Below are 143,760 nucleotides of genomic sequence, written 5' to 3'. Positions count from 1 at the left end.
AAGAATCCCATCTAAGGGGCCCGGCGGCGTGGCCTAGCAGCTAAAGTCCTCACATTGAACGCCCCGGGATCCCATATGGGCACCGGTTCTAATCCCGGCAGCTCCACTTCCCATCCAGCTCCCTGCTTGTGGCCTGGGAAGGCAGTCGAGGATGGGCCAAAGCTTTGGGACCCTGCACCCACGTGGGAGACCCAGAGGAGGTTCCTGGTTCCCGGCTTCGGATCTGCGCGCACCAGCCGTTGCGGCTCACTTGGGGAGTGAATCATCGGACGGAAGATCTTCCTCTCTGTCTCTCCTCCTCTCTGTATATCTGCCTTTCCAATAAAAATAAATAAATCTTTTTTTTTAAAAAAAAGAATCCCATCTAAGGGGCCCAGTGCAGTGGCATAGCGGCTAAAGTCCTCGCCTTGAACGCCCCTGGATCCCATATGGGCGCCGGTTCTAATCCCATTAGTTCCGCTTCTCATCCGGTTCCCTGCTTGTGGCCTGGGAAAGCAGTAGAGGATGGCCTAAAGCCTTGGGTTCCTGCACTCGCGTGGGAGACATGGAAGAAGTTCCTGGTTCCTGGCTTCGGATTGGCACAGCACTGGCCGTTGCGCTCACTTGGGGAGTGAACCATCGGACGGAAGATCTTTCTCTCTGTCTCTCCTCCTCTCTATATCTCTCACTTTGCAATGAAAATAAATAAATTAAAAAAAAAAAAAAGAATCCCACCCAAGATTGCTAGGAAAACAGCAGAGCGGCCAGTTCAGCTACAAATACATTTTTAGGATTTCTGTGTCTCAAATATTGCCTGGGATGTCCATATCTACTAAAACTTCTTTTATGTTAGCCTGAAATTCAAGCATAAGTGGGCATTCTGTATTTTTATATGTTAAATCTAGCAACCTAGTTCTCATTGATGCTTTTGATCAAGTAACAGAGGTAGCAGTATTTTGAAGTTCACTCTATGTTATTAAAGGAATGTTTGTGGCAGACGAAATGGAGAAGGTTCCATCGGAGGGTCTGTTTAAACATATCACATGCAGGAAGATCAGCGAATCCTTCTTCAGGGTTCACTGAACTGCAGCGAGGCTGGAAAACGTCGGGCAGGCCACGTCGACTTCCGTGCTGGCCGGTTATCTGCCCTAGAACCTTCCATGCTGTCCGGTTATCTGCCCTAGAACCTTCCATGCTGTCCGGTTATCTGCCCTAGAACCTTCCGTGGTGTGCTTTGTGGACTGTTAGCCCACATGCCCTTGCATTCAGGCATAGGTAACTTGGAAATGCTCCAAAGTGCATGCTTATAGGAGAGTCTAGGGCCTCATTTGCTAATGGTCCTGAGAAAGTCTATGGGAAGCCTGCTGTTAACTTTCTGGAATCTAGACAGATAGCTGGTCCTGGGGAAGGACGAGACACTAGTCCTCGCTCTGACCGCCTTGGGGATCCTCGAGCCTCGTGGATGGGCCTGTTTGAGCGGGCTCCCTACAGAGGTGGGTCAGTGGGATGCGCTCACTGACACGCTTCCGTGGTGCCCCTTGGCAGTATCAGCTGGCTGCGCTGGGCTCCGTTCTCAGTGCTTCGTCTCTTGCCACCTGTTTCCCTCAGGATTTACCCTTGGCAGTGACACTGATTGCTTTCCATTTGCCCTTAGCTAGCACAGAAGAACCAAGACAATCAGACAGCTCCCCATGTGACAAGCGCTTCTGCAGGGTTGCTCTGTGGCGCTGGGATGATGGGGGGTTTGTGTCTTAGCTCGCTGTTCCCTCCCACTATGGTAGATTTCAGGTTTCCGGTTGCAGTGTCAGTGGATTGCGGGGCTAGGAAGACACCCAGCGCAGCACCCCGTGCATTCGCACTGAGGCAGAGCAGGTGAGATAGCAGTGAAGAGCATCAAGGGTCTGTCCCCTTTGTTCTACGTGGGCTTAGCTTGTTTACCCACTAACTTGCAAGTGTGCTGAAAGGTTTACCAGCAGGCGCTGGCAACGCTTTCCAGCTGCTTCTTACACCAGTGTGGGCTAGATCTGCCCTTCACTTTCAATCTAGCTACATGTGGCAGAATGTGTGGCTTCCAAGCCCCGCCTTCTTCTCCCATCCCCATCCCAAGCCCTGGAAATGCTTTTGACGCCATTTGTGCCTGACACAGAATTCAGGCCCAGCTGCTTCTCCAGAAACAAACGGTGTGCAAGCTGCAGACCTGCCCTGAACGAAGGCAGGCTTTTATACCGTCACACAGATCCCTGCATCCTGGAGCGCTTTCTTTCACAACAGTTTATTTGCTTTATTTCATGAAAATGACATGACCATCTTTCTCCCAAAGTGAAAGTATATTCTGCCCTGACAGGTGAATTCCAGCCTCCTACAGGAAGTTACCCTGTGGGGAAGCCAGGGTGGGCTTGGGAATTCCATGTAACTCTTTTCTGGAATGTCAGGACCAATCTTAGGGCTCTGTGTTGGGCACCCTTTGCTCTTCAGTTGCTCCTGAAGGAAAGCATTTCCCAGACACCCTGGGTTGAATTGTGTGCCCCCCACAATGGAGCTCTAAGCACTGGCACCTGCGAATGTGGGCATGGTCTGAGGAAGCTCTTGGCATTGTGATTGGTTCAGATGCGGTCACACTGGATTACTCTGGGGCCCCAACACAGTGACTAGTGTCCCTGTGAGAAGTTTTGTCCTTAGACACACAGACACAGTGGGAAGGCAGCGCATGAAGACATGGGCAGGATCCTGTAAGCTGAAGGCACAGACCACAGAGCCCCAAGGGGACTCAGCAAGCCCAGGTGCTTGGGGGGAATCAGGAGCGTCCTGTGCTACAGCCCTGAGGGAACACAGCCCTGCTAGCACTTACACTTGGGACTGGGGACTTCCTGAACTGTGGGGCAATGGATTTCCTTAGTGTTTAGCCGCCAGACCATGGTGTCCTGTTAGAGCAGGCCTAGGAAACTGGCCCAGCTCTGGGCTCAGCTCTGGGCAGCCACAAAGATCCAGCGCCCCCTTCCAGAATGCCAAGATGCTCGGGCCAGAGACAGTACCACTAGGAAATCAGGTTTCCCAGGGTCGCCCTGTGCTTATTCTGGAAGTCTCTGGATTGCCTGTTGAGCAAGTTCAAGTTCAAGATGCTGTCTGGGTTGTTATTTGCTAAGAGATGTCTTCCTGGCTCATGAGTGACTATCTTCTTGCTGTGTCCTTACCTGACCTCTTGTTACCTTAATTCCCTCCCTGAGGTCCTGTCCCCAGTGACAAAGCAGAGGGGGCTGGAAGAATGCACCATGAATTCTGGGGAACACATGTCACTCTACCCACACCTTGGCAGTAAATCTTCACCTCGGTTCCCCATTAAAGTGGAGCCTGAGAAGAAAGAACCAAAAGTAGAAATGCGAGATTGGGGTGGAGGAGGAGAGCAGGGCAAAGTGCCTGTGAGAACAGAGTGACCTACACTTGATCCCACCAGGGCCCACCGCAGCGCCACTCGGCTCGTGCATCGGAACTTCCCACCTGTAAGCTGAGAGACAGCCTAGCAGTGTGCCAGGCAGCCCAGAGCAGAGTGCACGCCCTCCAGGGCTGAGGCTGTGCGATGTGGGTTCCCGTGGCAGCTGAGTCCCTGCAGTGTTGGAGAAGTCCCAGGGCAAACACACAGGTGGAGTTTGCCCAGAGTGAGGGTGACTGGCACCAAGCAGTGGACCTTCCCCGAGCTGGTCACTCCTATTGCTGGAATCAGGGTTCAGAAATGAAAGTGCTTTGGGGAAGTCAACAGGACGTGTTCCACCATGACCTGTGTCATTCAATCGCTTATGCAGCTCCCACTGGGGCTCATCCAGCAGGACTGCTCCCCCCAGCCATCCCGGGCAGGAGCTGTTTGTCACCTTTGTGATTGGGCAAGGGCATTACGGCAAGGAAAATGGCCCAGAGATGCCTGGGGTCCAGTGCCAGGGTTTGCCCCGACAGGTTTCTGGGAAATAGCTGGTCTGAACAAACACCAGCTCCTGAGAGCAGCCGGTGAACACCAGCAAGGCTGAGCGACCCAAGAGCAAGCGACGTTAGAGAGCCTAACATAAGCAAATGACTTCCTTGATGATTAGAAACAGCAAGCAGGAAACCCCTGACCCCAAGCCTCTCTGTTCACGTAGTCAGTCATGAGTCCCCTGAGTGGGGTGAAGCAGTCAGGCAATGCCGGCTTAGCGCCAGGGCCTCAACGGGCAGGGCTCTGGGAAGGACCGCTGATCTTGGGCGGGGAAGAACAGAGCCCTTTACCTAACGAATTCTTGCATTGTTCCATCCTGTGCTTGACTGGTCCTGGGTTTTGTAAGTAATGCCCATGTGAACTTGCCCATCTTCCAAGTTTATCAGTAACTGGAGAAATGAAGAAAACACAGCCAGAATTTTGGGCCCCGGGGCTAAACTTGGGTTGATATTCCTATAGTGAAAGGAAAAAGGAGAGCAGATATTTCATCTGCTGGTTCTCTCCCCAAATGGCCACAGCACCCTGTCAGAGCCAGGCTGGCCCAGGATCCAGCACCTCCATCCTGATCTCCCATTTGGGCGGCAGGGGCCCAAGAACTTGGGCCATCAGCTGCTGCCTTCCCAGGCTCATTAGCAGGAAGGAGAACCAGAAGCAGAGCAGCTGAGACTCAAGCTGTACTTACGCATGGAATACCAGCATGGCAAGTGGCTGCTTAATGCCCCGCACCACAACACTGGCCCCCAGGACAATAAAACTTCTAAAGGATGATAAAACAGAATATTATCACAACCTCAGAATGGGGGAAGATTCAGGAGACATACAAGGCAACGATCATTAGGACAAGACTGGCATGTTCAAGTCTTTATTAAAACATCAAACAAGAGCATGACAACCAGGGTGGGAGAAAATACTGGAAATACTTGGAACTAACGAAGGACTGGTATCATCATTCATAAAGGACTCGCAATGATAAGGAAATTCATAAGCAGGAGAGGTACCATTCTACACACAAGCAAAACACACAAGCAGGTGTTTCATAAAAGGAAAAAGCCCAAAGGTGGTAAGCATGCAAAAGCTATTTGGGGCATGTTTAAAGTTCCCAGTTAAGGCCGCTTCTCATTAAGAAAATGGAAGGTCAAGGCCTCCATGAGATGTCACTGCCCACTCGGCACACTGAGGAGTTTGAACTGTCCACCGCTATCAGCTGTTGGTGAGGGAACCGGGCTGTGGCAATGCCAAGGCCGGCCTCCTTTCAGGACAGTTTGGCTTTAGGTGGCAAAGTGTGCAGCCCTCATGCCAGATTGCCACTACTAGGGGTACACCTTGGGACAGGCACCACAGACATGTGCAAGAGGGCTCAGGACTTCATTCTCAAAGGGGAAGCAACCCGAAATGCCACTAACGTAGGGAAATAAATGAGCTGTGATTTCGTCCTGTAGTGGAATACTACATGGTCATGGAAATGAGTATAAACTACGCTTCTCTTGCCAACGTGAGGTTGTTAACAGAAGCCCCTCTCCTGCTGACCCCTGTGGGGCATTGGTAAACATGCCAGACACAGTCCAGGGGCCTCACGGATACCCCATGCAATCACGATGCTGCAAAATCAAACAGCCTAAATCAAGCAGCATCCAGGGCCCGGGAATCTTCATAGGACAGTTTTCTCTGCAGCTCTGGCTTTTTGTTGTGATTATGTCCACTGTGGTAGAGTTACTCGCTCAAGCCGTGGCTTTCCACCTTCCTTCATCCCTACATCTGCCGCTCTGTGTTGCTCAGAGCAGGGGCATCTCGCCTTGTCCCGCTGCCTCCATAGCGCGTGGTGCCTCTACCCAGCCAGAGGCGCCAACGTGCTCCTGTGTACCCCGAGGGCTGTGGGCCCGCAGAGGCTGCCTCGCCTGAGTACCGTCTCCCCGCCCCCCATGTCACCAGTGCCTTAATCCAGGCAGACCTCCCCAACACCCCACCCCAGAGTAGGTGGCTTCTTCCCTAAGGGGAACTCTGCCCTAGTGTCCTCAGCTCGTTTCCCTGTGAGCTGGCAGCTCTGTCCCTGCCACTCATCTTCTGCCACTGAAGGCAGCGACAGAAGCTGGTGAAGCTGCTGCTCCACCCTCCCGATGCCAGGCGTCTGCCAGCTGCAGATTGTGGAGCTGGTTGGGTATGAAAACAGACATGCATGGAATCCACACACGCTGGACCTGAACGCAGCCTTAGTCTGTCTTCCTTGGAAGGAAATTAACACCAAGCTTATCTGGGAGCTCTGACAGGGACCCCTCAGTAGGGATCGCAATTAAAGTGGCCCAACCCTCTGAGACTTTACTAAAGGACTTTCAGCCAGGAGCTAGGAGGGAAGGAGACCAGAAGCCTTGGAGATAAGAAAATTCATTTTCTACAAAGCAGGCCTCCTGGGGAAGATAACCCAGACATGATGGGCAGGTTGGCACCAGGAGAGCAGGCTTCAGGTGCACCGTGAGCCCGGCTGCTCCCACAGGCACCACGCTCAGAGCAGAGCCTGTCTCTGTATTTTCTGCAAATAAACACGGCTCTTAAGGCTGGGGAGAAAATACTGCTCAGTTTAGGGGGTTCCCCTTGGCTTCCTTAGGGGAACACAAGGACGTGCCCAGCGTTTGTGGGTCTGGTCAGAGCTTGGGTTCAGACATTCTTGGGTGATGTAGCGCAGCCTCCCACACTGACTGCCAGCTTGTGTGGTGCACTGCAGGGCAAGGGCAGTGTGGGGCAGTGCGCTAAGTCGCCACTTGGGATGCTCTCAATCTCTGTGAAAGGATGCAGTTGGGTCCAGCTGCTCCATTTCTGCCCCAGCTCCCTGCTGGTGTGCCTGGGAAGCAGCGGAGGATGGCTCGGGTACTGGATTCCCTGCCACCATGTGGTAGAGCCGGCTGAAATGCCCAGCTCCTCCCTTTGATCTTGCCTGCGTCTGCCTGCTGTGGACACTTGGGTAGTGAGCTGGAAAATGCCAAGATTGATCTCTCTTTTTCCCTTTCAAGTAAATTAAAAAAGAATGGTTGCAGGCCCGGCACGATAGCATAGTGGTTAAAGTCCTCGCCTTGAACATGCCAGGATTCCATATCGGCGCCGGTTCTAATCCCGGCAGCCCTGCTTCCCATCCAGCTCCCTCCTTGTGGTCTGGGAAAGCAGTCGAGGACAGCCCAAAGCCTTGGAACATTGCACCTGCGTGGGAGACATGGAGGAGGTTTCTGGCTCCTGGCTTCGGATTAGCACAGCTCCAGCCGTTGCGACCACTTGGGGAGTGAATCATCGGACAGAAGATATTCTTCTCTGTCTCCTGCTTTCTGTATATCTGACTTTCCAATAAAAATAATAAACAAATCTTTAAAAAAAGAGAGAGCAAGGCTCTAGGAGGGATAAGAATAATCGATCAAACATGTAATAGCTAAATGAATGAATGTAGGCAGGAATGATTGATCCCATGGTGTACCTTCCCACTAGCTCATGTCCCATCAAAGGCCCAAGACTTTGGCATGAAGAGATTGTCTTTGCCATAGAGGCCAACCACCATCTTCATCCGGCGGTTCCTGCTGGTGTTGGGCTCGTGCTGGATCTTCGTCCTGGCACTGGGTGTCTGGTGTGCAGAGAGAGAGGCATAAATGGCAGGGTGGCCTCTTTGCCTTCTCGGGAATGCTGAGAAAGAAGAAACTGCACAGATGTCAAGCTAGAAGATTCTTTCATAATTGATGTTCCAGCCATCTCCATTATTTTTCTCAACCGTAATTGTCAAGGGCTCTACAGTTGCTGCTGCCAAAATCTTTTCATTACCACCTAGTCCTATTTCTGCGTGTTAATTGAAATTCACACCGCCGGCTAGCACCTTCCTGCTTGAGGTGCTGCGTAGTAAACCATTATTCATCCAGCTGCACACACACAATTTCATGCCAGGAATATTCTAGGATCTTTCAGGGAAATTCTAGATCCCTGCACCAAACTTTTTACAAAGTTTCCTCATAGAGGAAAGAATTCCCAGAACCACTGTCAATGGGGCTCGTCTGGGAGCTGCCTAAGCAGTGACCAGGCCTGTCTGCCTATGCAAAGTACGTTTCAGGGAGGAGTTAAGCAAATCAAAGTCATTGGAGCATAAGGTAAGTGCCCCACCCAAGCCACTCGGGGAAGGTGATTTCCGTAGTCTGAGATGCTCTGTGTTGGGGTAACCAGTCCAGTGGGAAGGGAGAAAATGTCCCCTACGAACACTGCTTACCAGGACTAAGAGCTTTCCACTCCACACAGTAACATTCAAAGGACAAGACTTCATCGACTATCACTTTGAATATCAAGCTGTGGAGACTTGAAAATCAATGATGTTGGCTGGGGTGATGGCAGCTGTCGGTCAGCTCTGGGCTACGTCACCCTTGCCATCCACAACACCTTGTAAACAATAAGGTCCTTATTAATCACCAGACCCAGGTCCATGTTGGCCTGGTGATGAGCCAGCACACTCCCTGTCCTCTCTCTTTGGTGTTTGAACCTATTGCTTCATGCTACGCCATTTGTCAGACATCACTAGGCCTAGATAAGGGAATGTGATGCGTAAAATACAGAAACTGTAAAGAAGTTGGAAGCCAGGACTGAGAGCCCCTAAGGCACCAAGCGGGGTTCGGATTCAGCCCAACTTCCTGACCAGACCAGAGCTGAAGTTGGCTTGTCTGATGGCAGCATGATTTAACTTCTGGAGGAGAAAGGAGAAAGTCAGTTCAGGGAGGTGCTTGTGAAAACCCTCGGGCCAGGATCAGCCGCGGCACAGGTTCCTAAGATCAGAGGGGGCCTGCGGTATATTCCAGAATGAGTGTTCCGAGCCAGTGCTCTCCGTGACCTAGCCGCTGGCCATCTGTGGCTATTGAGCACCTGAAATGTGGCTGGAGTGGGTTTTTGATTTTAATTAACTTAAGTGTAAGTGGTCATAACCCACATCCAGGCACTGCAATCCTTATGGGGTTAGAGGATGATAAAGATTGCATCACACCTTCTGGAAACCTCCGCATCTATACATGGCTAAAGGAGACCTGTGTGTAACTTAACCTGTGACTCAATGCCCTAACCCTAATCATAACCCTAAGATACAAGGTGAGGCCCTGGTTTTTTTTTTTTAATAAATTTGATTTTATTTGTTATTTTTAAAAAGATGTATTTCTTTTTATTGCGAAGTCAGATCTACAGAGAGGGATCTTCCGTGCAATGGTTCACTTCCCAAGCAGCCACAATGGCCAGAGCTGAGCTGATCCGAAGCCAGGAGCACAGAGCCTCTTCTGGGTCTCCCATGCGGGTGCAAGGTCTCAAGGCTTGGGCTGTCCTCGACTGCTTTCCCAGGCCACAAGCAGGGAGCTGAATGGGAAGCAGGGCTGCCGGGATTAGAACCGGCACCCATATGGGATCCTGGGGCATGCAAGGTGAGGATTTTAGCTAGTAGGCTACCATTCCAGGCCCTAAATTTTATTTTTTATAATGATTACATGGTTGACCAGGGTAGGAAGGTTTGAGGTTTAGGGAAAACTGGGTGTACTCATTGCTTCCAAATTTGCTATTTCTTCTTGTTGTTTCTGGGGAAGGGGAGAGACAAAAAGGGAGACCACTCATGACTTTCCACACTTCCCAGTACCCAGGGATGAGGAACCGCCACCTCATATCAATCCAGAGTCTCAATGTGTACATATTCCAGGGTTCTGTCCAGGTGGTTTGGATAGTTCTGGAATGCTGTGGATTTCACCAGTCCAAGGATGATGTCACCCTCCCAGTGTCCATTGGCTCCATGCACCGAGATGTTTTTCTTGTCATCGTTTGGGATAGTTCTGTCTTCTGCTACAGCACCAAATGAGCTGCCACATTCTCTTTTTACAACAGGGCCTGTGTCCACTGCTCTGCCTTTTTCATTAAGTAGGACATGTTCTTGCAGGCGAGTCCAAGGACCCCGGCCAGGCATCCCAAGCATTGCTGGATTCCCCACGCCTGGGGCTCACAAACCCAACACCCACTAGTAGGTGGGCCCCAGGACCTGTGCGGCCTGTTCTTAGTGTTCATGTATGGGGCTGACGACCCGCACAACATGTCTGTGCTTCGCAGATATCACTGTTGTTGTTTCTGTCCCATTGCTTATTCTTTGGGAACCATGCCTGCGTTAGCCCCCAGCCCCTTGGGATATGGCTCCTGGCAGCTGGGGGGTGCTGTGATGTCACTTCTGTACTTAGGGCGTTTTAGTTGCAGGATCCGTCCCTCCTGGATTTCAGGTTTATTTTTGATTGCGGGAAGATGCTTTCCTGTGATAGAGAAACAAAGGCCCTTTTGATAGTTGTGACTAGTTCTGCATTCTTCCCAGCCAAGTGTTTGCTGTACTCCCACCCTGTTCCCTGACACTGACAAATCAATAAAGCCCTCTGGCTTGATCCAGCCATACCCATAAACCCCACCATTGTAATCGTTCAGAGCTTCCTCCTGTGGTTCTTAAAGGCCCACAGCCTGCTTGTGGGTGACTGGATGGTTAGCTGTGGAATCTCTCTCCTGGTGCACTGGGTGGTGAAGGATTGCTCTTCGTGTCCAGGGGTTGACAGCCACTCTCTTTTCTTAGTCCTCACCAGCTAATCCTCTGTGGACCTGCTTCTCTCACTAGGCCACTGTAGGAGGGAGCCTGGCTATGCGTCTGCTCCAACTCTGGCACTAAAAAGCGTTTTGAAGTCACTCAAGGCAATGGGGGCAGAAAACAGGAGGGTAAAAAAATGATGAGAAATCTTTACCACCTCTAACGATCACACTGAAACCTACTACGGTCCCCCTCATCCCGAAACCGTCCCTTCTCCTGTGCTCCATGGAAGCCAGGTTGCTCTCCCAGCCCTCCCATCCCGTCTCTGTGATTGTAGGGACCCGGGAGTATGCCTGTCCTTCTCCTCACCATCATCTCTACCTTCCTGCCCTGGATGACAGGCGCAAGCAGTAAGACATATTGGCTAGAAATCAGAAATCGCCTCCAAACCCAGCAGCTCCTGTCTTCACCAGCCCTCCTCTCCCCACCCTGTGTGCCTGTGACTCAAGGCTCAGGGATACGTCAAGGCTGACCTGCATCCAGGTTATCTGGCCATCTGTGAATACTGCAGAACATGTGCATTCACGCACATGTGCACACATCTCATGCAGAGCCAGTTCTCGCTGTTCACAGCAGTCACCCTGAAGGCCGAGTTGATGAGCACTGAACTGTTGCTCTGAGGACAAACACAGGATGAGGATTCTAGAAGCTTTCATTCATATTTTCTTTCATCATCTGGCTGACCCATAACCTCGTTTTATGTCAGTTTCCTGCTTAAAGAGTTCTTAATTAATGTACATTAATGATTCATTAACATGGAAAGCAGTGCAGAGGCACTGTCGCTCCTATCCGGGTAAGGCTTGGCTGGCACACATTTTGTCCATGAGGCACGTCCCAGTCTATTTGCACCAGAGACACTAGAGTCACCCCAAAGAGCACTAACATTAAAGGCGTGGCCCTACACAGGCTGGGGAAGGTGCCTGTCCATGCTGAGAGCTGGCGTCAGGAGGCCAGGGGTCACCTTGTTTGATCTCAGCTAGGTACATGTCCACAGAACAACCCAACGTTCTGGCCTCTGTGTGGATCGCAGACGGCCTAGGAACCACATGTGTTGATTTTGAGGTTACAAATAAATGTGAGGGAGAAGGCAAACTCGCACATAGGAAATCTGTAAATTACACAGATGGACTGTATACACACACACACACACACACACACACACACACATCTCCCAGGGAAGGTAGCACTCCTTCACTGTGCACCTGCTGCAGCACAGGCTACGGTGATCTGGGGCTGTGCTCGCCGTTGCGGCCACCTGACTGTCACAGGGCCTCATTTTGGAGGCTCTCACAAACCCTTTTTATATAAATAACTGAATGACTGAAAATCTGGTCATCTCAATGAAACACTCATAGTGTATGTGCTATCCATCACCTAGTCCAGGTGTATAATCCAGATTAAATATCATCTGATAGAAAGTGTTAAGGTCATTTTAAAGATGTACATCGGGCCTGGAACTGTGGTGGCCTAGCAACTGAAGTCCTCGTCTTGAACGTGCCGGGATCCCATGTGAGCACCGGTTCTAATCCCGGCAGCTCCACTTCCCATCCAGCTCCCTGCTTGTGGCCTGGGAAAGCAACTGAGGACGGCCCAAAGCCTTGGGGCTCTGCACCCATGTGGGAGACCTGGAGGAGGTTCCTGGCTTTAGATCTGCACAGCATTCACCGTTGCGGCCACTTGGAGAGTGAATCAACGGCCAGAAGGTCTTCCTCTCTGTCTCTCCTCCTCTCTCTATATATCTGAATTTGCAATAAAAAAATAAATAAATCTTTAAAAAAATGTACATACATTTCCCTCTTGAGAGATATGTACTTTTTATTATGATTGTCACATTGGTTTGGCCCCTCTATATAGTTCCCAAGTCAATAGTGTCTAATTTATGAGTGGGTGGTTGGTTGATTTGACCATCAGCCATGATCACCAAGGGTTTTTCTCTTTCAGCAAAGCATGGAGACACTGTGATGACCGAGGCAGCCCATAGACTCAGCTTTGCATGTTTGATTCACTGGTAACCTGGCTCTTATTCTGTAACCTGTGCGGCGCTGCTGGGAGGGGGAGGCAAGTGAGGGCAGAGAGTGAACTCACTAATGGATTTGATAAGGGTCATGATCTTTGGGTGAGAAAATAGATGTATCTCCACCTAGTGGTCACAAACAAAATGTGGGAAACAGGATATGGGTTTGAAGACTTCCCTGCTGCTGTGGGAAAACTCAGGCTGTTTTTCTCAGGAGTTGAAATCTGGTAAGAACACAAAGAACCTAATTGGCTCAGGAGGTTCTAAGATTACTGTGGAAAACACTCAATAACAAGCAATCTAGAGACCCTGGTGCGATAGCGTAGCGGCTGAAGTCCTCACCTTGAATGCACTGGGATCTCATATGGGCACCGGTTCTAATCCCGGCAGCTCCACTTCCCTTCCAGCTCCCTGCTTGTGGCCTGGGAAAGCAGTCGAGGATGGCCCAAAGCCTTGGGACCCCGCACCCGCGTGGGAGACCTGGAAGAGGCTTTGGACTCCTGGCTTCGGATCAGCTCAGCTCCAGCTGTTGTGGCCACTTGTGGAGTGAACCATCAGACGGAAGACCTTTCTGTCTTGCCTCCTCTCTGTATATCCACCTTTCCAATAAAAATAAGTAAATCTTTTAAAAAAATCTTTAAAAGGCAGTCTAGAAAGATGAAAAGCAAAATGAAAATGGAGTTCAACTAAGAATTCCTGCTCCTCCTCATTTTGACTGGAGGCATCATTTAGTGTGGCTGGCAAAGAATTCTTAAAAATGATGAGAAGGACAACAAGAAACCCTGTGGCCTTAGTCCTTCAGGGGGGATAGCGTGCACAATGGAAAGAAAGCCAAGCGATGCCAACTGTACTTCTGAGGGTGAGGAGGTGCACCTGGTGGAGCAGGTGCTGGACAGCGCATGGCTAAGCGGCAGGCAGCGTTTCTGCCGAAGGGGAACGGCTTTGCGGAGGCGCGCAGTGCTTGGGAACCTGAGAAACCTTGGATTGCCCTGAGCTGATTTCTGAGTTTATGAAAAAGTATAAAGACATGGAGGAGGGTGAAAACAACAAATTCAGGGAGTAGTTAGAGATCAACAAGAGGAAATCCAACTTCTCATACTGTGCTGATGATATCAAACCAAGTGAGAGAGCGAGCGAGAGAGAGAGAGAGAGAGAGAGAACAATGATATCGCTCGGGGCTTTGAGAGAGGGCTGGAGCCAGAAAAGCAGCAGATTGTTGTGGTGATCTAATGAAATGGGAAGACACAGATGAGGCTGACCTGGTTCTTGCAGAAGTCCACAAACTGTGATAGCATTTTTTGAAGAGAGACTGGCAAGGCATGTGTGTCCTGAGAATGCGGGACCAAAGAGTAAGGAACGGAAAAGAGCTAAAGGAAGGGGTGGTCTCTGTTATTTCGCTGCTACTCCCCCCACCCCCAAAGAACGTAGTCTAATGTGGGCTCAGGAATAACAAACTGGGGTTTAAAATCTAGCAATGGGCATGAAGGAGCCCTGACTTGGGAACAGGTGCTTTGGTTTTCTGAGTCTCAACTCCCTTGTAAGATGGGAGTCGTACTACTGAGAGCACGTGTTTAAGAATCAAGTACAATAGCACGGATAAACCAGTGAGCGCAGTGCTGCCATGGAGAAGGTCGGCAGGTGACAGGTGCGTCTGTTCGGAGGGAGGGGAAAGACTTTCCCGTGAGGACAGCACTCCAGTGTTGTAGCTGCACTTTTATCAGTGGAGCTGTGTGGCCCACAGAGAAGGGAACAGGAATGCTACATGCAGTAGCTGAGCGAATTTCCTGACTGATCCACTGACGGGATAATGATTTAAAAAACAGTCCTGAGTAGAATGATTCAGATAGAAGTCGCTGCATATTTCGGCTGACTCCCATTTTAGTGGAAATGTACAGAGTGGGAAGCCACTCCGTTATTCCTTCTATGCCCACTAAAAATAAAAGGAAGGGAGTTAGCAATAAGTATTACAAACTGAGGTGTTTCAAATAAACAGCGACTCCTCCTGGCCTTTTTAAAGAAGCATGTCCTCTCCCTTTTTTTTTTTTTTTAGATTTATTTATTTTTATTGGAAAGTCAGATTTACAGGAAGGAGAAAGATATTCCACCTGCTGGTTCACTCCCCACATGGCTGCAATGGCTGGATCTGTGCCAATCCAAAGCCAGAGCCAGGAGCTTCTTCCGGGTCCTCCCATGGGTGCAGCGTCCCAGGGCTTTGGGCCGTCCTCTACTGCTTTCCCAGGTCACAAGCAGGGAGCTGGATGGGAAGTGGAGCTGCCAGGATAGGAACTGGTGCCCAAATGGGATCCTGCTGCATGCAAAGCAAGGACTTTAGCCACTAGGCTACCACGCTGGGCCCAAAAGCGTCATTTCAAATACACATCTAATTCCATAAAAGGAACAGTCAGTACAAGACACCAGGATCTCCTTGGGCAGCCTGCATGGCCGGGAGGGTGGGAGCCAGGGAAACGCTGGCAGTGGGCTGGGCCGGGGGCAGAGGGGAGGTGTTGGGGGCGTGGTTCCTGCTTTCACTCTCACCGGCCTCTTCCCCTTGTAGTGGGTGCCGACCTGGTCGTTCTCTGCCTCCTGGTGAGCCTTCCTGGTTCTGGTGGGTTGATTGTGTCTCTTGAAAGATAGTCAAAGGCTTCACCTCCAGGACCTGTGCATGACCTGTTTTGGAAATAGGATCACTGCAGACGTAATGGAGATGTAGGTTAGAGTGAGGTCAGACTGGAATAGCACAAGTCTAGCTCAACAGGACTAGTGTCCTGGACGTAGAGCAACACAGAAGCCAAGAGGAAGCCATGGAGAGGCTTCTCCCCCAGCCGAAGTACAGCGGATCCCTGATCTCAGACGGCGAGCCTCTGCCCTGTGGCTCTGGGCTCCCGGAGTCCCAGCGGGGAGTGGATCCAGCGTGGCTGATGGTTGGGCGCCGGGCTGAGTGGTGTTCTAAATCTCTGGAAATCCAACCTGCCTCTAAAACAGGAGCTGAGCGGGGTGGGGTGGGGATGGAAGCCTCCGCCCCTCCGGTGCTGTAGGAAGCCGTCCCTGATGGCTGCAGTGCCCGCAGCACCTGCGTAGGAAAGAGATTGGGGGATTTTCCTGTCCTTGTGGCTGACAGCCAGCTTCCACAGCATGTCCCTGCCACGTCATCTGTCTGCTTCTGGCTTCAGGAGGACAACCATGGAATGTGCCAGTGTCTTATCCAGATGCTTGCTATCTTCCCCGCCTGCTGGCACCGCACCCCCAACCCCGGTCGTTTTCCTAGCTGCCAGGTACTCCACCCCAGGAAGCTCCAGGTATTGGGCTTTAAAACTCCCTTGTTCGGTTAGCATGTACCTTATTCAAGTCCCTGCTGCGTGACCTTGGCTTGCTTGGAGCGAGGAAATGCTCAATCATCCTGTTGACTCTGAGCCTAAAGTCAGAGCCGGTGCCAGGCCCCTGACGCCAAAGGGACTCCCTTAGCCGCACGACGCTGTAGGGAGCAAAACGACTCCACTAGAGGGCGCTCTGCTGAAAACTGCACCGAAAGTTCTCGCACTTCTTGGGAATCTCACAGTATCAGAAGCAAAAGCTCAGAGCGCCGGGAACACACTTACAAGACAGCATACAATTGAAGATTAGGCAGAACCTCCGAGTGCCCCTCATTAGCAGCCTCAACTACCAACAAAGTCCTCCTCCTCTCACCACCCACCTCATCGTATGAAGAAAACTTTCATGATGCGAACACATGTGTTAGCTTTAAAGCAACAGGGCAACAAGCGTAAACTGTGGTTATTTGGGGAGCTCTCCTGGCTAATTTCCAGGTGGCATCTGTCAACCAAGACCTGCCCAGTGTGCTTGTGTGGCTGGCTGGCAACTGGGCATCGTCTGTGGTCCCTCACTGCTTGCGGGGCCTCTGGTGCTGGCTCAAAGGACAGAACATTATGTGCCAGTTAACATCCTTCTGGAATACTCGGAATGTCCACTGGATCAAGACAAGGTACCATGACAGGATGAAGTGCATTCTAGTTGGACCTGAACTACTTAAGACCTAACGAAGGCTCTGAATCCATCTCTCCTGTCCAAGTTACCGTACATGTTCACACAGGAGAGGTTAAACCAGAAGAGAGGGCCTGGCATAATAGCCTAGTGGCTAAAGTCCTCGCCTTGAACACCCCGGGATCCCATATGGGCGCCGGTTCTAATCCCGGCAGCTCCACTTCCCATCCAGCTCCCTGCTTGTGGCCTGGGAAGGCAGTTGAGAATGGCCCAAAGCTTTGGGATGCTGCACCCATGTGGGAGACCCGGAAGAAACTCTTGGTTCCTGGCTTCAGATTGGCACAGTTCGGGCCGTTGTGGCCATTTGGGGAGCGAACCAGTGGATGGAAGATCTTCTCTGTCTCTCCTCCTCTCTGTGTATCTGACTTTGCAATAAAAATAAGAGAATCTTTAAACAATAGTAATAAAGCCATCTGGACTGAACAGAGACCACTTGGAGAGGCGCTCGTGGCGGCGACTCCTGCTTTGGAAATGCACCTGCCCTCGGAATCGTCCAGAGTGGGTCTCTCTGCTCGAGGGACAGAGTTGGTGCTGGACACCAGCGTCAGGAGCTTCCTCAGACATGACCTGGGGATACCAGTCCTGGCTGGTGGTGCTATAGTGAGGCTTGGAATGAATGCAGTATCCTCACAAAGGGGTTGCACATGGCAGGTCCTTGATAAATAGTCCCCTGTCCTTTCCTTGTGTATTGTAAGACATTTGGAGGATTTCCTCCAGGATGCGAATGTTGACATAATTCTCACACGTGAGCCATTCACCATGGTGAAGCTGCCATCTCCCTAGGCCAGCTAGAGTGATCCTCCCCACCCTCACTTCACGCCCCGCCCGCGAGGCTGAAGTTGATCTATGCATGCAGCTCCCTGCTCCCCTCCATTGGGCCTGCTGAACGGCCCTCAGCCCAGCCCCATCGCCAACAGGTGTGCTGGACCCCCTAGACAATCAGGGCCCTAGCCCTCCGTGGAAATTTGAGCTCAGCAAACAGTGTGTCATTAGGAACTGCCAGGCAGTGGACGTGTGTGTGTGTGTCTCTCTCTCTCAACACACACACACACACACACACACACACACACACACACACACATCCTTCCTCATTGTCTGATGCCCCTGAACTCTTCCTAAAGAACTCTGCCCTTGACTCCATCAACCCTGGGGGTTGAATGGACTGGTGTTTTGGACCACGTCTCCCGCCTAGACAATGTCCCCACCACTTAAGCGCTTAATTTAGAGACGTCCTTCAAAGTGATCCCGGGATGTCTCCAACACCGCCGTGGTGAGCAGGAAGTGCACGATTCCCCTCCGGGAGAGGCGTGTGCGTGAGAAGGGCTGGGAACCACGGTTAGCTGCTTTGACCGTTTGAAGCCAGAATTTTAGCACACAAAGACATTCTGGTTGGTTTCCCAACATTCACAGCTCCACAGCTGATTCCAAACAGAAGTGACTCTAAGAATTACAGCTTTAGAACGAGCAGCAGTGGAAGTGTGTCCATCACAGAGTTCCAGGAGGCAGACTGCCATCAGGAGCCTCTCGTGCTCTCTCCGCTGAACAAGTGTCTGATCTTTGGACGTGATTTTTCGCTACAGCTGCAGACTGTCCCTCCCACGTGAGCACAGCTCCAGGCAGCCTCACACCCACGTAGCCTGCCTTTGTCCCTGCTGGGATGCCACAGAATATGCCTGGCACCCACATATCTGCCAACCAAGGTATCAGGGAGTTACTGTACTGAGACAGGTGGTGAGTCACTAAAGCCACAAGACAATTCAATACTCTGGAAGATCATATGGCTGGCACTTGGGGCAAGTTGAACATGCTTCTTGGGGTATCTACCCCTGGGTCTGGATCCCAGCTCCCTCAGCACACCCTGGGAGGCAGGAGTGAGGTCTCAGGTGGTTGGGTCCATGCACCCAGTTCCCAGCTGGCTCCCTCAACAATGGCAAGCATTTAGGGGTGAACCAGTAGATGCAACTGTCCTCTAAATCTGTCCCTGCCTCTCAAAAAATCCTTTAATAATGCAGACATTTCAGAAAAACGAATTTCTCATCTGCATACCTATACTTAGCACTAAATTCTTCTGATGAAAAGAAACATGTTTATAAATGATAGCAGGGTAATTTGGAAAGGAGCAGAGACAGTGGAAAAGGTGCATGTTTAAAATGACAGTAAAGGAGCTGGTGCTGTCGCCTGAGCTGAGCTGAGCTGAAGCCAGGAGCCAGGAGCATCTTCCAGGTCTCACACACGGGTGCAGGGTCCCAAGGCATCCTCGACTGCCTTTCCAGGCCACAAGCAGGGAACTGGATGGGAAGTGGGGCAGCTGGGCCATGGACCATCTCATATGGGATCCCAGTGGTTATAAGGTGAGGATTTAGCCACTAGGCTACCATGCCAGGCATGGAGTTCTGACTTTTGGCTTCGGCCAGCTGGGGCAGGCATTCCAGGAGTGAACCAGCAGATGGAGGAGCTCTTTCTCGGCTGTTCTGCCTTCCAGTTAAACAAAGTAACTTTAAAAATTTATTTATTTTCATTGGAAAGTCAAATATACACAGAGGAGGAGAGACAAAGAGGAAGATCTTCCATTTGATGATTCACTCTCCAAGCGACTACAATGGCTGATGCTGAGCTGATCCAAAGCCAGGAGCCCAAAGCCTCTTCCAGGTCCCCCACATGAGTACAGGATCCCAAGGCTTTGGGCCGTTCTCAACTGCTTCCCCAGGCCATAAACAGGGAGCTGGATAGAAAGTGGAGCAGCTGGGATTAGAACTGGCACCTAAATGGGATCCCAGTGCGTTCAAGGCGAAGACATTAGCTACTAGGCTACTATGTGGGGCCCCTCAAAAAATAAATTAACTTTTAAAATGATAAGAACCCTTTAGCTGGTCATCAGGGGAGCCCGGGGAGGGAGGCCTTTAGCTCTGAAAGAGGCTGCTCCTAGACTTGGCTGCCGAAGGGTGCTTGTCATCCACTCTGCTCTGACCTCATAGATGGGGCTCCACTGTCACTTCTGGGGCTCCTCTGTGACTTCGGCCTTGATCTGCCCAACTTCTTCAGGAGGCAGTGGGAAGCAGGATCACATTATCGTGGCTTCAAGTCAGCCAGATCGAGGTCTGGAATAGGTGTCTACTTGCTATTAAAATTCTTAGAAGAAATGGATACAAATATTCCTAAATAGATGTTAGAAAAGTAAACACAGAAACTTTGGGCCTGGGGCTGTAGCTCAGTGGCTAAAATCCTCATGATGAATATGCCAGAATCCCATATGGGTGCCAGATCTAATCCTGGCAGCCCCATTTCCCATCCAGCTCCCTGCTTATGGCCTCAGAAAGCAGTTGAGGACAGCCCAAAGTTTTGGAACCCTGCACCCATGTGGGAGACCTGGAGGAAGTTTCTGGCTCCTGGCTTCAGATTAGCGCAGCACCGGCCACTGCAGTCGCTTGGGGAGTGAATCCTCAAATGGAAGATCTTCCTCTCTGTCTCTTCTCCTCTCTGTATATCTGACTTTGCAATAAAAATATATTTTAAACACACACACACACACACACACACACCAACCTTGACATTATCATATTTTGAAAGCCCGGCTGATGAGTTTCTTTCATTTTTGCCCATGATTGGAGTGGCCACTCCAAATGATGATGTTATCTGGGTTCAGATCTGCCAGCTGCCCAGCTGCGGTGCAGTAGCAACCACAGTGCACACTGCATCAGGTGCAGGAGCAAAGGGAACGTGACGATGTAAGATTGTGGACTCGGTGAGGACAGCTGAGGCACACAGAGAGGTGTAGCCAATTCAGGGTCTGGTGACCAGCACGCTCGGACATGTGTCCCTGTTGGCCATTTCTGATGGAGCTCAGCCTTGTCCTCGTGGTGCGGGGCCAAAGCCTTACAGAAAAAAAAAAAGATTTATTTATTTTCATTGCAAAGCCAGATATACAGAGAGGAGGAGAGACAGAGCGGAAGATCCTGTCCGACGATTCACTCCCCAAGCAGCCGCAACGGCTGGTGCTGCATTATTCCGAAGCCAGGAGCCAGGAACTTCCTCCAGGTCTCCCACACGGGTGCAGGGTCCCAAGGCTTTGGGCCGTCCTCAACTGCTTTCCCAGGCCACAAGCAGGGAGCTGGATGGGAAATGGGGCTGCCAGGATTAGAACCGGCACCCATATGGGATCCTGGTGCATTCAAGACAAGGATTTTAGCTGCTAGGCCACCGCGCTGGGCCCCTTTTATTATTTTTTTTCTAATTTTTAAATATTTTCTTAACCTATAGCAAGACATATAAAGAGTTAAGGATAGTCTAAGACAAATATATTAATTTGGCGGAGTTCCACGTAATTCCCATGTCACAAAGAATTCCAGCCACAGCCATACAATGCGCATCTTTGTTTCTTCAGAATCTATTCTAGCCACCTGAAGGTGTGCACTAGGGGTGGGCGGTAGGCCTAACAGATAGGGCTCCGTTTGGAGGTCTGCATTCCTTGTTACACAGCCCGAGAGTTTTGAGGCCTGGTTCCGCTCCGGGTTGAGCTTCCTGCACACCCCCAGGCAGGGCAGATGGCGCTCCAGCTGCTGCCACTGCTGCGGGGAACCGGGACTGGCTCCGTGGCTTCAGCCTGACCCAGCCTCGCCCAGGCTCTGGCGGGCAGATGAGGCGTGGTGGGAGCTCTCTCCTCCCCTCTTCTCCTGTCCCCTCTTCCTTTCACCTCTCAAATGAAGTGCTTTCAAAAAGCAGGAACAGGCAAATTACCCCCTGAAACAGCATCACCAGGAAGTTGATCACACATTTCTGTTACCCTGGCTCCCGGGCTTCAGCACAAAGCGGAGAAAGCGCTTGAAGGACACCAAGCAGGGACTTCTTTGGATCACTGTAAATTTGTCCGGTTCTCGGTGAGGTTGACTGAGGTTTCACAGGCTGCCCCTTAATTTTCCCTTGCAGCGGTAGGCAGCCCTTCCGTCCACTTCATCTGAATTTCCTGAAGGCTGACCCCTTCTCTGAGGAGCTATTTCCTCATTGTTTGGCTGGTGGGAGGAGGGGGAGGAGGGCAGAGTAGGAGGGAGAGGTGAGAGCCATGGGTCGCTGTCCCCTTGATACCTTAACACAGCTTCAAGGTTGAGCGCACCTGCTCCAGACACGTTCTCACGGTGTGCCGGCATCCGGTACAGTTCACTCAGGTTCTCTGCCTCAGTCTCCGCAGTGGCTCACCTTGTCTTAGGAACTGGTGTGTGCAGCTTTCTCAGAGCTGATAGATACATTAATTTCCATGTGGAACACAGGGTTTATTGACGGCTCAGCAATCAGAATATGTGAATACAGTACAGACTGTCCGCAGCAATCACAATTGTTCACGACTTATGCTCCGGAAGAGTGCTGTCCCTAATGTCAGAACAGCCAGCTCCTGGGCACTGAGAAGCCGATCTCTTCCTGGGTGGTACCCTGACTCACCCGAGGCCTTCAACCAGGAACCTCGCTGGCCCCCGTGGCTTGGATCTCATGAACACTGCCTCCCAACCCCACAACCCTGTAACTTCTGGCTGTCACCCCGGATTCTCAATACTGATTTTACTGGATTGGTAACCTAAATCCCACAGGATGGTTCCCTCCTGCTCCAGTCACAGTCCCCCACCCTGGGAAGCCCCCCCCCCCCGCAGCCTTAGGCAGCCTCTGTCTCCCCATCTCTCAGGTGGGTCTCTTCGTGGGCAGTGAGGGTCCCCCCACTCCTGGTGTCTTCCCGCTGTCCCTCTTTGCTGTGCCATCTGCCTGCTGCAGCTTTTGCGTACCTTGAGCCATAAAGTAGCTGTGAGAACCTTGCTTCCTCACTTTCAAAAATGAGCCAACTTTATAAAAACAATTCCACTTATAATTGAAAATAATCATAAATATTTGTGAGGGCAAGGTGGTGCACATATACATATTGTGTTGTGGAGTGCTGAAATTAAGCTGAATACCAAACCCATCACTTTCACATACTTCTTATCTTGTGGTGAAAACATTTAAGATCTATTATTCAAAAAATTTAAAATATACATTGTTTCTGAAATTTTACTTACATAAATAAAGAGACATATTCACAAGCTGTCTCAAGAGGTCCAGGCACCTTGGTGGCAGCTGTTACCCTTAGCCTTGATTAGGATGCATAACACCCCCGGGAAATTAGGTCTGTCTCCATTTGAGAGCTTTATGGGTGACCATTCCTCACCAATGATAGAGTCTTGGACCAAGAAACCCAATGGATGGCAGAATATGTTACCCAATTATCAGCCTTCCAACAAGTCCTAAGTGAGCTACATAAAGAACCTCCCTCAGACAGAGGAAAACCAGGACACTTGGTTTTAGTGAAATCCTTAGAGAAACAGACCAGTAAGCCCCTCCGGGAAGGACCCTTCCCTGGCATTATTTCTACACCCACTGCCATCAAAGTACCAGGAATAGACACCTGGATACATCACACCAGTGAAGAAATGGGCTGCCGCAAATCCAACACTCACCGACGGCTGAGACACCCGTTGAGGACATTCCCGATCAACCAAATTCTCCAGAACCAGCATATACCTGCGAACTTCTGGAGGATTTGAAACTGCCATTCAAAAAGGCACCTAACAGATAAGTGTCTCCCATGTGCTCCACCCGTCTTGCCACCCAAGGCCCTCACTGCAGCAACTTGCTTACTAACTGTCCTGTGTTTGTTTTCCCGTTAGGAGTCTTCAGACTCCAATGGCCTAGAACATGCAAACTTCTGTGATGACCAACCTCAGCCACAGCAGCTTGGATGACCCAGACCATCTCTCTGTGAATCCCACACCTCTTGGGACTCCTTTCCCAAACGACATCCCAGTTCAGCAGGAAGTAGCCAGAAGATATCGTTGCCTTTTCCCCTACAGAAGTAGGATGTGGGATTTCAAGAGGGGGGACTGAGACCATCCAGGTCTTCTGAGGTCTTGGCCACACCTTCAGGTGGGCGGCACCAGCATTGCCCACCCATTTTCTAATTAATTAAGAGACCACCAATGGGGAACATCTTACCTGTAGGTTTCCGCCCAACAAAGAGGGGTCAGGGAATGCTTAAAATCCTGAGACACTTCCAAAGACCCCTTTGGTGTCTCTCCCTCCCTCCCCTTTCGAGAGGCACCCCACCTCCCGGCTCTTCGGAGGTGCTTTCCTCTTCCTCTCCCTTCCCTGCTCACCTGGTCCCTTTGCAAATAAACTTATCTGTCTGCAACAGATTCCCGGCTTTTTATTTCTATACTAAGCTGAGGAAAGAACCCACCGGGCATTTCTGGTAACAGTAAAAGGAACACATTTCATGTATTTTATATGGAGAGTTTAAAGAACTTCATGACACTTCCTGCCCTTTTTCCTTCGCTCACTTCTACCTTCTCCTCCTTCATTTTTCTCCTCCTTTTTTTGCAATGCAATTCTTTCAGTTGCCTTCGTAATCACAAGCCTGATCCTCCACTTAACAAAAAATGGAATTCAACAAACAGTAAGAATAAAACACTGTTTCTTAGGACCGAGCAGGGTTATACACAGTAATCGAATCTCCAAATGAAAAACGAGCAAGCATTTAACCATACCATTTCCAGGGCTCCTTTGAAGTCCCGCAGGGCTGGCTGGGCGGCCAGCAACCTTGGCCCAGCCCTGCTGGACTCCTGCAGGTGGTGTGCAGGCCCGGCAGAGGTCAGCTCCAGAACTGTTTGCTCTCTTGCTCCGCCTCCCTGGGGCCACTGCTGGCTTTGTCCTTGTTCCGGCATCTTTTGAATGGCCAGGCCCTAGACACTTCCAGATATGTCCCTCCCCCTCTGAGAGCCGGATTTCCTGGGCAGTGCCCTTTTAGTGCAAACATTCTTATTTGCCATGGCACTGCCCTCCAAACATGCAGGAGTGACTGCTCAGAGAGACTCAGCCTCTGCCTGGGGCCACACTTCCTCTGCAGACAGCCTGCCACCTGTGCACACCAACCTGTCAGCCCCAGGTGGGGATGCTGAGGTGCCGAAGGTTGGTTACACTCCTCCCATGCATGGGAAAGCCCCTTCTGGGGTCAGAGCACGCCACCTCCCTCTACTAACTCAGCCGCCCCAGCTCCAGTCAGCTGAGCTCAGGCTTGGCCCAGACCCAGTGGCCCTGGTTACACACTGACAACAAGCATACACGCAGCAAGAGAGCAGAGAGACGGCGCTTTGCCTCTGAGGTTCAAAATCACAAGATGTGTGCCATGAGTAAGCAGATGTCTTTCTGAAAGACAGGAAAGTAGTAACAGCATAGAAAGACCTTGTTCCTACGATGTTGTCTATTTTTATAGCAGGACATGAAAGGCGGCCACCTAGGTCTGGGAGCATACTCAGGGAGTGACTAAAGAAGTTCCACGTCCCACAGGACAAATTGCCCTCCACGGACCCTCCAGATCTCTGTGGGTGGCTGTGGCACCCTGGGACTCCCTCACCATAGTCTGCCCAGGTGCAGCCTCAGAGTCTTTCCTAACTCAGCAGGCCTGAGCAGCTGCCTAGCTCACCTAGGATTTCAACTCAGTTTGCCGTCCCTCCGGCAGGAGCAGGCTAGGGCAGGAAACGCGAATCAATGGCTACTCCCCAGTAAACTTACTCTTTCATCTACACAAGCCCCATCCTCCAAACAAGGGGGAGGTTGACTAATGGCAAAGTGTGAAGCAGGAAGTAGACCCCCAAAAGCCAGGAGCCCTTTGTAGAAGTGACAGGAGTTTACCGTGAGGTCATTGTATTTGCAAGCCCTCCCTGCTCCAGTTCCTCAGACAGACGTAAAAATCGACCTCTCTCCTCACCGCTGCCTCCCCCCCTAGCCCGGTGATTCTAATTTACCCCGCTCTATCCTTAACGCAGCTGAGGATATATTCGCCGCTTGTCGGAGAAGAGGGTCTTGAAGACCAAGGCATGCTGCTTAGAAATTATCTCTGGAGCACTTTGAGTCCCAGAGTGAGTCAACAAGCAGGTGCGCAGAGCTCCAGCCAGTCTGGGGCCCTTTGTGCGTTGGGCGCTTCCCCTCTGCTTTCAGGTTGGTCCGCATCCTAATTCCGGAATTAAGAAATTTCCAGAAAGGAAGCCGGAGCCCTGAACTAGGTCCTCCAGCAGCCTCAGCGTATGACCTTTGCTGGGTGGATCTTTGCAGATGGGGATGCGACCCCAGTGGATTAGGATCAGCCTTCCGAACCAGCAGATGACCCTGTAACACCCGGCAGAGGCTGGACAGAACAGCAAGCACTGTGATGGCAGAGGTAGAACCCGCAGGGATGTAAACTGCAGAGAGAGTGTGAACAATCGCCAGGAAGAGGCCAGAAAGGAGACCCCCTCCCACCCCTCCACTCTCCTGAGCCTTCAGAGGGAACCTGGCCCTGCGGACATCTTGACAGCAAACTTTGGGCCTCCGGAACTGTGAGTGAACAGGGTCCACTTATTTACTGGCACCTGCTTTGGGGAGGTTTGTCCCAAAACTCCTGAGGGGAGCTCGGGCTCTGCTCTCAAGAGAGAAGAGACCCTGTCCAGGACAGGAGGTGACTTTCCCTCCTGCCCAAGAGGAGACAGAGGTGGTTGCCTCCACACAGCCGCGCTGGGGCCAGGCTGGGGCAGCTGCATGGCTGCAGGCGGGAGGCGGGGACTTTTCCGTGAAGGGGAGGCCACAGCAGCCCCGCAAACTGTGGGGAGAAATGGAGATGAATGCTGGAAGGAGGGTCATAAAAACGCCAAGAAACATGCAGTCCCCTTTGTCAGCAGCCCGAAGGACCCGGGGTGGAGGAGGCCAAAGCATCTTCTGGTTAAGCGTGGGGGAAGGCAAGCTGGGTGTCAGGTGCTGAACTTCACAGATGGGATTCCTGCAGCTGCAGAGAAAGTCGCTTCAGTCATTACTAGCTCGGTGACCTTTAAGATGATGTTTCTTACTCATTTGGGGGAGCTTCTGAATGCCACCCATCCTTCGTCTCCAGAGAGAAGCTTCCAGTCCAGTTGCCTTTCCCTTATGTGGCAATTATCACAAGAGCAGGGCTGCATCAGTGACCCTCACTGCGTGTTTTCATAGTTAAAACCCCAGGGGGCTGATGACCCGGTGTCCCCATCGGGGAACCCCAGGAGAGGTGTCCTGGTGAATGAAGACAGGTTCCTCTGGGACACATTGTCGCTCGGACAGGGAAGAGCCAGTTCCCGAGACCCAAGATATTCCAGATTTAAGTCATCTGGTCTTCTTGTGCTTCCTAGAGACTGGGGTTTGGAAAGAACAGGAATGGAAGAACCCATGGAACCAGGCAAGGGATGGGGGTGGGCAGGCAGAGCTGTGGCCCCAGGGGCCTGGAGTTGGGTGGTCGCCCATCTTCTTGTCTGGGGCCAAGCGTGCTTGTGCTTAGCACATTTGCACCTTGTACCCTAGAACCATTCTAAGAAGTTCTGGGGCACTGCTGTGCCCAGGCATGGTCAGCAGCCCTTGCAGGGTGCCCTGGTGGATGGCTGGCAGCTGCGGGGAGGAGGGCTCTGGGTCCAAGAGTAGTCAGAATGGCTCTGGCTGCAGTTTCCAAGGCAGCTGCTTGCCTGGTACCACACAAGGACCAGCCAGCTCAGGCAGTCCGGACTGTCATGGCCAGTCCTGTACCCCTTCCTGGAAGACTCTGCCACCCATCCCCAAGCTAAAGGGAAGCCCAGAACGTGGCAACCTGTGGTCACCCGTGGCCACATGCCCAGTGGACTCTGAGAGGGCCACATTTCACTATTCAAGTCTGTACCATATTTGTGCTTTGTTCTCACAATTCTGGAACCACATTTCAACCAATGACAGGAGGTGCCAGGGGACATTCCACAGCACATGCGCCTCAAGCACCACGTCATGGGGACATTCAGTCACTCCAGAAGGGTGGCTTTTGGAGTCAGACAGGACCCAGCCATCTGAGAAGGGCCTGACACCAGGTCGGGCCAGTGCTCTGGAGCCCCTTGGGAGATGGCCATGACCCTCTTGGGGTCTAGCCCTTCTGCTGACCACCCTGAACCAGGGGCATGTCCTAGGCCAACTCAGCACCAGGATGGGCGTGCTGCGCGCTGTCACCGTGTTGTCACCACATAGACCCCAGCAATCACCATGTGCCTGATTTTACCCTCCAAGCAATGGGCAGTGCCCAGCCACTTGCTTGGGTGGACCAAAACTACTCCAGGGGCCTTTAACAGCTCATAAATGACAAGGGTAGAACTTGGAGACAGCCAGCCTCCTCCCCCCAGCAAAGTCCAAACTTGAAAAGCAGCCATTTTCCTGGGGGACAAAGGATTTGCTAGAAATAAGGAGTGGCAGATGAGGTAACAGAAGAGAGACCCTGGGGTGCCTCCAGGAAGGGTGTGAACGAGGAGGCCCCATGGGTTTCCCTTGCAGTGCCATCAGGGGGAATTGCAAGCGAGTGACTCTGTCCCCTGCAATACAACCACGTCAACTGCAGCTGCGAAGGGGCAGCGAGAGAGGACTGCTACCCTCGGCTTCTAATTAGGCTGTGAGAACAGTTTAAATTTTATTAAGTAAATAATTATCTCTGTGGGTTTAAGTGAAAACACAGCACAGCAGCCATTAGTCATCTGTCTGAGCTATGGCTTAAATATATATTTAACACATGCGTGTTTTTATTCAGTGCTCTGATTCAGAACATGAGCTGTTCATGCCTCCAGGGGGTAAATGACTAGTTCTTTTGGTTAATTAGCTTTTTGTTTTCATTTCCTGTTGGAGTGTTTATCATGGATTTTTAATTTCTTTTGAATCGAAGACAAGAAGAGAGTCGAGTCCACAGATTTCTCGTTGTACACTGTGTGTTAGAACGTGGCAGGTGTGACTGATGGGATTCCAATTCCAATGGAGTTTCTACTGGGTCCAGCTCATAGGGAAGCAAGCAGAGCTCTAGATGTGCCAGTCCGCGGTTAACAAGTGGGCATCTGGCACAGTGCTTACAGCAGCGCCAGGGATGCCTGCATTCCACATTGGACTGTGTGTGTTGGAGTGTGGGCTCCGTTTCCGTTTCCAGCGTCCTGCTAAAGTGCATCCTTGCAATAAGTGATGCTTCAAGTGCTTGGATTCCTGCCACCCCCAGCAGAGACCAAAGCTGTGTTCCTGGTTCCAAGACTTGGCCTAGCCCAGGCCTGGCTGCTGTGGGCAATTGGGGGGTTAACCAGAAGATGAGAGACTGATCATGCTCTTTCAAATAAATAAAATCTTACGTAAAAGCAAACAGAAGTTAGTAAGTTTCAGATAACATCTGTGCTGGGTTGAAAGCAAAGGCCTTGTGGATGGTATTAGCAGATGCAAGGTTGAGAGGAAATGAAGAGGAGAGTAATATTTTCCCTTTTAAGAAGTCACATCAAAGCCTTGCATGTCTGCTCAGCCAAGGCTGACAGATATACCTGATGAGAAAATGAAGGCAAGGCATTCCTGCAGGCGACTGGCTCCTGGCCCTGGGTTTCTCATGACTATGTCTGGATTCTCTTGCCTATGTGGTTCAGGTTTAGGGAGTTGAAATCAGTTTGACAGGAAAACAAAGGTGCTTATGAGGGCTCTAGGCTAAACCAAGGATCTCTCTCTTGTCTGGTGGGGATGGGGTCTCAGGTGGAGAGATGCCAGGGGCTCTCAAAGCTGGGTCTTCCACAGAGATAGAAAGTCTCCTGCCAGGCTTAGAGCCAGGCTTGGAGCCAGGCTTGTGTAGACTGAGCCACCCTGTAGACCCAGGTCTGAGTGTGATTTTAATCATGTGATTTTAGGCTACAGAGTTCTTGTCCTACTCAAAGAACCACTTTGCCTCCTTTTGCTACCGAGTCTACCTCCTCATGGGAAAGGAGGTGAGGGGGTAGATTTGGCACTTTTCTTGTTTCTGTCAGCTTGGCTGTCCTGCCTGAGCCTGGAGCTTCTGGGCAGTGATTGGGCTGCTGTGGGCGTCCAGCCAGGCCCCCTAGCTGCTGTGAGTGTTGGCATGGCCGAGGTGTTCAAGAGCTGCCTTGCTGGGGGTGTAAGCGCCCAGCCTCGGAGGCTGCTGGTTGGGACTGACCCACACAACAGAGCTCTGAAAGGTAGGATCCTGAGTCGGGTGGGGCTGCTGCCAGAGGCGCTCTGCCTTCTGGAGCTCCACTCTCCAGGGAAGACTGCATCCTGGCTCCACCTGCTTCCCTTGCTCCAGCCTAGCCCTTCTCAAAGGACCGTCTCCTAAGGAAATGAAGCCCGCGAGAAATCTGTCTTAGAGCAGCTTCTGGGAAGCCAGCCGAGGACGGGCTTGGTGGAAGACAGGATTCCTAACCTGCACCCTTGAGGGGAGGTGCATGGGTCTGACCCAGGCTTGGGAAGCTGGATTTTCTTTAAAGCCCCAAGGGAGATTCTGGGGCCTCAACCAGGCCCTGGCGAATGCATGGGCCCCCTGAGTTTGTCTGCCCCCAAACCAAGTCTGCACCTGCCTGCAGAAGGACCTACAGGTGTGTAGGGTGGCTGCTCTGACTTCAGCCTGTGATGCCATAAACCTTGAGGAAAGTGGAATTTTCTTTGATTTGAATGTCCTTAGGACCCAGCAGTTCCTGGGAGAGTCTGTGCATGAGGTCTGTGGCCTGCACAAAATACCACAGCTTCTGGCAGGTGGGGATGGAGACCTCATTCACACATTGATGAACTGCACACTTAAGATTTACCCCAGCTGCAGGGGTCACATCTGCCCGTCTTGATGAGATGACTGCCCCGACCCTGCTGGACAGCTTCCTCTGAGAGGGTGCTGAGCACTTGCCAAGCTGCTGAGAGCAGGAAGCAGCACAGCTTCCAAGGGAAGGCTTGGAGCCAGGAACCCCAGCTCAAGGCAGTCATACCAACTTTGATTGAGAATGGGGCCTCTTTGTATGTAATGACTAAAATACTGATTGCATGCTCAGGAGCAGGCAAGCAAGATCTGGCCACCATGGCACAAGACTCATGGCAGCCACCCTTTAGCATGTTCCTATAGCAACAGGGAGGGATTTAGTAGCAAGTTCAACCTGCTGCTCATTGCGCTGCTCGACTGTGGCTCCACCAGTGTCCTTGGGAGCTCCTGCAGAGGGCATGCAAGAGTGTTGACCCAGTGCCAGCTGGGAACAGAGCTTTGAGGGCACTTGCAAGCTGCGTGCTACAGTTCGATTCAAGGTTCAATCCATGCCAGTAGTTGCAGGTGAACTCCTCAAGGGGGACCCATCTCTGGTTCATTTTCCACATCCCTGCAGAACCTCCCATGACCTGCCTCCCTTGTCTCCAAGACCCTCAGAGGCCCCTCCTCCCTTGCAGGCACCCTGAATGCAGTGCCCAGAGGTCAAGTACGTCGAGCGTACCCTGTCTCAGGACATCGGTCACTGCTGTGCCCTTCGTCCCAGTGCTCTTCCGCCTGATGTCTTCATGGGTTGCTTGCTCATACGTCAGCTCCTTAGTCATTTTTTGTTCCTCCTGTCCATAAGATAAAGTCACACACCCCCAGTGCTCTCTCGCTCTTCCTTAATATTCTAATATATCCCACTTGTGCTCTATATTAGATACTGGGTGTGGACAGGGACTTCTGCTTGTTCTGCTGTGTCCCTAGGACCTAGAACAGTGATTGACTTAAAATAAATGCTCAATAAATATTTACTCAAAGAAAAAATAAAATGATTGGTTCTGTTCTAACTTGCTTTCTAGTCACCCAGTGAGCTGGAGGGTTTAAAAAATTGTTAACCATTTTAAAAACGATTTATTTATTTTTATTGGAAAGGCAGAATTGCTGAGGACAGAAAGAGAGGGATTGTCCATCCTCTGGTTCACTCCGCAAATGGTTGCAACAGCTGGAGCTAGGCCCATCTGGAACCAGGAGCCAGGAGCTGCTCTAGGTCTCCCACATTGGGTTCTTCACCCATTGCTTTTTCAGGTCATTGGCAGGAAACTGGATTGGAACTAGAGTAGCCAGGATACGAACTGGTGTCCATATGGGATACCAGCACCACAGGTAGAGGCTAGTATGCTGTGCCACCATATTGGCTCCCTAACTAATTTTTTAAAATGCCCACCCAGGCCATTCTTATAACCTCTTACTTCTCAACTAATTGTGAGAATTCTTTCTTCTGCCTCCAGGCATTGTCCATTGCTGTTTCGCAGATGAGTGTAACCATCACTAGGGAGAGGGAGACGGTTCTTGTTCCTGCTTGCTGCTGTCTCGCTCATCGTGGCCCGTTTGTTTGTGCACTGATTCTGCTTTCACTTCCTAGATGTTAATGTGTGGGCACTGTGGGACCCTCGGGTCACCGTGCTTTAGTCCAGAGAGGACTCAGGTTTGTATGGGGGACTCCAGCTCAGTTTGATCTCTACTTCCTCTTTCCTGGTGGCCCATGGCCCACACTCACTGGGCTTGGCTGAACCTACCTGCCAGCTCAAGGCACCACTGCCATGCATTCTGCCTTGTTCTCCGATGTTGACACTCTGGCTTCATTTGCCTTCTTCATTCCAGTCTCAAAGCAGAACAGTGATCTCTTTTATTTCAGAATGAGTTGTTCCTTAAGCTCAGAACTCAGTTAAGAAGGAGGCATCCTGGGCCCGGTGCAGTAGCGTAGTGGCTAAATCCTTTCCTTGTATGTGCTGTGATCCCGTATAGGCACAGGTTTGTGTCCTAGCTACTCTACTTCCCTTCCAACTCCCTGCTTGTGGCTTGGGAAAGCAGTCGAGGACAGCCCAAAGTCTTGGGACCCTACACGTGCGTGGGAGTCCTGGAAGAGGCTCCTGGTTCCTGACTTCAGATCAGCTCAACTCAAGCGATTGCAGCCACTTGGGCAGTGAACCAGTAGACGGAAGTTCTTTCTCTGTCTCTCCTTCTCACTGTAAATATGACGTTCCAACAAAAATAAATCTTAAGAAGGAGGCGTCCTTCTTACAACCCCCAGAGGTGTTGCCTAATATCTAATCATCCAGTGTGGCCAATGAACCTGCTTCCCGCTCATGCCCCTTCCAAGCCAGCTTGCTACTCTTAGGGGAGTGGCCCTTCCTGATTTTTCAAGCCCAGAGCTTCCTCCCTTCCTCCTGAGGGATTAATGTCGCTGTTGGTGCGGCTTCGCCCACCCACCACCTCTGAGTCCGTCCCTGATTGTGGTTTGCAGCGGCTGGGCCAGCATCCCGGAGGCCTGTTTGTTTGTCCTAGTATTCATTACCGCTTCATTTGCCTCCCATCTGCTGCCAAGGCACAGTTATTTATATCAAATCAGAGCAGCCTGGACGAGCTTTGCTGTGATAACTCACATCCTCCAAATGCCGTTCATCCCAAAGGACTTTACACACGGAGTCCTCATCCTTGCAGGAAACCCCTCCCTGCTGAACCACCCCGGGGGCGGGGGATCTCCTGGTTTCCCTGGGCAGTGGCAGCTCTGGCCCTCTGCAGAGCTGATAAGGTTTTTGCATGCAGATTAGGAGCCTTGGCTGGCAAACCCTGCCATGGACCTTGCCTGGAGAGGTGGTGACAGCTGTCACGGAGACCCAGCCTGCTCCCAGGCAGCGGAGAAGGCGTCCAAGCAGTGGGTCCGGGGCACTGAGTCCCACCTCTCTAGGCAGGGGCCACAACCTGGAAGCCGCCCATCGTCGCACTGCCAGCTCTGCTCCATGAGCACGGCATTTCTCAGGCTGGTGTGGCCCTCCAAGTGACTTCCCCTCAGCAATGTCACCTTTGGGTTCTCATTCAGCAGCTCTCATCTTTCCACTCCAGACGACTACAGGCTTAGGGTTCTGGTCAGTCTAACTCAGTTAACCAATTAACTCGAGTGTTCCTAGCACGGGTGTCCGTAAAGAGTCTGAGATAACTCAGGCTGGAGTGGGGAGTCGATCAATAATTGCTTTTCAGTGTAATGGAACAAAATATTGACACGTTTATACTCTCATCAGTGCTTGCTGCAAGAACAGCTTCAGACACGTGATTTGAGGAAAGGGTCAAAGAGAAAACTGATGGCTCGCTTGGCAACATTTTGCGCAGGAAATAAATTTTCAAATCAAATTTATTTGCAAGTCAGCGGTGCCCCAGCAAATGACAAGGCAGAGGAGCCGCTTCAGGAAGCCTGCCCCATCCTGTAGCCTGGGGACAGTAGCTTCTGCCAGGGGAATAAACGTTGCACCACCTCACTGCTGTGGAAAGGCACTGGGTGAAGGGAGGCGGCCAGTGTGGGTGGCAAGTTTCAAAACCTTGGTTTTGCAACACCCATGGGTACCTGGATTCCCAGCCCTGCAGCTGAAAGACGGATCAAAGCTTGACACATCCAGTTGTCCGTCCTGGCTACCTGAAACTTGATGTTCTGTTTGTTTCTCTTTAGGGCAGCACCTGCCGCGGTATCTTGGGGGTGAATTAAAGGTCTCTATTGGCTGCAGATTTCTCGCTCACTGTTCTTGGGTCAGTCAGTTCCTGTAGTTCGGACTTTCAGCCCAAGCCAGGTGAGTGTTAGCTGTTGTGCTTCTTCTGTTTCTGGAAAAAGGTCAGTTACGGAATGGTTGGACAGAACCCACAGAACTCCGTGCTCTCCTCTCACTGAGAGACAGTTCTCACTAGACAGCTGCTGTGTCCCCAGAGGTGGTAGCCATCACTCACAGCCTGCTTGTCTTCATCAGTCAACATTTGGATTTGATTTTTTGCTAGAAGTATTTAAAAATCAGGAATTTTTAAGAAGTCAAAATCTTCGGAAAGTGTGATTTCCATTTCTCTCTTGTACTTCAGTTCTCAAGGCCCTACAGCACTTGACCTTGTTCCCTAGTTCATCCAGAAAATAGTCATTAAAGAGCCTGCCCTGGTCTACTGGCCCCCAGCATCCGCCCCCTATGCAGTCCTCTCCCTCATGGACACATGCTGCCTCTTCCCACCTACAGATGCATTGCTCCTGCAGCTGTGTGTTCTCTCTTTGGCACAGGGCAACTCTCCTGAGGATCCCGCCATGCTGTCAGAGTTCCTTACTTCAAGGCCATAGCCTGGCTACCTGCACCGCGTGTCAGTGTCTGGGATCAAGACCTGACTCTACTGCTGGTCCAGGTTTCTGCTAATGAGCTCCCAGTGTGGCAGCAGAAAGTGGCTCAAGTACTTGTGCACCTGCCATCACGTGGGAGGCCTGGAGGGAGTTCCTGCCTGACTGCTGGCTTCAGCCTGGCCCAGCTCTGGGTGTTAAGGTACTTAGGGACTGAATCAGTAGATGGAAGAGTCTCATCTCCCGCTCTCCCTTTATCTCTCTCTGTCACTTTAGTTTTCAAATAAGTAAACAGAAAGCTATCTTTTTTTTAAGACTTATTTTGCTTTCATAGGAAAACAGATACATAGAGAAGATAATCTTCCATCTGATGATTCACTCCCCAAGTGGTTGCATGACCAGAGCTGCACCAATCTGAAGCTAGGAGCCCGAAGCCTCTTCCAGGCCGCCTATGCGGGTACAGGGTCCCAAGGCTTTGGGCTCTCCTTGACTGCTTTCCCAGGCCACAAGCAGGGAGCTGGATGGGAAGCAGAACTGCCGGGATTAGAACTGGTGCCTATGTGGGATCTCGGTGCATGCAATACGAGAACTTTAGCCACTAGGCTACCACGCAGGGCCCAACAGAAAGCTATCTTGACCCCACCTATAGTCCCATGTCTCTGCTCTAGCATAGACATTTCTATGTGAGGACTCTTTCCACCCCCTTTCCTCTCATCTTCTCCTGAACCCACCCAAGTCAGCCTTCTGTTCTGTTTACAACAGTGAACCTGTTGTCCTCAGCCAGCCCCTCAATGCCAGTCGGTGGGGGTGTCCAGAGTGGCACGGGCATTTGCACCTACCGTGTCTGTGAGATGCTTCTGAGTCTCTTCTCTGCCCCTACCAAACCTGACTCATCAACCTTTCAATGTTTCCAACACCCTTTCAGAACATATCATTTTGGCTTAAATTAGCTAGGCTTGCCTTCTGATATTTGTGGCCAAAAAAAGAAAAAAAAGTGTTGGACCGATTTGCTTGTTGAGCTAGATGGACTTGTTCTGAAGGCGGAGTCCTTTCTGAAATCTGGGAGATCTGGGAGCTGTCTCCAAGCCTCCGAACCAGGAGGAGCGGAAGGCAAGTGTGATAGTTAGATCTGAGGATGCTTAGAAATGGATCTGTTATCACCATCTAGTACATCAGTCTCACTTCTTGGTGCTCCTTTGTGATGCCTTGTTCCCTTTTAGGTTGACCATGAGGTTCATTGTACCTGTGTTTGTCCATTCGGAAGTGGCAAACTAAACTGCAAAATGGAAATGACATGAACATGAGGGGGTTCACAGAAGAGGAAATCCTAATGTCGAAACTGAGGGAAATTCACCCAAAAAATTACATTGTGAAGATGCTAAAACTCACTGGTATTAGGAGAATACAAATTAAACCCCACCAGATTGACAGGACCTTGAGCAGTCTCTGCTCAAGCAGTGGGATCCCAGAGATCCATTTGCTCCACACCTGGAGGGGTTGCTGGTGAGCAGGATTTTTGATCACAGCTCTGTAGAAACTGAAGGGCCTTGAATAAAAAGTGCACAAGAGTAGGCGTAGCCCCATTGCCTTAAATACAGAATCACTAGACTCTGCCTCAATGTCCAGCGTTAGGAGATCGGGTAAGTAAAAGGGATCTCTGTGTGAAGGAGTGTTATACCGCAGGACAATGAATGAACTTGCCTTCTGTGTCCAACACGCATGGATTTCATGGGGCAAGCAACAGCAATAACAGCAGCAGCAACAACAAAAAGTCCAGATTATGGAAGGACTGCATGGTATCCTTGCAAGAGCTAAAAAGCCTGGGAGGCAATGCAGTTTGCTGCTTAGAGGTACATGCATGTGTATGTATGTGTGACAAGGCATAAAGAAATACAGTGTGCTTCATAGGTTTATGGGAACAGTGGAAAAGGTTAGGTTTATTCTGGTGCAAAATATTTGAAATGTACACATGTGGGAGTCTTCAACAAGTTAATGGACATTTCATCTTATAAAAAAGCTGTGGATTTCAAAGGTTTTTTTTTTTTTTTGGTTTTATTTTGTATAAAATGCAGTTATCTTTGATTCCACCTTCCTTGAATTTGTTGAAGCGTCGTGGAGTCTAAGGTGGGAGGAGCATTTCCAAGGCAGGTGTGACAGTGAAAGAGAAGAATGAACACAGATGCTTGACTTGTGGCAAGGTTTGACTTAACAGGTTGGCCTGTGAAGACACCTTTGTTGAATTTTTCTATATTTTTGAACCAGACAAAGGAATTCATAGAGCAAGTCAGCTGGTGAAGAATCCCCCAGGACACTCAGGGGAGTCTGAATTCTGCAAACATCGACTTTCCCATACATGGTTCAAGATCCATCCAGGCATTGTCCACACTGCCCAGTGTCCTGGCTTCCAAAATAACAATTCTACAAAACTAAGTGTCTGCTTCCTGCGGCCTTCAGGCCATGATATATTGGGAGGTCACGTGAGCCATTAACTATCTGCTTGGTTCATTTCATCTCTTCTTCCATCCCCTGCCAGTATTTGTTTAGTGGGGAAATAGGTACGTTGTCGTGGTGCCTTGGCCTTGCATTCATGGCCTTCTCCAGGAGCAGTAAGAAAAGAACTAAAACATTAGAACAAAAGGGGAACGCAGCCATGGTGGGATTAGCGACATAAGAACTAGGGACAGGTAGTGCTACATGCCCTCTGTACTAGGACACCTGGACACTGGGCAGCTGGACACACATGAGACATTCCTGGGATGAGGCAATTAGAGGCATTTTTCAGAATCCTTCCAGATGCTCAGGCCCTTTAACCCAACAGTCCCACTTACAAAATCCTAACCAAAGGTAAACAGCTATTTATGTTTTCCAAATTGCAAAGGAAACCTCAAGTTCCCACAAGGGGCTGAGTGATAAAAGCATTTTAAAAATCCAAACAACGTACTTTCGCACAGCCACCGAACAGAATTTTCAGTGGCGTGGAGAGAGACCTATAAAGCACCTTAGCTGGGAGCAGCAGTCCTCGGAACATCAGTGTTGTTCTATACAGTTCTCTACCGGCAGTCAATCTACACGCACACATACTTAAAAAACCAGCAATGATACACACAGAAACATTAGCAGTAACGATTTCTGGTAAACTCCCTCAGAAGTCGTTCCTCATCTGTAACATATTCCCCCAGTGGTGCTCCTCTCCCAACACATCCCCACATCCTCTCCCCTGAGCAATCCACAGCCCCCATGCCCATGAGCACACAGGTGCCTGAGCCCTGCCTGCTGGGTGTGTGGCGTGCCTGGTGCCTTGCCCACCTGGCCAGGGCCCATGCGCATGTGCAGGTCTCTGACCGGGTCTGTCGGTGTGCAGGCATTTGCAGGTGCTTCCTTGAGAGGAGGTCTGGATGGAAGGTAGGGTGCCCGTAATCTGGAGAAGGAGCAATGAAAGCAGGATGCCATGTAAAAAGGACACAAAACCAAGCTTGGCGTTACCTGTACATCTTCCTTCTTCTTCTCTAAGAAGTGTGGTATAAGAAAAGAGAGGCGGTCTCAGGATTCGGGTTGGAAAGCCTGAGAAAAGCAGATGTGTCCTTCTACTTGTGGTTAGAGTGCCCGACGCTGCCAGACTCAGGGGGTGAATGGTTCAACTGTGTCCCCCTCAGACTCTTGTGTTGAAGTCCTAACCCCCTGCACCTCACCATGTGGCCTTGCTTAGGGCCAGGGTCCCTGGGATGTGACGAGATCTTGCTTGGGTGGGTGAGACCTCAATCGAGTGGAATTAGCATTCTTAGAAGATGGGAAAGCTTGGACGTGGATATGCATGGAGTGCTGCCACAGGAAGCTGGGAGAGGCCTTGAAGAGGCTGCCCCCTTCCTCCTTTGAAGGGATCTGGGCCAGCCAGCTAATGGACTCCTACCTGCAGCTGCTAGGGCTGGGACAGAGTTCATTGCTGTTGTCCTAAGCCACGTGGTTCCTAGCAGCATCACAGGACACAGTGTGCTGGAGCTGGTGGTCCCCCAGCACCTGTGGCTGTACCAGGAGTACTGAGGTCCCTGTTGTAGCAGGCAGCGCCCCCTCCCCACTTGGGAAGACCAAGAGATAACAGGACGTCCTGTCACACAGCAACCCACAGCAGCTGGGACATGGCTTCTTTAAACTGCTCGGCCCTTTCTGTTACACATGACACCGTATCACGCAAGTGACTTACAAAATTGGACATAGAGGCAAGGTGGTAGCATTTTAATTGCTTTAATGTAAGGTCATGGAGGAGATTTACCAGGTTTTACAACGGACAATTGAAAACCACTCTGAACGTGTGTGCTTCCCTAGCACTCGGCAGCAGAAGGCCACTGCCCCAGTTTTCTGAGATCTTTGTATCTTTTTCATCTTTGGCCAGATAATTCAAACAACAGGTTTCCTTTCTTCTTAAGCATCTTCATTAAACGAGGGCCTAAGAAGCCAATCAGGCCCTGTAGCCGCAGGTAAGGGTACTGGAGCCCAGATGCCCGGCATGCTGGAAGTCTGTTGCCAAGGGAAATGAGAATAACTTGCCTGCTGGGTACCCCGAAGGCACGGATCAAGCCTAACTCATTACTGAGATTTCATAATTACTCTTTTCGTTCCTATGGAAGATCTCAAGGTATTTTTGCAAAGGGAATTAATTTTACCAGGACTCAAGAGGTAGACACCAGGCGAGGGCTCCAGCAGGGTGATCTAGTGACCAGTGCTGTCCCTTGCCAGCTCAGCTGGAGCAATCGCTCAGCAGCAGCTCCGTGTGAGCGCGCCTCTTAGATCTACTGCTACCCCCGGGAACATAGTAATTACCTCTTGAGACTGTAGGTTCTGATTTTGTTTCCATAAGGACTTCCTGGTCTCTAGTCACCCCAAGTGGTCTCTTCACAGCCCAGGCACAGGCCAGCCAAAATAGATGCGGCTGTCAGCAGCCATCATGTGTCAGCAGAGAGGCAGCCAAGGTGACATTGTGGCATGTGGCTGCTGGCTGATGCCACTTGTCCTCTAAGAATCTGTGCACGTCACCAACAGTATGAAAGGAAAAATGGGAACTGCTCCAAGCCGACACAAAATATCAAACACTGGGCCCAGCGCGATAGCATAGTGGATAACGTCCTCACCTTGCATGTCCCGGGATCCCTTATAGGCACCGGTTCTAGTCCTGGCGGCCCTGCTTCCCACCCAGCTCTCTGTTTGTGGCATGGGAAAGCAGTAGAGGATGGCCCAAAGCCTTGGGATCCTGCACCCACGTGGGAGACCTGGAGGAGGAGCTCCTGGCTTCAGATCAGCTCAGCTCTGGCCATTGCACTCACTTGGAGAGTGAACCAGCGGGTGGAAGATCTTCCTTTCTGTCTCTCCTCCTCTCTGTATATCTGCCTTTCCAATAAAAATAAATAAATCTTTAAAAAAATATATATCAAACACTAACCAGGAAAGCGACTGGCTAAAGCCACTGATGAAAAAGAAGAAATTAAAAAAATAATAAGAAGGTCTCTGTCCTTGAGGGTGTGTTACAGAATCAAATGGTGAAGCTCGGCAGATGTCTCCAAGTGTTTTGGAGTGAAGGCTCTAAAGGCTCATGAGGTTTCAAAGTCTGTCCCAACTGCCTTGGCACCCAAAAGAGCGTCCCTTACACAAGGTGCTTTTTTGTTGTTGTTAAGATCTGTTTCATTTTATTGAAAAGCCATATATACAGAGAGGAGAGACAGAGAGGAAGATCTCTGTCTGATGATTCACTCCCCAAGAGACCTCAACAGCCAGAGCTGCTCCAATTCAAAGCCTGCTTCCTCCAGGTCTCCCATGCAGGTGCAGCATCCCAAAGCTTTGGGCTGTCCTCGACTGCTTTCCCAGGCCACAAGCAAGGAGCTGGATGGGAAGCAGGACTGCTGGGATCAGAACCGGCACCCACATGGGATCCTGGCATGTTCAAGGTGGACTTCAGCCACTAGGCCACCGTGTCCTAACCTAGGGATGGCCCTTCATCACTTTCCATTCTATCAAGGATTTATTGGAGTCTGTTGTGTGTCTGGTCCACAGCCAGATGGAAGACTGGGCCACAGTCCTGAAAAACGCCTTTGTCACTGAGTTCGCGTATCTCACCAGAATCATGCCTCAGGGTTCAGTCTTGTTCATTTCCTGAGTTTTGCAAAATGATAACAAGAGGTAATGATGAATTCACTCTTCTCCAAAGCATTCTTATTTCAAAACATTTGATCAGAGTGATTCAGGTCATGAGTAATAAAGCAGCAGTGCAGGGCAGAACTTGATCAGATGCTTCCAGAAGAGAACATGCGAGCATCTGCCTAAGTCCTCATTTCTAACAGTAAGCCTTTTAAAATAGGACTTCTTGTCTGAAAGGCACAGACTGATCTGCTTTCTACTGGTTCACTACCCGGACGTCTGCCCCAGCCAGGAGTCTGGCTGCTAAAGCCAAGAGTTGTGAACGTGACCCCATTTGCCCACATGGATGGCAGGGGCCCAGGTAGCTGAGTCATCATCCAGTACACAGTAATGGGTATTTAGATGCACAGCTGGGGCTTGAACCCAAGACTCCCAGACATGATGCAGGCACCCCCAAGCGAAATCATTTCCATTGTTTCAAATGTCCCGCTCTTCAAGCATTAATTAGTTCTTCCCAGAAACAAGTCTTATTGCATTTTTAAGAACTTTTATTTTGAATATTAAGAGTAACAGAATTATTAAATCTTTGAAAATATTGCCTTCCTATCCTCTAACATATTGGCCATTTCATTTGCCATATTCCTTCTGGTCTTTTCTAAATGTGTTTGTATTTACACATAATTGCACAACTTAAAAGGAATTTCATTTCTTTCATCACCTTCAATCATAAGCACTTGTGTTTCTATGTAAATGTTATACTTGTCAATGTCTACTGATTATTTATCCTCAATCTAGTGACTGTACTATAATTTACCCACCATCATTTGCTGTCATAAATGTCTACAATTAGGATCTTTAGGAATGCATTGAGGTTTTATTTTTACTTTGGGGAGGACTATTCCTTAGGAAGTTTCCTAGAATTAAGAGTCCTTGTCTACAGGATATGTTTGTTGTGTTTGATTTTGGTAAATTGAACTGTGTTTTGAACGAAGGTTTTGTAAAACCCAGGGCTGTTGCCAAGTCCTGGTGTTGTGGCTGCTCTGGTCCTGTCACTAGCCAGGAATGCATTAGGCAGGTGCCTGTGCTCAAAGCAGGGGTTCAAAGAGGCAGACAGACAATGCAGACATGGCACACAATTGACCGAACTAGAAAAATGATCTTTGGCCTCCGTTGATTTTTTTTCTGCTCCTGTACAGTTTGTTAGAATAATGGATTTCCATTATTCATCATTTCATTCACTTATTGTGGCTCATCAGAATATCTTTTCAGCTCCGCTCAGAGCTAGCACAGACAGTGCTCCCCAAATACTTGTTGAGTTGAATAGAAGGGGCTCAATGTGTGGCGACTTCATTCCAATTTTCCGGTGGACCTGCAGCATGAACAAGAAGAAACATGTCTGTCACTCTAGACTCACTAGGCTGACAGACGTCTGGTCAAGCGCCTGCTCTGACAGGTGGCCAAGTGTGCAGCAGTGTTTCCTGTAGCATTCTGTAGATGCTAGACAGACGAAACTGCTTTCAGAATTAAGCAAATAATACAATTGTACTTGCTACATAAGCATCAAAATGAGTGTTTACAACGACTTTGCCATTACTTGGGATGTTCTTCAAAGAATAATTTTGGAGATTAAATCATGTCTATACACCGTTAACATTACATTTAAGAAGCTATACATTTAGATAAAGGAGAGAGATACAGCAACATACCAATGATGCTAGCTTTAAACGTGAGAAGGCAGAGTTCTCAAATTTGGTTTTCTCCTTTCCACCTAAAAAAAGGATTTATTTGTTTGTTTGTTTGTTTGTTTGTTTATTCATTTGGAAGCCTGGATTACAGAGGTAGGGGAATGGCAGAATAAGAATGTCATCCTTCATTTACTGGTTTACTCCCATGATGGCTGCAACATTCAGAGCTGGGTCAGGCCAAAGCAGAAACAATGAGCTTCTTTTGGGTCTCTCGTGTGTGTGGAAGCCCAAGCACGTGGGGCATCTTCTGTTGGTTTCCTAGGCGCATTGGCAGGGAGCTAGATTGGAAGTGGAGCAGCCAGGAGTAGATGTGGCAGATCTATGGAGTATCACGTTGTAGCTAAACGCTTGCCCAGCAATGCTGCATGTTGACCCCCTTTTCACCTGTTAGCTTCTGCTTTTAAGTGTGCACACTGGTCTTACAACAATATTTTGTAGAATTTTCTGGGAGATTGATTTTTTTCCCATATATTTCGTTTATGGTCAATGCATTCAATAAGTTTTCACTGCTGGGTGTTAACCTTGTGCTCCTTGTCATTCTGTCTGCTGTGAGTACCACCATGAGCCAGAAGCCAATTGAATTTCTTCCCACAAAGCTGGCATTATAATAAAAAGTATTGTAGACATAAAATTCCATACCAGTGATTTACTTAAATTCTTTGGAGACTTTGGGGAGGAAAAGAAGGACCAAAATGTCTAAATAAAGTATTCCTATTATTTTAGAAAAACAATTTATTTTTATTGGAAAGTCAGATTTACAAAGAGAAGGAGAGACAGGTAAAAATCTTGCATCCACTGGTTCACTCCCCAAATAGGCACAACAGATAGAAGTGAGCTGATCTGAAGCCAGGATCCTGGAGCTCTTTCTGGGTCTCCCAAGTGGGTTCAGAGTCCCAAGGCTGTGGGCCATCCTCTACTATTTTCCCAAGCCATAGCAGGGAGCTGGATGGGAAGTAGAGCTGCCATGACATACACTGGCACCCATATGGGTTGTTGGCGCTTGGAGGTAGAGAGTTATACAGCTGAGCTAACACACCAACTCCAAGATGTTATTATTATTTTTTAAGTGAGAAGTTTTTGACCTTATTCTTTTACCAAATGTTTAAAATTTTGGCTTGTTCATTTTCTGTTTTAATAAATGTCATTGCTAATATTTTTAAAGAAACATTCACAAATTAAGCTTATAGCTGTATCTTTATTTTATACCTTTTGGCTAATAACTGCTACTGAAATCTTGAAAATAGGATCTAGTCAGAGTAGAGCTGGGTGATCGCTGGTGTTCTCACCTCTCCACTGAAGGTGAACATGACCAGGTAAAACATGTGACAGGTGCACGTGTACTGTAACCGTGCTTCAGAGAAGCATTTGGCTGCATTCTTTGAACTCAGATTTCAAAGTCGGAGTCCAGTAGCAGAAAGGAATAGTCCCACTGGAGCAGGGCTTGGGGGAGCAGAAGTCCCCATTGCTGTCCAGGCTGTCCTACTGTGTTCTCCTATGCAGGCAAAGAAGATAGCTTCGGTGAACAAACTGTTATCCCTAGAGAAGGATAAAAAAATCCTCTAAATTAAAAACTAAAAAAGAGCCGGTGAGACAATCAATCTGGTTTTCTAATAACTCTGTTTAACTGATTACAAAAATAAAATATGTTCTCTGGAGAAGATAGGAATAAAGCAGGAAATTAAGAATAGAAAGTTCATCGGTAATTCTGTCACAGAAAGATAACCACTGCTGTTAATTTTATTAATGTATTTTATTTACTTATTTATGTACTTGAAAAGCAAAGAGGCAAACAGAAATCTTCCACCCATTAGTTTGCTCCGTAAATGCCCGTGACAGCTCGGGCTGGGCCGGTCTGAAGCCAGGGGTTAGGAACGCCACCCAGGTTCCCACATGGGTAGCAGCGACTTGTGCTTTGAGCTGTTACAGGCCGCTCCCAGGGTGTACATCAGCAGGAAGCTGGGAAGAATGTGGCTTTGTTCCCATAAGTGTGCATTTACAAAACTGGGCAGCTGACCTGTTTTGACCCTGTGCAGTTTTTGCTGGTCCTTGTTCTAGTATGCAGCTTGGACAGGGACACGCGTGTATGTACAGAGCCACACTGCTCTTGTCCTCCTGGTCCTTTCCATTGCTGTCATCCTTCCCAAAGCATGCCGTGACCATGCACCGTGTTCCTCCGTCAGCAAGGTCGACCGGTACTTGAGCCTGGGTAGCAGCCATGAAGGAGCTTGTACCAAATGAAGTCAGCCAGGTCTCAGTGGAGCCTCGACTCAGCACCCCTCGCCCAGCCCAGCCACTCCGCCTTGCTCCTTTCTGCACAACTACAAAACTGTCTGCAGAATCCTCATCTTGTCATGCTCTGAGGTTCCTTCGCCAGCACCCACAGATGTAAGATAAAGTTCATGCACACGCAGTGATGCTTACCCCCTCGCTCCCCACTCGCTCCTCATGTCCGCCACATGCTGTCATCTGCTACTGCCTGTACAAAGTCCTGTCTTTCCATCTTCACATTTGGGCTCAAAGCTCTTGTCCCCGCTTAGAATGTCTGCATGAGCGAGGGCACCATAGCTGAGGTGGCTTCCACGCAACAGAATTGTTTTCTCAGCTCTGGAAGCTGAGAACCCCAAGATCCAGACCCTGCCGGATTCACCATCTGGGGAGGACCTGCTTGAGCTGGGGTCACATGGAGAGCTTTCTGGGGCCTCTTCAGAGAGGGCACCCGTCAGTTCCACAGGGCTCCACCTTCATGGCCTGATCACCTCCTGGGGGACTCCCTCCAGATCCTGTCCCGTTGAGGATTAGGTTTCAGTATCATTCTTGAGGGACGTGAGCACTCATTCTGCAACATTGCTCTAGGTTCCATGGCCAGGGACACTCTAAATCCCCAGCGTGCTGTTGTTCAGGCCTCAGGCTTGCCCTCGACATGCTGAGTGAACATTCGATGGCAAAAGACCTCCGTTCTCTAAACTTCGTGTTACTGACACGCCTGACATCCAATGTGTCTTTTTAAAATAGCCTTTTATGCGTTTCCTGTGCTCTGTCCTTGACCGTCTGAAGGAAAGGAGCCGCATGTCATTACTAAAATGTAGCACTATCAGGTGCTGCATTTTTTGATAAGTTTAATATGTGGCAAGTTTTGTGTTAAATTGTTACATGTTTTATCTTAATGTTTATAGCACCATGGAAGCCTTGTGATAATACTAGTAGGTTCTTTTGACTTTTTAAAAATATATACAGCCTCAAGTACTGCAAGAAATAAATTCTGGTTATTTGTAAATTGCTCTGTTATTTGCAAGTTATTGTATCAGCACAGACTAACAGCTTCCATTAAGATTCCACTCTGCTCCCTGCCCCGACCATTCTTGAAATTGCTAGGGCAAAGTAGCTGGGAGTGGATGAATCAGGACCAACCATGGGTTGGCAGTTTCTGATTCTGAGGGTAGTGGAGTTTATGGGACTCTTGAGAAACTTAAGCCATGGCAAAATGCTCCACTCTGGCCCACTTTCAAATATCATCCATGATGAAACGCCTTAGGTGGCCTGATGATTTAGTCGCCTCGTAAATCTTAGCCTTGAAGTTTTCATAAATGAAACTAGTGACAATACATAGTTTAGTTTATATAAGTTAATTAAACTAACCTATTTTAAGCTGGCATGATAGAGCTGCAGGATGAGTCGTCACTAATCACATGAGCAACTCACACAGGGCTGGCTGTTCTGGTTCCACTCCAGCTCCTAGCCGGTACACCTGGGAAGGCAGCCGCAGATGCCAGGCCCCTCATCCATGGGGAACACCTGGATGGAGCTCCTGGCGCCAGCCTGGCCCAGACCTACCCATTTTGCTCATTTGGGGAACAAACCAATGGATGGCACTGTGTGTGTGTGTGCTTTCTCTGTCTCCTTTTCTCTCTCTGGCATTCTGCCTTTCAAATAATCAGTAAAGAAAAAAAAAATTAAATAAAGAGGGGCAGGCATAATAGCACAATAGGTTGGGATGCTGCTTGCAGCAGCAGCAGCAAACCAATCAGAGTTTCTTGCCGAGTCTAAGCAGCTCCACTCCCCATCCAGCTTCTGATAACACATGAGGCTGGCCCAGGTGCTTGGGCTCCACATGGAGCTTCCTGCCTCGGCTGTTGTGGCCATTTGGGGGCTGAACCAATGGATACAAGAATCCAATTTCTCTCTCTCTCACTCTCTTACCCTGCCTTGTACATTTTTATAAATAAATAAATAAAATTAACATCTTTGACAGTATTTTTTTGATTTATTTATTTTTACTTGAAACACAGAGCTACGGAGGGAAACAGGAAGAGTCAGAGATCCTTCATCCACTGGTTCACTCCCCAAGTGACTGCAAAGGTGGGAGCTGAGTTAATCGGAAGCCAAGAGCCAGGAGCTTCTCCTGGGTCTCCCATGTGAGTACAGGGGCCCAAGCACTTGAATAGTCCAGTCTGTAAGCAGGGAGCTGGAAGTGGAGCAGCCAGGAGTAGAACTGGATGCTGACTTCCAGGTGGAAGATGAGCTAGGTACACCACTGCACCAGTCCCTGGCAGTTAATTATGTATCATCTCTAAAAGCCTTACTTTAGAGCTAGAAGCAGGTACCTTTCAAGGAAAATGCATAGACAAGGAAATTTATTTTTATATCTCAGGTCACATTTCTCTGTGTAAGATGATTTTTTTTTTTTTTTTTAACGAAAAGTAGTATAGGTAATTTGAACATACTGAATTCCAGATGAATTCTAGAATTAATTTTAGAAGCTTGTTTTCAAGAAAAGCTTTTTTGGCCTGGCACAGTAACCTAGCAGCTAAAGTCCTCGCCTTGTACATGCTGGGATCCATGTGGGTTCCAGTTCTAATCCTGGCAGCCCCGTTTCCATCTAGCTCCCTGCCTATGAGCTGGGAAAGCAGTTGAGGACGGCCTAAAGGGTTGGGCCCCTGCAACCATGTGGGAGACCTGGAAGAGGCTCCTAGCTCCTGGCCTCAGATTGGCTCAGCTCATTAAGTTTGATGCTTAGTGAAATAGTTTTCGTGTTCAAGTTATTGGAATTCATTCATATAGAGTATCTACTAGGTGCCATTTCCAAATTAGGTTTATTGAAAACATCAAACATATTAAAATGTAATAATATAAAGTTTCCCATGTTCATTACTCAGATTGATTAATTTTGAGAACGGAACCAGTCCTACTTTATCTGTGTCCTCCGTTGTCCCCAATGAATACTTTGTATCGAATCTTAGATTCTGTTTTATTTTATCAATAAATATTTTGTATGTAACTCTGAAATATGTGGACTCCTTCTAAACTTAATTCAAATACCAATACCACAGCTGAAACTTAATTATTTGAGATAATAAAATATCCAATCCATTTTAAAAACGTTGCCGCTTGTCCCTTAATGACTTAAATTGAGGTTAAAAGTGAAGGTCCACAGGCTGGACTCAGTGGTTGTAGCTCTCAGGTTGGTTCTACTTTATAGGCTCCTCGACCCCAGTCTTTTCCTGTCCTTGCTGTTTATTTGTCAGAGCTACTCAATTGGTTTTCCTGTATCATAGATATCCTATCCTCTTGATTTTGCATATTGCCTCCTGAGGGCGTTTTTTAATGTGTTCCTATTAAGGCGCTTAAATAATTTCCACTTAAAAATGTTTGACAAAGTTTTTCACTTGACCTTAGCCAAAAGGCCAAGAAGTACTGACCATGTTTTTCCAGGTGGTATTCTACAGTGTGTGTTTGCTGTTGCATTTTATGAAGACAGTATCAGACCAATGAGTCTGTGGCTTCAGGAGCTGAGATCCATGCGGGCACACCTAGCCGTGCGAGCCTCCAGCCTGCACCCCCATCCTGCCGCAGAGCCCTCTGAGCTTCTCTGATCCACTTGACCACTCCATGTGCCCCTCTTGTTAAAACTCTTTACCCAACTTACCCCTCTGTGATATCTGGCTAAAAATATTTCAAAGACTGTGTGACGCAAAGCTTGATAACATTTCTTTCTTCTTTTGAGACTGTTAAACATTTTAAATATAAAGAATAATAGAGTTTATGTCAGGAAAAATGTCAAGAGTGGGGAATTTCAAGGGCCCATGCCTCCACAGAAGCCTCAAATAAGCAAGCAAGAATTATTACAGTCAACTTTGTCAGAACTCTGGAAAAGAGCAGCATTATTCATAGGGCTGGTCTCCAGCAACCAACAAAATGCTGAATCAAAAAGTGACATGAGCATGGTAGGATTTAACTCCGCTTTGCTCTACTCCTCCCCCTGCTCAGCATGGTGACAGTTCTGAGACACAGCCAGCATTCAGATGTGGCAGCCTAGTTCCAGGGGGAGCAGAGAAGATCTTGTCCCAAGGAACTGTATTGGGGCTTCCTTGAAGGACAGATATAAGGTCTTTGCTGTTGTCGCATCTAAGCAGAGATGTTTCTCTGAAAACTGATCACCAAGTAAATGAGTTGCTGCTGCCTCGAGCTAAAGGCTGAATTTGGGTCATGGATGGCAGTTCCTACAGGAACACATTAAGGTGGAAGTTAGCGTGGGGAGTGAGGGCTTTGCTAGTCTCTAACGTACAATAAGAGGTCTGGAGGGACATGTGCATACACAGGGCAGGAGGCATACTTAGAAAGTATCCAAGAAAACCCTAGGTATTACCTTCGGCCTTAAAACTCATTATGAGCAGGAAACAAAGGCTAAGGCAGAATTATAAATAGTCCAGTAAGTGTCAGAGGAGTGTTTCCAACATAAAGCCAAACTCCGAAGGCCGAGGATTTGATTAGATTTAACTTCATGAATTAAAGTAAATCTATCAAATCACTAGCTGACTCAAAATCTAAAGGAGCAAAGAATTCAGAGTTCAACAACATCAAGCAACAATCAACCCAGAGGAGAATGGAGCTTCTGAGTTGCACAGTTATTTCATTAAAGCGACTGATATGACCAGCCTATCCCAACAATTCAGGTGACACGCAGGCCGTGTGAGGGTACTTCAGAGAGTTTGTAGAGGGCTAGAAGGGATGGGTGTTTGTTTGGCCTAGCAGTTAAGACACCTGTTAAGGCACTGTTCTACAGTAGAATGCCTCTGTTTGATTCCTGGCTTTGCTCCTTAAAGATTTCCATCAGTGAAAACCCTGGGGGGCAGCAGATAACAGCTGATGTTGGTGGCTTCTTGACTCTCACATGGAAGATCTGAACTGACTTTCTGCTTCCTGTGCTGGCTGTACCCACTCCAGTCATTTGGTAAGTGAATCAGCAAATCAGAAAATTGGAGTAATGTTATCTCTCTCTCTTTCTTTCTTTCCCCCTTTTATCCCTCTAATCCCCCTTCCCTCCCTTCTTCCCCTTGGTCTCTGTCTTTTAAATAAATTTAAAAATTAGGTTAATGGAAAAATAGACTTAAGATATAAGTTTATTCTGCTGCAAATAACATTGAAATTCATGAGTTTTTTTATATATATATATATAACGTACATGTGTGTGAACTTTCTGAAGACCCATCATATGGTCTACTTTTTGGGAAAAAAGCAAGCCATCTGTCAGAAAGCATAGACCTTCATTTTACTAGACATAAACTATAAATTAACTGTCTTAAATATTCTCAGATGACTAAAGGTAACCCAGGCCAAAGAATTAAAAGAGACCAGGGAAATAAAATCTCAACAGATATCAATAAAGGGATAGAACTTATATAAAGGGAGCAAATTCTGGATTTGAAGGAAAGTAGAGAATTTCAATTGTACATTCATGGAAATGCAAGAAATACAGAGGGAACTTGAAGACACATGAGTTGAAATGACCTAGTCTGAGGAGCAGAAAGAGAAAAGTGAAGAGAACTTAAATGCCTACCTGTTGGACAACTTTAAGTGTACCAACGTATGTGACATGAAAGTCCCAGAGGGAAAGAAAAAGAAAGCATAAAAAAGAATATTTGAAGATATAATGTCCTAAAAGTTCCTAACCTGGATTTAAAATAAACGAGCCAACATGCACCTGTGCATCCACGAAATTCCGATAACTCTCCAGCCAGGGTGAAGAGAGAGACTCTGAGACAGAAAACCAGACCTTCAAAATACAAAGATGAAGAGAATGTCCGCAACATGCGCCCTGCTTGCCATCCGACCCGTGGGCCAGAAGGCAGGACGAAGGAAAAGCATTCCCCACCAGAAAGAACTGGATACACGGGAAAATTAACCTTTAAAAACATAGAAAGTGTTTCCAGTTGAACAAAAGTTGACAAAGTTCATCACTAATAGATCTGCCTTACAAGAAAATGCTGGAGATTTCTTAGGCTTTTCTGAACGGACACTAGACAGTTCTCCAGTCATATGAAGAATGATAAAGATAACCAGCTGGATACTATTTTATTTATAAAGATTCATTATTTTTGCATAAGGGCAGACAATAGAATGAAACAGAATGGAGAGTATAAACCCATACATCAGTGATCAGTTAATTTTTGACAAGGATGCGGAGAACATTCAGTGGAAATAGAATAGTCTCTTCAGCAAATGGTGCCAGGACAACATATGTTCAGAGGCAGAAGAATTGAATTCCAACTTATAGATAAAAATGCACTCAAAATTGATCAAAGACCTACACAGAATAACTAACATTATAAAACTCTTACAAAAAACATAATCAATCTCTGTGACATCAAACCTGTCTATGAAATGACACTAATGATGCAAACTGAATGAAGCTCAGTCTACATAGTCAGAGGTAATATTTGTCAATGATACACCTAATAAGAATCTAGAATCCAATCGGAGACCCTGGGATTGGTGGGAGGCTGGCTGTGGCTTCTGCCTTATTTCCCCCTTCTCCCAGACACAGGAAGGAAAAGAGAATGTGGAAACAATGGTCTTACCCACTTTCCTGTAGCCCTTGACCTAATCAACTATGTAAAGATCATCAAAATAAAATAACAATAATAAAAAAATGAAACTGGAAAAAAAAGAATCCAGAATCTAGAATATTGTTGGACTTCAACACATGGGCTCAGCTGTGTTAAAAAAATATTCACACAAAAACTTGCATCTGTATTGAACATATGCAATTTTTTGCTCACTATTTCCTAAGTGACATATATGCGTCTTTATGTGAGATTCGCTTTATATGAGCTATTAGAGTGATCTTAAGATGGTTTAAAGTAAAGGATACCCTTAGGTTAGAGGGTCCTATGCTATTTTTTATAAGGAACTTGTACATCCTTGGGTTTTGGCATCTGAAGGGAGTCCTGAAACCTATCCTTTGTAGATCCTGAGGGACTACTCTATATACAGAGGTCGTTTTAAAATTATTCTTATTTTACATTCCACAGTAGTTGGATTCATTTTTATCAACATGCAATAATTATATGTTCACAGGGTACAGTGATATTTCAAGATATTTAGGTAACATGTGCCAATCAAATCACAGTAATTAGTATTTTCATGATCATTTCTTTAGGTTTGGAACTTTTAAGCTCTTCTATGATGAACTCTTACAATTAAATAACAAAAGACATAACTCAATTTAAAAGGAGGCAAAGGACTCCAAAGACAGCAAAGTGACCAAAAGCACATGACAAGACACATCATTGGTTATGATGGGAATACAAATCAAAACCACACTGAAAGCTTTACACTCACTGGAATGCTTGCTTTAAAAATGGAAAAGATGAGAGCTGGTGAGATTGTGGAGACAGTGAACCCTGGGGGAAGTATAAGCTAGCACAGCCCTGTGAAAACAGCTTGGCAGTCACTTGAAAAGGGTAGAATCATGCCATCTAGCAGTTTTGCTCCTGGGTATATGCTGAAAAAGAAGTGGAATATGCTTACAAATGAGTATTTGTATTTGAAAATATGACAAAATTTACAAGAGATGGAAGCAGTTTAAGGGTTCCTTAAAAACCGAACACTGGGTCGCAGAGTGACTGTCCAGCACAAAACCCAGAGACTTGAAGATAGGCATTTAAACGGATGCATGGCGCAAGCATCCGCTAACAGAAAAATGGCTAAGCAAAATGTAGTATCCACCCGAAGGAATACTATTCAGCCTTGAAAAGAGTTGTAGTTGTACAACTGTGTGAGTGATGTTAGGTGTGATGAATTGCACACCTAACTTACACTCAGTACCAACTTACACTCAGTACCAACACTGAAGTTTCTTCCCTAACCCCAGCATGACCAATACCCAGCTTTCTTTAGTCACTCTCTCTGGGAGGGTGTGAATGGCAAAAGTGGCACTGCATAGGATACATGCCAGCTGGGAAAAGAAAAGACATGAAAATCCTAAAGTTCAAGGTGAGCTTCCAGCATCAGCCCAGGGTCTGAAGCAAGGGTAGGGGATGACCTCAAAAACCATGAGAATTTACTTTCCACCCTTAGGAAAGGTTTACGGTTCACAAGCCCGACTGTGAAATACGTGTAACCCCTAATGAAGCATTCACTGTGCGGCTGAGACATGCTGGCAGTGGAGAGATGAGCTCCAGCAGCGCTGTGCCCATCCGGGGGTTCAGGACTGAGCTAAGGCTTTTCTCCTGTTACTCCCGCCCACTGTGACTCCCCTTCCTTCATTAACTGCTTCTGCTGCAGATTCTGCCATATTTTCTTTATGGCGGCGGCTTCTGTGCTCAAGGCCTCTCTCCACCAGCTTGAGAGCTCATGCTTTGGGAAAAGCACTTCTTGGAATGCCATCTGGCCAACCACTAGATGTGTCCAGACAGACACTTCGCAGATTATCTCCAGGAAGGAAGGAAAATAGCAGAGAATCTTGGAACTATTTATATGATTATCATGCAGGCTTTGGCCTGGAACATACAAAACTGGGACATTCAGGGTTTTGATTGCATTTCTTCTTTCCTGTATTTCATGAAGTTTAAATTATAACCATCTGTTTCAGAAGATATAAAAAGCCCGAATTCCCCCTTCTTCTACGTTAACAGAATGCTAACCCTTTGGGGAACTTGTCACGCAGGAGCTGTGCAGGGAAAGCTGTAGTAAAATTCCAGTGTAGAACAAGCACCACGCCGCAGCTCCCCACTTGTGTGCCTGGTCACCCTCTTGTCTTGGAAATGCTTCTGATGCCATGGAAACTGTGGATACTTCCCTGGGGTTGTAGTGATCTGCTTCTCACTTATTGTCAAAGCATTGAGAATGGTGACGATGGTGAGGATTCTGTCTTCCAGTTCTTATTAGAGACTCTAAATGAACTATTTGGGCTTACTCTTTTTCTTTTTAATTTTTATTACAAAGTCACATATACAGAGAGGAGAGACAGAGAGGAAGATCTTCTGTCCGATGATTCACTCTCCAAGTGAGCCGCAACGGCTGGTGCTGCGCCGATCTGAAGCCGGGAACCTGGAACCTCTTCTGGGTCTCCCACATGGGTGCAGGGTCCCAAATCTTTGGGCCATCCTCAATGGCTTTCCCAGGCCACAAGCAGGGAGCTGGATGGGAAGTGGAGCTGCTGGGATTAGAACCGGTGCCCACATGGGATCCTGGTGCGTTCAAGGCGAGGACTTTAGCCGCCAGGCTATGCCACTGGGCCCTACTCTTGCTCCTCTTTCATTCTCAAAACATATCCCCCACATCATGCCAGTGTTGAGAGGATTTTTACACTTTGTGATTAATTTACTTTCATTTGACATCTTCTAGGGTGGGGTGGGCATGACTAACAGCAGATTCCAAAATCGCCATGTCACCTGTCCTTCCCAAATGAGGGTGTCATCCTCTGTGTCTTCCGTGTCCACAGGAGACCAGCCATGACCTTGTGACTGTAAAGGCACTCATTCCTTGCCGCCCAGAGGAACACTGCACTCCTTTGGATTAATGTTTTGAACTCTTAATTTTTTCTCGCAGTAGACTCTCTTCTCAGAACCAATTCTCACCCCCTTCCCCCATCCTGTGATGAAAAATCTTTACTGAAACCAACTGTTTTCTAGTGCACTATACCAGGTGATGGGGATGCAGAATTTTTAAAAACTCAGATTTTAAAAATTATTTATTTCTATTTATTTGAATATCAGAGAAACACACACACTACACTTCCATCTGTTAGTTTACTCCCCAAATGTTCCAAAACAGTCAGGTCTGGCCCAGGTCAAACCCAGGAGCCAGGAAGTCAGTGCAGGTCTCCCGTGTGGGTGGTAGGGACCCAGCCACTTGAGCCATCACTGCTACCTGGTCAGAATGCACATTAGTAGGAGACAGAATCAGAGGCAAGACTAAAACCCAGGTATTCTGGTAGGAGATGCGCGCATCCAATGGTGTCTAAACTACTGTGCCAAATATCCACCTGCAAAACTCGATGTTTACCCATGGTAATGGAATCTAATAGAGAACGAGGCCTTTAAAGAAAGCCCTAGAATACAATGCAACAAAAACATCACAAAAAGTTGTTGAGTGGTGTAGAGGAGAAATGACTCATAAAGTCTGAAATGACATTTTTTTCTACTGTGAATGACTTCCTAGTATTTGATTGCGAATTCCTTACATCAAAAACATGTTTTTCATCTTCTGGGATCACAGTTTATCTTTGGGGGTCCAACAGATAAATATAACATTTCACAGTGCCTGTTGGATTTGGTTAGGATTTGGAAATCAAGTAAAGAGAACAATTTGGAGTGTGTGGTAACACAACATGTATTTTTCAAAAACAACTGTGTAGGGTTGCTAAGAATGGACACTAAAATATTCAGTTTTGTCACACATGGCCATGATGGCAAAAACACCACAGACTCCCGGAAGAAAGAGACAGAACCCTGAGAGAGAATGAAGGAGGACAGGGAGACCTCCTTGCAGCCCTGAGGAGACAGAAAGCCTGGAAGATTAAGCAGTTCATGCTGATGCTCCTCGCAGGAGCACGAGGGTTCCCCACAACATAGCTCCCCATCTGCCTTACTGCAGAGATAAAGCAGTTTTGACAACTACAAGTAGCAGCAAACAAGAACCACTCGATGTATTGGTGCTTCCTATTAGGACCCAAAGCCCACAGAGAAGCAAAAGCAAATATTTTAAAGCAAATTGTTTTAAAGTGATTTTCTGGGAAACCAGAGGGTAGAAAGAGATAATGAACTAGAGACCTATACATTACCTAGAAGAGATCAGAAAACGCAAAATCTTTTTCTGCTTTTGGAAAGATAATCATGTCCTTGTGTAGGAGGAATAACAAACATCTTAAAAAGAGCTGAGTGAAAGGAATACTAGAAAGAATGTTCTGGAAAGTTCTAAGGCTTTGGCTGAACCAAGAAAATGATCCACCCTTTGGTTGTGATGTGGAGTTCTGGGCACGTGGCTTGAGAAGGGTTCATTGAACACCAGATTGCCACAAGCAAATGGATGGCATGCCTCTGGGGGAAGAGACAATGGAGTTAAATAGGTTTTGAATTTAGGTGAAGGTAGGTCTGAACTCAGCATTCTGTCTGCCCACAGGGCTGTTATTAGGGTTTCCCTCCAACCTGAGGATGCTAACAAGGGACTGAAAGGGGCCAAGGCAGCGGTAGAGCACTCACAGCGATTCAGCTCACGGAGCACCACAGTCTCACCTCCCCAGACCCCAGAGCCCCTTGCAGGAGCGTAGGTCTTCCATGACCCAGGCACAGCCAGTGGGGTTTGGGGAGACTTTGGACTTTGACTTCATTTGAAACATACAAAGAAGCCCAGGGAAGGGGACCATTCCTTCAAAGTCTGTCCTGGCTGGTTTGGGCTTGGAGGGTGGCAAGGGCAGCAAGTTCAAGAGTTGCCAAGCAGCAGAGATAGCTGGGCAGATGCATCACAACATGCGTGAGTCAAGTACAGGGTATTAGCTGGTGTTTGTCACATGAAAATAGACTAAATTCTGGCCTATAAAAAATGAGAAAACTAAGTTGATGGTTGTGGATTTTCTGTAAAAATTAGGGAGAGAAGGATCATGCATTTTTCAAGTTCTTCTTTCTCTTTCCATTACTTTTGAAGAGGCAATTGAATGATACTAATTATATTTCTCTATTAAATGCCTTATCTGGCCCTCTGTATTTGAATCGTGGTTATTTGAGGGAAAACGTAAGGAGGCTGCTTTTCATTTTGTAGCTATTTTCCTAGGTATTTGGTTTAAAAATCACATCCTTTAAAATTACCACATCTAGTTTTGAATTGTCCCATTGAATAAAAGTATTGACATCTTTGGAGAGTGTTCCAAGTCTCTCTGAATTCATCTGCAAGACTGGACTGGCATTCTGGAGAAGCATTAGCAGTCATTCATGAACTGCCAATGCTGCCCATTCTCTTATTTCCCCCGTAGAAAGATTCCATTACTGACAAGCTAAGGTCTCTAAAATATTTTTCTTATGCTCATCATGTATAATGACCAACTCCTTGACAGTGCCAAAATGCTGTTTTTGCCAGTTGTTTTCTGACTGCTAAAGATTCAAAAAAGAGGATTTTAGAACATAGAATCAGAAGATACAAACTTGAGTTTTATACCAAGTAGTTTTGGAAATTACAACTTAGTTACTTGCCCCTCAGTGTCATAGTGTGTAATTTTGTTTAGTTCATTGCTGTATCCTTACACCTAAAGTGGTTTGTGGCACATAGAATGCATTAAGTGAATACAAAACCAATGAGTGAATTTATAGATGGACAGCCAAAGTATTACCACTGATACACAGAACTACCAGCATACCCTGGGAGCAGAGAAAGCTCTCACTGGAAGGAAAGAACAGGATGAAAGCTAAAGTGTTTACAATAAGTGACATTTTTAATTTTCTTTCAAGTGAAAGCTTAAAAGTGATTTACTGTTTAATTTATACTTTAGGGGAGTAATGCAGTTTTACTTATAAATATGATCATTTTTGAAGTTGTCAAAATGATGTTCAAGCTAATATTGTATAAGAAACTGTGGCAGAGGACCAGGCCAAGGATACAGCCCCATCAGAGCAGAGGGCTTTGCTTCTGAGAGCTGCAGAACCATGGGAAAGTGCGGATAGTGGGCACCGGGCTCCATCCACTCACCCACTGTTTGTACATCTGTGCCCTCACTGCAGCCCTGGATACTGAGAATGGGCAGGAGAAAATGCATTGCTCCACAGCCTCAAAGATAGCACAGGCAAGCCAAGAGGCAGATTTGCAGGTGGATAAATGCTGGCTGTCAGTGTAAGGAATATGTGTACTGGGCCCGGTGCTGTGGCCTAGCAGCTAAAGTTCTCGTCTTGAATGCGCCAGGATCCCATATGGTCACCGGTTCTAATCCCGGCGGCCTCACTTCCCATCCAGCTCCCTGCTTGTGGCCTGGGAAAGCAGTCGAGGATGGACCAAAGCCTTGGAACCCTGCACCCGTGTGGGAGACCTGGAAGGAATATGTGTACTGAGCCAGGACAAGTGCAGAGGAGGACTGACCTGGGTGGGCCATGTGCATGTTTGCACACACAATGTACATAAACAGACACACAATCACACACACCCCACACACAGAGGGCATGGGTGGATCTTCCACACAGGTCAGGAGGAGACTGACTGCCAGAAACAGTTGGTTTAAGGGCCATCTGACAGGCAGTGAGGGCATGGGGAAGTCGCAACAGTCCTCTCCTAGGGTTGCCAACATAAGGAAGCAATGGCTGGGTGTTTGAAGTGTTTTAATTGAATGAGCCATCTCCAAACTCTGTTGTTCTCTGTGGTACTGAGTGTTAAGTCTCTGACATATGAATATTGAGGGACCACAATTTAACAGTTCTCAAAGTGTGATGATGCAGACCTCTAGGGGTCTCCAAAGCCCTCCCTGAGAGTCTACAAAGGCAGCATTATCATCTTAGTAATATTCATATGCTTTTACCCTATTGGCTGTATGGATGTTAGCACTAATGCTGCCCAAGCAGTGGGGATACAGCTGCTCAGGCCTCAGCATGCATCAGGGTGATGGTGGCCAGGGGTTACCAGCACTGCTGGTGTTTTTCAGTGCAGTCCATATACTGAGCATCTCTGACAAAGTAGGGCAGATGTGTGATTTAAGTCTTGACCTTTGGGCGCTTGTCTTTCAGTGTTCTATATGGCAGAAAGGAACACGCTTCTAATATTGTAGGCTTGTTGTTACTATAATAAAATACATGAGACAGTGTCATTGATAAAGAGGGTTTACTTTGGTTCATGTTTCTGGAGACCCGAAGTTCAAAGAGCATGACACAGGCTTCGGTGAGGGAGGGCCACCAAGGGATGCTTCACCTCACAGTAGGACACAGGTCTCTGCATGGCCTTTGTTGCACTTTTTTTTTCCGATTTATTTATTTTTATTGCAAAGTCAGATATACAGAGAGGAAGATCTTCCATATGATGGTTCACTCCCGAAGCAACCACAACAGCTGAAACTGAGCCAATCCGAAGCCAGGAGCCAGGAACTTCTTCCCTGGTCTCCTATGTGGGTGCAGGGTCCCAAGGCTTTGGGCCGTCCTCAATGGCTTTCCCAGGCCACAAGCAGGGAGCTGGATGGAAAGTGGAACTGTCAGGATTAGAACCGGCGCCCATATGGGATCCCAGTGCGTTCAAGGCGAGGACTTCAACCGCTATGTTATTGTGACAGGTCCTCTGTCCCTCTTTTAATAAAGCCACCAGGATACAATCATGGGGTGTCTCCCACAAATGACCTTGGCTATTGATCACTTTGCATATGTCCCGCCTCTAACTGCCATAGTCAGATTGCATAATTAATAGTACTAATTATGACCTTGAGACTTTGAAAAGGAATATTTAGGATCAAAAGTTTTGAAGAAGGCTACAAAGTACAGAGGGGTTTAATTTGCTTTCTTGCTTTCTGTAACTTGTTTGCGATTAGGCTAACAGCTGTTGCAAAAACCTTAACTTGCAGCTGCACCTGCATTAAGCCTTGAGCCCAAGATAAATAGGATGCAGCTGACCCCTTCCGGAGAACTGCAACAATTTCAAAAGGTCAGCTAGATATCAGAAAGGAGAGGCACGATAAGTAACTAAGAAAGGCATCTCATGAAAGAACTAAGAAATGCATCTCACGACCGGGAGGAGAAGCACGATAAAGAACTGAGAGGCAACCGGAAAGCCCTAACCGTGTTGGCCCTTCCCTGCCTGTGATTTTAGCCTTTAAAAAGAAGGCAGTAAAATGACTCAGGTCGGTGTGCCCAGTCTCCTGCGTGAGGAACTGGCCCCGGCCCCAGCGCGCTGGTGAACAAATAAAGCCTCCTGCTTTTGCATCAAGTCTCTTCTTCCGTGGTCACTGGGAAAACTCACTCTCTCGAGACAGACGGTAAGGTTATCCCTGTTGGGGTGCCTTACAACTTAAGTTACTGTGGGTTTGGAGAGGCAAATCTTCAAACCACAGCAGGTGCTTATCTGAACATCATGTTTGTTTCAAGAGAAAGCACTTGTATAGTTCTTTGCATTACAAGCTAAGCTAACTTTTCTTTCTGGAACACTCTTTTTATTTAAAAGAATGACTAACAACTGTGGTTATTCAGATTTCACTGTTTGGAAATCATTGTCTTCACAATGAGTCAAGTGAGTTTTTCACTCCAAGGAAAAACAATGGATAGCCTTTTTTTTCCGTTTGAGCTTTTAAGCAAAAATTAGATTTTTGAAATTCTTATCATTAGTTTGATGCCCTCTCGGTATCCAAACATTTTTTCAGATAATACTGGTAATATGAATTAATGTGTTTTTTTATATTAAGTAATGAAACAATTAAATATTTAAAATATCTCTACATGGTCAGTGTGGAAGTGTTACAAAGTCATGTATGGTAAAGATAAAAGATCCATTCAAATTACAAGATAGACCAATAGATCAATGTGATTAGGGAAATATCTCTTCCATAACTTCAGATTTCATAATACCACTTAAGAAATTATTACTTATCTGTTTTTGGTGAGGTTTCAAATAATAGGCACAGCTATATGAAAATGCTATGAACCCTTCTATTTTCCAAACCTTTATTTGAACAAATGCTTTTCTCCCACATATTTAAACTAAAATGTAACAGAATGAGTGCGGATGTAGCTGTAAGAATCCATCAGCTATTCAAGAATGATTAAATCTTGTCTTAACTTTTAAAGTTGATTTTCATATTGCTTAAAAGCAGAAAGAGAGAGAGAGAAACAGGTTGCCATAAATTGTCCATCACTGGTTCATTCCTCTAATCCCCCAAATGCCCACCACAGCCCAAACTAAACTGGGCTAAAGCCGGGAGTGTGGAACTCAGTCCGTCTCCCCCATGGTGACAAGGATCCAAATACTTGAGCCGCCCATCTGCTGCCTCTGAAGGCATGCGTTACCAGGAATCAGAAGACCCGAGACAAGAACCAGGTACTCTGAGGTGGGCTACGGCACTCCCAAGTGGTATGCTAACCATTCTGTCAAACACTAGCCCTCAGTTTGGTTTTGAAAGATTCTGAAAAATGCAAAGCAACACCAGTTTTCTCCTTAAATTTTTGCTTTTGAAAATATAGCTCTTTTCATAAGATGTTATTTACATTAACATACAATGCAAGCATTATTGCTTTCATTTGCTTTAGTAAGTACTTTTTATGACAAAAAACTAAAGAACTATTGAGTTTTAACTTACACTAGCCATGTTTTGTGTGTGTGTGTGGTGTTTAGAATAATATTTAAGAGTGGAAAGCACTCTAGGGGGCAAAAAACAATGCTATAGAGACAGAATTTTCACCAGTAAGGCACACTGTGGAGTGTAGGGAAATAATTGCAGAAGATGAATTGAAATTATAAGAAATTTTAATTGAGCAAAGATATCTACCAGCCTGCCAGTAGGACAAAAATGTCCCAATGCACTGATCCCAAAGCCTGTACCTTGGTGCACAGGCCCATTCCACTGTGTTTGCAGGTGTAGGTTCTACATGGAATGTGTTTTTGAACTTGGGAACATGGTCAAGTTTTCCATCAGTATCCTTGGGAGAGTGCATCCAGGACCTCCTTGCCAAAACCTGTAGATGTTCCCAAGTCCTTAGGTACAATGGTGAAGTGCAAATATTTATGTATAACCTATGCACATCTCTTATATACTTTGAATTGTTTCAAGATTATCTACAATACCCAATACATTGTAAATGCTATATTACATTGCTATATATGTCATATGTATGCTATATTCTATAGTTATATTTTGGTAGGAATAATGAAGAAAAAGTCTACACGTATTCAGTACAGATGACCTCTTTTTTCCTGAATAGTGTGCACCTGTGATTAGTTGAATCCACAGATTCTGTGGTCAAATGGATGGAAATAACTGGCTTTGAACGTGAGCCCCAGGACGACAGGAGACCAGATATGTATTGCACACTGGTATCTTCTTACTCCTAGGACAATGATTAACTCATGATTGGTTCTTGTGGACATTTATCGCACACACAATAAGTGAATGTCATGTTCACTTTTACACACTGATTTACGAAGCATCATTATGTATTTATTGTGTAGTTCCTATTGATCAAAACTGGCCTATAAAATATATGATCTCTGTTATCAAGCTGTCTATGGTTAGACACAGAAAATCACTGGGTGATAAGAAAGGTTATATCAACAAATTCAGGAGTGATCAAGGAGCTAGGATCCAAGCTGGAATGAAAAAGTAAACAGAGATATAAAATCTGCATGTTAGGGAAGTAGGAAAAAATTTTTTAAGAAAATGATTTCTTTTTTTAATCTGCTTAAAAACAGAGCAAGAGGGCCCGGCACGATAATGCAGTGGTTAAATAACTCGCCTTGCATGCACTGGGATCCCATATGGGCACCAGTCCTAATCCCAGCAGCCCCACTTCCCATTCAGCTCCCTGCTTGTGGCCTGGGTTTGCAGTTGAGGACGGCCCAAAGCCTTGGGACCCTGCACCTGCATGGGAGACCAGGAAAGAAGTTCCTGGCTCTTGGCTTCAGATTGGCTCAGCTCCAGCTATTGTGGCTGCTTGGGGAGTGAACCATCATATGGAAGATCTTCCTCTCTGTCTCTCCTCCTCTCTGTGTATCTGTCTTTATAATAAAAATAAATAAATCTTAAAAAAAAAAAAAACCAGAGCAAGAGAAAGACACACAGAAACAGGCAGTGAGAGAAAGAAATCTCCAAATGTCTGCAACAGCCCAGGCTGACCCAGGCTCGAGCAGGAACTCAGGAGCTTCAGCCGGCTCTCCCACATGGGTGGCAGGGTCCCAAGTATTTGAACATCACCTTCTGCCAGCCAGGATGCATTAGCAGAAAGATGGGTTGGAAACAGAGATTCTGGGATTCAAACAGGCACTCCTCTGTATGAGGAGCCACATCACCTGAACCAGGGGGATGCTTTCCATTAGAAAGAATAGAATGCACCTGTGAAAGAACTTAAACATCAGATGATTCAGGGGCTGGAAAAGCCCTTGAATGTTCTTCAGTTTTATCTCATATTTTACACTTGAGGGAAGTCAGGCTTAAGTGTCTGGAGACTTGTGTGAGGGGACATTTGTCAATCTGTGGTTGAGATTTTTGGATACCTAGGAAAGATATCCTTTCATTCATTGCTATATCACACTGCTGAGGTCAAACTGGGACTTGCTGCCCTAAGTAATGGAAGATGGTCACTGGGACAGGCGGACTTCACTCCACATCTAAGATGTGTCTCTGGAGAGTCCATGAGACGTGACTGTTCCTTTTCATTTCCTCATGAAATTTTTGAAGGGCCCTCCTGTTTGTTATCGGCTGAATGCATCAAGCATTCCTTCTGGAACAGTCAGTGAGTCACAGAAAGAGGGGTGAGGGAAGGAGGAGAGAATATGCATAATCCAGAACTGACATTCTCAGCCCCGGGGGCAGCAGCAGGAGAGGAGAGCAGGAAGCAAAGGGGAAACCTGGAATCTGTGGCTTGCGAGCCTCAAAGGAAGCCCTGCGACACTCAGTTCCCAGATAGGAGGTCTGATGGTGTGTTTGATGACAGTCATGGGAAAGCAGCTAAGAAATTTCCATTTTATTTCTTTTGTAAAGATTCGTTCATTTGAAAGACAGGAAGACAGAGGTAAATAGAGTCAGAAAAACATCTTCTGTGTGTTGGCTCATTCCCCCAAATGCTCACCATAGCCAGGGTTGGGCCAGGAACTCCATCCAGGTCTCCCACCCTGCTCCCAGGGAATGCATTAGCAAGGTGCTGGGTCAGAAGTAAAACAGAGACCTGAATTAAGGGACTCCTGTAAGGGGTGTGGTCTTTTTAAGCAGCAGCTTAACTGCTGCACCAAATGCCTACCCCAAGTAAAGCACTTGCGGATGGCACCTTCATAGTGATTGCTCATCATTCTTCATAGGCAGCATTTCTCCTTTTAACTCCATAGAAATACATTCATCCCAACGGTAGTCTCCCTCTGCTCTCGTTTCTCCTCTTAAATTATTCTTTGTTCTTTGTGGTGATGTTGAGAGCAGTAAGAATGGCCACAGGACAGTTTTGTATTGGTGAGATGGAGAATCAAGAGGAACCCTGGCAATTTCTAAAAGAGCACCATGCATGAAGGTCCAGGAGAGGTGTGTAAGGAGGGAAGTGGTACATGGGGGCTCTTCCCATGGCTGATTTGCGTCCTCCACCTGCTTGGGTTCTCCACTCCACCTTCTGCTTCCCAGTCTGCGTTAAGGGGATTGCTAAGCAAAAGCAAATCCACGGAACCCTTCATTTGTGACTAACATTACAAAGCAGTCTGGTATAGCAGTCAGCTAATAACAAGGGTGCCCTAGAACAATGAGAATTGTTCCCATGCCAACCGCACTTCCCATTTTAATGCTGACAGGAGGTACTGTGCACATAATTGCTTTGTATTTTGTAACTTTCATAAACCTTATTTTGTATACAAACAAGTCTATGGGAGATAGAGTGTAGCAATCTACTGGAGATGAGGAAGGTTGGATGGCTAAGAAATTGTTGAAATCTATGAATTCAGTCTGCCAGTATGCATACTACAACATCTAATTGTTGGGCTTGTTTCCGTCTCCTCTCAGTAAAATGCTTAATCTGGATTCTGTGTCAGTTTCATGTTGATATTCGATGCCGTGGCAAACACAGATTATTCACTTTATCACATATACTACATTTGATCTAAAATCATACTGTGTGATATAGTAGCGACCAACCTGTGTGGCTATTTAAACTTAAATACAAATAAATTAAAATTAAATACAACTTTAAAAGTTCAACTCCACGTCCTCACCAACCACATTTCAAGCACTCAAAAAGTCTCATGGCTAGAGGTCAACACATCTGACAATGCAGATACAAAATATTTCTATTATTGGAGAAAGTTCTACTGAAAAAATGATTACTTAGAGCATAAGTTTTAGTGCTCATTCTTAGAATATATGGCCAAAAAGAAAATAAAAGCCTGAATAATGGTTAACCCTAACTTTTAAAGAATGTCAATAATAATAACTGAAAACTCACTCATGTGTTTTTGATTTGGAATTTCTGTTTACAAATTCATGAGGCTTTTGGTTTTATTTCAGAGGCAGAGAGAGAGAGCTTCCATCTGCTGGTTCACTCCTCACGTGCCAGAGCCAGGGCCAGCAACTCGATCCCGGTCTGCCATGTGGATGGCAGGATTCCAACTTCTCCAGTCTTCCCTGCTGTCTCTTGAGGTGTACGCCAGCAGGAACCTGGAGTCAGAAGCAGGGCTGACCTAAGCCCAGTTACCTGAGATGGGAAACAGATGTTCCAACCACCCATGCCACAGATTCATATTTCAAAAATCATTTACATGTATATATCAAAAGCATGACAACTTTCTCCTAAGCTACAAATTTGACTCTGCTAGCATCCATCCTCTCTCTATTGAGTGCCTACTGTGTGCCAGGCATTCTCCCGGGCTCTGGACTCATGGGGCTTATACTGACCCCAGTGGCATCAGAGGCAAACATTAATTCTGTTTCCAGGGCCAGATACAAAGCTCCCGCGTGCTGAAGTGAGGAAGAAGACAAAAAATATTCGAATTCTTAGGTTGTTGCTCATTAAAAGGCCATAAAAAGGGCCCGGCGCTGAAGTCCTCACCTTGAATGCACTGGGATCCCATATGGGCTCTGGTTCTAGTCCCAACAGCCCCACTTCCCATTCAGCTCCCTGCCTGTGGCCTGGGAAAGCAGTGGAGGACAGCCCAAAGATTTGGGACCCTGCACCCGTGTGGCAGACCTGGAAGAAGCTCCTGGCTCCTGGCTTCAGATTGGCTCAGTTTCAACTGTTGTGGCCGCTTAGGGAGTGAGCCATCGGATGGAAGATCTTCCTCTCTGTGTATATCTGCCTTTCCAATAAAAATAAATAATTTTTTTTTAAAAAGCCCATAAAATGTAGAGGATATTAAGAGCATAATGTCTGATTTTTAAAAGATTTATTTAAAAACAGAGATGGGGAGAGACAGAATTTTCACTCCATAGATGCCTGCAAGTGCCGGGGTGGGCCAGCTGAAGCCAGGGGCCAGGAGATCCATGTGGGAGGCAGGGGCCCAACAATTGTGGCATTGTCCATTGTTCTTCCCAGGCACATCATCCAGGAGATGGATCAGAAGCAGAGCTACTCTGATTCGGGATGCTGGCAAAGCAAGCACTGACTTAACCAGCTGCGCTACAATACTGCTCCTATAATTGCTGATTTTAAAAGACATTTTCATCATCAACAACAAAAACTCCTTGCAGAGGAATTGAAAATATTATTTCTTCCCAATCCTATTGACATGATCCTATGAAGGATCTTAAGCATCGTGTCTCACAACATCATTCTTCATGGGGTCATAGGCTGGTCCACACCATCTCGTCCACAACATTCAGCAGGCAACTGGGTGGAGCCTGCTGCACTGTGAGGAGCAGAAAACCCAGTGTTTTCAATGGCCAGCAGGGCACATTTTCTTTTCTTTGTTTTTTTACATTCAGTGATAGGTTTATGTAAGACACAGACACACACACTCCCCATTTCTCCTTTCAGTGTATACCTCAAGGGGCCAAAGCCCCGATCAACACAATAAGTTATTTTGTACGTTACAGTGCGGAGAGCAGCCAGAGGTGGATGAAAAGCACTCCGTAAGAGGTCCCTTGGAGGTGGGAGCCGGGAGCCCAGAGCCTGCGGCCTTCATTAGCTGGGTCTCTTCTCTGGCTGCAGTGGCCTCACTCGCAGCTGCTTCTGCCCCTCCTGCTGGCATTTTCTCTTCCTCCTCTTCCTCATTCTCTTGGAGATAGAGATCCGGAATATTTCTGCATACACTCCTGCATGACCCGGAACTGGTCTACACAGTCTGATTCCTTGAGCTCCTCCTTGCAGTAGTGGAAGCAGGAGAAGGCGGATGTGAACTGCTGCCCGCAGGGGCCACTGGCCATGCCCCCGAGGCCAGGGCAGTTCCAGTTAACATCTCCAGTGGGCAGTATCAATCCATGCTCCTCGTAGGTGTGGTTGGGGTCATCAGCCACCAGCTCCGTATTGCTTGGAGTCTCATGATCTTCTTTGGTCACAAATACAATTCGATCCTTCCCTTCCTGCCGGCAGTACGCCATGGCGACTTCGTACCAGCGGCGGTGGTGGTCACGCCGTGACCTCTGTGTGCTGTGGCGGGGTGGGCAGCGATGAGGCCCGCGTACACCTGCCCCCTCCAGATCTGCCCGCCGTACGCAGGAGGGAATATTTTCACCAGTTCCTATTATTATTATTACTAGAGCATGTACCCATAATTGAAAATTTAGAAATAGTAAGTAAAAATAAAATCTAAAATCAGTTATATTCCAACTGCCCAGAGAGATAATCACCAATATCATTTTTAAAAAAAGATTTACTATTTATTTATTTGAAGGAGTGACAGAGAAGGAAAACTTTTCCCAGGAGAGGGAAAGTTTCCACCTGCAGGTTCACTCACTAAATGCCAAGCTGAAGCCAGGAGGCAGGAACTCCATGTAGGTCTTCCACATGGTTAGCAAGGGCCAAGAACCTGAGTCACAATCAGCTGCCTGCCAGGCACATTAGCAAGGAGGTGGATCAGCAACAAAGGATCTGGCACTCACGCCCTCCTACAGGGGACACATCCCAAGTGATGACTTAACCCACTGCACCACGGTATCTACTCCATCAATAGCATTTTGATGTATTTCTCTCTCTCTCTCTCCACACACACACACACACACACACACACACACACACACACAAACTGACCCTTCATGTCCGTGGATTCCACATCCCTGAATTCAAACAACTGCAAATTGAAAATATTCATAAACAATTATCTTGTACAGACTTTCCTAAACTATACAGCTATCTATATAGTCGTAACATTGTGTTAGGGGTTGTCATGCTGACCTAGAGTGATTGGGAGGCTGCATGCAGGTGAAATGCAAATACTATGTCATTTTATATAAGGGGCTTGGGCATCTGAGGATTTTGGTATCTGCAGATGAGCTAGAACCAATACTCTATGAATCACAGGCCAACATGTATATACTCCACACACATACATGTGGATATACATGTGTGTACATGTAAAATGACACCATTTGCATTCTTCTATTTCGCCATGTAGTGCGTGTTTTCATTTAAAAATATAGTTGTAAGTAACTTTTTAGTAGCCCTATTATTACAGCCCACTCAATAAATAAATGATGTGTTTTTCCCCTTATGGAATTCTGTACTGAATATCCATGGGAGGTAACTTCTGTGAGCAGCACCATGAGAAGAATCAATTCCTCAGTCAAGGTCCTGCATAGGATTAGGGCCTTTTGTGCATAATGCCAGATTTTATTCCAGAGAAACTGCATTCGCTCTTGTTTCAGCAGTGATGGGGGCGCTCCTTCCCCTGAGGAACCCCCCATTGTATTGTTCCTGGGACAACTTCCTTCTCCTCAATTTTTCACCCACTGGTTCTTGTCTTGCTCCTAGGCCACATCCTACCAAAGTCTTCCTGTTAGCTGTGTCTTTCCAGGATGGATTCTGAAGTGCTTGGCAGCCTGACACCTGGAGCACCAGTCATTCTATCTTGCTGTGCTTTAACTCAACATTGTCACAGGGCAATGTTCTGCCCAGTTCTGCCCAGCCTTCCCCCAGTGCTTATCAGACCTGGGTATGAGGCGCAAATACAAACAAGTGAGCTCACAGCGTGATCTGAGTGCCTCGTGCAGAAGCGGCTTGGCGATTTGCAACATGACACACGTAGCAGCACCTCAGCTCATTGTCGCAGGGCTGATGCTGGGAGACCAGTTCCTGGGAGCAGGCCACATGCTCCAGGAACAGTCTCCTAGGAGCTATTTTTAAAGCGCCGTGCCCTTTCCCCAAGTTAGAGCCAGCCATAGCAGGGCGTTTCCAGGGTTCTGGGTCCCCAGTGCCCTCCAGCTTAACTAGGTCTCTCCCTCCTCACAGATTTCCCAAGAGATGTTCTGGCTAGTGGAAAGTCCAATGCGTTTGGGCTTGTCTGTCTGATACTCTAAGACCAACTCTCGCCTCTGCCCTGGTTCCTCCATAGCAGCCAGAGCTTAGGGTCCCTGCATCCCTAGGGAGTGGGCTTGCTGCACACACCAGGAACCTCTCCCCTCCAACAGCAGCTCTCTCCTTCGTGGCTTTCTATGCAGATGTCCTGCCTGGGCCAAATCTGAAACACGTGCCTGTGCTGTGACCTGCTGGGTGTCAGATGCCAAAATCAATGACCCTTCTTTTCAGAAGGACAGCTAACTTGCAGGTTGGAAAGCCAAATGATGATGCCTGCCTTATTTCATTGGCAAATAATATATTTTGTCTCTAGGTAGGCACTTGGTGTTTTATTTGGTGTTACCATCGCATGTGCCTAACTGGAGTAGAATGCTTAATTTTGCCTCCCACGTGTTTCATGAACAGAGTTCAGTGAGGGTGGTTGGAACTGGGCCGTCCTCCTCTGCCTCCCCTTTCCAGAGTTGGATGGGTAAAATTGCCTGCCCTCTGGCTCCAGATAACTGCTTTGTGAGGCCAGCAGCACCCTGAATCTCTAAGTTCCACATGGCTCTGCTCCTGCTCCTCACTGGCAGCAGCAGCTAGCTGCCTTTGGACCTGAGTCTGCACATGATCGCAGGACAGCCTGGTCCACTTGGCCCTTGAGGCCATATCAGCAGTGAGTCTAGGACCATGGTCCAGGCACATGCTGACCATGAACCCAGGGCTATGGGCACCTTGCCCTACACTGTATTTGACCATGATTCACTCCCACCACAACCCATGTTAAGGCTTGGTCACCCGCATAGCAATGTTAACAGGTGTTAGGACTGTGCAGGGAGGTAAACTGCTTTCTTCACAACGGAAATGTTGGTTCTTGGGCCTAGCGTGATGGCCCAATTGGCTAATCCTCCCCTTGCAAGTGCCTGGATCTCATATGGGTGCCAGTTCATGTTCTGGCTGCTCCACTTCCCATCCAGCTCCATGCTTGTGGCCTGGGAGAGCAGCAGAAGATGGCCCAAGGCCTTGGGAACCTGCACCTGCATGGGAGACCCGGAAGAAGTTCCTGACTCCTGGCTTCAGATCAACTCAGCTTTGACCATTGCAGCCATTTGAGGAGTGAGCCAATGAATGGAGGACCCTTGTTTTTTCTTTTCTTTTCTCTGTGAATGTGCTTTTCCAATAAACATATTTTAAAAAAAGAAAGGGAGGAAGAAAGGAAGAAAGGAGGTGAGGGAGGAAAGAAGGAAAGAAGGAAGGAAGGGAGAAATGTATGTTGGCTTGCATGGGATTACATGGGTTTCTGCTGCCTCTTCTCTTATCTGGCTGGTTTTGCTGGTGCCCCCACTGCATAATCAGCCCAGTGGCATTGGCCCTGTCCTTGCTGGATGAGGCCACCTGAGCCAAGACTGCAGCCTCCAAAACCGTGAGCCAAAATGAACCTCTTTTCCTTTTGCTGAGTTCCTTATCTCAGGCATTCTGTGATCCAGCGCAAAACGGCCTAAGATGTTCTGGAAGGAGAGGCCAGGCCCAGGTGGGCCAGAAGGGGTCCTCAAGCACTGAAACACATTCTGACTTCTCACCTGCTCTCCCTTTCTCCTCTGGTTTTAAGATTTAAAGTCACTGTAGATTCACAGAAAATTTTGAGCAATAACCCAGAACTTGAAATGGTGGCTAGAGAGCACACGTGTCAGACCAGACCAGAAGAGTCAGAGCAGAAGAGTGAGAGGATGTGCGTGCTGTGCCAGAGCAAGCAAATCCACGTGGGGACCTGTCCTCCCCTTAGTCTGCTAACTGTAAGGTCATGTTTGCTAGGACAGATGATGTCACATGTTATTCAGTGGTCTGTTAGTTTGATTGATGGCCTTCAAATATTTACACAAACAGCCTGTTCTTGCTTCCACACCTACAAAGATCGGAAGTGAGCCTGAAGCTGGAAGTGGGCGTAATCATGAGTGAGTTGGTCTGAAGGCTCTGAAATCCAGGGGGGTGGATTCTAGCGGTCCTGGGGATGGTGACTGGAAGACTGCAGCCTGGGGGATTTTCTCCCTAAGACTGAAGAAGAGCATGTGTTCCCTTGGGACAGACACTCAGCTGCTTGTTTCGGTAGCTTTTTTTTTTTTTTCTTGGTTCTTGCCCTTTTGAGGTTTTCTTTGACATCCTAGCCATATTCTCTATGAAAAACTTCTTTATGCCTTGGTGGGATGTGAGCTGGTGGGCCTGAGCAGCTGGAGAGCTCGGAGTCCTGGGACTCAAGACAAGGCCAGTGAAGCCAGAGCAGGTGGGTGCAGGGACATGATCTACACTCTCTGCCACAGGGTTCGACACAGGCCCAACCAAGGACCCATCAGCAGCAGGGAGGTAGAGAAGGCCTCTGTTCCACCCTAGTGCCCAGCTGTGTGCGGCTGCCGGACGCACACCATCAGGAAGTGTTTACTGAAGGAGTGAACATGTCATCTTCTAACCTGTGGCACACAAAAAACAGTTCTTAGATAATTATTTTATAAAGCATTACTTAGTATTTCAGATATAACTATGTTCTATAATTATATAAATAATATAGAAATAGAAACCATACACAATAAATTATTTTTAAGGATTTATTAATTTTTATTTGAAAGGCAGATTCCCAGAGAGGAGAGACAGAGAAAGAGATCCTCCATCTGCTGGTTCGCTTCCTACATGGCCACAATGGCTGGAGCTGATCTGAAGCCAGGAGCCAGGAGCTTCTTCCGGGTCTCCCCTGCAGGTGCAGGGCCCCAAGGCTTTGGACCATCCTCTGCTGCTTTTCAAGGCCACAAGCAGGGAGCTGGATTGCAAGTGGAGTAGCCAGGACACAAAGCAACACCCATATGGGATGTAAGTGGAGGATTAGCCAGTTGGCCTCTTGTATTGCTCCCCATAATAAATTACTTAGTGAGAACATTATTAACACAAAAATCATTTAAATAACATTATCAATTGGTTTTTTTCCTAGGAAGTTGGACCATTTGGTCTACAAAGAAGAGCAAATTGTGATGATGTTGCAGAAATGGAAAGCAAATAGCTCCAAGCAAGTACATGAGACTTCTTCTTGGTTCTCTGTATGGGCAGCTCTGAACTCTAAATTGTTTGCACTGCCCTTCCCCAAGATGCTTATCTTGCATTTGTAGAAAAATTCTTACACCACAGTAATGAAAACCAGGGGTTCTAAGACAGGGCTGCCAAGGAAGGTTACATACGTGATCTCTGTTTGTGTATTTATTCCAAGCTGTTTGCAACATCCCAGGACTCTTGTGCTGGGTGTGAACAACTCTAGTCTCTCAACAGAGTCATCAGACATTTCTGCCATGGTTTTAGTGTGTCCCTGAAAAGTTCATGTGTTGGAACCCCAACTCCTCAATGCTGCAAAAACAGGGAGGTATGCTATGCGGAGGTGTTTGAGTCATGGGGGCAGAGGTTTTCTTGCAGGAGTGCACCAGTTAGAACAGGTTGTTACCAAAGCACACCCATTTGGCTTCCTTGTTTTTCTTGGGCTTCCTGTCTTCCAGTGTGATTCCTTCTACTTCCCATCAAGAGTTGAAGCTGCAGGAGCCCCTCAACCGGTAATGGCCTTGTGATGAACTGCTTAGGGATAGTCTGTCAACAAACAGTGCTGGGAGAACTAGATATTCATGTGCGTAAGAATGTAGTGGCCCTCTCCCTGTTTTCATGCCATATCCAAATGTGAAACTGGATCAAGGGTCTAAATGTAGCTGCTACAACAAGAAGACACAAGCATTAATCTTCAGGATCTCGGGGTTGGCAACCGATTCCTAGAAATGGTGCTGAAGTACATGCAACAAAAGCAAAGAGAAACTGAACTCCACAAAGCTGTAAGATTTTTGTATGTGAAAGGATACTGTCCAGAAGAGAAGACACCTAACATCATGGGAGGAAACATTTGTAAGCCATGCATCTGATAAGGCTCTCGGAACTGGAATATACAAAGAACTCAACAACAAAAAGACTACTGAATTGAAAAAAATAGGCAAAACATTTAGTATTTGAATGGGCATTTTTGCAAGTAAGATACATAAACAGCCAACAAGCACATGAAAAAAACATTCAACACTACTTGCCATTAGGGAAATGCAAATCAAAACTGCAATAAAATAAACGTCACATCCATTAAAATGGTAACAATGTGAGGGTGGGGTTGAGGGACGGGCATGGAAAATGACAAGTGTTGTTAGGGAGAAATTCTTCGATATTGGTGGGGGAAATGTTAAAGGATGTGGTCACTGTGGAAAACAGTGTAGTGGTCCTTTAAGAAGATAAACAGAGAAGGAGCACACAATCTGGCATTCAAGGTTTACGTCAAAAGGAACTGAATGTACGTTCCCAAACGTGTGCACAGGGATGTAGTTAGCAGCACTGTTTACAATAGCCAACAGTTAGGAACAACCTGCCTGTGCATCAACATGAATGCTGGATAAGGCAGGAAATACAGACCATGGAGTACAATCCAGCCACGGCACTCCAGGGCACGTGGCTTTGTTCTGCCGTGGGAAGGAAGCTGAAACACACAGTGTGCCACGTGACAGACTGCGTTTATAGGCCACATCCACAGTAGGTAAACCCCTGGAGACACAAAACATAATCAAGGCAGCCATAGATGGGGGTGGGCAGCATGGGGGTGGCTACTGAATGAGTAGAGTTCTCTTTGCCACCAGGTCACAGCACAGATGAAGTTTTGAGTATAAATATCAGGAAAACTTTCACATACATTTGTTTTACTTTGGGTAAACAGTGGCTCATAAACCCGTTGGGACTGTGTTAAGACCAGGGTTCTTTAAAAACATGTTTGCTAGCTGTTTCAGTTTCATTTCATCTCCTCTCACTTTAGTTTCACTTCTGTTTCTCAGTCTCTCCTCTGTCCTTTTTCAGTGGTGTTATCTGATCCTGCTTTTTTAAATCATTATTATTTTCTGTAACCTGATTAAAAGCCGGTGATTCTAAGACAGATGTGCCCCCACAGCAACTTTAAACAGCTTTAAAATTTTTGGCCTTGTGGATTTGTTCCAGTATTCAGCAAAATGCATCTACTTTAGCAGATCATAAATGCACCCAGTAGCTGCCGTGGTACCTATGTGACAACTATCTGATTTGTCTCTGTGGTAATTCCTTGACATGAGAACACCAGAGAGAAATGCCAGCCCCCAATCAAGTCTTTGCCCCAGAAAAGATGGATTCAAATCTTCCTTGGCTAACTGGTGTCCTGGCCTCGTGGTAGAGGAAGAGACACACCTTCTCTTCACTCATGCTGATCTTGAGCGCTGCAAGCTCCGAGGCGCAGTGGGCTAGGTTTTGCAAGAGATGTAGGCTAATAGACTACATGTGAGCACTAAATTTCAATGGGCTCTTTTCTGATTTACACTTGAAGAAGTCCGTCTACATAAACTCAGCCATCGCTCAGAGCCATCTCTCCCTAAACCCACATTTGGCACACTTGACCTTTGCAGAGGAGGAAGTGGACATTCATGAAAGATTAGAAGCTCTATGACCTTTTTTCTAGGACAACGTTCTTCCTCCTGGCCCCTTAATACTAACACTATGCACTCGGTACATTATACGGGAGCCTAGAGGTGAAGATGATCTAATGCTTTCCATGGTGTTGTTCTTCTGCGGTTCACACGTGCAAACACACGCACACACACATACTCACGCACACACTCAATTCTTACAAAACCTAGGAAAATAATGGAGGGGAAGCCGGGTGGGAATGATTCAGAAGACCTGAAGAAGTATCTGAGTTTTGGAACAGCTTCACAGTTCAGTTCCACACCTCTCTATTAGGCTATCTTACGGCAATGCCTGAATAAGCTAACAAATCATTAGAAGTATCTGTGTCTGCTTACTGAGAAATATTTAAAGAAAGTTTACTAATGTAATTAAACTTTTCCCTGAGCCTTTACTCCACAGAAGCCATCCTGTGAAAACATGTGTTGCGACAAATAATGAGTTGAAGGACATATCCCCCTGCAACCAAATAAGATACACAACACAGATGTGCAAAAGCAAAATTACTGAGCTACTATTATCTAATCAGCGTCTAACAAAAAAATGGGTGCTCAGTACACACATTTGCTAAGTAAAGGAAGGAAGGGAAGAGGAAAAGGCTATTTCCAGGTAAAACAGCTAGGGGAGAGTCCCTGAAAGAATGGCTTTCCTGGCTTAAGGATAATTACGATTTAGAAGAATTGGGAGGAGATGAAAAACATCGGGGACAAGTAGTAAAAACCAGGGCATGAAGAGCCCATGTTTGCCAAGGTAGATAAACATGTTCTCTGAGTGCTAAAAGTTAACTGTCCAAAACAGGCAAGTGTGATATAAGCAGGCACCTAGCATGTTAACATACACATATACAGCATGAAGTTAACAGTAGGCTTAGCTTACCATAGGATAATTTTAGAGCAAGAGAAAAAAAATGTCTAAGAAGTAACATTGACAAATGCATTATTGATCCACCAAAACAAAAAAAACACTGAAGAACCACAATCTGAAAACTTTGCTGCCAACATTATTAATAAAAACGAAAACAGCCAGACATGAAAAATACATCATTCCTGACATTTCTGGTGATCACACAGCTGCAGACTATTGCAGACAGGCACTTGTGTCCCTGTGTGATGATGACACAGTGTTGCAAGCACCATGGACCACTCCATCTGCACACACCACCTTTGTCACAGCAGAAGAACTGCAGCCATTAGTTCGGGAACTCATCCCTAAAATACAAAAGCTTGTTTTCCTTTGTAAGGATTTTAAACTATAAAAAAGGACACATCCTAGTCACAGATACTGAACACATGTGAACTTTTTTTGTTATATAATTTTCTTCCTCCCTTAAAAGCATTCCTCTAAAAAATAAAAACAATGTTGCTATTTAACCCAGATCTTGATGTTGATAAATGTATATGTAAATATAAGTATGGCATCAAGACCAAGAGGTGGGGATTTGCTTATCACAAACAAAATTTTCAACTTTTTTGTAAAGACGCATTAACTAAGTACGTGCCTATTATTTTCCTACAGAAAGTACTGTTTTTTTTTTTTTAAGGTGACCGCCTAGTAAAGTAAAATTGCAGGAAATTGTTTAAAACCACTTTTTCAATGTTCTGTAAAGTAGAAGGATTCATTCCGGGGTGGGGGGGAAGCAACTGAACTTCTAGGAGAAAGCTTGGAGAGCTGTGGTGCTCCACCAGCTCCCTGCAATGGCAGTCCAGGGCAGAGAGGGGCAGCAGGGAAGTTGAGCTGCCAGAGGGGGCAGATGTCATTCCAAACAGAGCTTGAAAAACAAAACAAACCAAAACAAAACTCAGGGGAATTGTCAGAAACCCCTCGGACTTCAGTGGTACAGGCGGGGAACTCCAGCATTACATCACGTGTTGCAACACTGTTTAGGGTAAGCAACCCCAGCAGAACAGTCAGAATACCACAGTGTGACCTGCAGAGCCAGCCAGCCCTCCCACAGCGCAGCTCGGTGGGCTCCTGCAGGCAGACTCCTAGGAGTCTGGAGGGCTGCAGGAATCTGCGTGGTGTGTCCAGGTGCTCCAGGAGACAGCAGAGAACTTAGCCAGCCACTAGCTGGTGGCGTGTGAAGCTTGGTGACACAGGGATGGAGCCTTAAATAGCTTGTGTATTGCATGCAATTTTGAACCTGAACGCAATTCTGTCCATCGAAAGTGTAAGCTCTATTAGACCAGGGTGGTTCAATCAGGATAACTTCTGATTGGCTATTCAACCAAGCTAACCCAGAGATAACCCCTAGGAAATACAGCTTAAAGTGACAACAAGAAAAACAACGATAACCGTAATCAATCTGAGCAGAAATCACCAGCAGCTGCGTGCTGCAGGGAGGCCAGACCCTACAGTGGTCCTGTCGGCCACTCAGCCAGGCTATTAGAGTCCAAAGATGCTAGAATGTATTTTTCTAGAATGTTTGGTTTTCCACAAAATGTTAAGAAATACAGGAAGAAACAGGAACTGCGTCCTGTAGTGAGGGAGGGAAAAGCAGATGACGGAGGTTCTGCCAGAGGACTAAGGTTTCAGATGCAGTAAAAACTAAACATGTTCCAAGACCTACAGAAGACATTGTCTAAAGGACTACAAGCATGACAATAATGTCTTACTACACACAGAATATGAATAAATACAGAAGTTACTGAAGAGAGGCGCATTAAAATCCTGAAATCAAAAAAGTGCAACAACTTAGATGAACAATTCATTAGGGAGTTCACTGGCTGGTTTGAGATGGCCAGAGTCAAGAGACGTGAGGATAGAGTAAGAAAAATTATTCAATCTGAAGAAGAGAAGAAAAAAAAATCACAACAAAAAAAATTGAGAACACTTTAGAAACCAAAAGATACCATATGTATAATGGGAATACCAGACTATGCATAAGGAAATATAGACAAACAGGCCCGGCACGTTAGCCTAGCAGCTAGAGTCCTCGCCTTGCATGTGCCAGGATCCTATATAGGTACCGGTTTTAATCCCAGCAGCTCCACTTCCCATCCAGCTCCCTGCTTGTAGCCTGGGAAAGCAGTCAAGGACAGCCCAAAGCCTTCTGACCCTGCACCCGTGTGGCAGACCTGGAAGAAGCTCCTGGCTCCTGGCTTCAGATCAGCTCAGCTCCTGCCATTGCAGTCACCTGGGGAGTGAATCATCGGATGGAAGATCTTCCTCTCTGTCTCTCCTCCTGTCTGTATATCTGACTTTGCAATAAAAATAAAATAAACCTTTTAAAAAAATGAAATACAGAGAAAAACATTTGACAAAATAATGACTTTTATTACAAAATTTGATAAAACACTTATCCTATACCTTCAATAAACTCAACAAATTCCAAGCAAATTGTTAAAAGCCAAGACCAGACCTGGCTTGCTGTCACCATTTTGAAGTGCTGTCATCATTTCTGAAGTGATAATTTTTGCCAACTGGCTTCTCATCAGAATGGAGGCCAGAAGGTATAAAATACTCAAAGAAAGAAAACCCAGCCTGTTAATTCATAATTTTATCTTCAGCAAAGTTTTCCAGAAATATGAGAACAAAAGTATTCCCCCCAGAACAAATCTGCTCCTGGCTGACCTGCCTTACAAGACAGAGGAGTCCCTGAGAACAAAAGGAAAGTATAGCCGGGATTGGAATAAGCTGGCTGCTATGATACTAACATCCCAGGTGGGTACTGGTTGGAATCCCAGCTGTTCCACTTCCGATTCAGCTCCCTGCCAATGTGCCTGGGAAAGCAACAGAAGATGTTCCAAGTCCTTGGACTCCCATACCCACATAGGAAACCTGGATGAAACTTCTGGCCTTGGCCTGGCCCAGCCCCAGCTATTGAGACCATCTGGGGAATAAACCAGTAGATGAAAGATCTCTCTCTCCCTCTCTCTTTTTAGGTCTGCCTTTGAAATAAATAAATAGATAAATCTTCAAGAAAAAAAAGGAAATGATAACAGAGAGTTAAGGTAATCCACACATAATAAATAGAATACCCCCAAAAGTTTAGTGTATGTTAATATAGACTAAATATAATTGTATGAAGCAATAATTAGGAAACTGAATTGTCAGGCTTATGAATGATAAAGATGTTAAAGTAGAGAACAATACTAACATAAAAGAGCAGGGCAGGCATGGAAACCACTGGGGTGAAGAAATGTTCTGGACAACTAACCCACAGGAAGATGTGGAAAACACCCAGCATGGTGGGTAGCAGAGATTTCAACCCCTCCCTCTCAGTGCCGGGACAACTAGACGGAAAGTCCACAACCACACAGAAGGCTTGACAAGCAGCACTGTCAACCAACTTGAGCTCATTGATAAATATAGAACACGCTGCCAAATAGCAGCAAAATTCTATTCAGGCACATATAGAACATGTTACAGGATAGCCCATATGCTAGCCCATAAAGTCTCAATGAATTTTAAATAGTAAAGGATTGAGATATTACAAAATGTTTTATGACTACATGGAATTAAATTAGAAATTAACAAGAGAAGGAAATTTGGGAACTGCCTAAATAGTTGTTTAAAATATCCCATGGACTACAGAAGAAAGAATAAGGAAAATTTTCATATGTGGAATGGGATGGGATGAAGAAAAAGCATTAATATATAAACTGCAGCTAAAGCTTTATACATAGGAAACTTGTATTTTTAAACATACCTTCAATATAACAAGAATAATAATCTCAAATCAGTAACTGAAACCTCCATCCCAATGAATTAGACAAATAAGTAAACTAGAAAAAATAAACTAAACTCGCGGCAACCACAAAGGAGAAAGAAAGATGAAAGGAAATCAATAAAATAAGGAAAAAGAAAAATTAGAGAAAGAAAAGCAATTAAACTAACAACTGCTTCTTTGAGCAGACTAAAACATTAGCAAAGCTTTAGCTATACTTAGAAAACTAAGACATAAATGACCAAATACAAGAGCAGTGACATCACTACGAACTTTCAGATATTAAAAAGATTAAAAGGGAATACTACAAAGACCTTTATATTAACATGGATAAAATGAATATTCTAGAAAAATTAAAATAACCAATACTGATTGAGAAATAGAAAATCTGAGTATATCTGTAACAAATAAGGAACTTAAGTTTATCATTTTAAATTTTCCAACAATGAAAATGCCAGGAACTGGTTTTTTTTCTCCCCAGTAGAAGATTTTATGAATCATGTAGAGAAGAATAATTCTGCAGTCTTCTAGAAAACACAGATGAAAGGAAATATCCCTACTCATTGTATGAGACTTATATAACCTGACACTAAAACCAAAGATGTCAAAAGAAAACCATAGTTCAATGTCTCTTGTGAAAATACGTAAAATTCCCAGGCCCAGCGTGATGTCTCAATAGACTAATCTACCACCTTTAAGCACCAGTATTCCATTTGGGCACCAATTAATGTCCCAGCTGCTCCACTCTCCATCCAGCTTCCTGATTGTGACCTGGAAAAGTAGTAGAAGATAGCCCAAGTCCTTGGGATGCTGCACCCGCGTGGGAGACCCTAAAGACACGCCTGGGTTCAAATCAGCTCAGCTCCGGCCACTTCAGCCTTTTGGGAAGTAAACCGGCAAATGGAAAATCCTTTTCTTTTCTCTGTAAATGTGACTCTCAAATAAAGACAAATAGTCTCAAGAAGGAATTTTTAAAAATTCCTGAGCAAAATACTAGTATACTGAGTTTGGCAGCACATGAGAAGGATTTTACATCATCATAACATGGGATTCATTCCAAGAGTATAAGTTTGGTTTGACGTCTGAGTATCAGTTTAATGTAATACACTATATAATAGAAAAAGGCACAAAAACACACTCAGAAAAGGCACTGAGCAAAATGGAACATTCATTTATGATTTAAAAACCCTTTTGGCAAGCTAGAATACACTGAAACCTCCACAACCTCGTACAGGGCACCTATGAAATACGAACTGCTGACATGATTCTTGATGGTGAAATACTGAATTGTTTCCTGTACTATTATTGGAAATAAAGCAAAGATGTCTGCTCTTACCGCTTGTATTTGATCTTGTACAAGAAGTTCTATCCAGGACAATTAGTGACAAAGAAAAGGCACACCAACTGGGAAGTGAAAAGTAGAACTGTCTTTCTCTACGAAGTCATGATGCTGTATGTAGAACCCCTGAAGGAAGGAATGCGCGCGCGCACACACACACACACACACACACACACATAGAGTATTTGACCTATATTTGAGCCAAAAATGTTGCAGGAAAAAAGCTTAACATACAAGAACCAGCTATTTAAAAATAAATTATCTTTGTTTACATATACACACAAATTATATTTTGTACATATACTAACAATTATTGAAAAATAAGATTATGAAACACATTAAAAATGCATACTGCCAAAAGTATAGTGAACATGTATTCTACAAAAGGCATACATTTAGAATCACAGGAAACTATTGGAAAATGCATTGTGTAGTAGTTTCTCATATTGACAATGAAATCAGGGTTACCTGAGAATTTTTACTTACTAAACAAATATCAAACAGTGAACATGTGTGGTTTTTATGAATAGGAAATGAACTGCAAATGTTACTGTAAACTCCTCATGTCCTTTATTGAAGGTAGTTCACATTATCTAGGAGGTATGGTGGTTACAACATGGCTTTGGGTTGTTCACCTGGAGTTTGTATCATATTCAGTTGCTTAAAGCAATGACTTGGAGGAATGACTTAGCATATCAGTTGCCCTATGGATACAATGTTATATGTATGAAGGATGTTATGAAAATAAAAGGACATTGTGCCTGAAATGGCTCGTACAATGGCAGCATTTGACTGAGTACTCAACCAATGGTGATTACTATCTTTGCTGTTGCTGTTTAGGAAGACACATGGTTTGCTGTCAAGAAATGTCTGGGCTATCACTTCCTGCCTGTGACTGCTTCAATGCATCAGTGGCTTGGCCATGGAGGATTTGGTGGAGCAGCCGATCACCGCGTAACGACAGTTCTCAACACCTGTGCCAGTTCACAGGCAGCGCAAGCTGGAGAGGAGGGTTGTGCAGCCAATGCCAGAGCTGTCCCAACTCACAAGCAGAGGCTCTGAGGGTTCCCCCTCCTGGCCTTCGGACAGAGGCACAGGTGTGTGGGAAAGAGTGCTGGGGGTAGAGTGATATGGTAAGTGAGGTGAAAACTGAAAAACAGTCCATCTGTAAAGACATAATCTTTCAAGTTTCACTTATTTGAAAGGCAGAGCAACACACCCACCCACACACACAGGTTGATCTTGCATCTGCTGCTTTATTTCCCTAATGCCCTCACTAGCGAAAGGTAGGCCATTTCAAACCCTGGAGCTCAATCCAGGTCTCCCTGCTGGCTGACAGGGCCCCAAGTACTGGGGCCGACACCTGCTGCTTACCAGCGTGTGCATTACCCAGAAGCTGGCATTCAGAATCACACCCCCATACGGGATGCAGGTGGTCTACGGAGCAATGAGAAGCCTTTAAAGGTTGACGGGCATTTAAAATACAAACATCTCATGTATGAAAAGTAAACTTTGATTTGAGGTTTATAGTAAAATAAATATTTAAAAAACATTACTCCAAGAATCAACAGGCTGTAAAAACCAATGTTCTGATGTGTGAGTGAGCTCTGAGATAAACTATTATTTTCTCTGTTGGTACCTGCATAGCCCCATGATTAGTAGCTGAAAAAGTAAAGGAGAAAAGCATATTTTTAGGGCCCGGCGGCGTGGCCTAGCGGCTAAAGTCCTCGCCTTGAACACCCCGGGATCCTATATGGGCGCCGGTTCTAATCCCGGCAGCTCCACTTCCCATCCAGCTCCCTGCTTGTGGCTTGGGAAAGCAGTCGAGGACGGCCCAAAGCTTTGGGACCCTGCACCCGTGTGGGAGACCTGGAAGAGGTTCCAGGTTCCCAGCTTCGGATCGGCGCAGCACCGGCCGTTGCGGCTCACTTGGGAAGTGAATCATCGGATGGAAGATCTTCCTCTCTTTCTCTCCTCCTCTCTGTATATCCAGCTTTCCAATAAAAATGTATAAATCTTAAAAAAAAAATAAAGAAAAGCATATTTTCACATCACAAATTGTTTTAATTGAATAGTTCTTAAATTGAACAAAGAAATTCACCATTGGGGCCAATGCCACTGGGTAACAGGCTAATTTTGGCCTGCGGTGGTGCCAGCATTCCATATTCCCAGCTACTCCACTTCCAATGGAGCTCCCTGCTTATATCTTAGAAAGCAGCAAAGGACAGTTTGGGGACTTGGGCCGCTACACCCATGTGACATGGAAGAAGCTCCTGGCTCCTAGCTCCTGGCTGTGGATTGACTCAAAAAATCCTTCCAAGTGGGTTTATTTTAAAAAATAGTATTATGAAATGGTATTGTTTAGGATCTAAATAATTATTTTCTTATGTAATGTGTCAGTTAAAATGATGCAAAGAGCAAGAACAGCAGACTTCAACTTGTCACGCACAAGGAGCTCTGTTTATCCCAAAGTGATGATTTGGGGGACAAGTGTGACCTCTTACTACAACAAATAAGGGGTTGGTAATTCAGTCACAGATTCAGTATGTGGGGTATCCTTTTGTTGGGGGAGTGAGTTACATAGATCCATTCCCCAGCCTTAAGGCCCAAGGAAACTGAACTGCTCATCAAAAAGCTGTAAGAATTTATATCAGGGCCCGGCGGCGTGGCCTAGCGGCTAAAGTCCTCGCCTTGAAAGCCCCGGGATCCCATATGGGCACCGGTTCTTATCCCGGCAGCTCCACTTCCGATCCAGCTCCCTGCTTGTGGCCTGGGAAAGCAGTTGAGGACGGCCCAATGCATTGGGACACTGCACCCGCGTGGGAGACCCGGAAGAGGTTCCAGGTTCCCGGCTTCGGATCGGCGCGTACCGGCCCGTTGCGGCTCACTTGGGGAGTGAAACATCGGATGGAAGATCTTCCTCTCTGTCTCTCCTCCTCTCTGTATATCCGGCTTTCCAATAATAATAAAATCTTAAAAAAAAAAAAAAGAATTTATATCAGAACCACAGTGTGAAAATTTGATGCTATAGAGATTTTTCATGAGGATGAGGGAAACACCCCCAAATACTAACTTGTCTCCAGGGCATGTTTGGTCCTTCCAGTGGCAGAAAAGTCACATCCACCAGACACTGCGTCTACATGGAAAAATGCTATGTCAGTCTTTACAAAGCCACACACTATCTCCCCCACTTTAGATAAGCAACCTCCTCAAATATCTTTTGAAAGATGGCAGATAATAAAATTATTTAATTAAGAAGACTTAATTAGAACGAACTCCAACGTGATATTCATGGCACTTCCTCGTGATGTGAATATTCTGCAGCCTCCTTCAGCAGAGCTGCTGAGGACCAGCTGGTTTGGACTTGGCTGTGTCTCAGCTTTCCCTTAGAACGATGGACAGCATGCTTCTTGGAACACCTTTCGACTCTAAAGCCATTGTGAGTTGATTCCAACCAGGTTCATGCTCCCATTAAAAAAAAAAAAAAAAAAACACAAAACACTATATCGACATTAACACAATCAGAAAGCCTCCATTAAGCCTTTTGCCATCCCTTAAAAAAATCTTACTATTCTATTTGACATCGAGTTTTCAGGAGACTTTGTGAAATTTTTTGTCTGAATTACAAAACCAACTAAGCCACTTGACATGTGTTACACTGTACTTACTTATTTAACATAGACATGCCCCACTCCACAACAGGGTAATGTTCTACGAACCACATCGTCAGCTGATTGTGTTGTGTGACCGTCACACAGCACACTCATGTACATGAGGGCAGTGGCCACTCTCTATGACCCCTCAAGGCAGTCAAGAGACATGGTGAACCTGAGGCTGCTGCTGGCATCACCTGGCACACTGTTCCTCGTAAGCTTGTTTGAAAAGGGGGTACACTCCAGGACAATGATCAACAGCAAGTACATGAACAGTCTATCGGGTGTTGTCGAGCTTGCGTACGCACACCACTGTACAGTCACACCGTCACATGACTGACAGCAGAGGTGCATTTTCACCAGTATCACCACAGACAGGCGAGGAATACACTGGGCTCTGGTGCCACCACATCACCAGACAACAGGAGTCTTTCAGACCCATTATAACCTAATGGACCAAAATGGTATGTGGTGTTGATTCCCTATTAATTCGTTCCTGTTCATCCTCTAGGCAATGTGTGCCTTGTTTGTTCATTGTCAATATTTTGCCAGATGTGCCTTATTTCTCTTCATATTATTCTTTTTTTGGAGCTATGTGAAAATAAGTTACAGGTCCCAGGTCATTCCCACTGCCAATGCTTCAGCAGGTATGTCAAGAAGAACAAATCAGCACTGACGTGGAACTGTCTGCCAAGAAGCACATATTCAAACTGGCCTAATTATCACCAAAATGTGCCTAGAATTTAAATTTTTTTAAAAAATATTTATTTTTATTTAAAGGGCAGATTTACAGAGAGAAGGAGAGTCGAGTGAGTGAAATCTTCCATGAGCTGGTTCATTTCCTAAATGGCCACAAATGCCAGAGCTGAGTTGATCCGAAGTCAGGAGCTTCTTCTAGATCTCCCACAGGGGTTCAGAGGCCAAAGGACTTGATCCACCCTCTGCTGCTTTCCCAGTTCATAAGCCAAAAGCTGGATCATAAGTGGAACAGCTGGGACTGGAACCAGTGCCCATACAGGATCCTTTCACTACATGAAGAGAAATAGCTTACTGAGCCACCATACCAGCCCCTAGACATTTTATTAAAATCCAAGATTCAATCAGATTGTAAATTGAATTTGGTTGTGAAATTCTAGCTCTCTTTAATATAAAATAGTTTGGGCCCGGCACAATAGCATAGCAGTTAAAGTCCTCGCCTTGCACATGCCGGGATCCCATATGGGCACCGGTTCTAATCCCAGCAGCCTCGCTTCCCATCCAGCTCCCTGCTTGTGGCTTGGGAAAGCAGTCAAGAACGGCCCAAAGCCTTGGGACCCTGCACCCACATGGGAGACCTGGAAGAGGCTCCTGGCTCCTGGCTTCAGATCAGCTCAGCTCCAGCCATTGCAGTCACTTGGGGAGCGAATCACCGAATGGAAGATCTTCCTCTCTGTCTCTCCTCCTCTCTGTATATCTGACTTTGCAATAAAAATAAATTGAAATAATAAAAAGAAAACCCGTGCTTGCAAAAGTACATACAACAAGTGTGTGTACTCCAAAGGCATTCATGACACAGGGAAGACTGCAACATTAAACTGTCCCATTACTGGGGACACTCATGATGAATTGTGGCTGGAACAGTATGCCTGAGGCTTGCTACTTTATTTTTTAAAGCCCATTTGTTTAGCTCACAGTTTTAGAACAAGGTCCACGGAGCATGGAACTAACTTTTTGGCTTGTGAGGATCTCGCGGTGAATTGCTTGTTGGGCCCAAAGTGACAAGCAGAGGAACAGGAACGGGGGTTGAGGTGGCTTTTTTGGAACAACCGAGAAGTAACCAGGGTCCTCTGAAAATTACACCAGTTCCTTCTGAGGGCAGAGCCTTCTGCAATCTAATCTATTCCCCACTAGGCATAACCACTTAATGGTTCTACACTGAGGACCAAGCTCCTGCCACAAAAATCCCTGAAGGACACATTCAAATTTTAACCAAACCATGTAGATCATTTATGTGTAGCTGTTGTTATTACTGCATTCAAAATTTTATTTTTATTTCTCTTAAAGGGAGAGAAAGAGAATCTTTTCCCTGTGCTGGCTCACAACAGCCAGGGCTGGGCCATGCCAAGCCCAAAGCCAGGAGCTCCAATCCAGTCCTAAGTGGGTGGCAATGACCCTTCCTCACGGCCTGCTGAGGTGCGTGCTGGGAGGAAGCGCCAGAGCCCCAGCATCAGGACGTGGGTCTTTTCACTGCCAGCCAAATGCCTGCTGCAATCACTCTATTTTTGAACATTGGCCAAAGCTGAAAGGACAAAAGTCACTATTATTGATCATAAATCTGCTTTTGATGCAGAACTTAGGGATCAAATGTTATGCAGTGCTCATATCAAATGGTTTCTTGTTGCCAACTAAAATCTAAGGAAGAAAGTAAAACATGGGCCCCCCAAAATAAGACAACCTAGCTGCTGTCTGGGCCTGCCCAGACCAGGCAAGGCAGGCTCCGCTCCTGTGGAAATGGGAGGACCCAGCCAGGAGGGTGCAGGTCGGTGGAGCTTGACAGCCAAAGGTGGACAAGGATAGTTAGCCACTCTCAACAATAAATTCCGCCCAAAGAATACAGGGAAGGAGTTACGTTACAAACGCATTCATATGTTTTACCAGCCCAATAAGTATGAAATATAGTTTTCCATCTTGTCCCTTTTATTGCTTAGACTCAGTGTTCAGCTCAGGTTTCTTTTTCCCCGCTTGATTGTAAGTCTTTGGGGGCATAAAGTTGTGAGCTAAGGAGGGCTCAGCACGTGCTAAACGGGTATCTGAATACTCTGGGGAAACTTACAGATGTGTGATTGTCTATCTTTCCAGGCATTACCACCGTACAGCTGTAGGATGTTTAAATTTAAAACATTTTTTAAAGCCACCTTTTTCTGTTAGCCCTAAGCTGCGTTTTCAAATATCGATCTCCATCACCATATTTTTTTTTTTTTTGGTAACAGGACGTCTCGGAGGTCTTTACACAACTTCAGAAGTTGAAAACCTGTCAAGGCAGGTAGCTTATTAAAACTCCTGCATTCCCAGGAAGTTCATGTTCGTGTGAGCCACCACCAAAAGACAGAAATCTCCCCCAAAAATGGAGGCGTGAAGGGGACTTTGCCCAAACAGTCGCGGGTCGTTTCTCAGGAGCCTCAGACCACAGGAACCGTTAGCCGGGCCTGCCCCTCTGCGGGTCCGCGGCTGGCTCAGGTGCCCCGGCGCACCTGCGGGCCACGACCCCACCCGCGCGCGGGCTCCGGGCTCCCCTCAGCAGCGCCCCACGCCGGCCAGGGACCCAAGTCCCCGGGCGGGGTCAACTCGAGTGACCTGGGGGAGTTCCCCAAGGTGGGAGCCATCCCCTAGCTGACTTCCGGAGAGCCCGCCAAGCGGCGGAGGATTCTCCATGCCGGCTCGCGCGCCCTCGCTGCGCTCCCCGACCCGCCGCGTCCCTAGGCGGCCCGGACGCTGCGGCGGTGCCGGACGCTGGGACGGGCAGAGCCGAGGGGAGCCAGCAGCCCGGCCAGAGCCCGGCGAAAGGCGCAGCTGCGCGCTGCTCGCCTCTGACGTGGGCCCGCACACTGCCCTCCGCGCTCCGGTTGCCCTCGCCGCGGCCGCCCGGCCCGGCGCGCAGACCTTAGGACCGCGAGGAAGCCCCGAAGAGGGAGGTGGCCGGGCAGCAGCTGGGCGTGGCCTTTCCGCGAGGGGCGGCCCCGGCGGGGCGGGGAGGGCACGTCACCGTCGGCTTCGGGCGCTGATTGGCTGCGCTGCGGTGCGCGAAACCGCAAGCCTCTCGGCCCGCTCGGCCCGCACGGCCATCGCCAGCTCGTGAGGGGAACCGCTGAGGCGCCGCCACCGCCCCAGCGCAGGGCGGACGACGGCGTGAGGGAGGCGGCGTGAGGACTTCGCTGGGCCGCTCGCTGCCAGCCGCCCGCACCGGGGCTCAGGGGCGGGGAGGAGCCGCCGCCGGCACGCCCCGCCTCCGGCCCGGGACGACGACGCCCGCGACCCCGCCGGCCGAGCCGCCGCCCCCTCGCCGGCCGAGCCCCGGCCCTCCCCCGGCGGCATGGAGGGGCCTCGCTCCTGACGGCCGCGCCGCCCCGCCCGCCCGCCGCCCCCGCTCGCATGTCCGCGCCGCCCTAGCCGAGGATGCTGAGGATGAAGCTGCCGCCGAAGCCGACGCACCCCGCGGAGCCGCCGCCCGAGGCGGACGAGCCTGAGGCGGACGCGCGGCCGGGAGCCAAGGCACCGGCGCGCCGCCGCCGCGACTGCCGGCCTCCGGCTCCTCCCGCGGGCCCGCCGCGGGGCCCCCCGCCGCCGCCGCCGCCGCCGCCCCGGGGGCTCGGGCCGCCTGTTGCTGGCGGCGCGGCGGCGGCGGCGGGGCCGGGCATGCCGGGCGGCGGCGGGGGGCCCGCGGCGGCGCTGCGCGAGCAGGAGCGGGTATACGAGTGGTTCGGGCTGGTGCTGGGCTCGGCGCAGCGCCTCGAGTTCATGTGCGGGCTGCTGGACCTGTGCAACCCGCTGGAGCTGCGCTTCCTGGGCTCGTGCCTGGAGGACCTGGCGCGCAAGGACTACCACTACCTGCGCGACTCGGAGGCCAAGGCCAACGGCCTCTCGGACCCGGGCCCGCTGGCCGACTTCCGAGAGCCCGCCGTGCGCTCGCGCCTCATCGTCTACCTGGCGCTGCTGGGCTCGGAGAACCGCGAGGCGGCCGGCCGCCTGCACCGGCTGCTGCCCCGCGTGGACGCGGTGCTCAAGAGCCTGCGTGCGGCCCGGGCCGGCGCGGACGGCGACGCCGAGCAGGACGGCTCGGGCCCCGAGGGCGGCGGCGCCGAGTCCCGGGCGGCCGGCGGGCTGGGCTCCCGGGCGCAGGAGGAACTGCTGCTGCTCTTCACCATGGCCTCGCTGCACCCGGCCTTCTCCTTCCACCAGCGGGTCACCCTGCGGGAGCACCTGGAGACGCTGCGCTCGGCGCTGCGCGGCGGCCCCGGCGAGGCGGAGCCGGCCGGCCCCAGGCCCCAGGTAACGCGCCGGGCCCGCGCTCGAGCCCGGCCGGCCGCGCGGAACGCTCTGGAAGGGTCTGGTGCCGGGGTGGTACCAGGAGGAGCGGGGTGCGCTTGCGACAGCCGCGAGCCAGGCTGCGTGGTGCGGGCGGCCTGGCAGTGTGGCCGTGCCCTCTTCCCCGGGGTGCCCGCCGACAGGTGGGAGGGGAGACGCCCGGCGGGTCGCTGGCCGCTCACGGGACGTGGCGGGGGACAGGATCCCCTCGGGGGGGGGACAGGATCCCCGTGGCGGGGGACAGGATCCCCTCGGGGGGGGACAGGATCCCCTTGGGGGGGGACAGGATCCCCTTGGGGGGGACAGGACCGCCGTGGGGGGGGACAGGATCCCCGTGGGGGGACAGGACCGCCGTGGGGGGACAGGATCCCCGTGGGGGGGGACGGGACCGTCGTGGGGGGGGACAGGATCCCCGTGGGGGGGGACGGGACCGTCGTGGGGGGACAGGATCCCCGTGGGGGGGACAGGACCGCCGTGGGGGGACAGGATCCCCGTGGGGGGGACAGGACCGTCGTGGGGGGACAGGACCGTCGTGGGGGGGACAGGACCGTCGTGGGGGGGACGGGCTCATGCCCTCAGCTGAGGGGAGCCCTGGTCGCAGAGCTCACAGCCTGGAGCCAAAGCCGAGCCTGCTCATGGCGTGGACGGGGCTGGAAAGGAGCGAGCTCCTCCAGGGAGAGTCCCCGCTCTGCGAGCCTCAGCTTTGGGGTGCCTCTGCTTTGGGGTGCATGTCATCCCATTCCGCCCGGCGTACCAGCGTGTGTAGTGATGCTGAGCGCCCTTTCCGCCCCTCAGCCTACTCGCTAAAATATCCCTGCAACTATTTCTGCCGCACAGCTATTGCACCGAGAGAAGGCGTGAATGCGGAAACGTCTCAAACTCGGTCTCTAGTGCTGTCCCGCGCGGAGCCCCGCACGCGGAGTCTGCCCTGCCCCCAGACGTGTGCGGTTAACGCAGTGCTCCGAGGCTGCTAGGTGGAGGAGGCGGGTTTCCTCCCGCCCGCAGTGCGTGGCCTCTTGTGGCAGCCTGGGGCGGGTGGGTCGGGCCGGGGGGCTTCCGGCGGCGCCCCGCACTCGGGCCCTCTGCGGGGGAGCCCCCGGGCCGCAGCTGGGCTCTGGGTGGGCGCTCCTGCGGCGGGCTGGGGCTCGGCCTTGGCTTGTGGCCCCCGAGGGTGCCCCAGCTGAAGGCATTTTAGCGGATCTCGCTCAGGCTCAGCCTGTCAGTCCGGAGCCTGCCGATTGGCCGCAGCCCCGCTCGCCGCCCGTGCCCACCTGTGCGCCTGCAGGAGGAGTCCTCGCAGCCCAGCCCCGCGTGACCGCGAGCCCGGCCCGGTCCGCCGCGCTTCCTCCCCCGCCCTGCAAGATGGCGGCCGCGGCGCCGCCCACGTGACCGGGGGCCGTGCGCTGCGGGGAGGCCGGGTGAGGGCGGCGGGGCGATGACAGTGAGCCCGCGAGTGGGAAAATGCTGGTGGCAGCGTCTTACTGCCTCGGAAGTAACCTTTCAGGCAGAAGTATGCAGCTTGTATTTATGGTTCAGTAGTCATTCATTTTCTTACTGCTGGCGAAGCTCTTGGGAGCTCCAAATCCTTCCTCCCCACCAAGTGTACAATGTGAAACCAATTTCGTTTCTTTGTGGGGAGGGGGCGGGAGGTACGTTGGAGGGGCAGTTCAAAGCCCTTGAGGAAGGGCATCCGTGTTTAGTAGAGCTCTACGCTGCCAGCTGTAAAATTCCCACTCCCCCACTAATTATGATGCTAACCTGACCGCTTAAGCCTCAGTCTTACCTCTAAACTGGGTTTATCCTCCTTTTGAGGTTGTAGTGGTTGGATGAGTTAGATATGAAGCAAAACAACTTGCATCCTGTCTTGAAGATGAATTATCTCTTGGTAAGAGTTCAGGGCAAGTTTCTTATCCATCAGGATAAGAATGTTTTTTCCCCACTTAGCAGTACTCAGTGTCAGTCATTGTTACCATCCCTCTAAACAGGTGACTGGAAAGGGAGTATTTGAGACACGGTTAGTCTTTCAGAGTCAAGCCATTTGCAGTGTCTGAAACTGCTGAATTGGTGCGGACCTGGTAGATTTTTGACAGGGTAGATAGGTTGTAGATCACTGTTGTCTCTTTGGACAGTTGGCTGTCGTAGCCTCAGTTTACCTGGTGTTTGGGAGTGGGGTGGTGGGAGTTAGATTTGGATAGTACCCCGCCCATGATTCAAAAGTAAAAAAAGTACTTAGGTTGCTAAAGTGAGCACTTGGTAATGAAAGTGCTGTGGAATTTTGTGTTTCTTGTCAGTAGGTCTGGATTGGGATCTTTCTTTTTAGTAGAGTTGATTTTTGTTTTGTATATGAGATAGTTGAAATTCACTAGTGAGCCTAGGGAGAAGGTCAGCTGTGGTGTTTGAGAGTACTTAAAAAGAGGTCTTCAGGAAGAGGTTATGTTGTGGTGTCGAGTTTCTTGATCTGGGAAAAATGTCTATTCTAACAGGTGTTATTCCTGATGCAGTGTTTCCCATTACTACACTTGCCATCTTATGAATCGTTTAATTGCCAGAGATCTCTCTTGAGTCCTCAGCGTAACGTTCCTTCATGTGTTCAAGAATGCTTTGCCGTAGGAGCTGTAAAGCCTGACTGCCTGGGCTCACTTCCTGCCTGGGGCATTCGGGAACTTCCTTGCACTCTTCTCAAAGGGCGAGGCTGTAGAGGTGAAGGCAGCTCCAGGCAGAAGCAGGCTGCAAGGAAAGGCCTGCTCACCTCTAGCTTCCCACACTGATGCATTAGTGTGTGTGTGTCACCTTTGAAAATACCCTGTTGAAGGGATTTAACAACTTGGAGGTGCTGGAGTGGGATACGGCAGTTCCTGGTCCAGCCTCCTGGTTGCCAGGGTGAAAGAGGAGATCTTTTTCTTTTTGTAGTGAGAGCAGGAAGGGACACAGATGCTGTTGGCCACTACAGCTCGAAGCACTGCTTCCTGGGAGGCCATTCCTCCGTCCCCAGCTGGATTCCTATGCCTTTGTTCTCTGATACAGTGCTGAAGTTGGTACTACTCCCTGGTCCACTTGTCAGCTAACAGGTGGCACGGTTTGAATTGAAATGGCAGAAGCATGAATGGAGCTGTACCAGGAAAACATCAAGACCGGTCTTGAGCAGAAACTGCTACCTTTGCCTCTCTTTCATCCTCTGATTTGCTCCTCTCCTGTTGTATCAGGCTGTTCTTCAGCATTCTTTCGGCCCATTTTCCCGAATGGTGCAACCTACAAGTTAAAATCTCTAAAAAAATGACAATAATGTTAGCAATTTAAATTTCCCACCTTGAGTTACCCCCAAAAATACGTAAAAAACGGTAATGAAGACTCCCTTCCCAGCTTGTGCCACTTACTCCGCATGTTCATATAGTCCAACCCTCCCACTGCACAGGTCGGCAGTGTTGGTTCACAGACATGAATGAACTTACATGGCTGCTGGGGGTGGCCAGGTCTGAGTTGTAGACTGTGAGAGCAAAAGGTGTACGTGGATTCAGCTACTTGTAACTCCCCTGGCTCCCTCCTTACTCCATGGCTGGTGTACATTGTTCAGGGTTAAGATAGCTAGTTCTGTACCTGTGCTGCAGAATCATCTCCTGCCCTGGTGTCTACTTCCACTAGACAGGAGGTAAGCTCTTGTATCACAGGAATGTGTCGAAGTCCTTAGGGGCCCTTCTGAGCTGGTGATTGGATGGTCTCGCCCCACTCAAGAGTTCTTTAGCCCTGTGGTTGTTGGAACACAGCTGTGCTGTTTGACTCCAGAGCCATGCCTTTTGTCAGATGGCTTAGATGACTCTTCCTTTGGGTTGAGTTTGGCATTTTATTGAGTGGCAAAACTTGTACCTCTTTCACATAGTCACAGTTAGAGACAGGTGGTAAATAATCCTTAAGTTTTCCCTGGCTCCCTCACTCTTCTTCCACAGAAATGGAACAAATCTGACATCTGAGTGATGTTGCTAAAAATGAATCATTTTGTAACAAAGTAAGACTTTCTATGAATCTTAAACAATAGCATATGTTTTGGTTATGACTTCGGTTATTTAAATGAGAGTATTTAAAATATATGGCTATAATAAATTACCCCAAAATGTAATGACTTAAAACATAAGCATTGGAACAAGCATTGTGACGCAGCGGGTTAAGCCCTTGCTTTAGAGTGCCTGGGATCCAGTCCCCAATCTGCTCCCATCCAGCTTCCTGCTCATGTGTGTCCTGGGAGGTGGCAGGTGATGGCTAAAGTACTTGGCTCTCTGCCACTACTGTGGAAGGTCCAGATGGAGTTCTGGGCTCCTGGTTTTAGCCCAGCCACAGCTGTTACAGGCATCTGGGGAGTGAACCAGCAGGTGGAGGAGTTTTCTTTCTCTCCATCCCTCTGCTTTTCAAATAAGCAGAAAGATTAAGAATTTTATTATTTGGGGGTGGTGGTGGAGATATTTTATTGTACCTAAGAAAAATCAGTTTATTGGGCCTGGTGGCTAAATCTTCACCATACATGTGCCGGGATCTCATATGGGTGTTGGCTCGTGTCCTGGCTACTCCACTTCTCATGCAGCTCCCTGCTTGTGGCCTGGGAAAGCAGTCAAGGACAACCCAAAGCCTTGGGACTCTGCACCTGCGTGAGAAAACTGAAAGATCTGGCTTCAGATCAGCTCAGCTCTGGCTGTTGTGGGTGCTTGGGGACAGCGGATGGGAAGGTCTGTCTCTCTCATTCTCTTTGTGAGTCTAACTTTCCAATGAAATAAGTAAATCTTTTAAAAATTGTTAATTTGGTTTTCTTTTATTTCTGCTTTGGTTTCTTTTTTTAATTTAATTTATTTTTGGTGTTTATGTAGTTGAGATGGGTGTATGCCCATGTATGCCACTAATTAGGTTGGGAAGGGTTGAGGAATGGGGAAAAGTAGATAAGTTGATTGCTTCCAATTGTGTTTCTTCCTGTTTCTGGGGGAAGGGAGAAGAGAAGGGAGGAGAGAGGATCACTCCCCAACAGCCTAGCATCAGTACCTAGGGATGGGGAGGGCCACTTTTATGTCATGCTAGGGTCTCCGATGTGGAGTGTGCTCCGAGGGTACTGCTTAAGTGGTTTTGATAGTTTTGAGATGCTGTTGCTCCAAAATCCTTTGGCTGGCATAGTCTATGCTAGAGTTTCCGCTCACCCAGATACTTGCTGTCAGAGCTTGGCTGGGACACTTGTCCAATTTGTTCTGTCCTCCATCCTCTGCCATGGCACTAGACGTGCTCTGGCAGGGTCAGTGAGCTGTCGTGTCCCCCACGTGCACTTGGGCTTGCTGTCCACTGCACAGGCTTTGGCAATCAAGGAGGTCCAGTTCTGACTCACGCACTCCACGGTCAGACCACAGATCTGTGATTTTCTTCATCGCTGGAGTTTTTATTACCATTTCTCACAGTTTTGTGGGGTGGCAATTTAGGTTGGGGAAGCACTTGTGTCTAGAGATGGAGTTGAGCCTGTATTGTGTTGTCTTGCCCCCTCTCTTCTTTCACACAAAGGCTCAGGTGTCCTAAGAGGGGTGAGCACCTCAGCTCAGCTAAACCTTGCTGCCACCACAGCCTGTTAATCACACAAGCCTAACCCAGCCAGAGCCTCTGGGCTGGGAATTAGCTCCCATCCTTCAGTGGGAGGGTGCTCAAAGAATTGTTGGTTATCTTTTCATCTTCCATAAAAACTTGATAGAACATTGTCATATGCTAATGTTAACGCTTTTTTTTTTTTAAAGATTTTTATCTAAAAGACAACATTACAGAGAAGAGAGGTGAGATTGAGATCTTCTTTCTGCTGGTTAACTCCCCATCCCCAAATGGCTGTCATGACCAAGGCCAGTCCTGCTTACAGTTAGAAGCTTGAAACTCCATCGGGGTCTCTCAAGTGGGGACAGAGATCCAAGCGCTTAGGCTGTTCTCCACTGCTTTTCCAGGTACAGCAGCAGGGAGCTGGACTGGAAATGGAACAGCCAGGACAGGTGGCTGCTTAACTACCTGTGCACAGCAGGTGGTAATGTTAACTTTCTAAGTCTCATTTGCTGAGTGCAAAAGATTCAGGAGATAGCAAAGTTAAGTTAGGTTTTTTCTTCTGGGTTGTTTTTTTTTTTGGTAAGATTTATTTTATCGGAAAATCAGATTTATAGAGAGGAGGAGAGACAGAAAGATCTTCCATCTGCTGGTTCATTCCCTAAGACAGCAGCGGCTGGAGCTGAGCTGATCCAGCCAGGAACCAGGAGCTTCTTCCAGGTCTCCCATGTGGGTGCAGGGTCCCAAGGCTTTGGGCCATCCTCGACTGCTTTCCCAAGCCATAAGTAGGGAGATGGAAGGGAAGTGGGGCTGCCAAGACATGAACCAGCTCCCATATGGGATCCTGGTGCATGCAAGGCAAGGACTTTAGCCACTAGGTTACTGTTCCTGGTCTTTTTTTTTTTTCTTTAACAGCTAAGAAAAATCTTACTTTCTGCTTTGTTTTTGTGTTGGACATGTCTTAGTATTTAAAATACCATCAGAGTACTAAAGAAAACATGTAGAATATTGAACAGGAGAACTAAAATCATTTCTGGCTGTAGTCTGACTTTTGCTAATAAAATGAAGCAAGTGAGCTTTAGTCTACGGTCTTATTTTCAGAGAACAGTTCTTTTGGTTTTGTTTTTGGGACTATCCAGACAGACTTAAAATCTCGAGTGTATAACTGTGATATAACTGTGATGGATATGCCTATCTAGAAGTTAGATCTGAGTGGTCTAGTGACCCTCCCCAGAGTCATGTAGCATGTAGGTCATGGGTACCAACCAGGATTGCTCAAAAGGAGACTTGACACAGGGCAGGAACGGCCACCACTGGGCAGAGGAGGGAGAACATCGGTGATGCTAGGGGCTTGGTGTGATATTGCGTGTTTTTGCAGGCTTGGAATTATTGTTTTTTTAAAGATTCATTTACTTTTATTTTGAAAGGCAGATCTTCCATCTGCTGGTTCACTTTCCAAATGGCTGCAACAGCCAGAGTTAGGCTGATCTGGAGCCAGGAGCTTCTTCCAGGTCTCCATGTGGGTAGGGGGCCAGGGGTTTAGGCCATCTTCTGCTGCCTTCTTGGGTCTTAAGCAGGGAGCTGGATCAGAGGTGGAGAGATTAGGACACAAACTGGTGCTTGTATCATGCTGGTGCATTGGGCAGATGATTAACCTGTTAATCTACTGTGCTGGCACTGCGGACTTAGAATTTTAAAACTCTCACTTCTTAATCCAACCATAGCAAAATTCTTTGGTTCTGGACATTGATCTGGTCTTCATGAAATGTGTCATCCTTACTGGATGTCTGGGAGACTTGGAGCTTGCTAGACAAAGTGACTGTGATTCCTCTCCATCTAGTTAATGGCCCTTCCCTTATTGAAAGATGAAGTGTGTTTGGCAGGTGGTTTGGGAGGCCAGGTATGTGTGGATTTTAGAGTTTGTAAACTAGCTTAAATGGATTTGCAGTGTTGATTCATGCTGAGAATGGAAGTAAAACAAATTAGTTCTGTGGGTTGGTGAACTGAATTCTCTGGGTGGAATATGAAACACTCTTCCTAGATTATTAAACAGGAAGCCTTTTGTTAGTTGCTGTATTCTTAAGGTTTCTTTGAATTCTGAAAATATGATTTTTATTGCAACAAATTTTTTCATGATTGTGTCAGTCTCATGTCTGTGGAGGCAGAATATTTTTTTTTAATATCCATTTATTTTTATTGCAAAGTCAGAAATACATAGAGAGGAGGAGAGACAGAAAGATTTTCCATCCGATGATTCACTCCCCAAGTGAGTGCAGTGACCGGAACTGTGCTGATCCGAAGCCAGGAGCCAGAAACTTCTTTCCGGGTCTCCCACGCGGGTGCAGGGTCCCAATGCTCTGGACCGTCCTCCACTGCAAACCCAGGCCACAAGCAGGGAGCTGGATGGGAAGTGGGGTCGCTGGGATTAGAACCGGTGCCCATATGGGATCCCAGTGCGTGGAAGGCAAGGACTTTAGCCGCTAGGCCACAGCGCCGGGCCCTAGATATGACTTTTTTTTTATTGTATAAAATAGGTAAAGGAACTTGAAGTTTTTGAGAGTAGAATCAGATGCTTATTTCAATTCAGAGTTTTGAAGTACATGCACAATTTTTTCATAATTGCATTTTTCCATGATTTTTCTGAGGACTCCTTACATATGTGAAGCTCTAAATATTTTTGCACCAAGAGACTTAGCCTATTCCTCCATTTTTCCATAAACTTTTAATTTAAAGTTCTCTTGCAGATAACGAAGCTTGCCGTTTTCTCTTTTTGAGTGTATGAGTCAGTGGTGTTATAGGTACACACTCACTGTCATGCAGCAGCATCCCGTTTGTGTTCAGAGCTTTTCTATCATCCCAAATAGAAAGTCTGTATCCACTAAGTAAAGCCTCCCCTTTCCCCTCTCCCCACAGCCCATTTTGCATGCTGCTCTGCTTTCTCTGTAAATTTGATTAAGCAGCTCACGAAAGTTGAATTGTGCAGGATTTCCTTTTTTGTATCTGGCTTTCTTCAGTTTAGCATACTGTCCATCAGGATTTATTCATGTCATAGCAAGTGTCAGAATCCCATTCATTTTAAAAGCATAATGCAATCATTATATATGCATAGGTATGCACACATAAATTTTCATGTATATATCACAGTTATTGATTTGTTGATGGACAGTGGAGATGTTTCCACAGTGTGACTGTTGTAAATAATCCTTCTATTATTGAACATGTTTATACAAATTATGTTCCAGTCCCTGTTTTCAGTTTTGTGAAATATATGCCTAGAAGTAGAATTGCTGGAGCATATGGTAGTTGTGTTTAATTTTTTAGGAACTATCAAACCTCCCCCTTTTTTACATCCTCACGGTCAGTGCACAAAGGCTGTAGTATCTGGTGTCTTTACTGGCACTTAACTCTCAGGCCTTTTTTTTTTTTTTTAATAATTGCCATTGTAATGGGCATAAAATAATATCTAATTATAGTTCTGATTTGCATTTGCCTCTTGAAACTATTGTTATAAAAAGTTATATATTCTGGATATACATGATTGCATTGTTTTTATACATTTTTATTTGAAAGGCATTTGTACAGGGAGGAGGAGAAAAAGAGCGATCTTCCTTCTGCCGTTCACTCCTCAAATGACTGCAACAGCCAGAGCTGAGCTGATCTGAGGTCAAGAGCTTCTTCTGGGTCTCCTACATAGGTACAGGGGCCTAACGACCTGGGCCATACTCTGCCGCTTTCCCAAGCTGTTAACAGGGAGCTGGATGGGAAGTGGAGCAGCTGGGACTCCAACTGGTGCCCAAATGGAACGCTGGTGCCACAGTTAAAGATCTACTGGCTGTGCCACTGAGCTAGCTCCGATTTTATTTTTTTGTTTTAAATTTATGTCAATGGTTTTAAAAAAACAGCACTGTGATAATAGGGAATGGCTGTCAGGGTAAGTGGGCAGGTGTCTGTGGGCTCTACAGGTCTGCTCTCCTGCTGGGGCAGTACGGATTTGTGGATGGGCAGCTACGGGACTATCCCTATCCCTGTGGTTGCAGTTGTGTGGCCCAGAGGAGCCGTTGGCAGCTGGCAACCCCCACCCATTGCAGGCCAGGGTGTGTGATGGACTATAGGACAAGATGTTTTATGTTGAGATTCTTGAGCAAGTTTTGGGACTTTTTTTTTACTTCATTTCTTATATAGTTAGAAAAAAGATCAACGTATTTGTTTTTAAACTGCAGGTTTGTAAAGTTGTGTAATTGGTTCTTGAAACTTGAATTTAGATAAGCTGTGTTCTTCAAGACTGAACATGAAGAGAAATAAGGTCTGAGTTGTGATAGAGAACTGGTAGATGGCTGCTTGATTTTGTTCGTTTGTTTACCTTGTATATTGTAATAGTAGTAGGCTCATGGTGGTGCTTGAGTTCTGGAGAGCTCTGTATACATTTGCCATGCTTTTTGTTGCTCCCAGGCCAAATCTCTTAGGAGGAAACTTAATCCGCTTCACTAATGTTTGAGCAATCTCAGGGTTAGAGCATTCAGCTGCTATTAGATGACTTCTGTTTTTTTTTTTTTTTTTTTTAAGATTTATTTTATTGCAAAGTCAGAAATATATGGAGAGGAGGAGAAACAGGAAGATTTTCTGTCCAATGATTCACTCCCCAAGTGGCCGGTGCTGAGCTGATCTGTAGCCAGGAGCCAGAAACTTCTTCCGGGTCTCCCACATGGGTGCAGGGTCCCAAGGCTTTGGGCTTTCCTCAATTGCCTTCCCATGCCACAAGCAGGGAGCTGGATGAGAAGCGGGGCTGCTGGGATTAGAATTGGTGCCCATATGGGATCCCGGCACGTTCAAGGTGAGGTCTTTAGCTGCTAGGCCACCATGCCGGGCCCTAGAAAGTAGGCCCTTCAGTGGTAAATTCACTGTCCCATACGTATTGTTGAGAAGGATTTGACCTGTGTAGATGATGCCTTTTATGAAATTTGTTGTAACAGAGCATTTTGTTAAACTGTCAGATCAAGCAATGAATAAGAATTGTGTAATGGGGCCCGGAGGCGTAGCCTAGCGGCTAAAGTCCTCGCCTTGAACGCCCCGGAATCCCATATGGGCGCCAGTTCTAATCCCCGCAGCTCCACTTCCCATCCAGCTCCCTGCTTGTGGCCTGGGAAAGCAGTCGAGGACGGCCCAATGCATTGGGACCCTGCACCCATGTGGGAGACCTGGAAGAGGTTCCAGGTTCCCAGCATCGGATCGGCGCGCACCGGCCGTTGCGGCTCACTTGGGGAGTGAATCATCGGATGGAAGATCTTCCTCTCTGTCTCTCCTCCTCTCTGTATATCTGACTTTGTAATAAAAATAAATCTTTAAAGAAAAATTAAAAAGAATTGTGTAATGATTAGTGCACAAAGTGCAGAGCCCTTACATAGGTGGGGTTAGTGTGGGGGGGGGAACACCTGTCCTGTCACATGCTTTCTGTGGGTGCTGGTTCGCAGTGGAGAGCATTGACATCATTGGCAATTCTGGATTTCACTCTAACGTAATTTTGCTTGTTTTCTTTAGCATTATGCAGTGTTTTTTTTTTTACATCCCAGGATAGCTGGTGTAGTAAAAACAATTCATGAAATACTACTGCCGGTTTAAGATTATCACTGATATTCCTCCTCTTGTTGCATTGACAGGCCTTGTGTGTTAGCCTGAGTCACCTGTTCAATCTCTCAAAACTGCTGTTAACCTGATTATTGAAAGCATTAAACTTAGGGTTAATTTTTCTACTCTTAGGTCTGTGGTGTGGATTAAAATGTCCCCCTCTTTCTTGTCTAGAACGACTCTGCTCATGGTGATTACATGCAAAGTAATGAGACCAATTTACTAGAACAAGCCCCAGTACCTCAGGATGGACTTACCATGGCGCCTCACAGAGCACAGCGAGAAGGTATGCTGTAGCTTTTGCAAACGTGAAGCTTCACCCACCGTGTGAAGACTGCAGGGAACTGTTCATACTGGTTTGCTCTGAACTCTTTGTCTCTTTTTTGGAGAAGTCCTGCTGTTTCCGAGTTTTGCTCTAACACCAATTGTCCCACTTTTGCCATCTGCATTCTGGGCTGTGGACCCCAAGCCCTTGACTTGTCCTAGTACGTGATGGCTTGTTCTGTCTTGTGCTCACTTGTCTTTTCAGCTCTTTCTTAAACCTGATTGTGTATTTTATCATTTTCACAAAGTATTCAGAATGGCACTTTATCTGTAGAAGCTGCTCAGTGTCTACTGAGAAAAAAAAAACAGGTTTTACGTAAGTTTTATTGTAAGCAAATGGAGAAATGCCCTACAAATCTATCTTCCTGCAGTAATGCCACTTTTAAGAAAGCTGTGATGGAGGAGTGAAAGGACATTGCCTTAGAAAAAACACATGAATTCATACTCTCCTTGCATTAGGAGAGTCCGTTAACATGTGTGAGGAGAAAAATGGAAGTGGAAGATGTAGCCTGTTGTTTGAGCTTTGCAAGAGCAACGGCGATACATACAATAAGCATCACACTCCGTTACAACAATTTTGAAGTGACAACAGTGTATCTCCTTTTCATCTCAGTTATCCTTTTTGTATAATATGTTTTTCCTTACAGAGGCAAAATAGGACTATATGTTTACTGGTAAAAGCCACAACTAGAATTTATACCAAGATGGTCATAGTACTCCCATTTCTCTAGCTAGCCTGTTTCAGGCACAGACTAAACTATCTAAACCCATTACATGTCTAGTAACATAAACCAAAATTTGGTTTTGCAGGGCAGGTTATTCTTTATTTTTAAATAGATTTCAGTGAAACAAAGATGAAGTGAAAATGCTAGCCATACTATACGGTTGTACTGTAGATGATTTTTCTTACATTTATAATTTTTATTTAAAGTGTATGGAGGCGCTCATTATCAAGCATTCTTCACCACACACTGTCCTTCCTGTCTTGGCTTACCTTCATCCTGATAGGTAGCAGCAGGTACAGCTTGAAATTGAGGCAGAAGCTATAGCTAGATTTCCATGTCCTGTGTTGCCATAGTGGATTCTTTGCTGAGCTTAACTGCAGTCTGACCTAAGCAAATACTGAAGGTCTCCTGTCCTGAACCTGGAGATTTGCAGCCAGACCCAAGTCGGAAGCCTGGAATTTGGCCCAGGTCTCCCTCATGTGGGTGACAGGGATTCAAGCACTCAATCCATCATCGACCACCTCATGGGATGCTCTGTGCAAAAAAATGAATGAGAAGCAAGGGAGTCTATGAACCAGGACTTGAACCAGGCACTCCTGGTAGAATGTGGGTGTCCCTAGTGGGCATATATGTGTCCATATATGTGCCCCCATGACACCAGTTTTCTGTAATTTAAAATACCTGCAATCACTTTCAGAAACAGCAGACCTTCCCACCTGTGTTTTGGCCCTTGTAATACTGTACAGGTATAACAAGGGTCGGGCTTTTTACCTCACTTTGCAGATTTTGTCAGCATTTCTGGCCCCCAGGAGAAAGCCGCACCATATGCTGTATATGTTGGAGAGTTAACACCAAGTGCTAGCAGTGTTGTCTCCTTTGTTTCCTATGAGCAACTGTTTGCCTACATGTTTCCGTATCTTAATGCTTCGTTTCTTCTCATTGCCCACTTAGCATGACCTGTGACAATCTGATTTCCTCCCTGGAACTTTGTCACTCTGTATAATCTACTTCATTCATTGGTACTTCTTCCTCTCCTAAGGCAGAACTAATCGTCCCCTCCTTCTTTCTCATCTCCTGTCCCTTTTACCCCCAGACCTACTGCTACCCAGACAGGTCTGTGGTTACTCTTCCCCTGTTCCCTGCAGCCTCTGTCATGTTCATTACCATCAGCCTCTGATCAGACCCTGCTTGGTATCCAGTAAGTAGTGTTTTCCTCTGTTACACCCGGAGCAGCAGTCTTCATCTTGAGTCCTTGTAGTACGCTCAGGACCTTGGATGTATTCAATCTGATTTCCTGAAGTGGTGGCTTTTACTAAAGGAGGTGTAAATGAGCCTTTGGAGCATTTCCCCCTTTGCTTATTTCATAATTATCTACTTCAAGTCACACTAATTGCTTTTTAAGTTTAATGTCATTCATGCTCACTAATTTATAGTTATGAAAAATTTTGCTACTATAAACCTTCATAGTTCCTTGTATTGTTCAACTTTTATTATAATTCACCATTATATGATATTAAGGGCTACATTTGAGAAAAACATTAATCAGGCAGAAATTTTTGTCAGTTATGTTACTTCTAAGAGTTTTTATTAAAAATAAAGCTAAATATTTCCTAGTTTATACTTTATAAGTAATTGAATGAACCATATTTAGTTGATTATAAAGTGCTTTAGTGGTGGCAATCTGAAAAACAGTTCTCAAGATGATCATTTAGAAAATCTGCTCAATGCTGGTGTCTTACTCGCCCTTGGTGTGAGCAGGCCTGGCGGTGAGTAGATATAGAAGATATCACTTCATGGAGGGACAGCGCACTGCTGTGCTTCCATTTGTTTTATGATTTTAGGCCACTAGTAAAGTGAATTGTAAAATGTCTGTCACATTACCGGGTTGTTGAGGTAACTGGAATGTGTATCAGGTCTCTGTAGATAGAACCAGTCAGCGTATTTTTTTTTTTCTTTCAGCTGTACACATTGAGAAGATAATGTTGAAAGGAGTCCAGAGAAAAAGGGCTGACAAATATTGGGAGTACACTTTCAAAGTAAGCTAATTCATCTGCGAAAGATCCTCCATTACCATGTTAAATGACCTTTGGAAAAATACAGCAGGTTTGCTAATTCAAGGGGGAAAACTGTATATTTATTTGTTTTTAATTAAATGTATTGTGTGGTAGATACTGCATGGTTTGCCAAGTCTTTTTTTTTTTTTTCCAATTGTATCACATTAAAATCACTTTGACAACATAATGATAAATAAGCCTTCAGAGTTAGGGAGGCAATTAAGAGGTAATTGTGTCTCATTTTTAAAGTCCAGGTCACATGTACTGTCCTGGGCCTTTTCTCCTCTCCTCCTCCACTCTTGGTTTGCTGCCTTGATAACTGTGGCTGCTTTCTGTTGTCCTTTAGTCAGTCAGCATCTGATCGACCCACTGTTCCACCCAGCTCTCAGAGGTTAGCTCCAGGTTAAGACTGCCTGTCTGCTCTTTGCCTGTGAGCTAGATTCCTTGTCCATATCTTCCTTGCCCCTCTGAGCTGGGGCTTCCCCATGACCTTCCTCCTGAGTTTGGCCTGCACACTCCCTGGAGCCTGAGGCCTCCTGGACCCAGCTGCCGTGTCCCTGCCTCCTCAGCCGTTCTTCCCCTGCAGCTTTGCTGCCCCGGGCAGCTGTGTCTCTCTCTCCCGAAGTTGCATCCCATGCCAACAGATGCCTCCCTTCTTGTCTGAGGGTCCCACCATCATATCTGTCATACATCTTCCCAGTGGGTGACACCTGGAGAGAAGTCTTCATGCCCTGCTCATTTGTGTTTCACCTGCTCGGGCCTTTGAGTGAGCCTCAGCACTCAGTGTTTTCTGCTTTGAGAGGGCAGACTTCGAGACTTGTCTCCACAAGCCTGCCTTGTGGCCTGTGTTTCGTTCTGTCTACAGGTTGGCCTCACTAGCTCTCCCTTCCTTAGCTTCGCCATCCTTCACCCGAGACACTTTTACCCTAGACTGGGGTGCACCTAGCTTTCTGCTCAGAGGTGCTTCTTGGCACTCTGGTACTGTCTCTCCCTGCTGTTGTCTCATACCCTGTTCATTTTCTTCAGAGCAATGGTCACTGATGCAATCTCTTATTTGCTTGCTTTATCTGTCCCCTGAACTAGGCTGAACCCAGCCAACAGAGGTTTCAGCTGTCTTGTCCGTTCCCGAGTCCTCTGACACAGGAGTGAGAAGAGTGCCTGGCACAAGTGTCTGCTCAAAGTGCATGGACTTTAAAGAGCATTTAAGCAATGAGTCAGTTAATAAGAGATTGCCTGAGGGTTGGTAGATCAAACTTCCTGTGTATTTTCAAGTATCTGATTCTTCATGTGATTGGTTGGCAAGGCTGTGGTATTAGCATAACCTAAGTACGCACCTAACTCAAATAATTATAGGGTAGAGTTTCTAGTGGGGCACAGTTGAGTGCCCTGAGCAATGCGCTAGATGTCAGTTACACCTCTGGTGCTTGTTTATATTCACACCTCAGGAAGTTAATCCTTTTGAGTTTCCTTGGAAATGGAGGTAATAGCACTTGCCCTGTACCGTCTTCATCCACTTTTAAAGATCTGGGATGAAGATTGAATGTCTAGCCCATAAAAATAGGAACTGGTGCAACCAAAAAGGGACATCAGCTCTTCCTTCCGTGACATTTCAACGTTTTAGGAGACAGAGTTGTCCTCTGGGGGCACGGTCTGGGCCATCAGAGTGTCATTGTGGGGTCCTATAACGGCATGGAAAAACATGCCAGGCATTTTCCTTTCTGGAAAAAAAAAAGCCACACAATTTGAAGAATTATCAGAAAACTTTTTTAGGTAAAAGATGCCAGTGTATAGTTGATTTGAGTAATTTTGAAGAGATTAGGATAATGCCAAATGAACTTTATATTTCTGATTGATAATCTTAATAAAATTTAGGTAAGACCTTTTGTTTGACTCCAGACTTTTTTCTAGCCAGATCCTGTCCAAGGAATAACCATATATAATATGTGTGTTTTTTCTTAAATCAGGTAAATTGGTCTGATCTTTCAGTCACAACAGTAACAAAAACCCATCAAGAACTGCAGGAATTTCTACTTAAGGTAAAAGTATAGATTTTGTTGTTAAAATTATTTTTGCGTAATATGCAGAATCCAAAATCTTGTCCAAATGAACATAAATTGCAAAGTATAGGTCCCAATTGGCTACAGCTCAGTGCACAGTTGGTAAAGAGCATCAGGTTTGCTATATGAAAGTCTTACATCTCAGGCCCTATAACTCTTCAAATCCCTCTGTGGGCCTCCCTTAAATTTTTCTCTTGATTCTTCATCTGAGTTCCAACTCCCCAACCTCCATGGAATAGACTGTTTAAAATATTAGGACTAAGAAGAAAGTATGAATCTCTTATTCATGCTTGTAGTGGGAGGGAAATTCAGGGCAAGAAGGAGACGGCTGTTAGAATACACATAGGGTGAGGGTGGCACTCCCTTGTGTGCCTTGGCAAGGTTCATTTTTCTTCAGTCATAGTTTTTCTAAAAACTTAGGTGGTAATATGTGTGTGTGTATATATATATATATATATCCCCAGATAAGTTTCTAACTGTGTTTATCAGCCTCCCTGTTTGGCCAGCAACAGGCTAGGATATTTTCCTGAAACATGAGTTCATGACCTGGTTGACAACATTGAGTGCTTGAAGCAGTGAACTGCTTATGGTAAAACACTTTTTGACGTGTACATGTCCTCTTGCCTTGAGAGCTGCACCTGCCCGGACTGGTGCAGATGCTGTGTGGTGCAAGCCCGAGTCCCTAGCAGGGTCCTCAGGCCCTCTTTCTATTTAAGGAGCAACTTTAGCTTCTGGATACTGGCTCCCTCCCCAGCTTTGTCTTCTGAGGGACGTGTCTGTTTCTCATGACCACAGTGTTAGCTCTCAATACCGGATTGAAGCTTCTTCCTTCAGTGCTGTGTGCACAGAGCCTAAAGTGGTTTGTGGCACAGGGTGGGCATTTGATAGGTGGTTGTCGATTGGGCAAGACAGGTTGAAGATAAATTTGTGGGGGCCTGACACAGAAGCTCGTATAGGTACCATTGGCTTTTTTTTTTTTTTTTTAAGATTTTATTCATTTTATTACAAAGTCAGATATGCAGAGAGGAGAGACAGAGAGGAAGATCTTCCATCCGATGTTTCACTCCCCAAGTGAGCCACAACGGACCGATACGCACCGATCCGAAGCCGGGAACCAGGAACCTCTTCCAGGTCTCCCACGCGGGTGCAGTGTCCCAATGCATTGGGCCGTCCTCGACTGCCTTCCCAGGCCACAAGCAGGGAGCTGGATGGGAAGTGGAGCTGCGGGGATTAGAACTGGCGCCCATATGGGATCCCGGGGCGTTCAAGGCGAGGACTTTAGCCGCTAGGCCATGCCGCCGGGCCCGGTACCATTGGCTTTTGAAGGTGAGCTGGTTTTATTTAGCTGTGTGTAGATACTTAGCAGAAATCGTGTTTTAATTTGGTAATATGCCAACTGTCATGGATCTATATTGACGTGCTAATAATACCAAAGCATAAATATTGGAGAATGTGCTCTCCTGTAGGGCTCAGAGAACATGATCCCATGTATGGAATACCAGCTGAGCTAGGTCCCAGGAGGAGCCCTGCTCTCATGGGTGCCGTGGGCTATTGTGCCTGGCATCAGGCAGGCTGCGCTGCATAGATAAAACTTAACTGATTCTGAAGCACTGACTCGGAATGCTTACTTTTTCTAAAGAATATTTATTTTGGATTTCTTAAATATTTAGACGTAAATCAATTTGTATTAGGTTTTACAATTCTTTGACTCCTTAGATTCTGCATTGTTCCCTTAATTTAGTGGAAGTGCCAGTAACTCAGGAGTTAATAGCAAAGGTTAGTTATCAAAAGTCGAATTTAAAACAATTCTTGAGAGACTTAGAAAGTTTGTTTTACAAAGGGTCAACTTAGTAGGGATTTTTTAAAGTCACAGCAGCTGACTGAAATGATGGCATTCTCAGTTTTGAAACTTTCTTGGGCAAGTGAAGATTTGTTGGTGTTTTCCAGCATGTTCTTCCAGTGACAGACCCATCCTTGGTGCTTCTGGGGCAGGGAAGATGAAGAGCTTTCTCCCTGAGCCTGTATTCAGGACTTTGTGGGTACCCAGCCCCTGCTGGTAGCCTGACACTGTCTTATGCACAAAAGTGATCATTATAACAACAAAAGTGGCACTTTCAGAAAACTCTTCCAGTATAAAAATACCATCAGGTATGCTGTGCAGTGTTGGTTTTAACTTGAGAAGCATGTTGGTGCTCTGGCTCCTGGTGTCCCGTGACGAGCCCCAAGGAGTGCACAGAGGTGCTGTGTCTCCTGTGGGAGGCTCTGTGAGTTCCTGTGTCCTGGGGAGTTGGAAAAGGTTTCCCAGTGTCATGTGTCTGACCTGGGACATACTTGTCAGGAAGTAAGAAAGCTAACCTTGGGCTTGTTCTTCCTTTCTAGCTTCCAAAGGAGTTGTCTTCAGAGACTTTTGATAAGACCATCTTAAGAGCCCTGAATCAGGGTTCCATGAAAAGGGAAGAACGGCGGCACCCTGACCTGGAACCCATCCTAAGGTGAGTGTTGCTGATGGGGTACTGGCTGCTCAGAATAGGTTTCAGAGATGCCACAGAGGTGCTTTCTGAAATGGACATTTATCTGTTAGCTGTTCAGGGCTAGGCTGTTTTGTCATTGTACTTTCCTAGTCCTTTAATATCATGAAGTTCAGTTGTGTCTGCAGCAGAAAATGACTGGCAAAACTGCTTGTTTTCCCCTTAGAGTGTCAATGGAAAGAGGCCTTTGGGGATGTGTTTAAAGATACCTGTTCTTGCCAGAGCCCATTGCTAGTTAAGGTCTTGGTGTACCACTGTCAGGTTTTTGGGCCGTGGAAAAAAACACATGTGGGTGAGATGGGCATTAAGTATACTGCCAGGCACCCAGATTAGCTCCCAGAGCCCCTTTGTGTCTTTAGAGAGAGGAAGAAATTGAAGATACTGGGGAGAGGTCCCTACAGAGGCAGGAAACTTGTTGACTAAGGTAAGTTGTGTTTAATGATGAGAAGTAGAGGGATGCTATGCAGATAATGGCTAACTTTCTCTCAAGAAGAGGTTTGCTTAAGAAGGGTGGGAACTGGTTGTTTCCTAGCACTTAAGGCACCAACATCCCACCTTGGAGTACCTGGTTTCAATTCTCAGGTTCAGCTTTCCACCAGTTTAGACTGGGAAGCAATAGGTGATGGTTCAGTCAGGCTCCTTCCACTATGCTGGAGACCAGGTGAAGTTCTCTGCTCACAGCTTTAGTCTAGTCCAGCCCTATCCTTCTTGAGGGCATGATGGGGATAAACCAGTAGGTGGGAATGCATTCTCTCTTTGTTAGTAATTTCTGTAGAAGCAGAAGCAGTGCTGGCCCTGTGTGGTTTATCAGGGCTTCAGTGTGACTTGGTCTTGCCATCTGAACCAAAGGGTGCCCAATTATGGGAGTCGACATCCTGAGAGAGACCGCAGAGGTGTGTGTCACTTGTGTACTAGTGCCCACTGCACTGGAAGGAAACTGGACCCATTGAATGTTCTCAGGATGGCTGGGGCCAAGAAGGAGGGACCAAAACCTTCACCTTAGTGCAGAAATCTGGGAGGGCACGGTGTTCTGGTTGGACAAAATCCAAAGAACAACCTGGCACTAAGTGGGCAAGATGAGATGGGAGACAGAGGGCCTCATGGGGAGAAAGGCAGCTGAGCACTGAGTCTCAGTGTCAGATGGGTCATCCTTGTGGCCCTCCAGCAGTGTGAAGAAAGGCTTAGAATGGAGGAGACAGTAAGACCGATGCCTAAATTGGGTAGGAATTGGCAACTGACCTGGGTTGGCACACGCCATGTACCAGGTGAAACTGGGTGAGGTGACTGGAGAGCAGATTCAGAAATGCTTTCAGGGTGTGTGCAGAGGAGCCTTCCACCTTCATGGCTGTTGGGTTGCAGCTGGGGTAAGGAGGTATAGGCTTTATGTTCTGAAAGGTCTCAGTATGTGGGGAGTCTCAAGACAGTGCAAGGACTCAGAGGAGGAAGGGGGGGAATGAGCAGGAGTAGAGCAGGTGCCCCGGATGAGACCAGATAGCTGCGGGTAGGGAGTGGGTGATGATTCGGAGCAGCTGACTGGAGTTCTCAGTTCCTGTGCTGTGGGGCTTTGATGGACATTTTTGTCCCCTAGGAATTGTGGCCGGGGGGCGGGGGTCCTTGTTCCACAGTGCCCAGTGGGTTTCAGGCCATGCTGGGAGGCTCCAGAGCCCTTGTTTCATAGTGGACCCAGCAGCTGGCAGATTCTCAGCTGAACACGTGGAGAGGTCGCTTAAGAGTGAATGCCACTGCACAGTTGCATGAGAGACTAAGAGACTGACAGCGTGAACCTGAGGTCTGCACTGGCCAGGGGTGGTAGTGAGGGAGCCAGACGGCAGCCACTGGTATATGTCCAGCAGCGGAGTGTGATTCCTGGGCCCAACAGGTTGATGCTCATTGTTACCCTGTCCACATTGGCTTCCGTGTATGCTTTGATCCTGGTTGGGCCGGGTGTACTACTTGGCCTTTGAGTCAAATGGCTTTTCCTATGAGAAGTTGATGTCTGGAGCATGTTCAGTGTGTTAGTTTACCTGCTAAATGCAGCTTGGCCAGCTCTGAGTATCATCTTTAAGCATACTTGTTAATGTAATAGGTGGGTGGTTATCTCATTGGGTTAATTTTCTTCCCTTTATCAGTGAAATTCAAAATCTTTCTGTAAGTTTAGCCCTCCATGTGTTGTGGGATTATGTCTGCCTTATCAGTTCCTTTTGGGTCCTTGTGGTTTGGTAGAGTTTTTATGTAATGTGTATTAATTTGTGGTAAATTTTTCAGTTAGCTGTGATTGTTAAAATGAAGTTTAAGAGGCATGGTTTATCAGCCTTTGGTTTTAGGTTCTCATCAGTCTCCCCTCAAGATTAGAAAGTCATCCCCAAGTTGTGAAATATTAGGTACATCTGGGTAGCCATGTGCGAAAAATAAAGTTAGAGTCCTGTGTTGTTTTTGTATCCAAATTATGATGACTCAAAGAAGTAAATCAAAGGAGAAAACCTGAAACTGAAGTGTGTAATATATCTGTCACACAATACTAGAAACCATTAAAGAGAAACAGTCAAATATTCAAATTTTTTACATAATGTGAAAGAAAAATGTAAAGCAAAGTGAAGACACATTTCAAGTTCGATACAAAGTTACTTGTGTAGTATTTTAAGATGAACTAAGAATTAGTAGGATATGTAAGTCTTGTAGTCTGACTGAAGCAGTGGGGAGGAATGGGAATATTATAGACCAAGAATATAGAGAAGCTGGAGTTTTTGAGTGGCATTAAATATGAAGATACTCATAGGTGCTGAAAGAAGCTTTGAGGTGGTTTGACCTATCACACATGAAGGATCCAAAAGTTTGCAGGTACTCTTTGATGAGGAGGAACAAATTGGTGTTGGTTGAAAGCAGAAAATTCAAATGTGAATGTCCTGGACCCAGCATTTTGAGTAGCAGGTTAAGTCACTGTGACACCAGCATCCCATGTGAGTCTTGGTTGCTCTGCTTCCATTCCAGCTTCCTGTAATGCACCTGGGAAAGCAGCAGAAGTTGGCTCAAATGATAAGGCCCCTGCCTCCCACAAGGGAGACAGACCCAGGAGAAGTGCCTGGCTTTGGCCCGGCCGCACCTTGGCCGTCGTGGCCTTCTGGGGAATGAACTAGTGGTGGAAGCTGTCTCTGTGTTGTAGGATAAGGCAGTGAAGGTGGTTCCATGAAGTGGAAGAGAAGAGCCTGGCGTTAGCAGTGAGACTCAGTTTTGGCTGCATATGTTTGATTTTTAAAGGGAGAGGGAACAACTTGCATACCATGTGGTTAAAAGTTGTTTGTTTTTTACGTGAGAAACAGATAGTTCCTGTTGTCTGGTTCACTCCCAGGATGCCTGGGACCTGAAGTGAGGCCTTCCAGGTGGGTGTCAGGGATCGACAGCCTGAACCCACTCTGCTGCTTGTCAGGGTGCGCATTACCTGGAGGCTGAGTGCGGGGCCTGCAGACCGGGCTGCTTCATGGCTGAGCCTGAGGCCTACCGCAGGTCTTTTTTTTTTTTTTTTTTTAAATAAAATTATCTCTTTTAGAAACGTGGGTATATTTTGTGATAATTTTTGTTTATTATTTTCTTAATTTATTGTGTTACGTCAAATGAATCCAAGATGTAAATTGACTTCTTTTTCCAAAGAATGAATAGAATTTTTATTACTGCTATCTTACATAAGAGGGCTTTAGAAAAGTTAATGAAAAATGCGGTTTATGAAAAAACTTGTATGGATTTCACAAGTTTTTACACCAAAATAAGCTTACCTTTTCATCCCAGTTTCTGCAAATGTTTTAAGTCACTTCACAGGGTTCCTGGCCATACACTTGAAGGTACATTAACATCGCCTTTCATTCTTGTTCTTGGATCATATTTCAGTGACTTGTTATTAATAGTGTAGATGTGGTTTTGTTTTTATTATTTTGCTTTTAGCACTGTTTCTAAAGCACTCATAGTCTCGTATTTAATTTGACACATAGGCAATTATTTTTTCCTAGGATACAGGTTGAATATAATGTTCAAGTCTTAGTAATACTTGTTTTTATTTATTATTTCAAAATTTATTTATTTGAAAAACAAAAAGAGACACCCCTATCTATTGGTTCACTTTCCAAATATTTGCAACTGTCAGGGCTGGGCCAGGCCAAGAGCCAGAAACTCCTTCTGGGTCTCCCACCAAGTACTTAGGCCGTCATCTGCAGGGAGCTTGATCGGAAGCAGAACAGCCCAGATTCAGCTGATACAGCTTGCAGGCATCACAAATGGCAGCTGAATCCATTGCACAGAACACTGGCCCCATACTGGCCATTTGTAAAAAATTATTCGTGATTCCCATCCTTGTTAGCCCTGTCCCTGCTGAATGAACAGTTAAGTCCTAAAGCCAGTTTCTGGAGAGGGTAAGGCAGCAAGCAGCATGAACAGGGAACTAGGTACACTGATGGGTGGGCTGGAGAAGGGGCCCAAGTGGGGTGAGGAAACCCTTTACTCCCTGGGAAGGTGGGCATGTGGAGAACTGGCCCTGCTGGGCGTTGGAGCCAGACCCCTATGCAGAGGGAAATCCACGCATAGTTTCTTCGTAACACACATGGCTTTGATGGACCTCTTGTTTATCAAATGTATGTATATATTTTCTTCAAATGAATATATCCCATATACACTTTTTCTGTCCACTTGCTGTTTCTGTTATGTGTCAGGGTCATGGCCACTCATCTGTACATGTGAAGATTGTTTCTGATTTTTCTTGTTTGCTATGTAATGTTCTATTTTTTGCTGAACCATCTTTCAATTAATTGGCATTTTTGTTGTCACCTTAGTTTGTAAGTATGTTTAAACTACTAGTCAGTACCACAATGGCTAGGTACGAATATCTAGACACACGTGAATAGAGCCTTTTGTTAGATAAGTTTATGCTATTGTAATTACACGTACTTTGGTTTTTGACTGACTTTAGTTTGCATAGACTCAGCCCCTTGCCGTGATCTCTTGGGAGCTCTAAGTTTGTATGTCAGTGCTCCTGTAAGTGGGTGCTGGCTTGGTGTTTGGAGTCATGTCTGGAATGCTGCTTAAACTTGGGTTCCAAGTTGAAGATATGTTTGTACTTTCTGAATTTATTTGAAAAGCAGGATTAAGAACAGGGGTTGGAAGAGTGGGGGAGGGGAGAGGCCATCCCTCATTGACTGGTTGATTTTTCAGATGGCCACAATGGCTGGTGCTAGGCAGGCTCCCACAGTGGGTGCAGGAGCCCAGTTACTAGGACTGTCTTCCCTTGCCTTCCCAGGTGCATCAGCAGGGAGCTGGATCAGAAATGGAGCACCATGGGCTCGCTGATGCTCAAATGGGAGCCAGTGTTTCAGGCAGTGGCTTAACCCCATTATCCCGTGATACCAGCACTGTGCCCATGCTTTTGTCCAGCTGATTTGTGAACATAACTGGGAAGGCGTTCGACTGTTGGCCTTTGGACTTGAAAGGCACTTGTGTACGGTTGTTGACATGTCTCTGGTTCACTCCCCAAGTGCTTACAGTAACAGCTCTGGGCCAGGTTGAAGCCAGGAGTCTGGAACGCCTTGTCAGTATCCCACATGGGTGGCACTTGGGCCATCTTCTGTTGCTTTCCCAGGTGCATTAGTAGTATCACAAGCAACAGTTTAACTCTCTGCACCCAAACACTGGCCTCTGCCTTTGGATTTTTTTTTTTTAAAGATTTCTTTTTATTGGACAGTCATATATACAGAGAGGAGGAGAGACAGGGAGGAAGATCTTCCATATGATAATTCACTTTGCAAGCGGCCGCAATGGCTAGAGCTGTGCCAATCCAAAGCCAGGAGCCTTTTCCAGGTTTCCCACATGGATGCAGGGTCCCACAGCTTTGGGCCATCCTCTACTGCTTTCCTAGGCCATAGGCAGGGAGCTGGATGGGAAGCAGGGCCACCAGGATTAGAACTGACGCCCACATGGGATCCCAGCGACTTCAGCCGCTAGGTATTATGCTGGGCCCTGCCTTTGGATTTTAATCACAGCCTGAAATTCCAGGTATTCAGCCTGGAAATTTAGATAAGCTGCTCACTTAGCATCTTGGTTTTTCTATATTCATCTTCATTTCCCCTATGTCTCCTATTGAATATTTACCTCACATTAGTGTGTTAGGAAGCAATGTTGTCTCATAGACTAAACAGTGTAGGTCCATCAGAGGTATCTGTTGCTGGGAGAGTATTTCATTATTATGTAATTAATATGATTGATAAGTCACACACATTTAGGGAAAATTAAGAACTAACCTGTAAAATGAACTTGAAAGCGTTCAAGAGAAGAAGGGATGTATCTGTGGGGTCCTGTGTGGCAAGTAGGGTGACAGCTTGTTCCCAGCTGACTGAGTGTTGTAGCCTTAGTGCCTTGGTGGGATTCTGTGAGGCAGTGGATGGGGGCGCTCACTGGGTGACAGCGCTTATGAGTGGTGGAACTAGTGTTGAGTCCAGAGTTCACTTTGGGATGCTCACCATCCTTTTTTACGGGTACCACTTAGAGAAGATCACCAGTCTGGATCTTTTATGTTAATGAAGAAGAGGAAAATGGGTTTTCAGGTAGGTTGGAATAATGGTTGTTTTACGTTGACCATGGCATGTGACTTGGCCATGCCTCAGAATTTGGTAGCATCGCTATGGTTGTTGCCATGCCTCACTCACGGCATCCCACGTGTCCAGAGATGGGAATCCCCCTTCAGTTGTGCAGCCAGGTGGTAAGGGTAATAAAGCAGAAAAGCAGCTGTGGCTCCACTTGGGCAGTAGGCAGAAATACATTTATTTGCCAAAATGTAAACCTTATTACTGGATTGTATAAAATTAAAAATTACTTTATAGATTCTTGAAGTAAGTCTTGTTAAATTTTACTCACTTTGTCCCATAGGAAACATTAGAAATGATGCCTAAAGAAGAAAAATGATACATGTCTATATCGGAGTTAAACAGCCTCTAAAACCTACTTTATCATCGGAACAGAAATTTGTGTGGATATTTACTGCTTGAACTTGACGAGTCTCTTTTTTATGTGCAGGCAGCTATTTTCGACTTCATCGCAAGCTTTTCTGCAGAGTCAGAAAGTGCGCAGCTTTTTCCAGTCCCTGTCGCCAGACTCGCTGCACAGCCTCAGTAAGCACTGCCCTTTCCTCCAGCGTTGACCATGCTCCCTGCTTGGTTTTCTTTGCAGTGTCGTCATGGGTAGGTTTGTCACTCTAGAGATAGGATATACAGTGAGGAGATAATTCTTTCTCTTAACGTTTTGGGGTTTGTTTTTCTGAAAGGCAGAAAGATATTTTCATTCAGTACTAGTTCGTTCCCCCGACCCTGCTTAGCATGGGTTTGGCCAAGCCTAAGCCAGGAACCTAGAACTCACTCAGGATCTCCTCCACAGGTTAGTGCCTTCCAGGATGCTCATTGGCAAGAGTCTGGATTGGAAGCAGAGCTGGGACTCAAACCCAGGCATTCCAAAACGCTGTATTACTGCTGGCAAACACCAGTTTGTTACATTTTAATAATGTATTAAAAAGCTGTATTTGGGGCCTGGTGCTGTAGCCTAGTGGCGAAAGTCTTCGCCTTACAGCGTGATTCCATGTGGATGCTGGTTCATCCCTCGTGGCCCCATTTCCCATCCAGCTCCCTGCTTGTGGCTTGGGAAAGCAGTCGAAGATGGTCCAAAACCTGTGGGTCCTGCACCTGTGTGGGAGACCCAGAAGAGTCTCCTGGCTCCTGTTTTTAGATCGGTTCAGCACCAGCCATTGTGGCTACTTGGGGAGTGAATCAGCAGATGGAAGATCTTTATCTGTCTCTCCTCCTCTCTGTCTGACTTTCCAATAAAAATGAATCTTTTTTAAAAAAATTATACATTGTAGGGCGGGCATTTGGCCTGGTTGTTAAGATGCCAGGTGTAACGCCCACATTCCATACTGGAGCACCTAGGTTCTAATTGCAGCTCCACAGCTCACACATCATTCCAGCTTCCTGTGAAGGTGGGCTTTAGCAAGTGACAGTGAAGGCTCAGAGACCCACCCTGTTCCTGGCTCCTGGCTTTGGCTCTGCCCAGCCTGGCTGTAGCAGGGATTTGGGAAACAAACCACTGGCTGGGACCATACTTGTCCTCTTACCTCTTTCTCTTTGTGCCTCTTAAATTAAGTAAAACTGTCGAGAAGAGCTGGTAGTTAAGTGACTGTGAAATCCCTGCTTGGGGCGCCTCATCTGTATCTCTGTCTGGATCCACGTCCCAGCTCTGCTGCTCAGACCTGCCTTCCGGTGCAAACCCTGGGAGGCAGCCGGGGCTCAGGACTTCCTCCTTGCCACCGACATGGGAGATTCATGAGTGCCAGCTCTTGCTTTGGCCTGGCTTGGCCTAGGCTGTTTTGGGCATTCCGCAAGTGAGCCACCCACAAGTTCTCTCTGCCTGTTAAAGGAAACTTTAGAAGAAGCGCATGCACTGCAGAATGAAGAGGTGTGTTGAGGTCTGTGTTGCAGACTGCGTCCAGGCGCAAGAGCACGAGGTGTGTTGAGGTCTGTGTTGCAGACTGCGTCCAGGCGCAAGAGCACGAGGTGTGTTGAGGTCTGTGTTGCAGACTGCGTCCAGGCGCAAGAGCACGAGGTGTGTTGAGGTCTGTGTTGCAGACTGCGTCCAGGCGCAAGAGCACGAGGTGTGTTGAGGTCTGTGTTGCAGACTGCGTCCAGGCGCAAGAGCACGAGGTGTGTTGAGGTCTGTGTTGCAGACTGCGTCCAGGCGCAAGAGCACGAGGTGTGTTGAGGTCTGTGTCGCAGACTGCGTCCAAGTGCAAGAGCACGAAGGCTCTGGGCCCTGCCCTGTCCCCCAGGTCCTTGGCAGAGCTGGCTTGCAGTCTTACTGATGCTGGTGCCTTCCCTGTTTGTCGACTGTTTCTGGAATGACCTTTCCAGCTGCTCATGCAGGAGACGTTCGATGGAGTGTTCTCACTTGCCCTCTGTTTCAGTCACTTAAAGGCCAGCCTAGACTACATGGGCTGTCTTCCTTTTTGACCCTTTCCAACTGCCCCATTGTTTCCTTTGTGGCTAGGAAATTTACCAAGAGAACCTTGCTCATTTCTTTACGTCTAGTTCTTCAGTATATCCCAGGGTTTTCACAGGGACATTTTTAAAAATTACAATTATGTTTTTATTTTCACTTCACTTAAAAGGCAGAGATTGATTGCAGCCACTGGTTCAGTCACTAAACGCTTTGATCTCGCAGCTTGAGATAAGCTGTGAGCTCAGAATGCCACCCCTGGTCTCCTACGTGAGGGGCGAGTGCCCCCACCCCAGTCCTGAAGCCAGCACCTGCTGCCTCCTGGGCTGCATGTTAGCAAGAAGCTGCAGTAGGAGTGACACACAGATTTCATTTGGCTCTCCAGTACAGGATGTGGGCATCCAAAGTTGGGATATTTTTATTATTTTTTTAATTATTTTTATTGGAAAGGCAAATATACAGAGAGAAGGGATACAAGGAAAACATGAACTGGTACATGTATGGGATCCCAGTGCATGCAGGGTGAGGACTTCAGCCACTAGGCTATCGCGCTGGGCCTCAAAGTGGTGTCTTAACCACTGAGGAACACTCACTTCAGGGTAATTTGATTTTTAATCCTGTTAAATGATGTAAGAGTTTTATATGCGGCCTGGCACGATAGTTCAGTGGCTAAATCCTTACCTTGCACGTGCCAGGATCCCTTATGGGCACCTGTTCCAATCCCGGCGGCCCTGCTTCCCATCCAGTTCCCTGCCTGTGGCCTGGAAAAGGAGTCGAGGACGGCCCAAGACTTTGGGACCCTGCATCCATGTGGGAGACCCGGAAGAGGACTCTGGTTTCTGGCTTTGAATTGGCTCAGCTCTGGCCATTGCGGCCACTTGAGGAGTGAAACAGCAGATGGAGGATCTTTCTCTTTGAACACTCTCTGTATATCTGCCTTTCAAAAAAAAATAAGTAAGATTTAAAAAAGAGAAAAGAGCTTGATGTGAGATTCTAGCCTCACAGTGCGTGTCCTTTCTGGTGTGCTCTAGCTCTCATGGGTTCTGTATTTCTCAGTTCCTCGTGCTGTTTCCTTGCTATCTTCATAGATCACCTCTTCCAAGCAGCTTTCCCTGTGGTTCCTAATGTGTCACTGTTCCAGTATTGCCTTCCTGTTTCAGGATTCATGACAGCCTGCCTGCTGCTTAATCTTACACTCCTCTGCCTCAGCCTTCCTCTGTAACAGATGTTTTGTCAGGAACATTTATGTGTGCTTTGGAAACTTCTGCTAACTTTAAGCAAAGCCACCATAGCAAAAAACATGTTTTCTTGTTTGTTTGCTTGTTTTTTTCCTTTTACTATACCTGAAGGGCAAAGACCACCTGTAAGTTTTCAATTTAAGGTAGGAGGGAAGGAGGTGAAAAAAGTATGATTAAATGTTATAATTTGTAGGTTGACTTTTAAAGGTATCTCTAAAGGTGCATATATGCCTCATTTTAAACATATTCAATTTAAAATTTAAATATGTTTCTGAAAGGTAGAGAGACAAGTAAGAGGTCCTGTCTAATGGCTCACTCCTTCAGTGCCCCAGTGACTGGGGGGTCTGAATCCTGGTCCAGAGACCTCCATCCATGTCTCCCGGGTGAGTGACAAGAACCCTGAGCCATCGCCACTGCTTCCTGGATTGACAGCAGCAGGCAGCTGAAGCCAGGCTCTCCAGTGTGAATGGAAGTGTAATCCACACCTTAACAACTAGGAGTAATACCCATCCCAGAATGGAAAAATGTGACTTTTAAAATTAATGGACTAAGGCAAGGTACAGAGCTCTGTGGTCAAGCTTACATCCAAACTATGACAGTGGCTTTTATTAAAGAGAATCTTGATTGCTCTAAAGTTGAAGATTTAGCAATCAGTGCTTTCCCCCTAAAATAGGTTTTTAATGAATAACTGCAGGTAACGTCTGTTTCATTCCAAAAGGGCATCAAAACAAAGTTAAATTTTAAATTCAGATTAACAGACTTCCCAGAAAACCTCAATCAGGTGAATTATAAATGTGAGTAATAGGATGACATGTCTTGCGTTGCCTGGTAGTGTCTAAGTTAAATGAGCAGTGCTGGAAAGGTTGATAGTTTCCTCCTAAGGGTGTAAAGTTTGTCTCCTGTGTGACTGCATGATCTGTGAATTTGGGCAATGTTACCAGCATCCTATTCATGTGTGTCTCAGTTGTTTGACCCATGAACACATTGTTGTCAGGAGTGATCTGCAGACTTTTTCTTTGAACAATTGATAGTTGTATCTTTTGTTCTCCTGGGACAGACATCACTATTCCATATCCAACATGTGACATTGAGAAAACTGTTCCCCACTCCTAAGTGACTGGGGTGTTGAGGCTTCAGTCCTGCTGATGCCTTTTTTCTTAAATTTTTAAACAGGGAAAGTAATAACACTGCTATGAAAATGTATTCCCTGGGCCTACATGTCACTTCTGACTAGGCTTTAAAGAAGTGGAGCAACTAAAGTAGTTCAACACACGTATCTGACTTTCCAATAAAAATAAATAAATCTTAAAAAAAAAATCTTTGAAGTAGTTCAACATTGGTACACTGTTACTGTACTTTACAAAAAGGATGATCCATAACAAGATGACTGTAAAAAGCCAAAGCAAGGACAAGCATTTGGCTCAAGCTTGGCATGCCCATGTCCCACATCAGTGCCAGCTGCCCTTCCCATTCCAGCTGCTTGGGAGGCAGTACCTGATGACTCAAGTACCTGGGTTCCTGCCACACCTAGCATACACTTAGATTGAGTTCCTGGCTCCCAGATTCAGCCTGTCACAGCCCTGGCTGTTACAGACATTTGGGGAGTGAGCCGGTGGGTGGGTTGAATGGTAGCTAGTTGGCGTGCTTTCCACTCTTTCAAATTATAATATAAACATTAAAAAAAAATTCTTCTACCACAGGTGCCTGGTCCATTTACCATGTTGCTTGTCAGCACCCTGGGCTGACTGGTGGCGGTTTCTCAGCTCTGCAGTTCAGGGCCCTCCCAACGCAGTGCTCCATGCTATGGCTTCAGGTGTCCTAACGGTCCCAACCTGAAGATCTGTGCTGTTCACCACCAGCCCTCCATTCCCTCCTCCTTGGGGATCAAGTAATCCCTGTACTTTTATTCATAATAGTTTTCCTGAAAAGCTAATAGTATTGAATACTTCCTGCAGATAACTTACAGTCCTCTCTGAAGACTTCAAAAATATTAGAACACTTGAAAGAAGACAGCTCGGAAGCTTCAAGTCAAGAAGAAGGTAAATGTTGACTTCATAGAGCCCGCCGTTCAATCTGGAACTGGCACAGGGTGGATGAGGCAGAGGAGCTGGGAAGCAGGTGCTGACAGTTGTGGCTAAGGGGGCAGGACAGGCCAGGCAGTAAAGGACTCTCCATGGGAAAACACTTAAATGGGGTCTCTATGTGAGTAAAGACTTGATCTGAAATTGAAACTTCTTAGTGTCAGTCTGGGAAAGCACTAATAACATTAGCCCAGAAGAAATATGGGCGAAATCCATGGGAGAAGAGGCAGCCTCTAAACAATGTACACTAAGGAGTCGGGAAAACTGAGCTTTCATCTTGTGTTAATCCAATTGTCAAAGTGTTCTCAAGTATGAAGTTATTAAGGATATGAAGCAGTAGGGACTGTTGTGCTTGGGGATGGAAGTACAAATTGGCACAAATTGTGTTTGGGCAGAAAATTGGCACTATGTTGTGTGGAAATCCTTCCATGCTGCTGCTTTGGGCTGTCCTCGACTGCTTTCCCAAGCCACAAGCAGGGAGCTGAATGGGAAGTGGAGCTGCCGGGATTAGAACCGGCGCCCATATGGGATCCCGGTGCTTTCAAGGCGAGGACTTTAGCCACTAGGCTACGCCACCAAGCCCAGATATTTCTAATTTACTCAAACATGCAGCACCGTTTTATGAAGCCATTTATAGATGGGCAGTTAAAAAGCTGCATTGTTTCAACAGGTCGATACTAGTTAGCTTCTCTGAGAAGGGCGGGTGAATGGAACAGAGACCTTCAAATCATGTCCTATCACAGAGAAGTCTGGAGATGAGTGTGTGTGACTTTTGGTTATGCTGATATGTGCTGTTTTGCATATTCAAAATGCTTTGTTTTAATGGTTAAAAAAAATTCTACCTGAAATTCAGCACTACAGTTTGTAATGGCTTGCTCATTTCGGACACTTAGAGCTTTGGCCAAGACTGACTGGCTCTTAAGTTGAACGTGTTTTAGAGGCTTTTGAAGGTAATTCAGGAACTTACTGTGTCTCGAAGCTGTTTTTATGTGCCAAGAAATAGAGCTTGCACCACCAGTCTGTCAGCACAATAGGACTGTGTATATTCTAACGTCATGTTTTTTTTTTTTTAATTTTTGCTGCAACATTTAGTAAAATAAATTTTCCTCTGCTCTAGATGTGTTACAGCATTCCCTAATCCACAAGAAACATACCGGGAAAAGTCCCATTGTAAAGTAGGTATCCAACTTATAAAATGTCAGTGGTTTTATACTTTTTAAAATGAGTACAACTAATGCACCTGAAAATAATTTTACCATTATACAATTTTTTTTATTTGTCCCAACTGCTTTATGTTTTTCATCTTTCTTGACTGGCTCCTTTTGTATGTTTTGTTTTTTTCTTCTGTTAACCTTGATAGTTACACAATGTTTGGGGGTTTGTTTTACTCTTCCTATGTGAATGATGCTACACATGTGAATGATACTACACATCCTAGTCTGATGTTTGTGCTTTTCCTTGTTCCCCAACAATCTGAGGACTTCAGATAACTCTACCTCCTTGATCTTTTCCTGATTTAGAAATAAGAGCTGCTGTGTATTTTAATTCTGTGGTTTTAAATGCATGGAACCTGTTTAGTGTTTGTTAAGAGTTTAAGCTTCATTGTTCTTTGTCCCACACTGTCTCTAATCATCCACCTATGATCATTTTTCTTCTAACTGAAGAACTCTGGAGTACCTCCTATAGTCACATGTGTCAGTAATGGGTGCAATTTGAAAGTGTTTATTTTGCCCTCATTTTTGAAAGTGATCTCGTAGGATTTTGAACTGGCTGGAAGCTGTTCTCTGCTGGTCTCAGAAAGCACAGCCTCCTGGTCTTCTCGTTCAGGGGCCTGGGTCCCTGCTGAGCTGTCATTGCAGCACGCCTCAGGTTTCTGCCAGATAACGTAAAATCCCGTGTGAGGTTTAGCTTCCATCACAGTAGCACACACAGTTGGTCCCAGCCTGGGGCTGATGGGGCACTCCCTGCCTAGGGTTCTGCCCAGTCTGGGGCGTCCTGCTTGGGCCCTGTGGGCAAGCAGTCTGGGGAGATGCCAGCAGTTTGAAGTCCCACTTGCTTCTAATTGTGGTTTCAGTGATAGATCCCTGCTTGGTCTCGTGCTTTTTCTCTCTCTGCTTGCTTGCTCCTGCTTCCTGGAATCACCTCTGATGCTTTCTGAGATCACTTAGGCATGTGCTTTTTTGAGGGGGAACCCTAGGTTAAGGGACTGGTATCCGTTTGTGTCAGCATTAACTTTTGTATTCCAAAAGTTAACATGCTGTTTTCTTTTGACAACTTTAAAGTTCTTGTTGTAGTCTGAGTTTAAGCAGTTTTCCTACCATGTGTTCTGTGGCTTTCTTTGCATGAGTTCTGCTTCCTGAATCTATAGTTTGGACTCATGGTTTTTAGAGAACTTCTTACTCTTACCTCTCCAAATACTATGTCTGCCCTGTTTCTCTTGCGGTGTCTTGTAAAACTGAGTTCTTTCAGTAGAATTTTTACCCTGTCTTTTAAATAACTTTTTAATTTTTTTCTTTATAATTTCCTTTATTGTATTTTTTTCAAACCAAGTTCCCTTATATTTTCTCATTTATTGAGTTCTTAACATCCCTATATTTTGCAGTTTTATGATTTAAATTATTTTTTTATATTTCCCAATACTTTATAATTCTCAAAAGTCCACAGGCAAGAACTTCTTTGCTTGAACTCTCTTGGGACCTGTTTCTGTTGTCTGTTATGTGTCCTCTAACTTTGCGGTGGACGTATGACTGTGTGAGCCTCTCCCTTTCCAGCCCTCAGTGCTACAAGGGGGCCACCATGGCTTGCAAACTCAGTACCAAACTGTGCACGTATTACTGCTTTTTTCAGTGACCAACATTCATGATTACACAAATGGGGACTGCTTTTTCTCATTGTATACTTTCCCCTTAGACCTCTCACTAGGTATTGTGTACAGAACTAATACATGGAAGAAAGGGTTACTATAATATCTTCATTGAAATAAAAAAGGTTAGATTACTGAGGACATTTTCACACTTTGATAAACTTCCCTCGACAGCAACATTGGTACAAATTGTTCTCCGTTGGATGGGCTTACCATGCAATATTCTGAACAGAATGGAGTGGTGGACTGGCGGAAGCAAAACTGCACCACCATGCAGCACCCAGAGCACTGTGTGACCTTGGCTGACCAAGTATGTGAGGCTTTCGTTGTGTTTGATGCTGTGTAGTTAAAGTGTTGCTACTCTATGGATTTGTAAACATGCAGTCAGTCCCCATGGCAAGAAGAAATGAAGTGTTTGCATGTTACACCTTATACTGAGGTGGCATATGCAATCTAAGCGCTTGTGAAATCCGAAAATGTATATTTAGATGACGTTTGTTTCTCATGTTATGATTAGTATACTTTAAATATGATACCTAAGTTGTTTTATTCCAGCTAAGACTATATTATTCTGCTAAAACATTTTGGTCTTGAATGAATTCTCATGATTCACTCAATGTCTTGCTGTTGGTGGCGGACATTTTCAGACTGACTGCTTCATGAGTAGTTTGCTGGCCCTGTGACCTGTGGTTTTCTCAAGAAATGGGTATGATGAGGCCGGAGTGCTCTCAGAATGTAGTGTTGACCCACACATGGGGAAGTATGCATGCCACGTGTGTGGCGTGAATCCTCTCTCTGGAAATGTGATTCCTAGCCTGGTTTGTTTTCAGCCAGCACTTAGGTCTGAATATTAACTTTTCCTGAATAGTGTTTTCACAGGCTAATGCACTGACACCTATTTTAAGAAATTGTCATTTGTTTCTATCCTACTCAGGGACCCATTTTCTGAGCCATCTGATTATAGTTTCCCCACTCCACTACCTATACCCTCTTTCCAAACAGCTGGCAAAATTGTGTTGTCAGTTTTATCTGACTGAACTTCTAAGAGAATACTAGTAAATCTAAAGTAAATATCAGTTATTCAATTTCATTTTTATTTTGCAGTCAGTAAGAGTAGGGTCAGAGCTCTCCTCTTTGGTCTGTTCCCCAGAGGCCTTAAATGGTTGGGGCTAAACTGAGTCAAAGCCAGGAGGGAGCCAGGACCCCAATCCAGGTCCATGACGAGGATGGATGGGGTGCAACTGTTTGAGCTATCACCCTCTTCATCCCAGGGTCCGCCTGAGCAGGAAGATGGGTTGTAAGCAGACGGACTCTAACCAGATGTTGTGACAAGGAATCCAACTGTCCCTACCAGCATCTTCAAACACATTCCAGCCCCATCTGCATATTCCAACACATTTTCATTTCCAATCTATTTTTAAATTAAGTCACCTACTGAGCCACTGAAGTTTACATACTCTGTGACAAATATTTAGGAGAAGAATACTTATTATTTTTTTTAATAATCTGCAAGAGGCTCCTGACTTTGAATCGGCTCAGCTCTGGCCGTTGCGGCCACTCGGGGAGTGAATCAATGGATGGAAAATCTTTCTGTCTCTCCTTCTCTCTGTATATTTGACTTTCCAATTTAAAAAAAAAAAACTTTTTTAAAAAAGGACATGGAGCGGCAAATGCCATGTTAATGTTTGATAGCAGAATGAAACGATGCCTGCATCAGTGTAATGTGCCTTTCATCTCTGTCTTTTCATTGTTTTTACTAGCATTCTGCTGAAAAGCGGAACATGGCTTCAATAAGTAAGAAGAAAGGAAAGTCACAAATAGAAAAGTAAGTTTCAGCCCGAGTGCGGTTGGGGGACAGCATGCAGCGGGATTGGCGGCATGCTCATGGGCCCAAAGTGTCATTCCTGTTGGTGTCCTCTCTTTAAGTTTTGGACTTAATCCTTTTTAGTTGAAAATATTAACATAGGTAGATGATAAAGATAAAACTGTTGTCAAATAGTGTATTTAGTTTGGAGGCCCTGAAGGATAAATCTTACTTGTATTTAGTAATACTGTACTTAAGGTGTGTGGTAGAAAATGTTGATAATATGTACATTTCATTTAGGGAGAAAATGAAAAAAGCGGATAACAGATTGAATAGCAGGATAAATGGTCTGAGAGTGTCTGCTCCTCAGCATGCCCATGGTGGTCCTGTGGAAGGTAAGAACATTTGTCTTTCACGTTCTCATTGCCTAAGGAGACTCAGCATGTTTTTTTGTGTTAGATCCAAATGCTGTGACTTTTACGTCACATTAAAAGCATCAAGCAACTTGCAAGTTAAGCAGTTGTTACTAGAGTCAGCTCAGGAAATGTCCCCAGCCATGGAGGTGGACTTGCCTGCCCTGCCTTGAGCTCCCAGCTTGAGTCTCAGGCCAGTCCCTGCTCCGTGGCTGGCCATGTCTCGGGTTCTGGGGGATCCCACCTGCACCTGTGCTCTTGGGTTAAGTCACTTTTCAGGGTGGTGCTTTTTCATGATTGAGTAACTGCCTCTCCTGGGTTGTGGAGGGGGAGCTTCAGTGATGTTCCAAGCCTGAGTGCTTTGCCTCATTTAGTAGTGCAGAGGAACACAGTGGTGGTTGGATGAAACAGTCATTTTTAGCTGCAAGATTCTTGTCACTGAAAAAGGCCCCTTCTGCTATTGGTTTTGGACTTTTTTGTTTGCTTACCTTTAGCATCGGTAGTAAAGAATGCTGTTATAAGAGACAGAGCTCACAAGCCTCTAGGAGAGTAGTTGGTCCCCCTGCGCACCTGCCATTTACTGATATCATACAAACAGGGGCTTTTTTCATTTAAGTTTTGTTCCAATACTAGTACATTCCATTGTGACTACAGTATAAATAACTGGAATACCTTTCATACGTGGAGAATATTTTCTAGCTAGATGTGTATATAGAAAAAATGTGTGCATTGTGATGGAAGAAAAATAGTTGCATTTTAAGTTTTAAAATCATGTCCAACTTAGTGAACTTGGTGAATCAGCTAAAGAGAGGCTGACGAAGGGGCGGGGGGAGTGAAGGGAGAACAGTGGGGAAAGCCCCTCTTGTTTGTGTAAGGATCCAGTTCCAGGAGAGCATTGTGGCATCACCACCGGGATTTCCCATGGTGGTGGTGCCTGAGAGACGGAGAGAAGGCTGAGAAACACCGAGATCTGCCCTGTTCCTGAAGGTTGGGGCAGCCTCTGCCCAGTCGTCCCGAGTCCTTTTCTGTACTGCTACTTGCTTGTCTGAGGTGCACACTGAATTGGATTGTTCTACCAGAACCCCTGTAGGTGTGTGCCGCCCTCCACAAGATCATACTCTCTTTTCCTGTCATTTGGGAATCCCTGCATGCCAGAGGCATCTAACTGCTGCTTCCAGCCCCTGGTTTCCAGAACAGAAGCCCAAGGACTTTGGTCAGATGCCTGCTTATGGGCTTGGAGCTTGGGCTACCCCCTTTTGTTTTACTGTGAGGCTTCTCACCTCTCGGTGCCTTCATTTTCTCATTTGTATAACAGGAATAATGTCTGCCACCAGACGGTAAGAATTAAATGTGCATATGGAAAGCATTTCGCTAATTTCAAGCAGTTAGGTGTTCAGTGTGGTTCTGTTTTTCTATTCTAAGACCAATAGCATAAACTTTGTAATAACATTCCAAACTATAATTCTTTTTTCCCTTTATTTCCTAATTTTCAAGTATTATACCAAAAAAAAAAAAAAAACCCTCAGCAGTGTTGGTTAGGTTATATCTTATTCTTTATCTGTAGTCACTGCCTTGTATTTATTTATGCTTATGGATAATAATGGAATAGAGCATACATTGTACAGCTCCATCTTGTTGTCAAATGATCATCTGTATACTAATTCTAGCTTTAAAAAATACTCTGTTAGTTTCCCTTTGAAATATTAACTAAGAAGGCACTGGTAGTCAGATAATACATTTTGAGTTTTTCTTAAATTAGAACAGCAGCTTGTAAAATGTAGATTGAAGCTGAAAGTGTTGGATCCTTCTGTTTATTAGGCTGTTAGGATACTTAAAATCCACATTCTAGCTTAAAATATATATTGTTTAAACTTATTTTAGCATTTCTCTTTGAAGTACTAGTGTATTCGTTTGCCCCCCTCCCCCAAAAAAAAGAAACGACAACAACAACAACAACTACAGAAGGGAGCAAAGTCCCTTGCCTCGCTTTTCCGTGGTGTCTCTCCTAGGAAGGCGGTCTGTTCTCAGCACAGCCCAGCTCGGTGTGTCTTCTGCAGACAGATGTGCGGCTGGTCTCGGGCAACCGTCACGAACTGTCACTGCTCTGGTCCTCACCTCCCACCCCGCTCTGCTGGTGCCAGTTGTGACACCAGAAAGAATTGCAAAACAAAAATCTCCAGCTTTCTTAGATAACCCAGATATTAAATGTGATTCTGTCACCTGTGATTTATCTGCAAATTCTTAACTCTGTAACCTCATTCATAATTACAAATAACTAGAATGTGTACTCTTAGAATAGGGACTTAATGTTTCAACATTTCCTTTTTTTTTTGTCACCTTGATTATGTGTAAGGCCTTTCATTGTTTGGGACATGATAAAAGCATGTAAATCTATTTATAATAAGGGCAATTTATGGAATATCCTTTGTTATAATTTTGTCTTCCTTACCTTCCACACCTTAAATCTGGCAGATCACGTAAGTTTTGAGTTACAAGGTTCTTTGTTAATTCTGAATCTTTGTTTCTTCTGAATTTTCAAAGAAAATTACACTTAGTAGAGTTCTGTATTTACTTCCTTAAAATGTGATTCAGTATGTTAATTTGATAATTAGTATATCTAATGGCATAGTGTAAAAATTGTCTTAAAGTTTTGGAAAGAACTGGTTTGATTTTAAGATTTATTTATTTATTTAAAAGGCTGAGTGACAGGGAGTGACTGAAAAGGAGATCTTACAATTACTGGTTCATTCCCCAGATGACAATGCCTGGGGTTGGTCTAGCTCAGTCCAAAGCCAGGAGCCCAGAACTCTCCCATATGGGTGGTGGGACCCAAGCACTCTGCTTTCTCAGGCACATTAGCAAGGTGCTGGATCAAAAGTACAGCAGCCAGGACCTGAACTGGTGCCCATATGGGGTGTCAGCATTGCTGGCAGTGCTATACCTGCTATTGGGTCCAAAAAGCTGCCTTTAAGGGGAGCAACAACAATGGGCCAGCATTGTGGCATAATGGGTTAAGTCACCACCTGCAATGCAGCATCCCTGATGGACACTGGTTCAAGATTCAGCTGCTCCACTTCCAATCCAGCTCTATGCTAATGCAACTGGGAAAACGGTGGAGCACGGCCCAAGCACTTGGGCCTCAGTATGGCACCCATATGGCAGGTGTGGGAGAAGCTTCTGGCTCCTGATTTTGACCAGGATGAGGCCGTTGCAGCCATTTGGGGAGTGAGCCAGCAGATGGAAAGTCTCTTCCTCTTTCTCTGTAATTTTGCCTTTCGGTTAAACAAAAGGGGGAAAAAACATTCTGATGCTTGCTCTGTGATGTTTCAAAGATTCCTCTAGAATGTTACTATCTTAACTTTGAGTACACACTACTCCCATACAGTTCCCTTTTAGTCCATCATTTCTATTTGAAAATATCTTTGTTTCTCTTAATCCTTGGATTTTGTCGTGTGTTCTTGGGATGTTAGTGGGTGTGATTTCCATGTGTGCTACAGTGTTTTGGCTCCTTTTCTTTGTTCTGGTCAGTGCCAGCTTGTTTGGCTGCCATGGCACATGAGGTTGTCCACAGAGAGCCAGCCAGTGGTGGTGAAGTGGGTCCATTAGTCCTGCTGGGATGACAGTTACAGCTCTTATTCAGAGAAAATTACATCAGCAAAGTCATGCACATACATTTCTGTAGAAGTGGTCCATGAACTCTGTCTGCTGCCGCTTTGCTCATAACCACATTAGATTGTGAGCAGTTTTCCCTGGGCCATTTGGCATCGAGTTAGTTGCCTCAAAGGAATCAGCAATGTCTGAATTCTTCATGGCACTGTTTTTCTTCAGCATTGATCCAGTGTTTATTTGGACTAGGATATCTTAGCAATCTTAGCACTGAAATGTATCCTCTTCATGAGATAAAGATTAGTCAACTAAACTGCTCATTATACAAATTATGTTTTGTCTTGAGCATATTTTTTCTCAGGCAATCAATAGCACCTTTGTTGGTTCTACCAGAGCAGTCCTTTTTACTAACTTAAGAACCCTCTAAAATTCGTTACATGGAAATAGAAGCACCAAGTATGTATTGGATGCTTGCTGTAAGGTAAAAACTATGCTAGCTGCTGGGGTTACAGAAAGAACAGGCCCAAAATTGCTAAGTCTGGGCTGGGGTAAGGATGTCCACTCTTGCAGATTCCAGTAATTTCTCCTTAGGTTCTCAGAGCAGCTATAGCTGAATGATCGTAGCAGGTATTGAACTCTACTCTCACCTCACTATTTGGCTTGGCTGTGGTCAGAACTCAGAGGGTACTTAATCTAGAAGACAGACGGCTAAATTTTATTTAAGTACTCGGCCCTATAATTTTAATTGGACAGACATTTTATCAGTCCTTTCTGTTCCAAGAGTCTCAAGAATTAAAATATTTTGACTTTAGAAAGTGGCTCAAAGTGGTATTATTGAACCAGTGATATTAGTAAGCAGACCCTACAAAGAATCCTAACTCCTGATTCTTTTTTTTTTAAGGCATTAAGACTGACCTGTTCTTCTGTACCTTTAAATACATATTTATAAATTATTTTCCGTTAAAATTATAACTTTCACATAGATAAAGGAAAAAATTCATAGGTTGATTTTTAAGAAAACTGACGAAAAATCATTTATTACTGTAACTAAGTTTCTAATGGTTACATTTGTGAATTTTACTACTTAGCATGAGTTTTTAAGATTTGTTCTTTTTAGATGTAAATTTGGACATCGGATCTGGACATGACACATGTGGAGAAACATCTTCAGAGAGTTACAGTTCTCCCTCTAGTCCTCGACGTGATGGAAGAGAGAGTTTTGAAAGTGAAGAAGAGAAAGACAGAGGTTTGCTTTTAGCAGGGGGTGTAAGGAGAGGGGGTTGGGCAGAGGGAGAGGTGGTTGTTTCAAACTGAGACAAGGAGTTTCATGTTTCTGCAAATGAATATATATGGCAATAGAAAGATAAAGCCATTCCAGCTGTCTTCCAGGTCCTTCTTGGGTGTACTTTTTTTTTCTTTTACTTTAAACCATATTTGTATCTTTAGACCATAGGGGTTTCTTTAATCTGTTTTTTCAGTTTCTATCATCTTGTCTGTTTAGTTCATGTGCACTGATGTAACTAGTGGAGAGGTAGGAGTTGCTAGGAGTTCCATTCCCTGCTACTGTGTTCTGTGTGTGTTACTCTTCAGTTTCTCCATGTGCAGAAGCTCCACCCATGGAGAAGGCCACAGTGAGGGTGTAGCCTTCTAGATTGCCAGGAATGTTTGAGAGCCCCCTGTGGACATCTTATTTCCCAGTGTTCTAATGCCACTAACTAGTTTTGACACGTGTCCTCTGCTTAAGAGCCTGTGAAGGAACAGAGCACTCAGGCTGCTGGATCCCTGGCACCACATCAGCCCTGGGGACCTTAGGAACCCTGCAGACCTGCTGCCCTTGATTCTCAGAGCTGCTGTGGGTGAGGGACTGTTGGAGCTGGAGAAGTGGGGAGGCTGGGACTAAGGCAAAGTTCTCTGAGGCTCTGTTTGCATGACCAAATATTTCGCAATTTGCTGCAAGCCTTTAGGTAATTTTGCCAGAATTTTTACTGCTTTTATGGGAAAAGTAGGTCATTGGCGGTCCTTCCCTCTGCCGTTTGGGTCTGGAAGTGAGATCTCTGAACTCAGTACTGCTGAATGAGGGCATTTTGCTTTGCACATGTTGACAACACGTGAGGGTCAGCATCTTGGGCATAAGGTGTTGTCCCTCCTGGCAGGCAGTATCAGTTGTCCTGTTGCCTCTGTCCTGGAGCTCAGGGGCCACCACCTGATGTCTTAGGGAGCTGGGGCACAGTGCTGCTCCACCTCTGCTTTGCAGCTATGTTGTCATCACACCAGACACCAGACCTAGCCTGTGCACATGATTCTACCAGCAGGCCTGCTGACTGGTGGCCACTCTGCCCTTCTCAGCTGCAGGGTCCCAATGAGAGAATATGGAAACGATGTTGCCCTGAGCTATTAGGAAGCATCAGTGAGACTTTCTATGCTCAAGGCAGAGCAGTGTAGCCTTCAGCATCTTCCATTGCCTACACTGATTCTGTAGGCTGTAGAAATACTTGTGTAGCTCTTTAACGTATAGGGCAGTTTGGGCCTGCTTAACAAAAACTTGACTAACTCTGCAGCTCCCCTTACCTGATACCAGGTGGACATGTGTTGATGGGCTTAGGTAGGGAAGATGTGAGAAAATGAGCTTCCGTAAATGAAAAAAAACACTGAGGACTCCCAGAAACCATAGAAAATACGCGTGATGGCAGAGAGCTTTTGATTTTGAGCCTGTGAAAAGGATGCTCTGAAAAAACTGTGGCTTGTTGTTGGTCGTGATGGTGTTTTGTTTGAGACTTTGCTGAGATCAGTACAAAAAAGGACAAGCCCTCAAGATGCTCAGAAATCTGTCCATCATTTGCTACAGGTTAACTAGGTCTGAAGTCTGGTTCCTGTGATTTTAACTCACGACAAGGAGGTGTTGCAGCTTCTTTTGGGCATGATTCATGTGGAAGCACTGGCCTTTAAGTTGTGGATTTTGTTCTGCAAAGGTCTTCTAGAAAACCTCTGGTTATTCATCTGTTAGGGGAAGTGCATGTTGGAGCCATTCCCCACTTGCCCGTCGGCCCTCTACTACACAGTAGCTGGCATGAATCACACCATCAGCAGGTGGTGATGTTAAGTAGATTTTGTTTATCCTTTCCCAGGAAGACTAGTTTGTTTTTATTGTTGTATCAAAACTGATTTACATGTTAAACTGAAAAATCCAGTTTTTAACCTTAATAAACTTTAATATTTCTTTAGATTTTTAGTAAGTTGTAGCAGATTCAGTATAGCTCATATATGTAATTCTAAGACACTTAATGTGAGTCTGCTTATGTCTAAGCAGAACGATTTTAGAAGAGTTACTGTTTTTAGCTGTGTTGACTATGTCCACCTCACCTCACAGTGCAGTGTGTGGGTTTGTACATTACCCTGCACATCAGTCTGAAAATCCAGGAAACCCTGGCTGCAGTTAGCGCTGTTGAAGAGAGACAGGAGTGCTGCAGGAGGAAAAATAGTGCCTTACAGTTCTGTGTCTGCCATTGGGCCAGTTTGTACGTTATGGCTTTAAATTTTAAATTTTTCTTTCTGTTAAAATACTAAATGGTAAGATAATATTACGTTCTTAAAAAACAGTTTCATTCACTACCTTTAGAAGTTTTAATTAAATGTTGTCTTGACTGAGTTTCTTTTAAGAATTGAAAACCTTGGATTTGGCAGTGTAGAGTTTAAATCTCAAATGGATTGTCTAAAATTAAGTATTAGAGTACCTAATACTTAGTAACAAGATATTAAATAGGGGGCCCGGCGGCGTGGCCTAGCGGCCAAAGTCCTCGCCTTGAACGCCCCAGGATCCCATATGGGCGCCGGTTCTAATCTCGGCAGCTCTGCTTCCCATCCAGCTCCCTGCTTGTGGCCTGGGAAAGCAGTCGAGGTTGGCCCAATGCATTGGGACCCTGCACCCGCGTGGGAGACCCGGAAGAGGTTCCAGGTTCCCGGCTTCGGATCAGCGCAGCACCAGCCATTGTGGTCACTTGGGGAGTGAATCATTGGACGGAAAATCTTCCTCTCTATCTCTCCTCCTCTCTGTATATCTGACTTTGTAATGAAAATAAATCTTAAAAAAAAAAGATATCAAATAGGTATGTTTTATACTTTGCTTTGTTCAGTCTCTCTAGGTTTTTGTTGCTTGTATCTTTATATCTGTAGATATATAGATACAGATTTTTTTTTTTTTGAGAGAGAGAGAGCGACCTCCCATGCACTGCCCCACTTCCTGGATGTCTGCAGAAGCTGGGGCAAGGCCAGGCTCAGCCCAGCTCCCCGCTACCTCGCAGGGTCTGCGTATGCAGGCTGCTGGAGCCAGGAGCCACAGCCAAGGTGCAGACTGTACACTCTGCTGCAGATGGAGGGGTCTTCACTGCTGACCTGGCCTTGTCAAGAAAACATGCATGTCATGATGACCCCAAATTAAAAACTCATTTGTAGAGTCAGGGGACCTGAAAAGAACACATTCTACACACTAGTAAATTTTAGCTCAATTTGAAATTCTAGTGGGAAAGGTGGGAGTTGGCTGTTGACTAGGTGTTAACAATACCTGTTTTCATTTGTTTCTCTAGACACAGACAGCAACTCTGAGGATTCTGGGAATCCATCAACAGCCAGGTTCACAGGTTATGGCTCTGTCAACCAGACTGTCACCGTCAAGCCAACTGTTCAGATTGCTGGCCTAGGAAATGAGAATGGAAACCTCTTAGAAGATCCCTTAAGCTCACCCAAGTACCCCCCCATTCCTTTTATGCCAACTTTACACTGTGTCATGCACAATGGTGCCCCAAAGGCTGAAGTTGTCATCCCTGCCTCCAAATCTACTGACGGCAAAACCCTGAGCATGCTTGTGCCCAGGCCTGTAGCTATTTCTGCAGTCAGGGAGTCGGCCAGTGCAGCGCCTGTGGGAATCCTGGGACCCACAGCCCCCACTGGAGAAGCAGAGAAGCACCGTGACCTGCTGGTTCCCCCTTTACCCACCCCCTCCACCTTCCTTCCCCATGGGAGCGCTCCCACATTGCACCCACCATTTCAGGGGCTAAAGTCGCCACCGCCACAGGGGTCTGCTGAGAATTGCACGGTGAATATCCCCCAACAGCCAACAGCAAGCCTGAGCATCGGATCACCAACCACTGCCTTTATTCATGTCCATAGCCCCGGGGGCTTCCCAGGATCTCCTGTGACTGCCACGGACCCCATCGCCAAGTCTGCACCCCCAGTGGGAGGACTGAATCAAATGGTGCCTCAAATTGAGGGAAGCACAGGGACAGCCCCTCAGCCTACCAATGTGAAGGTAGTTCTTCCAGCAGCTGGCCTCTCAGCTGCCCAACCACCAGCTCCCTACACCTTGCCGGGCTCGCCCCTCGCTGCCAGCGTGCTCCCCACCCCAAGTTCCAGCGTGCTCAGCCCAGCCGCCACGTCGGCACAGCCCGTGAGTGCAGGCCTCAGCCAGGCCCAGGCAACTGTTCCTGCTGCCGTTCCCACCCACACGCCAGGTCCGGCCCCAAGCCCCAGCCCCGCCCTGACCCACAGCACCGCGCAGAGTGACAGCACGCCATACATCAGCGCCGGGGGGAGCTCGAGTGCTAACGGGACAGTGGTGCCACCAGCGCCGCAGCAGATGGGTTCGGGTCCATGTGGCTCTTGCGGGCGCAGGTGCAGCTGTGGGACCAATGGAAACCTGCAGCTCAACAGTTACTATTACCCCAACCCAGTGCCCGGGCCAATGTACCGAGTCCCATCCTTCTTCACCCTGCCATCCATTTGCAATGGCAGCTACCTCAGCCAAGCACATCAGAGCAATGGAAACCAACTTCCCTTTTTTCTGCCTCAGACTCCATATGCAAACGGACTGGTGCATGACCCAGTCATGGGGAGCCAGGCCAGCTACGGTTTGCAGCAGATGGCAGGATTTGGGAGGTTCTACCCCGTCTATGCAGCACCCAATGGAGTTGCCAGCGCCAGCGGTTCGGGGCCCAAGAAGAATGCCACTGTGTCCTGTTACAACTGTGGTGTGAGCGGACACTATGCCCAGGACTGTAAGCAGTCGTCCATGGAGGCCAATCAGCAAGGTAATCCCGCTAACTCCCACAGGACTTGTTTCTGAGCTCCCCTGGGCCTCCTTCCTTCCCTTAGTGACCATGTGAGCCCCTGGGTGCTGAAGGAGCTGAGTGTGGATGTGTGTGTTTATGGAGATTGTGTGTTCACTGACATCATAAATGCAAGGAGAGAACCCTAGTGTAGACCTAGCACAAGGGAGTTCAGAGGACTCCAGTTCTAACCAAAAGACAAACAAAAGGCACTTTGCAAGGCGTCTGTGGGAGCTTGCACTCTAACATTAGATCTTTTGCTTGCAACACTTTATTTTAAAGTTACACTCCTGTTTCACAGAGTAAGCAGAGTTTGAAATAGTGAACAGCTAAGGAAGCCACCCAGCAGTCTGTCAGCCATCTGAGGGGTCAGGGCCTAGTGGCTGTGCTTCCCTGGCTGGCCTTGTCTCCCTTCTGCTGTTCCCCACCCCACACATGGTCCGAGAGAAATCCCAGGTTGTTGCATTTTACCTGAGTAAAGTAGTCGGCTGGGGTTTGCAAGCTAGGAGAACTGAAGTCAGTTTTAATATTACCACCAGGAAAAAAGACAGTGCTCATGAAGTATGAGTGAAGTGCTGAAGAATTTAGTGTTGACCTCAGCTGTCACTTTCCACTTGCATCTGACCTGCGTAACTGAGTCAGATCTTTCTTAGGGAACAGTCTGGAGTTGGGAATACATAAATTAGGCATTTTAAAAGGAGAAGCTGGTGGACAGCTCTAGGTTGAACTTGAAGCACAAACTTCAAGTCTTCAGAAGGAACTTTGCTGTTCAGAGCGGTGCTAGCACTGAGGCAGGTGCCTTTGAGAGTGTGCCGTTTGAGATCTGTGTGGTGTGATGTGGGTCGTGTAAGCGGTGACTTAGCAGTTCTGTCTCTCCTGTTTTAGGCACTTACAGACTGAGATACGCACCTCCCCTCCCCCCTCCTAGTGATCCGTTGGATTCTGCAGACTGAACCAAGTAAAGCTTCCTACTTTGTACCCTCGAGTATGGGGAGGCGTGGGTGTGGAGGGGAGGAAAGGAAAGGTATTTGGTTTGTTTCTTTGTCTATACATTTGCTAGATTTCTATGCAGTCGGGATTTTTCCTTTCTCTTGTACCAATGTCCCAAACAAGAATGAACGCGGTACCCCGAGCCCATCGTCTCCTGGTTCCCGATGCGGCCTCCGAGGGGAGACGGTGCCGCGTGCTGTTTATTACACTGAATACTTGCTGTGTGCAATGTTTACTGAATCTTTAAAACTGTGTATTTGATTTTTTTTATAACACTGGTGACAGTCACATGGTTTTGGGGGAAAAAAAAACAACTTCTTCCCCAAGCTTTTCTTACTTTCCCCCCGAAACTCCACGTTTCTCGCCAGTTCCCCCCACGCTTGCTGGCTACGCACGGGTGACCAGCCGCGTCTCTGTTCCCACTCATAAAAGCTCTGCTGTAAACCAAGGGCGAGTGGGAGACAAGAGCCCCCACGCCGTGTGTGTGTGCACACCGTGAACAGCATCCCACGCGCACCCTGACACATGGCACTTGTCCAAATTAGAATGAAAGCAAGAGGAACAGGCTAAACCAAATGAAGTTGAAAAAGTAGGACATATGAAATAGACACACAGAGGCGTTCTTTAAAAAAACAAAAATGGAAAACATCACCAGAAATGCTCCTGACTTCCATCAGCCCTTCCTGGCCCGTTGCTTCATAGCAGAGCCACCCTGCTGGCACGAGTGGTGTGCTGGTCCCCGTGTGCTTGTGTTTGTGGTGATGTCTGCAGCTGATCGTACCTGTCACCCACACCAGTCCCGCTCACACACTCCCTTGTCCTGTACCAACTGTTACAGTGTCGCGTTGTTTCAGATGTGTGTGGTCTTGCAGTCTGAACAGAGCTGTGGGGTTCTAAAAAGTCAGGTCTTTGTTCCCTTCTCTCTAGCCAAGTCACTTTTATAACAGTTTACCACTCTGCTTGATTATAATGTGAAAGACTGAAATTCCAAGTGTGTTAAGATGGTATTAATCATGTCAGTGTCATGTCACTAAGTTTAATGCTGCTGTTGAAAAATGAGTTTTTAAAAAGCCAATCTATGTACTAAATTGCTTCCAGGTAATTTTTGATTTCCTAAAGTGCACTGAGGTTATCTGGAAGCTGGGGTGTGTGTGCTGTGACTGCCGTGTCCCCGGGGGAGCCCCTGCCGCGGGCAAGTGCCCACCGTCTGGACCCCGTAGCGGGCACTAACTCTGGTGTGCGGCAGAGGAACCGCCGGGTCTGCTCTTGGTTCAGAAGCCTAATGGATTGCTAGACAAAAGCAAAAACTTGAAGAAGCTTAATTGGCTGCTTCCTAAGTAGCATTTATATTTATAGCACCAATGTACATTTTGAAACTTTCAGGGGTGGGGTTATGGGGAAGGGGAGGGGAAGGGGTGTGACGGGGTAGATGAAAGCTTTAATTTAGAAAGAAAAAGTTTGAGTAAAGGAAATTATTTTGAGTAAATATATTTTATTTGATCTGGGTATTTTTGGACCACATTATTAAATTAATTGTTAAAGCTGCAGTTGAGTTGTTCAAGTGAGAGTGCCGATTAGCCATGTATGGAGCGCGTTGTGGATCACCTGCTGGTTGTACCTTATGGAACTTATTTTATGATTTCAGATACTGTACTGTACACAGGAGGTATGTCACCTCCTCCTTATTTGTATGTTTACCATATACTTTGATATTTGAAATGTTATGTACTGGAAAGGCCACTTATATTTCTAGAACAGATTGGATTTTATGCAACATTTTTTCCTTGAATTAACAGCAATAAAAAAATGAAAAACAGCTGAAGAATTGTGCCTTATTGCAAATTTTCTGAAAGTGAAAGGACCATCATTTATGGTGTTTCTTCCAGATCAAGCCAGTTCTCTGGAACTGGGTATTCAATCCCAGAGTTATTCACCAGCTTGGAGGTTCTTTCATGGCCCCCTGGATGGGGAGGGAGCCTGCTGTGGGTGGGAGCACCTGGTACCTGCCACCGCCGACTCACTGAGGCCTTCCCTCATCTGTGAGCTGGGCCTCTGTCGCCAGACACAGGGTTCTGTGAGCTCATTGCTTTCCTCTTACCTCACTGGCAAGACACGTTTGGGGGGCCGCACTCAGGCCCCAAAGCCCTGAGGGACTTAAGGCATCTGGTGCGACACGTCTGTCCGCAGCTGGGCCTGGAGCTGACTGCGCATCAGCAGCACCACTGCATGCCTTGGTGTGGGTGCTGGGCCCCCCGGGCGGGGTCCCTGCACTGCCTGGGCCTTGCCTGTCTGCTCAGCCCAACGCTGCCCGCACACACGCAGCTGGCATGTCAGTGTACCTGACCTGGTGCTGATGCCAGGGACTCGTCGCCGCAGCTGTTCATCTGCGCATCCTGTGGAAAAGCCTGTGTGACTAACGGACTCAGCTACCGCCCCCCATAATTTTCTGTGAACTTTGTGCAGCCCCTTGGAGGGACAGATGGTGTTCCCGATCCTCTGTCAGCGGGTAGTTGGCTGCTGTTAGAAACAAGGCTGCTGACCAGTTTTGTGCTGGTCTCCCAGTGGTTGTGAACCCAGGTTCTCCAGGGTTATATTTCCTATCGGGCCATGGGATGGCATCTTCGAGGGTTGTCCACACTGCTTGCCAGGCAGCTCGCGGACACACCTGCAGCTTACTAGAGACCTGTGGGTCCACAGCCCAGTGTGTCGTCAGGAGCACAGGGAGCCAGGCGAGAGCCCTCTGATGATCTCTGCACAGAGCAGGAGAGCAATGACAGGTGCGGGCTGGCGACGGGGCAGCGGGCACCCCTCGTGCAGAGTGGAGGGCATAGTCACGTGAGAGGTGGCTACAGCTGGTGAAGTCGCTCACAGACAATGGTGTTGCTGGGTGAATGTACGCCGTTGCAGATGGAAAGGCAGGGGGATAGTTGCTGAGGTCGGGGAGGGCAGTGAGGGCCTGGACTGAGGTGCTGGCAGCGGGCAAGGTTTGCCTAGGAAAAACGGGAAGCAGAATGCACCCATGGCCCCCGCTTCCGTGCATGCCGATTGACGGTACTCGAATCCCAGCCTGGGAGGCCCTAGTGAGAGGATTTGGGGGGAGTCATACGCCTGCAGCAGAACAGCAGGGCAGAGAGGCAAAGAAATGCGGCACAAAGTGCCAGGAAGTGCCGGTTCTTCTGGAAGCCTAGCCGGCAGCCCTGACCTAGTCAGGCATTGGCACCCGTTACTGCTCTGTCCACTGCTGCCAAAGGTCCAAGGCAGCAGGAGACCTGGCCATCCACGCAGGCAGGGGCTGCAGGTATGAGATGCACGGGGCCGAGTGGAATGAGCTCCCCACAACGCAAGTGCACGCTTGGCTCTTGAGGTAAGGGCTGAGCACAGGAGCTTGCCGAGATGCTGTGGGAATGAAAATGCGAGCGGAAACTTAAACCTCCAGCAGGCAGCGCCCAGACTAGGGCTGTCATCCCTTTGTACCTGGAGGACCCCTTCCAGTTCTGGTTGCACAGCACCCAGAGGTTGAGCAGCAAAGCCAAGGCAGTTGGTAACCCGACTCTACCCTAACACATCTGGAATTAGAGGTGTGTGCTGGGCCCCTCCGTGCCAGATGCCCCAGGAAGCGCTGGGAGCTCTTCAGCGCCATAGCCACCTCCTGCCTCAGGAATCTGGATTTGCTGTCTGGTCACTGCACGCAGCACATACGGGGCCCTCCCATGGGCCACAGCTCAGAGCAGAACCTGCCTTGCCCTCTCCACTGGCCACACGTGGACATGTAGCACCTGACCACCCAGGACACACCTGGGCACTGAAGACCCCATCCGCAGTGGGCTGTAGGTGTGGCCACCATGGGCTCTCTGCACTCTCAAGTTCTGGTCAGCTCCCAGAATCCGCTGGGGTGGGTGGGGACAGCGAGGTGGGTGGGGGAGACTTCATCGCTGCTTTGCTCTTTGAGCTCCAGTTCTACTCCCTTGTACAGAGCAGGTCAGAGGCAGCCTCCCAGCAGAAGAAATTGGTCACAGAGCACCAGCACCCCCTGGTGGGAGAGAGAGACCCTGCGAGCAAGCCAATGTGACTTCCTGGTGGTCTTGTATGGAGGAAATTAAATCTGAGAAAAACCTCTGGGCTTGTAAGCCTGTACCCCACCACCCAGACAGCGTAAACCGTCTGCTCCTCCAGTGTCCAGGTGTGTCCTCAACTGACTGCCAGGCCCCACCAGCGCCCCCTTCCCTGTGCCCCTCCCTGGCCCTGTCTTCACACACAGCTTGTGAAAAGTGGACAAATTAAAGTGACAGGAGAGCCCAGGGGTGATCCAGGCACAGGGCCCCTGGATTCCCATGAGAAGCTGGCAACACCCCACTGGCCTGCAGGCTGGAGGCCTGGGCTGCGTGGCTCAGGTGAGGGCAGGCCCGGGGAAGCATCCGGCCCCGATGTGGCCATGCAACTGTTGCACTGAGTCAGGAGGCAGCCCCATGAGTGCCAGCCTGCACTGGTGGGGGTTGAAACACAGGTGCCCTGTTGCTGGGCTCTGAAGGTGGATGGGTGTGGGTGTGGTGAAGGGCAGAGCCGGCCAGGGCAAGGGGTGAGAGTGGGGAGAGAAGCAGAAGTTCTAACTTTGACACAGCGACTGACGCAGGCCACCCTGGTCCCCAGCCACAGCCCCTAGAAGCACACCATCAGAGGTCAAGAACATGGTGGCCAGCCCTGCCTTGCCCAATGCCAAAAACGCCACCAGGATACCTACCTAGTGGTCACTGCAAAGACACTGGAGTTGGTTCTTGTGTGTCACATGCTAACCTGTGCCAGTCCCGTCATGGGTTCCCACCCCCAGCCCACACGCAGGTGACTTTTGCAGGCCACTCTGCAGAGCGAGACAACAGCACTTGCTTTGCAGGTGGGTAGGGAGAGTCACAGATGGCAAGACACAGTCTCACCATGCTACACGTGCAGGTGACCCTCAGCCCACTTGGCACAACCAGCCCTGACACAGCTCACTGCACCCTCATCGCAACCCTGGGAGGCAGCTGCACGCTGTTTCACAGTCAGGAAAACTGAGGCCTGAAGGCTAGGTGTCGGTGCCCAAGAGCACTGAGCCTGGTAGCTATGGCTCCACACCACCTCGGTGTCAGCATCACCAACAGACAGCCCCACACAGGACCAGGCCCTGCCTCTACTGCCTTGGCGCACTGCAGCCTCCTCACACCCATCCTCATCTTACCTGAAAGCTAGTGAGCCAGACTCCAGAGAACTGCCCAGGGCCAGCTCCTGACCTGTGAGCTTGCTTTGGGTGACCCGTCTGTGGTGTGGCCAGGACCACCCGCCCCAGCTAGCACCAACCTGGCCGTGGGATGGGGGTGTCTCCAAATCCTACAGAGACGGACTCTGAAGTCCTGCCATCTGGCCACTAGGGGGCAGCACAAACATGCTCAGTCCTGAGCAGGGACCTTTTCAGGGGACTTTTAACAACAACAAAATCTTCCTAATTACATATGCAACGTATGAAATTCCAATGTCAGCGTCTACAGATAAAGTTTCAGGAACATAACTACTCTCATGGGCATACACATCAGCTATGGCAAAGTTGAGCGATTGCACAAAAGATCATGTGACTCTCAAATCCTATAATATGGCCTCTGCAGAGAGGGTGGCCACCTCTGCGCCCTCTGCACCCTCTCCCTTAACCCTACTGCCCTACTGTGCGATCGTGGGATTTGCGGTCCGAGTGTGGAGTGTGGAGGCAGAGAGGAGCGCAGGCGGGGAAAGGTACAGGGGCGGCCCTGCTCGCTGCCCTTGTGGAAGCTGCGCAGACTCTGCAGGGTCATGGAAGAAGAGTGGACAACCGTCCCAGACTGGCTGCCCTGCCCGCTTCCACAGGGAGGACCCTCTCTCCCCCTGGCGGCAGGTGGAAGAAGTTCAGCCCGAGAGGGCTCTTCCCGCCCCAGCCAAGGCCTGGAGCACCCAAACCTCGCCCGTGCTGCCGCCCAGGAGCTCAGCGCCAGGGCAGCGCCGAGGCCGGCGACTGTGAAGCGCGGGGCGAAGCCGGGACACGCGACCCCACGACGAGCCTTTTCTGAATCCGCACGTGCTCTGAAGTCACACCCGGCCTGGCAGGGTGATGGCAGGGGGAGGTGCAGTGGCAGTGCTGGGTCGAAGCACTTTGCAGAGGCTCTGGGAGTGTGGCAGGCAGGGGTGGGGCACAACCTCTAGCCTGGCCTCCTCAGCCACCCTCTGCCCCTCCACCCGAAGGCCAGAAGCAGCTCACCAGTGCCCACTCTGGGAGAGTGCATGTACTTGAATATTGTCAGCTCTCACATCAGCTGAGTCAGACAGAATTTTTCCTCGTGGCAGCCTTAGTGTGCGTCTGCCATTAGTTCTTCAAGTTTCATTCCTGCTCATTGAGGCTGAAGTGTATTCCATGGTGTGCCTGCACATCCCACACTTGAGTCACTTCCAGCTCTTGGCTGTGGAGAAGAATACTGCTAAGCTACAAATGCCTTTGTAAGACTCTGCCTTCATTTCTTGTGGAGGGGATAAGCTCATAGCCAGATGTGGAATCGCTAGGTCATATGGTAATTGCATTTTTGAGGAGCTGCCAGGTTGCCTTTCATATAACTGCACCATCTTGTAGAGCCTTCAGCCTTGCCAAGCTTCCTGGTTTCCCGACCTTTGCCCTCCCAGGGCTGCCTGCGGCATCTCACTGTGGTTCTGCTCAGCATCCCGAAGGGACTAACGCTGCTCAGCACCCTTGCTTATGGCTCTTGGCCACTGGCAAGTCCTTATGTCTATGCAAGTCTTTGGCCATTTTTAATTATATTGTTTTGTTGCAGTGTTCTGACTATGTATCACTCTCAGAAAAATCACAGAAGAGTTCTATTTTATGGAGAGGGAAAAGCATGCAGAAAACCAAGAGTCACTGGGGCTCAGTGTCTGGGAGCAGAAGATGCAGTCACCTGTACAGTTACTGGGCACTGACTGTGTAAGTCAGGGCAGGCTAATCATTGTTCTCAGCAACCCCTGAAGTCGATGACTTGAATTTGAACGTGGTATAACAGGTAACGCTGCCACCTGTAATGCCAGCATCTCTCATGGGCGCCAGGTCAAGTCCCTGTTGTTCCACTTCTGATCCAGCTCTCGGCTAACGTGCCTGGGAGAGCACACACAGACACACGCGCATCTCCCCCAGAGACATACCTGGAGTCGTCCATGGTCAGGGGCTTGGCTCCTCTCCCTCAGGATGAGACAACAGGATGCAGAATCGGCCCCCCACCTGCACCCACAGCTTTTGGGGATCCATACATGGAAGCTCAAGGGAAGCATCCGAGTCACACTTTGGCCAGAGAGCAGAAACTGCCATGGCCTTGGCACTGGGGGATCAGGTGCCAGGGCATGGCAGATGAGGCAGGGCAACCACATGAGGCCCTGGTCCCACTCTAAGTGGAGCGAGAGGCTGCTGGAAGGTGCTGGACAGAGTCCAAACCCAACTTTGGCTCCAGACCCATCTTTGCATGCCATGCAGAACTCAGAGTGCAAGGTCATGGCCACCGGCAGAAGTAACACTGACCCCCTGCCAGGAAGGGCACTGTGAGACTTGGCCATCTCCATGTACCGCAGCCCGGTGGATGTCAGGAGTACTTGCGATAAAGTCCCCAGAGCTGATGGATGATCTGCATGTGGCAGAGAAAGAGTGCAGAGCTGTCCTGTGGCATTGGAGAAGCCTTAGACACGACTACCCAGGTCAGGGAGATGCCGAAGTGGGTGCGTCTGCCAGGGACCCACACAGAGGCACACATGGGGGGGTGCCTATGGGTGGGAGGAAGCACTTGGAATGCCAGCTTGAA

At 47.1% G+C, this 143,760-nt stretch overlaps 1 protein-coding gene and 2 pseudogenes across 1 annotated transcript; 2 read left to right on the top strand and 1 right to left on the bottom strand.

The window, feature by feature from the left end:
• The first annotated feature begins 13,371 nt into the window (after positions 1-13,371).
• LOC101523745 (chromobox protein homolog 5-like) lies at positions 13,372-14,002 on the top strand (annotated as a pseudogene).
• A 52,287-nt stretch (positions 14,003-66,289) lies between these two features.
• LOC101523501 (mitochondrial intermembrane space import and assembly protein 40-like) lies at positions 66,290-66,824 on the bottom strand (annotated as a pseudogene).
• A 21,112-nt stretch (positions 66,825-87,936) lies between these two features.
• On the top strand, positions 87,937-136,227 carry ZCCHC2 (zinc finger CCHC-type containing 2). The gene is made up of 14 exons (XM_058677178.1): positions 87,937-88,936; positions 100,310-100,421; positions 103,144-103,220; positions 105,203-105,274; positions 107,675-107,787; positions 114,871-114,965; positions 120,029-120,112; positions 121,272-121,329; positions 123,192-123,327; positions 124,778-124,842; positions 125,122-125,216; positions 129,958-130,086; positions 133,421-134,920; positions 135,824-136,227. The coding sequence occupies exons 1-14, from the start codon at positions 88,064-88,066 to the stop codon at positions 135,889-135,891; spliced, it is 3,477 nt and encodes a 1,158-aa protein (XP_058533161.1). The 5' UTR covers positions 87,937-88,063; the 3' UTR covers positions 135,892-136,227.
• The last annotated feature ends 7,533 nt before the right edge of the window (positions 136,228-143,760 follow it).

Source organism: Ochotona princeps, chromosome 18 (assembly GCF_030435755.1).
Source record: "Ochotona princeps isolate mOchPri1 chromosome 18, mOchPri1.hap1, whole genome shotgun sequence".
Classification (NCBI taxonomy): Eukaryota; Metazoa; Chordata; class Mammalia; order Lagomorpha; family Ochotonidae; genus Ochotona; species Ochotona princeps.
Note: the sequence above shows the minus strand (reverse complement) of the source record. Positions and strands in the feature narration are given on the sequence as shown.

Excerpts from the sequence above, each read along its gene's own strand:
- ZCCHC2 (XM_058677178.1), top strand. The coding sequence starts at position 88,064 with ATGCTGAGGATGAAGCTGCCGCCGAAGCCGACGCACCCCGCGGAGCCG. Across the intron at positions 103,221-105,202 it reads ATTGGGAGTACACTTTCAAA|GTAAATTGGTCTGATCTTTC; the intron begins GTAAGCTAATTC and ends TTCTTAAATCAG. Across the intron at positions 134,921-135,823 it reads CATGGAGGCCAATCAGCAAG|GCACTTACAGACTGAGATAC; the intron begins GTAATCCCGCTA and ends CTCCTGTTTTAG.